At 54.4% G+C, this 135,960-nt stretch overlaps 4 protein-coding genes across 5 annotated transcripts; 2 read left to right on the forward strand and 2 right to left on the reverse strand.

Annotated features, from left to right (window-relative positions):
* Positions 1 to 502: 502 nt before the first annotated feature.
* On the reverse strand, positions 503 to 4,327 carry EMC3 (ER membrane protein complex subunit 3). Its single transcript, XM_013201829.3, has 8 exons — positions 4,070 to 4,327; positions 3,938 to 3,995; positions 3,405 to 3,498; positions 2,744 to 2,848; positions 2,042 to 2,123; positions 1,794 to 1,873; positions 1,099 to 1,181; positions 503 to 745 (listed from the first exon to the last, which is right to left on the reverse strand). Exons 1-8 carry the CDS (start codon positions 4,222 to 4,224, stop codon positions 617 to 619), a joined length of 786 nt encoding a protein of 261 aa, XP_013057283.1. The 5' UTR covers positions 4,225 to 4,327; the 3' UTR covers positions 503 to 616.
* Positions 4,328 to 4,329: 2 nt separating this feature from the next.
* FANCD2 (FA complementation group D2) lies at positions 4,330 to 56,334 on the forward strand. Of its 2 annotated transcripts, none has more exons than XM_013201828.3 (44): positions 4,330 to 4,483; positions 5,093 to 5,179; positions 6,511 to 6,645; positions 7,680 to 7,747; positions 8,549 to 8,652; positions 10,065 to 10,128; positions 12,527 to 12,579; positions 15,177 to 15,255; positions 15,976 to 16,100; positions 16,922 to 17,009; positions 17,979 to 18,083; positions 19,260 to 19,360; positions 19,878 to 19,986; positions 20,743 to 20,778; positions 21,107 to 21,250; positions 22,361 to 22,495; positions 23,955 to 24,086; positions 25,759 to 25,866; positions 27,672 to 27,781; positions 29,178 to 29,238; positions 29,767 to 29,892; positions 31,217 to 31,290; positions 31,391 to 31,531; positions 32,707 to 32,807; positions 33,114 to 33,229; positions 33,659 to 33,767; positions 35,963 to 36,061; positions 37,051 to 37,160; positions 39,030 to 39,176; positions 40,545 to 40,661; positions 41,385 to 41,513; positions 41,730 to 41,845; positions 42,887 to 43,000; positions 43,510 to 43,637; positions 45,176 to 45,275; positions 46,953 to 47,075; positions 47,733 to 47,826; positions 48,607 to 48,678; positions 50,257 to 50,295; positions 50,940 to 51,014; positions 52,198 to 52,272; positions 55,235 to 55,381; positions 55,914 to 55,985; positions 56,196 to 56,334. In XM_013201828.3, exons 2-44 carry the CDS (start codon positions 5,113 to 5,115, stop codon positions 56,307 to 56,309), a joined length of 4,362 nt encoding a protein of 1,453 aa, XP_013057282.3. In that variant the 5' UTR covers positions 4,330 to 4,483; positions 5,093 to 5,112; the 3' UTR covers positions 56,310 to 56,334. The 2 variants fall into 2 exon arrangements, with proteins under 2 accessions (XP_013057282.3, XP_047909749.2); XM_048053792.2 differs by having other exon boundaries at positions 4,330 to 4,438.
* Positions 56,335 to 56,355: 21 nt separating this feature from the next.
* On the forward strand, positions 56,356 to 56,910 carry BRK1 (BRICK1 subunit of SCAR/WAVE actin nucleating complex). The gene is made up of 3 exons (XM_048053817.2): positions 56,356 to 56,525; positions 56,610 to 56,692; positions 56,772 to 56,910. The coding sequence occupies exons 1-3, from the start codon at positions 56,408 to 56,410 to the stop codon at positions 56,796 to 56,798; spliced, it is 228 nt and encodes a 75-aa protein (XP_047909774.1). The 5' UTR covers positions 56,356 to 56,407; the 3' UTR covers positions 56,799 to 56,910.
* Positions 56,911 to 61,893: 4,983 nt separating this feature from the next.
* Positions 61,894 to 69,033, reverse strand: LOC125181823 (maestro heat-like repeat-containing protein family member 6). Its single transcript, XM_067003374.1, has 20 exons — positions 68,340 to 69,033; positions 67,830 to 68,052; positions 67,582 to 67,704; positions 67,288 to 67,367; positions 67,047 to 67,167; positions 66,888 to 66,974; positions 66,520 to 66,624; positions 66,179 to 66,362; positions 65,374 to 65,867; positions 65,124 to 65,278; positions 64,875 to 65,022; positions 64,526 to 64,704; positions 64,306 to 64,443; positions 63,742 to 64,123; positions 63,271 to 63,447; positions 62,856 to 63,011; positions 62,576 to 62,677; positions 62,383 to 62,485; positions 62,232 to 62,291; positions 61,894 to 62,073 (listed from the first exon to the last, which is right to left on the reverse strand). Exons 2-20 carry the CDS (start codon positions 68,049 to 68,051, stop codon positions 61,904 to 61,906), a joined length of 3,186 nt encoding a protein of 1,061 aa, XP_066859475.1. The 5' UTR covers position 68,052; positions 68,340 to 69,033; the 3' UTR covers positions 61,894 to 61,903.
* Positions 69,034 to 135,960: the final 66,927 nt, after the last annotated feature.

A 135,960-nucleotide genomic window follows, 5' to 3' on the forward strand; every position in this document is an offset into this window, starting at 1 on the left:
GGGAAAAAAAAAAAAAAGCCCTCTTTCAGAAAAATTCTTACTCATGTTTTTGTTTTCTTCTGAGAAAGCATCAAACCACAATTATTGCAAGAGGAAAAGAGATGTAAGAGGAAAACAGGTATCCTCTTTATAAATAGGAAGGACAACCAACACTTCAAAAAACTGAAACCTCAACCTGCTACTGAAGATGTTAGATAACACATCAGTCAGGTTTGAGTTGTTAATGTGATGTTGTCTTGTTCAAAAGACAACTGGCTACAAAGCTATTTAAACAGATACATCCAGAAGTACAGGTACTAGGGTTTTTTCAGTCTCAAGAAATTTTCAATACCTTAATAAGTTGGTTGTTTTTGTACTAGAATTAGAAATTTCCCTTTTTTCCTAAAGCATATGTAGCCCAGGAAGAGTAAGACAACAGCTAGAAACCCACCCTGTGACATTTTGGCTCCAATATATCATACTTGGGCCTGAGCCTCAAATGACAGTTGCGTAACCACAGTACTGAACGTGGTGTGTTTCTTTTATTCTCAGCTTTGCTAAAATACATTATACAGTTTTACATAACGTTTCTTTTCAAATGCCTTTTAGAAGAAGATCCAACAGCATATTCTCAAATTCAGAAGATGGAGGTCTGTAGTTCTTCCTTAAACATGCCTTCAAAATGGAGGTCTTTTGCCATGAGCTCTTCTTCTACATCTTCTAAGGCCCACTGATGATCAGTCAATTCCAAAGCTTCCCATTCCGTCTTCATTGACATTAAACACAGGCAGAGAAAGAAAAGCCACTTAGTATTAAAGTAGTTGACAGCACTTTCTGTACACATTAGACAATAACTAAGAAAAAGTCATCTTCTGCCTTTGTATGTGAGTTTTTTAAATCAGGAATGACTGCCTCATCAGGTATGACTGTCTAATCAGGTTTGCTTCAGGGTACTATAGCCCTGTCAGACTTCCATATACCTCATCAGTTGTCACCTCTAATTTTAGGAACAGGAATCCAGAACAATTCCCTTGCTTGACAGGGGGAGAGGAGGAGTTATGCATAGCCTGCAATCTTGTAAATTCACAGCAAAGAGAGATGCAGGTGGAAATACTGTACCTTAAATGCTTTGTTAGTATCTGCTGGCATGGCCATTGCTGCACCTGTCATTTGTTCTTGCATCACCCTAGACTGATCTGCAGCTATAAAAAGAAATGAGAGGCTCATTCTTATTTGACTTAAACAGGACTGCTTGGAGTATAGTGCCACAAGGCTGGCTTCTTCCTAAAGACTAAAAGGTTGCGACTAAAAGGTTGCACAAATCCCCGGAATGCAACATTAACTTGCTAGTGCAGCTTCTCACAAGATATTTTGTCCCCATTCCTTATATCTTAGCTAAATTTACTTAAAAGAGGCAGACAGACAGAGGAAAATGTGGTCGTCTATATTCTCCATAACCATCTTGCCTTGCATCTAACAAGAAACAATCATTGCAGCTTTCCTTAAAATCGATCCTTGCTAGAAACAAAAACAAACACAACATCAAAGTTTCTATGCACCAATTTGATGAGAAGAAAATCATAGGTTAATTACCATGGAAGTTTACAAGCAGTTAGCCAAGGGCTCGTGCAAAAAGATCTGGGTAACTGCTGCAGGTGGTATCAAACCTAGCCCGTGGAGAGTAACCTCAAAGCGGTGAGAGAGGCTTCGAAGAGCTTTTTGGTTGGAAATGTAGAAATCCTTCCCCAACCTCCCCCACAAGTCATCCAGTGGAAGGAGAAGCCAGCTCTTTCACAGAAATGACACTGTCTTACCATTATCTTGGCCCAGGATGAGGGTATAAATGCTTCTGAGTCCAAACACATTCAGGAAGTACCAGGAAGCAGAGCTCACCCTGAGAAATCAGAATAAGGATGTCTGATCTCAGTTCAGTGCTGCCTGTGCATGGGACGTGTGGCTCGTGACCTTATTTCAGAAGCATGCACAGGCTACTCAGGGGTTAGTAATGCACCCAGTGCTCCAAATAAACATTCAGCCTTGCTCGTGGAGGACACACGCTTACCAGGATGCATCTAAAGTGAGCAGTTCAATTCCCTGCTGTAACATTGGTTTAAAACGCAGCGTCAGAGGAAACGGAACCTTTGCTGCAGGACAAAAAAAAGCCCAGTTTCACAAAGCAACACTAGGTAATTGCAGAGCAAATTGCAAAGCCAACAGATGTTTCATTCATTGAATCTAATGTAGTCTGAAAGTAATGCATACAATAGCAGATACTTTCAGACAGGCTGTAATTCAAGTATTGACTTTAATATGGAGTCTTTCAAAATGTGATCAGGCAGCCAAACTCCCCCAGCTGTTTCAGTGACTGTTAAGGGGAATATCTTTTCTGAAGGAAACAGCTACCACATAAATAGTAAGGAAAAAATAAAAAAAACAGAACTATGAATTTGAGGGAGTATTTCTGTTTTGTATACTCTGCATTACACGGGAACGGACTGCCTGGCCATGTTCAGAGGAAAATCCCTTACAGCAACTGGAAGGCCAGACTGTTTTCTTTGCGATCCCGTCCGGCACCCTGAAAACAACCGTCTGTCCTTTACTGTGGGGCCAGCAAGTCAATGCACTCCATAGAGCAAACAGCAGCAGTGCCACAAAGACAAACCCAGCTGCTCCCACCCCAGAGGAAGTTTTTGATGGAGCCTGGACCCAAGAGGTAGTCACCCAACACGGCCAGACCCAGGGGTTTGCAACACCACACACTTACTTGTGACAAATCCTGAAAACGTCATATTGATCCAACCACCGATGAGGATCATAGGCAGGACGTTGGTTACATTCCCTTTCATCATATCTGTCAACATGGTAGGATCTGTAATTAAAAGATTTAACATAATGTGGGAGTGTATCCCATTAAAGGCAAACAAGAGTAGCACACAGTGTAGCAGTGGCTGCTGGTGAAAGTGTCTTGTGTTCCCTGCTGTGTGTGACCCCATCCCTTGCTCCGTATCTCTGAAATTAACGGATCCCTCTGCAAAGCTAGTTAGCTAGAAGAGTGACGATGAACAAGGCGGCTGGTTCGCTCTTTACGTTTTTGGCCGTGTTAATGAGTTATATCAGTTTAGAGAAGGTCCTGCTGGAGCTGGTGCAAAAAAAACAAACAAGAGACAGGAGAACATGCAGGACTTCCCATTTCCAGCAGCACTGTGACAGTCATGGTCTCGTGAGATGCTGCAGGCAGGCGCCTGGTGCCGTTAAACGAAATGAAGTGACCCGACACGCTGCTGCCGAAGGGAGCGATCTCCCTCCCCCCAGTCCCACCCCAACCCTCACATTCGCTGAGCTCTTTGCCAAGGAGGCTCACCTTGCTGCCTTGGCAGCAAGTTACACATTTTCTGCCCAGCTATATTCCTTATACCTTAACATACCTGTCATCGGTGAAGGAGGCACTACCTTTCTTTTTGTTTTCTTAAAGAATCCATCCTCTGGGTTATTAAAGTAGTATTTCCGAGTCAGGAAAGACTGGAGAAAAAAAAAGCCAACACCAGTAGCACCGTAAGAAACGAAAGGAGGACAAGGTTATTTCTTGCTCCTTTAGACACATTATGAGCTATTTGATTAATTTTTTTTTCCCAGGTATTTTACTAAATTATACCCTAAAGCTCTTTACTTCTTTAATGTCTCCCTGAAGTACTAGCTTCGAGTACTCGCTCTGTTTCTCTGAAAGCCTCAAAATATTTCCAAGAAAGAATTCTCTTAAAAAGAATCTACGTCAAATAAAGACCTTTTGGCACTTTGTGCAGAGTCTCTGCTAGCTCAGTACCACTCCCGGTATATCTGCCGTTGCTGTTCCCGCACCCTGCCCCACGGGTTTCGCTGTACGAGCCGTCTGTTAGCAACCGAGCAGACGCGAGCGGCTGAGCCCCGCTGCGGGACGCGAGGCTGCCCCTGCCCCCCGTACCTGCTTGGGGATGTACTTCCCGTTTTCCCGCAGGACCCTGCTCCGGATCAGGACTTGGCTGCAAAAGAGAGCTGTGGTGAGGGAGGGCAGGGGCGGGAGGGGCCGGGCCCTGACCCCGACCCCGACCCTGACCTGTCGGACACCTGCTCCTGCGTGAGCCGCTTGTCGCTCTGCAGCAGGATGGAGACGTAGTGCCGGATCATCCCCACGAAGAAGGTGATGAAGACGATGGGCAGCACCACCCACAGCCGGATGTTGGAGTCCAGCAGCAGCTCGGGCTCGCTCATCGCGGCCCGGCCCCGGCACCGGGCCCGGCCCCGGCCCCGGCCTCCTCCCGGCTCCTGCTCGGCCTCCGGCCGCCGCCGCTCCGCTCCCGGCTTCCGCTTCCGCCTCCCGCCGGAAGGACGTCACCGCGCGCCGCTGGCGGGAAGCTCGAGCCGGGAGGCGCCTCAGAGCCCGCGCCCGCCGCGCGCTACCCACAGCTCCCGGCGCTGCTCTGAGGTACCGCGAGGTGCCGTGAGTCGCGAGGCACTTTGCGTAATCTTCGTGAGTTAGGGACGGGTTCCTCACCGCGCGGGCCCTCACTTTCAGCTATTTTTGCCCCCTTCTCAGCCTTTGGAGGTGACTCGGGGTCTGTTTGGTTTCTGCCAGGCCCCGCCGGGAGAGCAGGGGCCCGGCGGCGGTCCGCGCTGTGCTCCCGCAGCTGCTTGCCCGGCTGTGCGGGGCTGGAAGTCCGCCTGCGGTCACCTCTCCTGGCTGGGCTCACACCCGCTAAGCTTGCAGCCCTTTGGGTGTGCGCTGAGGTCGCTGCGTTAAATTTGAGACCTCGGTTTAGCTAGCTGCTTAATTTGTACGGTGTCTGGAGGAAACGCGGACCCCGTTTTAGGAATTTTGGAAAAAGCGACGTGTCCTGCTATTTAAATATGGCAAGCTCTAAAATCCTAACCTGTACAGCAGAAGAGCGTGGTGTGATACTGGTCAGCCAGGCAGTCTGCCTGCCTTTGGAAAAGTCATATTTCCGGAGCATTTTGGTTCGCTATCCAGTAATCCATTCTAGAGTTGCATTAAAAAAAAATTGAATTAAAGTCACATTTTCTTCTGAATTAAAGCTATATCTCCTTTACTCACTTGTCTTTTCTTCCTGCTTTCTTATAGGCGACAAGTGATTTGTTACCATGGTTTCGAAACGGAAATTGTCAAAACCTGATGTTTCTGGAGAGAACTCAAAACCAGACTTGCCAAGTAGGTGCTCAGGCATAATCTTACAAGAACTGGAAACCTGTTGGTAGCGGCAGCAGCTCCAAGGGAGAGAGGACAGGCCATAATGGCAGTTTGATAATCTCAGTAGCTAATTGTTAATTATGCTGTTGATCTTGAGCGCTATTGTTTTATGAAGCTGTGTGACGCAGTACAGGCAGGCAGCAGGAACAACCACAGGCACACGGCTAAAATGCAAAGGGTAGATTAATTCCCGTCACCTCGCCAACCAGGGGATTCCTGGAGCAACATCCAGCAGCTGCACACGAGCAGGGATGCAGGCATCGCCGAGCTCAGGCCGTGCTAGATCACTGCCTCCAGCTGGCACCTGTTTATCAAGGGTTCACGCAGGCGCAGTTTTTACCACCATGCTGTGATCCTCACGGTGCTTGTTTGATCTTCTCTGTACCGAGGTTGGGAGCTCAAGTGCGTCCGATAGGATGCCTCCGAGCCTACCAAACACCTCTATTACTTATACGCAGATGTGCTACTTGCCGAATACCCAGGGCACAAACAGTAGCAGGTACAATTTATGTGCTTTCCTACATTACTACTCCCAGACTTTACACATTCCCAGCTGCAAGATCATTTGTACGTATTTACAATCCTCCTTGCCAGTCTTCAGTTCTGATCCCATCCCCCTCGACGATTTTCCACTTTTAACTCCTTCGTCCCAACAGAATCGCAGTAAAATAAAACTAAAAGCAGTGCCATATCTTTTATTAGTCCCTCTGTTCTTGTACCTTCGATCAACATCAATCATCTGAAGCTTCAGCACCTTGGCTTTTTGCAAACTAATCATATTTGATCAAAAATTATACCTCTGAAGCCAAAATAACCTCTCTACGTAGCTAGAGGGAAGATACTTTTTTGCATTAGCACGTGGGTGGATCCCTAAGTGACAAGTTTAGTGGAAGAACCTAAATTAAATTTGTGCTTTCCAGGCCAGAGGGAAGTATGATTCTAGTATTGTGCAGTTTGTAATTTGTTAACAAATACGTCTCGCTTGGGAGTATGGCACCAAAAGTATGTCTTCCTGCCTTTGGTTGTGGACCGCTAAAAGTGGCGGTTAGGAAATGTTCCCGTGTGGTGTCGTGCTGCAGGGGTAACTGTTTGATAGGATCTCTGCGTTGGTGTTTGGGTTAGCTAACGCCTGCTGTCAAATAGAGCCTCACAGTGTTGTTTGTTGGTCTGGTCCCATAAATGTGTTCCTGTAATTTCTTACTAGAAGGTTAATTTTGAATTAGTTCTTTTTCTGGAAGTTCCCTGCTACTCTTTTGCACAATAATTTGATGTAACTCGTCTTGTTTTCTCAGAAACAAAGAAGTCACGGGCTTCTGATAAGGAAAAGGCCTCTGCCCAAGGTGGACTGGAGAGTGAGGGAGTATTTGAAGAGCTCCTTAGAACATCAGGAATTATACTGAAAGCTGGGGAAGGGCAGAATGAAATAGGTATGGATTTAACACTTGTTCTTTCTGTTTGTATCTTAAAGCCTGCAAAGATGACTGTTACAAAGTAAAGACACTTGTTACTTGCAGAGTAAGAAATGCTTGGGCGAGCTTGTTTGAAAGTTCAAGGAAACTTTCATCTGGACTCTTGTTTGTTATATGCTTCTTGAATTGCACTGCTCCTGCCTAACTGAGTGCATCACTTAAACTCATTACGCCTGCTTTTTGAGTGGATACATGTCAAGTCAAAAGACTTCTGAGAGATTACTGGAGGTATCTGGACTAAGATTAGACTGCATTTGAGTTTACAGTCTTACCTTTTTTTGCTAGTTAGACCAAGATGGATGAAACAGGAACACGAACACCTTTTAGCTCAGACGAGGCACTGCAGGAAGCATCTGTTTGGATGGAGCTGCTTCACCCTAGTCATGGTCTAAGCAGAAAGTTGAATTGCTTCATGGGGTTTTCTATGTTTCACCTCTATGAGACAGTGAAGCTGTACTTTTTTACATTGCTGCAGTGGGTTTGAGCAGAGGAAGACTTCTTTAGGATGGCAGGGCCGCTGAGTGGTTTATTTGTGTGACATTACACGCTGTGTCACATGAATGAACTTCATGGTTACAGGACTGATTTTGCTGGAAGATGGCTACTCTGTTATGTTAGGCAAAGGGATTTTGGGGTTGCACATTTGGCAAAGATCATGTTGCCTCCTAAGGACAGAAAAAAAAAAGCCTAGGGATTCTTCCTGCACTTCTTGACTCTCATTCTGTCTGGAATAGATTTGTGTTTATCTGCCAAAAAGTGTGGGAGTTTGTGTCAAGCCTGGTTAGTGCTACTAGCCACCCTCAGCCCAGAGTGGAGAGAGCTCGCGTGGTGGGTAACACCACTCGGGCTTTTGCTAGCTGGAATTCTCGACAGAGCAAATGCAGAAATAACGGTGGATGATCCTGAGAGCTTGTACCTAGTGTAGCTGTTAGTGCAGTGTTGTATGGCTAAAATACGTCTGATTCTTTATTCTCTTTAAACTTTCTCCTTAGCTGTAGATCAGATGGCTTTCCAGAAGAAGCTCCGCCTGACCCTAGAGAAGCACCCATCTTACCCAGGCGTAAGTAGCTGACTATGTTTTGGCAGGAGCCAGATTTAAAACTTTACTGTGTAGTAAAAGGCACAGATGCAGCTGCCTTTCTCTGCTGGTCTTGTACAGAAGCATGCAAAACTTGCTATTTCTCTCAATGTCATCATCCCAGCCTTTTGGTCTCATTGTTCCTCTGAACAGTTAGGCACAAGGTAACGGCCAGCACGTACCCCTGTTACCAACCTTGATGTGTTTGCTCTGAGGTTATTTTTTCGTAATTCAAAGCACAACTTCTGCATTTCCAACCCTATGCCTTGTCAAAGTAATTCACTGGCAACGTTATTCAATAAACAAAGACTCTTAAAGAGAGCACAGTAGTTTGCTTAACTTTTCCAGTGGAAGCTTGGTTTTGTGTTAGGTGGGAGCTGGCAGTGTTAAAACTGTCAAGATTTGGTGCTCCTCTCCAGCAACAAACCCAGCACGAATGTCCTGAGGCCAGTGATTTGAATCCTGCAAATGTTTTTGGATGCAGTTCTTGTCATATTAAATGTTGCTGTCTCAGCTGAACAGGGAGGTGGGGAAAGCCAGGTTAAATCAAGGTGAAGTGAGAGACTGTTGCTTTAGAATTATTTTGTAAACCAACCAGTGTTTGCTTTTGGTTGAGGCTATAGATTATCCAGCATTCCTTCTGTGACAAATTCTAGCTCCCTGGCTAGCTGGATAGGAAACCTCTTTCCTGCTTTCATCATCTGCTCACAAAGTGCGTCCTAAAAGGCAGCAGTTGATGAAGGCATCTTCTCAGGAAGTGAGTAATCTCTCTCTGCTTTGCAGGTTGTGAAGCAGTTTATCAGTGGATTGGAATCTCACATCAGGGACAGAAACCAGTTCAAGAACTGCCTTTTGCCATGCGCTCCCGTACGGACTGAGGGGTCAAGGTCAGGGAAAATGTATTTTTTGTTCTCCCTTTCAGTCAGAGCTGGTCTCTGCTTAAATGTTGTGCAACAGTGAGTGGAGTGGAGGGAAAAGCTGTAGCTCCAGCTGATACGTAACAAGACCTGTGTCTTATGCAAAAGACCCTGTCATTCTTTGGTTTGAATATTTTCCCCTTTCGGACACCTATGGAAAAATGTCTTCTCTCTTACATGGCTGCTGATTTCAGGGCAAGGGCACCTGAAACCTCCAGTTTGGTTTGACACTGGGAATCTCCAACCAGCATATAATGTCATTTCTTTATTTATTTAGTTCTTTTAACGTGTAGGCTTTCCTATATTTTAAAATATTTTATATTCTCACTCAGAAAATATGAGATGGTGTGGTGGTTTTACTCAGCCAGGCAGCTGAGCTCCACTGCAACTGCTCTCTCACTCCCTCTCCTCAAAGGGAAAGGGGGAGAAAATATGATGAAAAGGGCTCAAGGGTTGAGATAAGGACAGGGAGATCACTTGACTATTATTGTCATGGGCAAAACAGGCTCAGCATAGGGAGATTAATGTAATTTATTGCCTATTACTAACAAGCTAGAGCAGTGAGAAACTCCAAGCAAACTAAAAATACCTCCCCCCATCCACCCTCTTCCACCTCCTCCCCCGAAGCAGCACAGGGGAAATGGGGGCTGCGGTCAGTCCCTGACACTGTGTCTGCGCTCCTTCACGGTCCCTCTCTGCCCCTGCTCCCCGAGGGGCCCCTCCCACGGGATGCCGTCCTTCCCGAACTGAGCCTGGGGGGCTGCCCACAGGCAGCAGCTCTTCAAGAACTGCTCCCACACGGCTCCGTACCACGGGGTCCATCCCCCAGGAGCAAACTGCTCCAGCACGGGTCCCCCACGGGCGGCAGCTCCCCCCAGATCTACTGCACAGCAGGTTTTTTTTTTTCCCCTTTCCTAAATCTGCTCTCACAGAGGCGCAAACAACATCGCCATTGGCTCGGCTCTGGGCAGCAGTGGGTCCCTTTGGAGCCAGCTGAAACTGGCCCTTGTCTGACATGGGGCAGCTGCTGGACGCTTCTCACAGAGGCCACCCCTGCAGGCCCCCGCTGTTAAAACCTTGCCCCGGAAACCCAATACAGACAGTTACGATTGAAAGATGTTAAAACCTAGCCATTAATTTTCATATTTCACTTCTAAAAGAATTCTCTTAGAAGTCTTGGAAGTGTAATTTCCTTGCAGTTATCTAGTAATGAATGTTTACTAATGCTCCTGCTGTATTACCTACTGTTTTGGGGGCTGCCTTTGGTATATAAAGGAAGTCATTGTATGTGTTGGTTTTTTTGTTTGTTTTTTAAAAGTACTGGAAAGAGTTACTTTGCTCTCCTCCTGTTTTTACTACAACTGTGGAATCTCATCTTGCAGGACTTTGGTGCACTCATATTGTGAAAGCCTCATAAAACTGCTTCTTGGAATTAATATCTTACAGGTATGTACACCTTAGTTTTCTCTTTACAGTGGTGTTGATTTATTTCGGGATCCTTTGTTTATGTAAGTAGAGGATGAGTAGAACTGGTGGTGAGGCAGAGGAGGCCGCATCTGGAAGAGCATCCGTTATCAATGGGCCGAGGCCAACTGTATGAGCCTCCACAAGGCCAAGGGCCGGGTCCTGCGCTTGGGGCACGACAACCCCGTGCAATGCTCCAGGCTGGGGGCAGAGTGGCTGGAAAGCTGCCTGGAGGAAAGGGCCCTGTGGGTATTGGTTGACAGCCTGCTGAACACGAGCCAGCGGTGTGCCCAGGTGGCCAAGAAGGCCAACGGCACCCTGGCTTGTGTCAGGAATAGTGCAGCCAGCACGCCAGGGAGGTGATTGTCCCCCTGTGCTCTGCTCTGGTGAGGCTGCACCTCAAATACTGTGTTCATTTTCGGGCCCCTCGCTACAAGAAAGACATTGAAGTGCTGGAGCATGTCCAGAGAAGGGCAATAAAGCTGGTGAAGGGTCTAGAAAGCGAGTCTTACGAGGAGCGACTGAGGGAACTGATGTTATGTAGCACAGAGAAAAGGAGGCTCAGGGAGACCTTACTGCTCTCTCCAGCTACCTCAGAGCAGGTTGTAGCAGGGTGGGGGGTGGTCTCTTTGCAACAAGCAATGTGACAAGAAGAAATGGCCTCAGGTTGCACCAGGGGAGGTTTAAGTTGGATATTAGGAAAAAATTCTTCACAGAAGGGGTTGTGCAGCATGGGAACAGGCTGCCCAGGGAAGCAGTTGAGGCACCGTCCCCGGAGGTATTTAAGACGTGTAGATGTGGTGCTTAGGGATGTGCTTTAGTGGTAGACTTGGCGGTGCTAGGTTAATGGTTAGATTGATGATCTTAGAGGTCTTGTCCAACCCAAATGATTTTATAATTACTTGTTTCTTGAGGGACACAAAGATGCTTAGGGCCTGCAGCACATGGCATGTCAGAAGAGACAGCAGGAACTATCCTTGTTTAGACTTGAGAAAGTTAGGGGAGGGCTTGGCTATCTGCAGCTATCCAGTTGCATGGTGTAGAGAAAACAGAGAGAGTCTTCTCAAAGGTGGGCTGAGGCAGGATGAGAGATGACGGTCAAGTTAAAGATGGGACGTTCTGAGAGAATTTAACCACTTCCACTGTGGAGAATGTAGTTAAATCTTGGAGGTGTTTAAAAATGGACGAGACACTGAGCAATGTGATCTAATGATGATGGAGTTTTAAGCAGAGACTTGGACCAGAGAACTCCCAAATTTCCCTTCTAACCCAAATTTTTTGATAATTAAATTGCAGCCCTGAACAAGCCTTACAAGGAACCAATCCATGTGAAAGGACAGAGGCCCTCCCAAGATTTCCTTGCTCCTTGAGCTCAGTTCACTCACCTCTTGTATCAGTCATCTCCCCTTCCTGCAGCTGCTAATGGCAGTTGTGGAAGAGGGAAAGGACAACGGGTGTTTGCTCATCTTCTCTTCCTCTGCCTTGTCCTGGGGCAAGGAAGGGAAAAGTGAACATACAGACTGTCCTTGTGCAAGAAATGTCCAGGCAATAAGACATGGTTCTCTTTTCATCCCCTTCTGTCTTTTCCTTTCCCATATGTGGCTCCAAAGACAACTCCTTTCACCCTACAGTGCAATCGAAGCTCCTGTTCTCCTGCCTTCCTGGGAGCTGGTACTCATCCCCCATAAAAGAACCACACGTGTGAAGCAAAATGCACTGTGGTGGTACTTAAATAGTACTTAATAGTTGCTGTTAAATAGTGAATAGTTGTTTTTGCAAAGCGTTGCTGGTGATAACAAGTTCTATTAAGTTGGATAGAAGTTGCATCAACACGTATATGGAGCTGAAGGTGACATATCTCACGAAGGCATGAGAAACCTGAGAACAGCTGTGGATTTAAATCCTCTTATAATTAAATGTTTTTTCAAAGTTCTTATTTTAAATACATCTGTTTTTTAGAGTTGCATTTGGGCCAGGATTAAAGGGGGAAAAAAGAATCAGACTTGCAAGGGAAATGGCGAGATCATGTAGGTAGTTTTCAAACCAATCTAAAGTTGATGCTTCAGATTCTTGTGTGGTGAAAAACAACTCAGATGGGTCTGACAGAGTTTGGCCCAGAGGAACTGTAAGCTCTGCCCACGTGGTTTGCTTCTGTTAGATTACGTATATAGCTTGCCCTGTGTTTTTCACCTTGCAGGCTGTGCATCTCCTCTCTGGCAACAGGGAAGAGATTTCTTTTACAGGAAATGCTTTTCTTTGTTCTTTTGAGTCTTCTATTCCCTGTGTATTTCAGCTTTTGTGAAAAGTTAGTTTTGATGGCAGTGCCACAGCACAAGCAGTAAATCATCATCCTAATGTTGTCTTTTTACCTTCCTTCTAGCCTGCTGTCATAACGCTGTTGTTGGAAAAGATCCCTGAATTCTTTTTTGATGTGTGAGTATAGACTTTTCCCTCTAACTTGAAATGAAATTTCTTCTTTTGAACAATTACCAGCTGTTTGACTTCGACTGTAATTTCAAACTTACCTAAAAGGATCTACCTAAAAAAAAAACAAAACTTAAAAAAAATATATAAATGGATGTCTGCACTGCTTTGTTGTTGTTTGTTTGTTTATTCATATATGTGTAAAATTATTTGTGAGTTACTATGCCTTTTATACTGCGGATGCACATAGCAGAAAACAAGCTAATAGAAGCTTAAATACAGACATACCTCACGATTCATTATGCCTTTGTTAGCTACTGGTGCAAACTCTGGAAGTATTTCAGTAGAGTGTCCCGGTATTTAAAAAGGATGAAAGTGACTGGCAGTGTTTTAGGTGGCTGTTAGATGCAAATAGACTCTCTTAAAAATGCAGTTCTTGTTTAAACAAGGAAAACAGAAAAAGAACAGAAAAAGCATTTTTTTTTTTTTTTTGAATGTAGAACATCACAGCAGACTGGGAGATCTTGAGGCACAGCACAAGAGAGATTTGAACAATTAAGTTCTTTTTCAGTTGCTCTGGAGGCAGAAAGCTTGCTGCAGAGTTAGTGGAGCAGGTCAGGGGATAAGAAGCTGATGCTATTCCTTGTACGGTATCTGTTCAGCGTTGAGTATCGAGCAGGATACAAATGCTGTACAGAGCCTGAGAAGTTGTCCCTCACTGAAATCTTGTTAGAGGAGGGTTTAACACAAACAGTGACAAGGACTGAATTGCTTTCACTCAAGAACTCTAAAGAATCTTGATTGTAAAAATGATAAGCTGTTAATTGTGCTGTGAACCCTTTTTATTAAAAAACTCTTATTGACTTCGGAAGGGATGTTTTTACACTTGTTTCTTATCGAGCTGTATGAAGAGTGAAGTTTTTTTTCATGCGTTAACGACCAGTTAAAAATGGAAACAAAAAAGTAGAAAGAAATCCATTTTGCAGTACAAGAAGGTTTTTAGGACAGTCCCTTGGAGATCTGGGTTGTTCAGCATGTTTGTAAATGAAAAAGGAAAGGAAGAGTGAAGTAACAGCCTATGGCAACAAATTTTCAAGATAATCTAATCTAAAACTGATTGTGAAGAGCAATAGAAGTTTTTTGTTCAAGTATGGGACAAGAAAGAGCATTCATTAAAGCTGAACTGTACCCACACGTGGACTGACCAGCTAATTTCACCCAAATCTGACATAAAAGCATAAACCTCTACAGGTTTAATGCCACCTGATGCCTGGACAGAGGAAATTTAATTTATTAGCCTACTGTAGGAAGGGTGGGGGCAACTTGGGTTTATCCATGCTGTTTGGAACAGCCAATTCATTAATACATAGACCAATGTGACCAGAAGTTACAGGTGAGGGAGGATGCCTCAGTGCATCTGTATGAGCCTTGTTTTCTTAGAAAATCAGACTGAAAATAATTCTGATTGTGTAAATACAGTGGCTAACTCAGTATTATCATTGGGGAAAGACATCCTGTATAGATAGTTCTTTTTTTTTTTCATTTTGAGCATACGTTTAATGCTCAGCATTAGTCAGAACAGCAGACAATATTAGGAAAGGAATTGGGAACAAAATGGAAAGCCTCAAGGTTCTCACAGCCACCTGGTGACTCCCTTTGTTCCTTCTTAATATAGCCATGGGAAATAATGAACAAACATGCTTTATACATCACACACATCACTGTAAATGCATGGCACAGTCACATTTTGAATGTGGCAGTCTTTCAGAAGTGCTAGAAAGGAAAATATAGTAGAATAATTTCTATATAAGTAGGGAAAAATATTGTAAGTAAAATAGAGTTCTACCTGCCTGACGAGCAGGGAGAGGACAGAAAAGCAAGTGAAAGCAAGAAAGATTTAAAAAAATAAATAAATAATAAAAATCTGTGAAAGCAAGAAGGATTTAGAAAAGGTATCTGAGGAAAGTTTAACCCATGTTTCTAACTATGCAAGGCAGCAAACTTAAGCGGAAGTACTTTTTCAGATAATTACCTTATATAATATACCTAATTACCTTATGGTATATACCTGAATGTATAATTACCTTACAGTTTTGATGTTGCAGAGTGTAGAGCCTTCTGCCTTGGGAATTTACTAAGCTGTGTATTGTTGGAGGCTGAGTGGAAACTCTGAGAAAAGATGGCCCTGTGCATCCTCTGGTGCTCAAAACTTGTCCGAATGCATCTAATACCGACAGCAGCTGGGGGTGAGGATACCAGGCTCAAAAGGAGGTTTAGGCTAAGGTAGCGTAGCCATACGTATGGCAGAACAGGAGACCTGAAGTGAGGTCATATGGCATGTTTTGGTTTTTGTGCTGTAATTAGGGTGTTGCTGATAGTGTATTAAAACATGCTGACAGTATCCCTGATTTGTGTGTCCAGCAAGTAAGAAGTGGGGTTCTTCCTTCATGGTGCTAAAAGCTCCAGAGGTGTTAATGATATTTTCACAGTGTGATTTTGATAGCTGGCTAATACGAATTGCATCTCATGGTCTTGCTGACCAGCAGCAAAACCTTTGAGTCTGTCTGTGGATCTGACTAACCCGTGTTTCACTTCTGCTCTTTTAGTGTGGGTACATTTGGAACAAATTTTCCCCGGCTCATTGTCAACCAGTTTAAGTGGCTTGATAGTCTTCTTGACAGCCAGGTGGGTACTGATGGCACAAACACCTGCGTGTTTCTCCAGTCAGCTTCTGTAACACCTCTCAGGTGGGATGAGATCAGTTTTGATGCTAATGAGAACAGATGTTTCCTTATTCACATCCTGAAGGGGAGATGGGATTTAATTCTTGTTTGTGTTCTTTTCTTTGGTGACTTTTGGACATCCCATTTTATTTTCTTCTTGTCTTGTTCTAAGTGTCCTTTTTCATAAATTTGTATCTGTACATATGTATCCACATGGGTGACCCCATTTTAAAGCAGTCCCTAACCAGAAGTTACAGTCCCCTCCTGTGTACTTTTAACACAAGGTACTGGATACTTGCGAGCATCTGGGGATGAATTCTCTGTTCTGGCTTTGATGGTTCTTTTCCTTCTTTCCCTTTCTAAGTCAGCAGTCTCTGTGAGTTACTTTGTCCTGGAGGGCTGTTCCTAAGGAGAGTTGCAGAATGAACTGAATCAAGACCTGACTCTGGGAAGCTTGCTGTTGGGTTTCCCAGTTTGCTTTGCTCAGCAAGATAGTCATATCCTACCTGTAAAATGCTGTTTTTCCTAAAAGTCTATGCAATGATTCCCTGCTTCAACAGGACAATGAGTTAAGGGACAGTTGGCGTAAATCCAGGCAAATAACTTCCTGAGTGATCTTTCATGCATAGTATTGTTGCCATTCTAATGAACATGCACTTTACGAGTGTTCCTTTTCCTGTAGGATCTCGTCAAGAAGTTAATGCAGATGCTTAGTGTGTCTCCTGTACCAATTCAGCATGATATTATCACCAGTTTACCTGAGATCCTGGAGGATTCCCAGCAAAGTGAAGTTGCCAGAGAGCTTGGGTACAGCTGATTCCGCACCCCCCCTCTTCCCTCTCCTCCCTTTTTCTTGCTCTCAACAGAAAAAAAAAATCATGTGTGAATGTAGTTTGTACCAGGAGTGACTAAAGCAGCACAATAGTTGTTTCTCTTAATGGTAACATTCAAGGACAACCAGCACTGGCTTAGGATGTGTGCTGTTATGCTCTTAAAGAGATGTCTAAATGCTCCAGAAGTGTCTTTATCTAAAAAAATAATAATTATTAAGTTCTTGAGTACATGGGTGCGGCGCAGGTAGATTCCAGTTAAGCGCTCATTACTTCTGCTGTGATTAGTCACTTGGTTATTACTATCGGCATCTTTGGATTTGTTTTGGATTCTGCCACGGTAAGGGTCAGCATTGCTTTTATTAATTAAAAAACCACAACACACAACAAAATAAACCTGTTCGTGAAGCAGAACCTTCTAGCTCTTTTATATACTTTTCTCAAGCATTTTTCCTGACCCGAAGAACAGGATGACCTTACACCAGTAGATATCCGCCCAGGGAGCATCACATTAAGCTAGCCCTTATATCTGTCTTTTTTATGGTGTATTCATTTTACACAATAATTTCTTTTTTTGGTAGCCTTAGCCTATATTTAATTATACTCATCCATGTTTCTAGTTCTGGTCATTACACAGTTCACTTACATTTATGCCAGTGCTAATTATCTTTTCACTCTGGTGTTTGTTATTTCAGCCTACCCCTGGTTGTAACCCTGGTACATCCTATTCCTTGTACTTTGTGTTCCCATTACATGGTTCTATTAAGATAATTTATTTTCTTTTTTCTTGCATATCAGCTGCTTACTAAAAGAGGGCAGACGGCTGACAGTTCCAATTCTGGATGCTCTTTCTCATTTGGATCTTGATGCAGAACTCCTTGCTGAGGTAAGTGCTTCTACTGAGTGGTCAAACAGAATCTAGCCCCTGCATAGCGATATAACAGCAAGAGCTGTTTGGTCATTCAAAATATTTTGCTATATATGACTTCTGTAGGCCTTCAGAAGTTCTGAGCTAGCTGGAATTGGAAAGGAGTCTTGGAAACTAAAAATATTTTTGGAAACATTCGTGAGGGATTCATTGACAAGCATACTCTGGCTGTTACAATATCCGTTCAAAAGTTTCAGACAAGCCTGTTTTAGAAAATGCAAAAGCACTTTGCCTTGCTGCAGTAACCATTTACCACCCATCTTAAACCCACTTATTGTCACTGTACCTCAAAAAAAGAAACAGTGACCAGACTAGACTGCTGTATTCTAAGTAAAGGCAGGCTGGTGACTGCATCATCATATGACCATAGTTTTCCTTGGCCAAAGGAAAAGAGATCATGTGCCTTGGGTCTTCTGGATATGCTGGATTGTTATGCTTTCAGTTAGGCTTCTAATGAATAGAATAACATTCGTTCATTTGAGTGCATTAAATACTATTTTTCGTAGTCCCCAAAGGCTAGTGCTGTGTAACGTGCTAGATTCTTCCATGCTTTTCTCTTTTGAAAGCCATTTAAAAATGATGGAGCCAATCTCTGCTTGGCAGTGCCAGGTGATATGTTAAGTGGCAGAGGCAACAAATTACAGTCTGGGAGGTTCAGGTTGGACATCTGGAAAATGGTTTGGGGTCTGCAGCAACTGCGTAAAGAGATGGCAGTGAGGGGCAGCTGGTGGAGGTTGTCCTCCATTCCTGGAGATCTTCAAAACTCAGCTAGCAAAGTCAAGGTCAGCCTGATCTAGTACTGGCAATATTCCTGCTCTGAGCAGAAGGCCGCAGGAGAAACCTCAAACGATCCCTTTCCACCGACTTAATCTGTGTATCTGTGAACCAGAGTCTTAGGGCTGTGATCCAGCATTGCTCTCCCCTCAGGTGCAGCAGTCTGCCATGACCATTGTACCTTCTGTAAAACTGGAAGATTTGCCTGTGGTGGTAAAATTCATCCTCCATAACGTCAAGGCTGCTAATGCAGTAGAGGTACAGCATTTTCTCTATACTAAAGACCAATGAGTTTTATGATATATTATAAGCTTTATAATATATTTTCAAGTACAGTTTTTAAAATTGCCAAGGATGAAAGCACATGCAGAAACTATCTGTCCTTTGACGTGGATTTGGTTATGCCTTCAGGCATGAGAATTGAAACCTCCTCCTTTTTGCTGGCCGTTGCAGATTTTTCTCATTTGGTTTTAGAATTTGCATTTATTTATTTTTCAGTGTTGAACACCTTAAAGAACTGAAAGTAGTGAAATTATGCTGAGTTAAGCTCCTAAACTGAAGAACTGTTTGTGGCAACTTTAAGCCTCTGAATTTTATCTAAGAATTTTCATTGTACAGACCTTTTAGGGGTTCTAAAATCCTAAAGTATCCAACAGACCTGGGATTGCAACTTGGTAATTCTCGTTTCCTCCACTGAGTTCTGCTCTAAAGTCTGTTCTAGAAACATTCCCAAAGTAGTGATTCTCCTGTTTAGAGGACTGTTTTCATTTTCGTATGTAAGAATCTTTTGGTTTTGAGAGTCACTTTATCAAAGGAAACATAGAATATTTTTTTAAACAAACAATTTGTTTTGTTGAGCCAGCCTTGCTGAACTATTGAACAATGCTTTTTTTTTTTTTCATCCTTTGAGGAAGCCTCAGCTTAAGGCAGATGGGGATTGTGATCTGCCCTAATCTTTCAGCAAAAGCACTGAAAACAGTTATACCTGTAACGTGCAACCGAGTCTGTGCTGACCCACAGCACAGCACTGACTATTTGACAGCAGTCAAACTGGTGAATTCACACGCCCCAGCATTTGTATGGCTGTCTCATATCTTGCTCTGCTGCTAAACAAGATAAAATTAATTCACAGCAGCTTCTAGCATAAATAGATGGGAATTTCATGTAGTAGCTGTTAACAAATCCTCTCCTGCTTTCTGTATGCATGCATGCATGCATTAGATTGTGACATTATGATGAAGAATGAAGTGCTTTCACTTTTTAAGTATTTAAAAAGAAAAGTTGAGCATAGCTAAATGCTTAGGAATCTTAACAAATATATGAGTTTTGATTTGTAATTCTAGGGTTATTCTGTGAGATTTTTTCTTTCCCTTAGCCTTCTCTGTTTCTCCCTCATGTGTTAGAGTGATTTGTGCCAGGATTTGTGTTCTACAGGTGATTTCTGATCTTCGTAAGAGCTTGGATCTGTCATCATGTGTTCTGCCACTTCAGATCCTAGGGTCCCAGAAGAAGCTTAAAAGCCAAGTTCAAACCAGGTACTTGAGCATATTTACATGATTCTGCAGAGGTGAGATGGGACAAGGTGACTTCAGCTCTTCTTTATCTGGTCTCTGAGGCATGCCTAGTTACATACGTGAGCCTAATTTATCTTAAGTAAAGGTGCTGACACCCTTATTCCTTCCTGCTTGGTATTAGTGTAACACACTTGTCAGTCCTTGCCCAGCCAGCTTCCCCTGCCATTTTTATAGTACCTTTTGAGAAATGACTGTCGTGGCATCCATGTCACGTACATGAGGGTATGTGGCTCCGTTAGTGATGATATTGCTGCCAGTTCACCTGTTTTAACTTCCTTCCAGTATGTCTTAGACTGGTCCTGCGACCTCCACTTCTACCCTCTTCTGAAACTCCCTGTCCTCGCCAGAACACTCCCTTCAGAGAATAACATAACTTTACATAACGTAACATAACTTTACATAACTGCCATTGCTGGTAGCTGCCTTGTTCCTTTTACTACAGTATTTACAGAGGCTGAGTCTTTCTGATCATTTACAGTTCTTCCACGAGCCAAGTAACCACCAGCCAGAATTGTGTGAAGCTACTTTTTGATGTGATAAAGCTAGCTGTAAGATTTCAGAAAGATGTCTCTGAAGCTTGGATTAAGGTAAGTTGTGTGCTTTGGCCCTTGTTTCCTGATAGAATTCAACCTGTAGGTTGAGCCTGAGCTTTCTTCTAATCAAATGTGGCATTAAAAGACAAATGTTAGCCCATCATTTTACTGACACAGATTTAATTTTGTTCCAAATCAGGAGTGCTTTTTTAGGAGTCTGCTTCCTTCTTCAGTTACTGATTTCCCAGTGCTTGCAAGCTGGCCACTAGGTTCCACTGTATAGACCCCAGATCTTGAACTGCATAGTAAACCTGATTCTACGTGTTTACAAGAGAATTTTGAAGAAAAAGTCTTAGCATTTTTTCAATCAGCTAGAGAGCAAAAATGTTTACCCATCTGCTGAGAATGAATTTTATGAAGCTTTAAGGTGCTTGAAAATATCTGTCAGGATATCCGTATTGGCTGGCATTGTGGCTCGTTGTAAACCATGAAACTTGTACTTGTTCTCAGCCTTTGATTGCTCGGTACCTTAGGTTTGTGTGTGTGTTTGTCACGTGCGTGTGTTTGTCGTCTTTTGACAATGTCCGTGCTGAATTTTCATGCCCGTTTTTTGAGTGCCTTCTGGATTCTGTGCTGTTTGCAAGATCCAGTTTGCTGGCTTTGACAGCTGTCCTGTTGTAGAGAAGAGAAATCTGTGAGCAGTATTTCTTTTGGTGTCTGCCTTTTTTGATTTGACTCCATGTAACATTCATGGTTTTGAAATACAGTATTGTACTTTAATGTAACAGCATTCTTGTGTTTTGCTCTTAGGCTATTGAGAACACCACATCTGTGTCTGACCATAAGGTAATACTTCTGAGTAAATTCTGGGAGATTTTTCTAACCGAAGCAGAAACTGCAAATGATGTTGCGAGGGAGGTTCTATTGGTATTTGACTTGTTGCTACTATAACAGCCATCCATTTTCATTGTAACTCTTAGTTCATCCCTTCTAAATGTCAGGGGACAGAATTAACCTGCTTTGAATTTGTCTCGTGGGGCTGATGAGTTTTCTATAGTTGTGGCTCTTGGGAGTTTTTTGAGCTCTTGATTTTCTTCTTAGTTTTGACTTCATAGTTGTCTAGACTGTTTCATATCTTTTCAGCATGATGATCGGTGCTTATTTCCTCAAAAAGGTTCTGGATCTGATAGTTTTGCTGCTAATCCATTCTACCAACACCAAGAACAGGAAGCAAGCTGAGAAGGTACTGAGGAGCAAAATTCGGCTGGGCTGCATGCCAGAGCAGCTGATGCAGAATGCCTTCCAGAATCATTCAATGGTCAGTGCTGATTCTGCACCAGGACACCTTTACTCCTTTATCCCTCACATATCTTGTCAGATGATGATTTAACCCTGGACTGCGTTATGTATGCTTACTCCTGAGGTTTCTTTTGGTCACCGATCAGTCTTCCAAGGCACATGTCCTTTGTTGTAATGGTCTGTTTTTGTTTGTTATTTTAGAGATCAGAGTTCCTTTATTTTGGTGCAAAACCTCTCAGCCTTTATGTGGTCTAAGCCCGAGATCTCTACTGCATGTTCCTGACATGCTGTTGTCTCCCACAGTACTTTTATAAGTTCCTATCTTTACATACACAGTTTTTTGAGTGCAATATTTTCTAGGTCTAGATATGTGTATACATATATAGGCATATGTTTGGATAATACTATGAGAAAACTGAAAATATCTGAAAAATCGAGAAGAGTTTTCAGATCTGAAGGATCTGAAAAACTGAGAACAGATCTGCAAAAGTGAAGAGAAAACTAAAAACTGACACAGTGCTTCTTGTAGATATGGGGGAGCAGGTGAAAAACACTGTTGAGAATTTAAAATAAATTAAACTATATTAATGCCTTAAGTGAAAATATCTATTCTGAATATAAGTGACTTGAATTCAATTTTTGTTTAACATCCTTCCACTTTATTTGTAAATAAGAGCTTGTTTAGAGGGGCTCTGAATGATTTATCTAAGTTTAGAAGGTAACTTAGTGTATTCTGAACATCTTGATGTGGCAGAGTCCTTCTGTTAAAGTGGTGCCAGTATCATTTCTGTCCTGGGGCTTTTATTTAGTGGTGTATAGTTATAAAGTGACTTCTGTGGTGTCACTGATAAGGGGTATACTGCTGAGAACTCTGCAGCTTTGCAGATTGGCTTAACCAATCTGTGAATTCTTTGTGTGGAGAAGGTTGGAGAAACCCATTTTGGTGTGCCTCATCTGCTCTTGTTGCTCATTTGTGCTAGACAGGACAGCAAGAGAAGGCAGGAAAGCACTTATTAAACTAGACAAAGCTTTCGGAATGAGCTGTAGCATCTCTTTAGAGACCTGAGAGTTGAAAATGGGCGGCAGCAGCAAACTGCTCTCTAAAGATGTCTGTATTTCTGTTTTTCAGGTTATCAGAGACTTCTTCCCTTCAATCCTAGTACTTGCTCAGACATTTCTGCACGCTGCACACCCAGCCATAGTCTCCTTTGGCAGCTGCATGTACAAACAAGCTTTTGCAGTCTTTGACTCTTACTGCCAGCAGGTACAGTGTGATGGATAGCATTTGTTTTATTTGTGCTTGTTCACACTTTGTTCTGGAACGTATGCCCTGATCCTTCAGAGGGGAGGGGATTTGAGGCAGTTTGAAGCCTTTGAGAGAGATCTAGGCTGTAGAGTAAGCCAAGCAGAAGATGGAAAACCATTGCAGTAAAAAATCACTGTGATGATCTTGTAGCTACCAGAGCCTTACTCAAGTGACTTAAGCGCAGAAAGCCCTAAGAGGAGCCAGGAGCAAACTGGCAGGCCTCAGAGGTGACAGAATGAAAAATACTTGTGGAGCAGAGGGGACTGTGCTTTTGGTTGTTTTTTGTTGTTGTTTGTTTGTTTGTTTGTTTGTTTTTCAATTCAGAAAGCACACAAGTTGATTGAGCTGTAGCCTGAAAGCCAAGGCTGGACCTCAGAGTCACAGAGGAGATTTGTTCATAAATCCTTATTTCTCTTCTATCTTATTTAATCACTTTGAGCCTCTTCTATTTAAAAAAAGCCATTGTTCTAGTTCGTATTGAAACAGTTTCCTTGGGGAACTTACTGTGATGAAAAAGTTTACACAGCTTCCCCTCAGAGCTCTGACCAACTTGGACTCCTGTATATTCGGAAATAATTGCAGGCCAGACTTTGTTTATGAGTTACGACACCCGTGCTTACATCAGAAAGTTTGGGGTCTGAAAACAGCTCTGCACGAGCTTTTGAATGTATTTGCACTTTTTTGGCACAGTTTATTTATAATTAGAGCTGTTTCCAACATTGCACCTGTATTACTTGGTATTGCAAATTTAAAAAATAAGCAACTGAGAAAAACTTGAAATGTGAAGACATGCAGTGCTGTTTGCAGCAAGTTAGGGAGTTTAGTAATGTTTTGAGATGTTACAAATTTCAAAAGAGGATGGCTGTATTAACAATTAGTGACATAGGAAAGACCCAGAGCCCCAGACAGCGGATTGGGTTGGAGAGAGACCCATGTCTAGAAGCCAGCTGAAGTAAGGCAAATAAAAAGATTTTTGAAACAAAAACATCTGTTTTGAGCTGCTGTTGGTCACGAGGGTTGAGACACTGGAAATGCTGTAATTAGAGGTGATATCTTCCTGGGTAAGGTGCAACATTCTGTGTGCCTATGAAAATTGTATGGGTTTTTCTTAATCTTATGTGATAGTAGCAAATAGAAGAAGCTGCAGGAATGTTAGCAAGCAGGCAGGAAAAGATTGGTGAAGAAAAGCTTTATGAAGTCATGGAAGCTTTTAGAACTGAATAAAACTCAGGCTGAAAGAGCCTGTATTGTGGATAGTGGGAATTAAAAAGCAAACTGTGAGAGGGGATTTGGAATAATATGGTTGAGTTTCAAGGTTACTATCTGTACTTGATCAATATATTTCATATGAGCAGAACAGGACAGACATTTTTCTGCTGATATTTCATTGCGGTTTCTCTGGTGGGTGTTTCCTCAGGAGGTTGTGAGTGCTTTGGTGACTCACGTGTGCAGTGGAAACGAAGCAGAATTGGATATTGCTCTGGATGTTCTCACTGATTTGGTGATTGTGCACACATCCCTGCTGATGCGCTATGCCACCTTTGTGAAGGTATGTTTATTTCTGCGGGCATCCTACATTTCAGGACCCTTACGGTACTTTACCCCAAATCCAGAATAGGTCAGTACTTCTCAGAAATAGCCTTAATGGAACAACCCATATTTGTAAAGCTATCTGTTCTGAGAAATGCAGTGGTCAGAATGAAAAGGAATCTGTTATGGAAGGGTGAGCTGAAAGATTGGACTGTTTTTCTTTGAACATCTGTGTTGGGATAGAAAAAGAAAAAAAAAGTTACCTGTAAATGGAGAACACATACATTGCAGAAGAAAAATGATATGGGGGTCTGTCTTTGTTAACATCAGCTCTTCCAAATACCTGGCAAAAACCTGTTTCATTTGTGGACTGCTTCTTCTGCCACATTGGTGGACTGACAGAATTAGTTTGAACAAACAAAACTCCTGGCAAGGATGGGAAAAGATTTATGTCCTAAAACTGAAAAGAAGAAAGCATTCAATGGGGAGGGAACAAGGTGGGTTCTTGACTCAGAAGAACGACAAGCGGGGTCAGACCTGCCCCGTTGCCTAATTCCAGAGGTAGTAATTGGGGAGATTGAGTGGAGAGCAAAACAGCAAGACAAGCACACGGCAATACTTTCCTTGGACAAGTAGTGGGGGAATGCACAGACCCCGTACCTTTCAGAGACTCTAAACTACAGGGTTCCTAAACTTAAAATCACCGCAGATGAGAGTGTCCAAGTGTGGTGGGGAGCACTTGCTCACACCTGACCTTGTTTGCATGTTCTTGTCCTGGCAGATTAGTGGCAGATTATGGTTTCTGTGGGCCAATCTTCGATGCATTACCAAAGCTTGTACGTGAAAGGCACTAATAAATGCTCTGGCTAGACCCTAAGGACCTGCAGCGTGCCATGTTTGACATGCACCACATAGGTGGTTGAGACAGTAGCCATTTACCTGTAAAAAGATCTGTAGAGCAGCAGATGCCTGGCATGTTTCACACAGAGCTGGAGCCTCTCCTGCACAGAGAGAACATACAGATCCTAGCACAAATTTTCTCTCCTAATTGCTATTTTTTAATGTTGAAACTGGGTGAATTTTCTTGGGGGTGGCAAAAAGCAGTTACATAATCCTGCTGTCATCCTTGTCAAATTCAACGCCTGGTTCTAAATCCTGCTCGAGGTTGACCAGTTCTAGGAGAAAAATAATGTTAGCAAAATGTCTTGTCAGTGTTAGAAAAGCCAGCATTGCTCTGGAAAATGGCTTGACTATTTTCACCGAAGCACTAGAAGAAGAAATAGCTGAGGATGCCAGTCAGCACAGAAAACTTGCCCCTAAATTGTTAAAGGCTTGGCTATTACAGTGCTTGTGTTGGAAATATTAGCAAAAAAAAAATCATGTTCATTGTGTCAAATACTTTGAACACTGTGAAGAAATATGTAATAGAAGCTAAAACAGCTGTCACTAATGGGATTGGAGCATTCCCAAAATGCTTGTAGTAGCCAGCTTGTTCTTCCCATGCAGCTTCTGATAGAGTGGACTGTAATATTTAAGGCCAGAGCAATAGCTCTGCAGTTATGTTTATTTCATTTGAATGTAGATTTTTCATATCTGTACAAAAATGGCAAAGTTAATCTGCTTCCCTGTGACTGGAATCTGGAAAGGCCTTCTTGACATATCTGAGCTGGTTTGTGGCTTCTCTCTTACAGACCATTTTAGACTCTACACAGAAACTGAATCCGTGCCAGATCCGGAAGCTTTTCTACATTCTCAGCACACTAGCATTCAGCCAGAGACAGGAGGGAAGCTATATTCAGGTAAGGAGGGACACAACAAAAAGGAGTTCAGCTGTACTTTGGTCCTTTGGCTAGGCTAAATTCTAGTGGTTATATTGCACAAATAGTGGCCTCGTTTATAAAAAGCAGTTGGTGTCAAGATGTCCTTCAGCTTAAGACTCTATTCTCCACAACCTGTTGCAGACTAGGTTGAGGCTCCAGTCTTTCCTATCCTGTATAGCAATGATAGCAAGGAAATACAGAGGCTGTATCTTTCCTGGAAATGCCCTCTTCTCTCATATCTAAGAAAGGTAGAGTTGGTAGAATTGTTGGTGGAAGGGCACTGACGTCAGTCTCTGATCTAACTTCCCAGTGGGACTGTCGCCAGCATGAGGTCAGGTTGCCTGTGGCTTTATCTAGCTGAACCTTGAAGATGTGCAGAAGTGTAAATTTGGAGCCTGTTTCTCGTTCATTTGGAAGCATTCAGAAAGCACAGTTCAGCTTCTTTCCCCAAGGCGCTCCTCTTAATTCAGGTGGTTAATGTTCGTACCTCATGTGTTTATACAAGAGGCACAAAAGAAGCTATCAAACCTTTTAAGAACCTGCTTTGGCAGGGGGGTTGGACTCGATGATCTCTCGAGGTCCCTTCCAACCCCTACAATTCTGTGAAACCTCTTCTGTCTAAGTTCGTATTCGTTTTACAGAGGATACCTTGTATGACTCCGTTGCAGTATAACAGTGGTGATGTCAGGTACCTCTGTCTGAATTTGTACCCATTTGCACCAGTGCTGCACAGGTCATTCCAGAGGCATCTTGCCAAGTGAAGGTCAAGAAAAGATGGCATAGCCATGGACTCCCTGTTTCTCTGCTACCAGTTTGATCTTGTTGGCACTGGTCCTTTGCATAAGTTACACCTTAAGTCTTCATCTCCTCTGTCTCAAGACTACAGCTTTTGCATACTGAGCATCTCTGTATGGGCCAAACCCCTCCTTTGCAGAACCAGCATGGGCAGTTAATAAGCATCAAGACAACCAGGGCTGTTCTGGTTGCATAAAATTTTCTGGTGGCCTGTGAGATCTTTGCTGCTTTTATGAAACTGCTTCTGAGTTGTCTCACATACTCAGTTCCAGTCTTTGAGTGCTCCTCGTCAGAACAGGGATGCTGTGTGCTTTCATTGTCAGGAGACCTCTTAAGTCTATCATTAGTAGTCCAGAATTCTTCCAAGGTGTTTGTGCCTGTTTTGGGAAAGTGCAGTTGATCAGCTGCTTTGACACAACTGTTAAAATAGAGCATGCTGTGTTGAGACCTGCTGTGTGGTCATGGAGCTGCTGCAGAGAAGCCTTTACAGCTCTGCAGGCGTGCTTTCCCAGGGGACAAGGGAGGCAGCTGGAGGAATGCCTCAATCCCAGGTGTCTGGTGTGCTGTTTCCTCGAACTCTCTTTGGACCTTCCCCCAAGAACTGCTCTATCCCTGAGCCTCCTGCAGCTGGCAGTGTTTCAGAGGGCAGCTATGCAGCTGCAATGTGTGTGTGAAGACCATCTATTTTTTCTTTTTTCAATATGTATTCTTCTATTAATTATAGATGAAATCTGGACATGTTCAGTATAGTAACTAGAGCAAAGCCAAAGCAAATCACTATTAATCCTTTTTGCAGCCTTACCTGGAGTTTTGACCAGTATGCTCATAATGAAGGAAATAACAGGCTGTACGTTCCTCCTCTGACACTGTAATCCCAGTAAACCATTTCTGTGCAGCCTTTGGAGATGACATTAGGTGAAGATGCTGATAGAGCTGAATGATGCACATAAGTACCTCTGTGGTGACATAGGCTGTGTCTGTCTTTTTAGGATGATATGCACATGGTGATCAGGAAATGGCTCTCCAGCACTGTTCCCAACCACAAACAAATGGGGATTATTGGTGCTGTTACCATGATAGGCAGTGTGGCATTGAAAAGGTGAGAAGAAATGTACAAAGGTGAATTTACCATGCTTTAAGACAACCTGGAGTGGGACAAAGAAGGTGGGGGAGAGCAATTGTCTTCTAGCTCATGCACATCTTGGTCAAATCCAATAACTTTGAAATCTTTTCTGCAAATTGCGGCATTTGGCATTGCAACCTGTTTAAATCTCTGCTGCAAATCTTAAAGGCATCCTGAATTTCTTGTTACTGCTTATTCATGGAGGCCTTGACTAGCACCAGCAAGATCTAGTGCTTGGAAAAAAGAAAACGCTGTGGTGGACTGACTGCAGATCAGCATCTGGCACTAAGGCTGAATAGCTTAATGTGCACTGTTTGAATACAGGGAAATCTAAAGGAGAAGAAAGAAGAAAAATTACTGCTGTGCTGGGCATTGGTGTGACAATCTCTAATGTACTATATAAATAATTTATAATTAGCATTGATAAATGAGACAAACTCCCAATAAGAGCTGTGACAAAGATTAAAGGGCTTGGAAAACAAATATTTGAGTGGTGTTGGGAAGCATGACTTCTTAATGGAATGCTTTTGCTGATTATTACATGAAGAGAAAAGCCTGTCTTAGCTGCGGGCCCTGAGTTGTCAGACTTCCTTATGGTTGCTCCCATAGCACTGACATCAGATTTGCTAATTTGAGGCACTGCTTTAACTCTAAGCAGGAGATGCTGAAATGGTTATTTCAAGAACAGGCTTAGAAAATCCTAAAATACAGACTACAGGCAAAAAGTCAGAAGAGTGGGGTCAACAGTGCATCAAGAAACCTGCAGTAGCAGTGAATTTGCCAGGTAAAATGCACACAGGTGACCCCAGCAGGTGGACCGTGGTTTGTGCCTCAGAAAAAGGATTAAATCCCCAGGGAAGTTGTTTGTTTGACTTACAGAGAAATTCCTTCCCTCTCCAACTCTGACCCAAGATCCTGGAGAAAATCTGTCTGCTGCCACTTGAGAAATACCCTTGTAATTGGGTCTTTGTGTACCTTACTGACTTCCTGTCTGATTTCTTAAGAAACTGATTGAAGAAGACAGACTCTAAAGCCTCTGTCAGAGAAAAAACTACCCTTCTGAGCCCTGCAAATAAGCAGCAGGAATTTGAGTAGCTGGCATAATGTCCAGCTCATGTAAGGAGAGGCTCCATGGCCTTCAGAAGAGGAGATGGCTAGAGGTCTCAGGTTAGAAAAAGCATTTCACTGAAGAAGCTGTTGAGTCTTGTCCCAAAGGTGCCAAACAGCAGCAGGTCTCTTTTCCTAATAATGTCCAAAGCATGTCTTCTTCCATGCATAATTCTTCATTTTCTGGAGAGAGTTAACGTGTGTGATGGATTTTGCCATCTCTTAAATGTTGTGCAACAAATGCAAGGTTATCAATTGCTTTCAGAAATGAAGGAGATGGTGGTTCATTGGAGAGACCTGAGCCGAACTTCGAGCGTGATGGACAGGTGGGTGCCAAGAATGGGTGCATACTGGGGCAGTGTGGGAGGGAGGGAGGACACGGTCAGCAAGAAGATGTGACTGGAGACGCAGTCTTAGGTAAAGCAGGATGTGTGTCTGACAGTCAGCTTTACTGGGCGTCGGAGGCTTGTGTATCGACTACAGAGCCAAAATCTATTGAAATTGGTTTTGGAGAAATGAAGGGCTGTATTAAGAAGCATTCAAGCAGTAGTACAGTCATCTAGTGAAAGTCTTCTGTCCAGACATTATTTCAGACAAAAAAAGAAAGAAAGAGGACAATCTCTTTTGTGTTATTCCGTGGTGGAACAGTCTTAGCTCCGTGAAAGACCCATGTTTTTTCTTAAAACTGCATGTCTGTAAGACCAGTCACCATGGGCTGTTAACCTAGAGCTGAATCTTTGGATATACCTCAGAGTAAATTAATGTAAAAACAAGAAGGAGTTAAGGTAAAAGTTTGAGTTGTCCTTTAAAAAAAACAACAAAAAAACATTCTGAAGACTGTTCTCTCCTTTCAGCTTTCTACATTGCTGGACCTTGTAGGCTTCTGCTGTGAGCAAACACCGGAAGTCTTGGCACTCTACTACGATGAACTTGCCAATTTGATTGAGAAGCAGAAGGGAAATTTGGACCTGCAGCTCCTGGTATGTTGCAGAGTTTTTTTAATTTAATCACTTAAATGTATTCTTCAAAAGCAGGATGTTTTTCAAACATGAGCAGGACAAAATCATTCTGAGGATTTCACTCCAGTCTGAGAACTGTTTTTGTTTGAGGCATGCCTAAGGTTCCTGTAAGAGATACAAAATCCTTTCACCTCTTTCTGGTTTCCTTTGTTTGTTTTTGTTTTCTTGTGGTTTCCTTGTTTTTTTGTTGTTGTTTTGATTGTGGCAAATTCCTCGTTATGCTTTAACAGCTTCCTTTATGTGAACTTTCATGTAACAGCAGGAGGAGGGGAAGCCTTTTAAAGGAAATGAAATGACATTTCGGAGTAGGCATTTGAAATCCATAGATAAAGGTAGAACTTGAAAGAACCTTAAACTTTGACTGGAAGCCAATTTCAATACAAAAAGCTAAGGCTGTCTGATATCTGAGAACTTGTAGGAGCCACAGTGAAGATTTATGGTAATAGGAAGAGGTTTGTGAAGGCCAATGCTCTTTCTTCTTGCTGGAGATGTTTTTACATGTGCGCTGTGCCAGCCAGGGGACTAGGAAATCATTCTGGGGCTCAGGAGAGCATGAAAGCTGTTGTGGAATTGATCATTCGTGGTGCCACAAAGAGACCTTTGCGCTTGTGGAGAAGCAGAACTGTGTTTTAGAACAGGGGAAGATGATCAGGGGACTGTGAGCTGCTGACAGTCACCCTAAACAGCCTTGCACCTAGAGCTGGAAAAGCCGCTCTCATGAGATCCAGCTGAGGGTTCCACAGAGGAAAAGCGAAGGATGGAGAGTTTCTCCCTTTTCCTAGCGAGAGTGATGACTCAGTTCTTCCAACATTTGTGCAGACATTTTTTGGTCTTTTCATTGTCTGTCCAGTCTCTGTCACACCTGTTGCCTTATTTCTCCCTTAACTGTTGCTACCCATGTAAGCACCTGAAGTATGTGGGATACATTATGTGAAATAAAATGTTGCCAGCACTTTATAGCCATTTCGTCCTGACCTTGGGTTCTCAGGACAGAGAACTTCCCATGGCCCTTCCAGCCAGCTGCTCTGCCTCTCTGCAGCAGTGGGGAGCTGTTAGACGAGCCCACGTCGAAAGAGCAGGGAAGAAATTGATTGTGCATGCTTGGTAATGTTTCCTGGCTGTCTCTTTAAAGTTAGGCTTTAGCTCTCCTTGCAGGCAGTAGTTTCACTGCTGTGATTGTTCCAGGGTGTTTTTGCTTGGCCTTATCTTTTGCATTTTCCACTGCTGCTGTCGCAGCTTTCTTTGCTGAGCCCATTTGTTGAGCAGGTTTTTCCTTTCTTAATAGGAGGAGTTTGGGAAGAGTCTGGTGGAGGACTTTCCCAGTGACTTTGTGGTGGATCTCAGCCCCACAGTGACCGGGTATGCTGAGCACAGGCTAAGTATTTGTAACGTTTCTGTCACTGACAACTTTGTCAGCGTGGTGATCCTTGTAACTGAGTTTGTCTGCCTTTCCTTGCAGTTCGTTCTTGTTCCCAGTGAAGTCCTTGTATAATCTCGATGAAGATGAAAGTCAGGGAGCAATTGCTATTAACCTCTTACCTTTGGTGTCACAGAGTGAGCTTGGCAGGGTCACTGATGGAACGAATAACCCAAGTAAGAGGTACTGTGGCGCTTACCTTTGCAATCATTCTACATTTAAAGGAATTGTATTTTCATTTCGTGTCCAGCCCTGCGTGCCCAAGTGCTTGATTAGGAGCTGGACATAAGATTTACCGGTTTCCAGTGTTCTTTTCCTTCCCTTGCTGTTAGACATGGGTCAGATAGGTCTAGAGGCATAAGCACGTGCTGGGGAACTGGCAGTCTGTTCTGGCTCAGACTGTTTAGGTGATATTGAGTAAGTCATATTGCATCTACCTTGTTTCCCATCTATCATCTGAGAATCATAGCTCTTTCTTCCAGCATTATTGTGATATTGAAGGCCATACCAAGATGGATAGGCAACTCCATCCATTTGGGCAAAATTCATATTTTGAGCGTTGAGTCTCAAATGGAGTCAGCAAGTAGTTAGTGTGTGTCAAGAGTACACAATTGGTTCTCACCCTTCAGTTGCACTTTGACAACATGGTCTTCTGCTTCACAGCAAAACCACAAACATGCCACCACAAGTAAAATTTGTATGAGAAACAAAGGCTTTGTCCTTAGAGAATGAAACAGGAAGCATGCAGGAAATAAAACATCTTATTAAACAATGGGACATCAAAGTTAAAAATAATAAAAGGCTTTTTTTTTTCTAACGATCACCTTTATATCTTGCATAATTTATTGTCAGAAGATTTTGTTGAGATTGTATTTGTGCTTAAAAAATACATGATTACTTTATACCAAGTAAAAAGAAATATAGCTACCTTATATATATCGATGGGAAAAAAAATGTTAATTTTCCTCACTTACAATGTGAGCAGTAGCATGCTAGAAAACATTCAGGGAGGTTTCTCTACTGCTCACAGCTGTCTTTTGCACAAATTGTTGTAGTTCCTCCAGAACTATTCAACTTTGATTTCTACCTGAAATAAATCTGACCCCATTTTTGTTCAGTACAGCAGGTTTTCTGCCCTTAAGTTTTCCCAGAAAATTGATGATCACCGATGTATTTATTAACCATATGATGCATTTCTGCTTTGTGTTGCTATGACTCTTGAGAAGCAAAGTAGAAGAAGGTATAGGCAAGGTGGCGTGGGGAGGACATAAGACACAAGAGAGAAGTGATGAGCATTCTGGAGGTATATAAAACATAGGACCCACTTCATTTCTCTCTCTCTTTTTTCTTTTCCCCAGGGTAGTGTCACCAATATGTCTATCACCCTCTTTCCGATTGCTCAGGCTCTACACTGGAGAGCAAAACAATGGAAGCCTGGAGGAGATTGATGCCTTATTAGGTATGGAAAGTAAATCTTTTACAGAGCCCCTCTGGCTGACTTGTTCCTGTCCCAGATCTGCAAAGCCTTCCCACAGCTGTGGGAAGAGTTGTGTAGTTTATGATGGAGGCTGAGATGCTCTGTTGCCCACAAGTGGAAGGGAAGCAGGGGAGACGATCACTTTCTCTGGGAAGTGACTGATGGTGTTTACTCCAAATAGTCATTGGAATCGAGAATACAGGCTTTCAGAAGAGTCATTGTCCATGCAAAAAGCAAAGCATAGGTAGCAAACACAGTCCAAGGTGTTCTCTACCTACCCTGTCTCAGGTTGCCCCCTGTACCTGACTGATCTGGAAGTTGAAGGGAAGATAGACTCTCTTTCCAAGCAGGAACGGGAATTTCTGTGCTCACTTCTCTTCTATGCGCTCAACTGGTTTCGTGAGGTGAGTAGAGCCTTGTCTGCATGTTTTGGAGTGGAACTGAGGAGCAGCACTTAAAAACACAAACCCTAGGCTTCAGGGGTGCAATTGTTGAGGGAGAGTCTTGCCTCTTAGAAATGTTCTCCAGCAAGGTGTTGTTGATCTCTCTGTTTCTTCTCTTCATTACCATTTATGCTTTATCCTGATTCTAGTAACAACTCTGCTTTCTTGGCTAAGAATTCGACCTGTAGCTGCTGTGCTGTTGCTTTTCAGATCCCATTTTCTTGTGGGCTTCTGAAGAGCTTTGTTCATGCAGTCTGGATTTGGTCATTCAGGCCACTTGTGCTGACTGTTGTGTGCTTATTTGGGACTTGTGGATGTTATTCAGAAAAGAAAAAGTAAAAATGGATGCAAATCTCCCTAATTCACAGTGAGTTTGTTTTGTGTCTCTAGGTTGTAAATGCTTTCTGCCAGCAACAGGACGCTGAGATGAAGGGGAAGGTTTTGACTCGAATACAGAACATCACAGAGCTGCAGAATGTGCTAGGAAAATGCTTGGCAGGTGTGTATGAAAACATTTGCATGTTCTGGGCCTGCACCAGCTGTGAAGTGAAAGGTATTGGTTTAAACATCAAAGAAGGAATTGTATGGTAATATATGCTGCATTATTACAGTGACCTAAGAATCTGCCTGAGTGTAGAGGAGGAAGCCAGCTTCTCTCCAAAAGATACAGTGTGATTCTCCGGCATTCAGGTTGTACTGAGCTGTTGAGGCCTGTTACAAGCATCAGCTGACTTGGCCCATGAATTCCTGCTGTCTGGCAGCTGGAACCGAGTGCAGGAACCTGGTGGTCCCTGTTCCAGGCCAATGAGCACAGTCACAGAAACTGGCAGACGACAACCGTTGAAGACAGCACCTATGCACAGGACTCACATAAAACATAAGTAAAGACAGCCGAGTCCCCTTCCTGCTCTTCAGCTGCTTGAGACACTTTTGAGTCACAGGCACAGATGCATTTGCAGATCCCCAAGTACTGGCACAGCCCCCCTGTCTGTCTAATACTCCTGCCCATATTCTGGGCCCTATAAACTGCTCTACAGGTCTCCTACTAACCACCAAGTCCAGCTTGCTGCTCCTTACTACCCGGCAGACACACACACTCATATATATACTCATCCCACAAGCACTTCACGCTTGTAGGTCTGCCAAATCCCAACATGGACCATCCACCCAGCTGATAGCCCCTCCTGGACCCAGGGCCTCCTACTTGCTGGCTAGTCTGGCTTTGAAGTTGGACAAGAAATTGCAGACGCACACCCCAATGCATGCCAATTTTGGGGAAGATGCAAATGCTCGCCCCTGCTCTGTCCCAGCAGCCAGCACCAGGCAAGTGGGCTGTGACCCATGGTCCTGCTCCAGCTGCTGGTGCTGAGTCCCTCACTTGCTCCACTCACGCTGATGCCCTCTAACACCTGGTTCGCAGCACGCACAAACGCTCTTCCTGCCCCAGTGGCTGGTAGCCAAGACCCCCACCCATGCCAGGAGCTGACAGTGAGGACCCACTTGCTGCAATTGCTGGCACCAAATCCACTCACACCGCTCACCCCAGTAGTTGGTGCTCTGGCCACAAAGTCCATGGGACCTGTCGAGATGCTTTCAAGAGCTGTTGGCCCTGCAGCTACTGAAGTTGAGACCTTCACTCACTCCAGATACCGGCACCAAAGGCCAAGGGCTTCTAAATGCCCAGTCTGACTCTAGTTGCTGGCCCAGCATTTACTCACACAGGGCTGGCCAGTGGTCTGCAGTGGTTTGCATTTTGTCCTTTGCACGCACGCACTCACAGGATAAGAGAAGTGAGATTACATTGAAATGAAGCTAAGAAAGGATTTAATACGAAGATAGGACAGACCGGGGGGGTCAGGTGAAGGGGTCAGTCATGCAAATGTACTGATTGGTAATGTTGCACTCATGTCCAGTCCTTTTATACCTGTTTCTATCTATTCCCCCCTTCATTCCTCCCCATCCCCTTTCCTTGCATGCACATTCCTTCATCAGTTTGCATAGTTCCACCACCACTCCTACTCTCCTGGAATATCACAAGTCCTCAAGTTCCTCTTTTTCATCCCATTTTATCAGTTTCAAAGTCCAGCTGTCTCTCCTTAAAGCTTTGATGGGAATTTCTTATTGACCATCAATTAGGAAGTGGAGATTTTTGGTCTTTGTCTATGAGGTTTGTGTTTGTCCTTGTTTATGGGCTTCCCCTATTACTTATACTAATTTTTGCATTGAAAAGGTCCTCAATCAGATAACCTTAATGAAGAATACTTTATCACCTTCCACATACCCTTCCACAAGCTATCCATTACAAGCTTTATTTTTAAACCAGTGGATCAACATCAATCCTAAATAAAGAGCCTCGTCAACACCTTTCTATTGAACCAAGAGAACTACAGGGACAGCAAGGAAAGGGCTCAGATGTGCTAGAGCAGCCCTTTTCTGCTTCACTTACATTCATCAAGGTCCAAAGACAGCCGAGCTCTTGTTATTCTCCCTTTCTGGAGGATTGCAAAGAGCTGTAATTCTGGTGCAGCGTGGCAATACAAAAAGGTTGACTGCAGCTAAATGTGCCTGAGCGTAAGAGCAGAGGGATGTTCACAGGGATGGGGAAACGGGGTACTTCCTCTAGACGTGCATCTTGCCTCTGTTTTCTCATTCAGGAGCTGAACTAACCAAAGTTCTGCATTTTGACTCTTTCAGCAACCCCTGGCTATGTCCCACCACCAGCTACTTTTGATTCTGAAGCCGTGGAGGGAGTACCATCCGTTAACTCTGTTGGTCCCATGAGAAAAAAAAATGGTAACAAGTTTATAACATTTAAGGAAGCAGATGTGATGTTGGGTTTGATTGGCAAGTTGCACTGCAGTCAGTAGCGCTTGTGTGATGCATAAAGCACAGAATTTCTGGTATGGCCTATCTAGCTTGAACTCTAAGCTGATCAACTCCTGGTGCAGATGGAGGTGTAAAAATATCCTACTCCAAACAGCTGCTGGATAGTCTGTTTTTTTGGGGAAGCTACGCTTAGCATATAACTATTGAAAATTCATTGAAATGAATTCCCCAGATCCCCTTTAGATCTCTTTTCATTGATGGAAATCCTGTTGGCAAGCTGTCAGTCCTTTGGCACAGTGGCCGTCAGTTCTGAAGTGTTCTGCTTGAATTGCTTTTGGACCTTGTGTGAATGTTACCTGGCCCTAGTGACTTACTGGATGTCTGTTTGATCTAATACGTTGTTTAGGATTACTTGAAATGGAGTTTCTTTGGTCTCGCGAGATGCTACACAGTGTGTCAGGTTTGAGAGTCTCCCTGCCTTTGTCAGCAGTGAAGCCCATTGCAAGGAATTCATCGAGTTACTCTACTATTGGCATAGCGTCCCTGCCAGCCCCTTCTGGAGTTGTTTGTCTTACTGTCATTTTCCAGGTCCTCTGCTTTGCTCAGTGAAACAACAACACTAATTTTGGTTCAAGCATTTTTTTTAAAGATAAGGACCCACCATTTTTTTGCAGTCACAGCATAACATTTTTAAAGTACAGTAAGAAAAGTGAGAGTTACTTTAATTTCTTACTTCGATTTTATAAAATAGAAGCTGACTGGGGGGAGGAGAGCCCCAAATGCTTTTGACTCTCTTTCTGACTATGATCCTGGCTGCAGATGACACGCAACCTGTGTATATTCCATGCTTTCTTAGGGCTGCTTAAAGTACAGCCTGAGCTATTTCCCTGCCTTACAGCCTCAACAGTGTTGAGCACGGTGCAGCTTTTATTTCTAAAGTTGCTTTTCTCTTTAAGGAAGGAAGAAAAAGTCTGATGGCAGCAAAGCCAGCTTTGCAGACCGTTCTCAAGCAGATGAAAGCTCTGAGGGAAACCAGCCTGATAATGAGCTCTCTGAGCTGGAGAAGGTAGGAATATACCCCTGGGGACTTGCGAGAAAGGCAGACAAATGAAAATGACTTAGAAAAAGAAACAAAATTTTTGAATTACTAAAATAATCAGGCAACTACCATTTCTAGACTCTGATCAGAAATTGTGAGATAAATCTGGAAAATACAGACCCTTGTAAGGATCATATTTCCCACTGTCTCCAGTCTGCTTCAGTCACATGCTCATTTTTCATATTTTCTTTGAGGTGTTTGATCAATGTACTCATCATAAGGCATATTAAAAATTATTCATTTTCATCCCATGTTAAGAGCTAGTTCCCAAACCTATCAGCTAATGAATTTTGGATTATGCTTCTTGTTCTTTGAAGCAAGGTCTTAAAGTATTGTCATCATGTTGAGAATGCAAGGTCTGTGCTGGCTGAAGGAGCAAAGCCAGAGGAGTGTGCCTGGTTTTGGGCTCAGCATCCCAGGTGCTGAGATCTTATAAGAATTCCACAAGGCACCACTTCTACCTCTGTTACTAACAAATGTTATTCAGAGCCTATTTTATCCATTTCTGTGCAGCAAATACGTTTTTCCTACCTCCCTGGTTCTGTACAGATATGATAACTGAGTCGAGTCTGATAATAAAGAGAGCAATAGAGAGCAACCCTGCAGAGAAGAGAGACTTGGGGTTTCTGGTGGACACAAGGCTCGACATGAGCCAGCAGCGCGTGCTCGTCCTGGGCTGCATCAAAAGAGGTGTGACCAGGTGGAGGGAGGGGATTGTGCCCCTCTGCTCTGCCCCTGTGAGGCCTCACCCCTGCTGCATCCAAGGATGATTAGAGGACTCGAGCACCTCTCCTGGAGAGGGGGCTGGGGGAGCTGGGCACGTTCAGCCTGGAGAAGAGAAGGCTTCGGAGAGACCTCGTTGTGGTCTTTTAATGCTTAAAGGGATTTATAAATCCTTTTATAAAAAGGATAGAGAAGGACTCTTACTCAATTAGATAATGATAGGATAAGAGGGAATAGTCTTAAACTAAAAGAGGATGGATTTAGATTAGACACTAGGAGGAAATTCTTCACTGTAATGGTAGCGAGGCACTGGCACAGGCTGTCCAGAGAAGCTGTGGATGCCCCATCCCTGGAGGTGTTCAAGGCCAAGCTGGATGGGGCCTTGGTCAACCTGATCTAGTGGGTGGCATCTCTGCCTATGGCAGAGGGGTTGGAGTTAGATGATCTTTAAGGTCCCTTCCAAGACAAGCCATTCTATGAATAATGTCACTTACATTACAACAAATAAACAAAGTCTCAGATAGTTTGGGGAATTAATGTAACTAAACTTTCTTAGCTAAACAGAGTACAGGTCCCAGACTAATCCATAGATGCAATGCCCTATCCAGGACAACAGAATACAGAAATCCTGGTGTGAGCCACATATAACATACATTGGGTCACACGGCAGGGCTGCATGGAATGAAACTCTAAGAATGTATAGATATGATTAAAAGCAAGATAGCATCCCATGGCTTACCGTCCTGGTAGTTATCAAAGACAAAAACATTGGCCTTCCCCTTTTATGGTGCTTACGGGACACTGTCTTTTACCAAGTCCAGGATGAGTTTCATGATGGCCGTTGATTCATGGGAAGACGATAGCAAAGATTGTTCCAGTTTCCTAGATATTATTTTTTTTTTCCAGAAAGCTTTTAGTGACTTGTACGGTACAAAATGGAAATGATTCTGATTCTGCGTGCCCATCTCTGTATTAGCTACTGTGAATTCTTCTTAGTCTTGTTTCAGCCTGGCATGAAATATAAAAGACTGTGTGAAAGAAACAGCGTTATTTGAGCTAGTAAGTCTTATAGTTTTACAAGTTGCAAGCTGAATTCTGCCATTTACTTTTCAGACTGCTGCTGAGAGAGAGGCAGGGAACCCTCTGGCACAGCTGCAGAGTTATCGCCCCTACTTCCGAGAACTAGACCTGGAAGTGTTCACTGTACTCCACTGTGGGCTGCTGACAAAGTCTATCCTGGACACAGAGATGCATACAGAGGTGAGTGGAGCAGCACAAAAACATCCAGGTATGACTTTGTGTTATGTATTGCCTCTCTCTGAGGCCTTGTTTCCTTCTGATCCATTGAAATGGGTGGAAGATTGATCCAGGGCTGTGAGCTAGGTACCAGGAGAGAATCTGTCTGCAAAGAAAACGAAGTACCTCAGGGCACTGAGATAAAAAGGACTTTCCTTCTATATTAGACATGAAGTACAGCAACAATATTTTTTTTTAAAAAAAAAAGTAATTTTAATATTGCATATAACGGAAAAAGATACAGTGTAACGTATGCATTTAACAGAAAGCAAGAGGCTTTAGTACTGAATACTGCTCAGCTGCAGGATGTGGTGGCCTACCTATTACAGAGAACCTATGGCATTACAGTCCATGTTGCAAAAGCCAAATGTCTCAAGTTATCAGCAGATGAATCTGTGTAAGGGGAGGTTCAGGTTGGGTGTTAGGAAAAGATTCTTCACTGAGAGGGTGGTTGGGCACTGGAACAGGCTCCCCAAGGAAGTGGTTATGGCACCAAGCTTGTTGGAGTCCAAGAAGTGTTTGGACAATGCTCTCAGGCACGTGGTTTGATTTGTAAGTAGTCCTTTGTCGAGCCAGGAGTTGGACTCAATGTTCCTTGTGGGTCCCCTCCAGCTCAGGATATCCTATGATTCTAGATGGAAAACTGGGCTCAAATGTTGGATTAGTGTCATGGATGTGCCCTCCCTGGACAGGGTCCTGTTTACCATCTGGGAGCTTCTATAAAACTGCATTACTATGGATATGGAAAGCAGAAATGCTAAATTTTATTATGCTCTTTATAGGCAGGCTGAGTCCACCTGCAGTCTAATTTTGGTGCACAACAGTAGGATTAATAAACTATGAGAAGGGCACAGTAGACTGGAGTGTGGCCTGGCCTGCTCCATGGACAGCTATCTCTGTGGGTACAGAGTGCAGGACAGTTGGAAGACTGTGACAAATCTCCTGGCATATGTGGCAGTATTTCAAATTACGTCTTGGCTATTACTCAGTTGGTGATTTTTGTGACTCTTTGGACTCAAACCTCTTTTTATCCCTAGGATGCCAGTGGTATTTTGAACTTCAATGCATAAATTGGTTCTCTGTCAGTACTTGGGTGTTACTGGTGCCTGTTCCACCAGAGCACCAGGCTGACTTCATGCTTTGAGTAAGCAGAACCAATGTCCCATACCTGCAAGAGGGAGACAAAACCCTGGCATCTACCAAACTGGTCCCTGGCTGAGGTTAACTAAGCCAGGAGTTGTAAGTGGAAATGGAGGAGGTGAAGCTGAGCTTCAAGGCACCTACAACTAGGTCCTGAGTCCAGGAATTGACTGTCCTTCCTTATAATTACAGGCTAGTGAAATTGTGCAGCTGGGGCCTGCTGAATTGTACTTCCTCCTGGAGGACCTGTGCTGGAAGCTGGAACATGTGCTGACTCCAGGCTCCACAAGGAGAGTGCCCTTCTTAAAGGCATGTACAGCAGTAGCTAATGGTGCAAGGCCTGTACCAAGCAGAGCATGTCAGTGACTTCCACGCTTATCCTGAATGGATAAATGCTTTTCAGAATTATTTTCACTTAACAGCTGAATGTCCCAACTGTGTGTCAGAGCAGCATTTGTTCTTGCAAAAGAGATTTCTGTACCACTTCTCTGTCCAAGGGGACAAGACGTAGCTCAGGTTAGGCAGACAGAAGCTGTTGGACTCAGTTTTCTGTTGTTTTTTTTTGTTTGTTTTTTGTTGTTTGTTTGTTTGCTTTGTAGTCTTTAGAACAGCACCTTGAGTGTAGTGACTCTTTGGTTTCCTGGCCGATGACTTCAGGAAGAATGTAAATGCATGTGGCCCATTGCATTAAACTATGAGAAATTCACTACACCAGTGTACCTCTTCTTTATCTTTTTACCTATCTTAATTCCCATGTACAGAGACTGCCTTCTCTTAGTGTTTGAGTAAAACATGATGACCTAGATGTCATATCAGTTTTGTTCTCTCCACCAAATGTTATCCACTTGTCTGAGTTGGTGCTGGTTGTTCGGCAGAAGCCATTTTTTTTATTCAGTGCCCTTTCCTGGCAGAGTATATGACATCAGGAATTGCACTGCTCTGAAGTAATCTAAGTTATTCTCAAGTACCTCACACAAAATTATTCTCAAGTAAGATTGATGAAGTGACTTTAAACTTTTGGGTTTGCTGCAGGAAAGAGGCTACAAGGATATTGGCTTTACCCACCTGCGTCAGAGATCCCCTAAGGAAGTTGCTGTGTGTGTAGTCAAGCTACTAAAGCCACTGTGTAATCACATGGAGAACATGCACAATTACTTCCAGGTCAGTGGGCAGCAATTTTGACTCAAAAAAATCATCAGGTTTCGTTGCCTCTCAAAGTATTTTTGGTTTTGTTTGTGGGGGAAAAGAGAGTGGTTTTGGTGTCTTGAGTGGGTTTTTTAGTTTGTTTTTTTAAACATGGAATTTATAGAAATGGATTGTTGTGCCATTGTCTTTCCTTGGAATGGCATGTAATGAATGATTTGTTCTGTATTAAAGGCAGTTACACAAAATCAGGGTGTGGTAGACGAACCAGGAGTGAACATCCAGGAGCACCAGATGATGTCCTCTTGTTACCAACAGCTGCTACTAACTTTTCGCTTGCTATTTGCTTGGTGAGTTCATGCAAAAGAGTATATAATTGCATAAATAAACAAGGTCTCTTTACTGCTTCCTTTTCTTCTTCCCTTCCTTTAAAGCGTTTGTACCCAGCACATGGCCTGTTAGTCATGCAGAACAACACAGTGCGTACATGCACACAACACGCTGGAGACATTTAAACACTTTGTAGTTATGTCAGCCTTTGTTGTCGACCCTGAACTAAACCAGTAGGTGATTAACAGTGAATGCAGGGTAGTCTGAAGCATAGAACTGGCCAGAATTCAGTGTGTTAATCTGTGTGGTTTCGGATTAAGACCAACGTAAGAGGCATATTCTCACACCTGGCTGTGCAACTCTCATTTTGCCTAAGGATCTTGGAATTTCTTACCCCTAAGTCCCCTTGTCTCAGGCTAATTTGTCATTGCCTGAATCCTGAGCAATAGAAGACTTTCTTTTGTCAATGGATAGGATGAATGTGTGTTTCATTAATGAAAAGCCTATGCTGCTCATGTACTTGAACTGGATTCATAAATGCCAAACTCAGTGCATGTGCAGTAGGGATTTAACCTCTGCATCTGCTAATATAATTCTGAATACCATCATAGAAGTGTTTTTTTTTGAATCCTAATTTAGATCTGTATGTAGAAAGCACTTTACCTTTGTTGTACTTCAAAAACATCAGTAACTGTAAAAAGAGTATGAAAGGCAGTAGCAGAACGCAAATAACTGTGACTTTGGCACTCCCTAAACTTTAAATGCTCAGTTATTAAAGTTATATTCTCTTTAATATTTAGCAGAATTTTCTACTTTTCTTTCTCTCTTCCATTGCCCTGGCAGTTGCAGGGAAAAAGATGGTGTATTCAAACCAGGCTTGCTGTTAAAATTGTGGGTTTTTTTTGTGTGTGTGCCCTATAACTTTCATATTGCTGGGCTCTTCTTGCATATCAGCTTCTTTATTTTTCTTGTTGCAAACATATGCCTAGATATGCTTTTGTATCTGATATCTCTCCTCTGTATAGTCTGATGATAAACTGGACTTTTTTTTCTGCCCTCAGGAATGGTTTTTCTCAGCATGAGAATGCTGACTTGCTAAGGTCAGCTCTCCAGGTAGTTGCAGACAGGCTAAAGCCAGGAGAGACGGAATTTCTTCTTCTTGAGGAGCTGATAAGGTAGGATCAATATTTCCCAAGCTTTGAAAGTGAAGAATTTCAAGCAGGTTTTTTTTTGTGGGCATTATGGGTAAATGTGTGTTTGGGAGCTCTCATAGAAATGATACCACCTTTAAACAGGGGATTTTGCATTTAGTTGAACGATAGTGCAGTCGAAGCTAATAAAATGTTGCTACAGGATTGTAAGATGTGCATCAGTCTATGCATCTCATTTGTAAGTGAGCTATTTGAGACTAGGAGATCAAGTAGGATTCACAGAAGGAATGAGTAGGTTCTGGGTAGTTAAAATGTCTGTAGGGACATGAGGCAAAAGCAGTGTATAAAGATGTTGCTAAACTTGAAGTGACTGGAGCCTGAGAAAAGTTTCTCAGTGATTGACTTTTATTCTACTAGAGGTTGACTACCCCTTCTTCAAAGAAGGGTCTAATACTCCTCTTTTATTTATGTGCTTATGGGAGATTACCCTATTTACACTGTCTTTACCTTTTTTCTTTCCTGTCATTCCCCAGCGAGAGTTTCCAGTACCTACTGAATTTCCAGCAGAGCGTTCCCAGCTTCCAGTGTGCATTCATCCTCACTCAGCTCCTGATTGCCATCTCTGAGAAACCAATGGCTGGCTGGAAGAAAGAGAAAATGGGTAATGTGTGAAGAACCTCTTCTCCCAGATTCATTTTCATGCTGTCCTTTGCCAGTAAATCTTGGGTTCTGTCTCTGGAGTGCATGTTTTTGGGGAGAGTTTTCCTCTCACTATCCTAGCAGTCTCACCGGGGTGAACAGTCCTAGCCACTAATAAAAGGAACTGAAGTAAATGTATTAGAAGCTGTTTGATATTTGTTTTACTGTGCCTCAGTCACGTGCAGAAAGGCAGACTCCAGCTCCTTTGGTTGGTGTTTTTAAAATCAGAGCCTCACAACTTTAAGAGTTTTAAGAGTTTCTGCTGTTTAATTTTGGTATCAGTTTAACCATTGATGATGGAGCTAACCACAGACATAATCAGACGTAACTTCCTTTAAAATAAACTGTCCATATAGAGCTGTTACTTCAGGGTGGAGAGGGGAATGTTTATCTGTTAACCCCATACAACAAATGTTCTCAGTCAATAGAACCGCCCTTCTTAGGGATTAGGACCAGCTTTGTAGGAGGGACAACATTCAAGCAGATGAGGCATAGGCATGCTTGCAGGTAATATACAAGAAAAACACTTGCTCTCGACTTGAAATTCTTTATTTCAGTGTATGACAGTCAGCGCTCTCAGCTGTATCTTGTCATACTGAGACATCTCTAGAATTTGTCTTTCTCAGATGCCCATAGCCACTCAGAATGATAAGTTCTCATCTTTGAGAGATATGATAAATCCCATCTTTGGGATTTTACTGTTTTAAACAGGCCCACGTTGAGAGAACTGCCTGCTGACCATGTCAAGGAATAATAAATTTTAACTAATAATTTCCTGTTTTAAAATATTTCCGCAAGAAAAAACAGGTTTGTTAGTGCTTTTGATTTATGAAACCTGTAAACTTCAAACTTACCTTTTAATATTCACTATTACAGAGCTGTAGCCAAAAAGAAAAGTCGCTTGCTATTGGAATTCCATTTCTAGAAATGCGTGCCCTAAGGGTTGCATATCACCATATTTAAATAGTTGGCTCACTGTAGGAGCTACCAAAGACCTAACACTTAACATTAGCTGTAGATGGATGCCTTATGATGAGAGTAGGTATTCTGGACCAGGAACACACTGGATCTATGTATATTTTGTTATCGTGATAGGCCATGGAATGGTTTGGGTTGTAAGGGACCTTAAAGATCATTTAGTTCCAACCCCTCATCATGGGCCAGATTGCTCAAAGCCTGTCCAACCTTGCCTTGAACACTTCTAGGGATGGCGGCATCCACAACTGTTCCAGTGCCTCACCACCCTCATAGTGAAGAATTTCTTTCAAATTAGAAAGTTTAATTTAAACCTACTCTCTTTTAACTTGTGACCTTACTGCACTTAGGGAAAGTGCTTTCTGATTTACTAAAGTTCAGGCCTGATGAAGAGTAGCGATGCTGTGATCTTCTGACAAGCCATTTGGACACATGGCCTTTTTATGGAAGAAGGAAATTGTTTTAGATTCTTGGGAACCAAAACACGTCCAATTTCTTCTGTAAGTTATTCCTTATCTTTTACAGCTTTGCTGGCAAAGCAGTTCCTCTGCCGGTCCTGGGTGAAACCCAGTGGGGACCAAGAGAAGGGCAGCCAGTTCAACAGCGCGCTGCATACTCTGCTCTGGTAAGACTCAAGCTGTTGTAAGAGCATGCTGAAACACTCTATAGAAATTTTTCTAGTCGTTACTGTTGTTGCAGAGGGATGACTCCTCTCAGTCATTACCCTCATATTTTAAGGATACAATGAGTGGTAAGAAGAATTCTGTTAGTTATTGGCCATAGAAGCATGCTTAGACCTCATGTTTGCTAGACAATAGTTTGTCAGTGTACAGCAACACATTACAGGTATGTGTGCATACATGTATAAATATGGATGTGGACTAAAATGTCTGGTTTTGTTTTCACAAAAGTGAACACAAATCTGCTCTCACTGAAGTCAAGGAGAGCAGGACTGAGTCTTAGGTGAAATATAATCACCAAATCAAAAGATGGTGAAGGTTGGAAGGAACCTTTGGAGGTCACTGTTCCAACTCCCCTACTCTAACAGGTACCCCTCAGAGCAGGCTGCCAAGGATTGAAAGAGGGTTTGTAACTTTCGGAAGAAGGGACAGGCAACTCAGGAGGACTACAGAGCTGTTGTGAGGTTATTACAGGGAGGAAATCAGAAGAGCCAAAGCCCAACTAGAGTTTAATTTGGCCACTACAGTAAAAGACAATAAACATATAAGTGTATAAACAAGAAAAGGAGGGCTAAGGAGAATCTCCATCCTATATTGGATGCAGAGAGAAAAAGTGATGAGAGATGAGAAAAAGGCTGAGCTACTTTAATGCCTTCTTTGACTCAGACTTTATTAGTGAGACTAGTTGTTCCCAGGGTACTCAACCCGCTGAGCTGGGAGGCAGAGGCAGGGAGCAGAATGAAGCCCTTATTATTCCAAGGGGAATGGTTAGCCACCTACTACACCACCTGAACACATACAGATCTATGCGGCCATATGGGATCCACCCAAGAGTACTGAAGGAGTGCTCACCAAGCCAATTCTAATGATTTATCAGCAGCCCTGGCTATCCAGGAAGGTCTCAGTTGACTGGAGGTTAGCAAACGTGACGCCTGTCTACAAGGACAGCAAGGAGGCTCTGGGGAACTGCAGGCCTGTCGGTCTGACCTTGGTGCCAGGGAAGGTGATGGAACAGATCATCCTGAGTGCCCTCACACAGCACATGCAGAACAAACAGGTGATCAGAGCCAGTCAGCATGGGTTTATGAAAGGCAGGTCCTGCCTGACTAACCTGATCTACTTCTGTGAGAGCATGACCTATTTAGTGGATGTGGGAAAGGCTGTAGACTTTGTTTACTTGAACTTTAGTAAAGCAGTTGATACTGTTTCCCACAGCCTTCTCCTCGAGAAACTGGCTGCTGGTGGCTTGGACGGCTGTGCCGTTCACTAGGTAAAAAATAACTGGCTGCATGGCCAGGTCCCAAGGGTCGCTATGAATGGAGTTAAATCCGTCTGGCAGCCAGTCACAAGTGGTCTTCCCCAGGGCTCAGTACTGGGGCCAGCTTTGGTTAACATTACATACATATCCCTGTAGTTCCCTGGGTCCTTTTTGAAGGTAGGAGTGATGCTTTTCCTCTAGTCCTCAGGCACCTCTACCAGTCACTATTGCTTTGGATTTCCTATGTAAGAGTGGCATAAAAGTGAGCTTCACAATTTTAGGCCACGTGTTGCAGGTAGTTCAAGAATTTTCTGGGTTATTCTGTGTAATATTTACTGGTGAACTAAGCTTGTTTCGGATTTAGTGTCTACCTAGAGCACACAGATAACATCTTGAAAGCTATAGAAGAAATCTCCAGTGTTGGTGTTCCTGAATTGATCAACTCTGCCAAAGATGGATGTTCTTCTACGTATCCTACACTGAGCAGGTAATTATATCAGTAGAGACTTTGTATATCACAAGATGCACAATGACTTTTTATATTCAATTATTTTGTAGTCTATTATAGTTTCATGCTAGTACTGCCGTGGACAGCTCTGGGCACTTCTAAACTTTTTTTTTGGCAGTCCAAAATAGGTTAGTGCGTAGTTAGCTTTAAATGGATGTGGAATGTCATTGTGCATTGCCGCAATATTAACTTTATTATTTGTGAGCCGTTTCAATTGGAGAATGAACTGCCATCCATCATCAAGTATGCTGCCTCTTTAAGTGCTGCTATTGTTGTGATATAAAGCACTCTAAAAGTCACCTTCATAGACCTGGGGCAGCTCTAAGCAGTCCTGGGCTGGTATGTGGTTTGCAAAAGCTCTGTACATGGACTCAGGGTATTCCTGCTACCAGCACAGGAATTAAGAAGCATGGCTTACCTAGGGATGGCCAAATTTCCTGCACTTCAGAACAACTAAAATCTTCTTAGATCTTTGGAGAGACATGCTTATGAGTCCTAGGCTCAGTCTTCTTGGATTTGCTACTAAGGAGAATGCTCAGCTGGGCAATCTTTAAATATTCCACATTGTTCTGGGGACAAGAAGTCTGTCTAGATGCTCAGGGATGGCTTTTAATTTTGCTCTCGCTTACTCCACAGGCAGACATTCCCAGTTTTCTTCAGAGTAATGATAGCTCAGCTGGAGAGTTCAGTGAAAAGCATCCCAGCTGGGAAACCATCAGACTCAAGTGAGGTAGGAAAACAAATGCAATGGAATCGTTGAGGGGAAAAGGGCATAAGTTAAACTATACAGTATAATAAAGTTGTACAGCTTTTAAAGGAATCTACTGCTGAACGTGGTCTGTGAAAAGCAGTCAGAGAGGCTCATTGATCATACAAAACTGATACACAGGAGTAGCATCCTTTTTTTCTTGGTTTGCACCATGTAAAAAACAGTAAATTCATTAGAAGCTATAACTGGAAATCAGATAGTAATCAGCAAAATAAAAAGCTTTGCAGTTGGCCTGCACACCTGTGTGGCAGCACAAAATTATTCTCCAACCAAGAGTTTCTCTAAGATCGAGGAAGTGTATTAACTCTGAGCGTTTTTTAAGGCGTGTGGGAACTGATCAGGCTGGCATTGCCATTGAGTGGTTTTGCTCTGATAAATCTGCCTGTGGGGAAGCTTTGTCCATCTGTTCTCAAAAACAACCATGCTTTGGGTACAGTTCTTCAAGCCAATTCCTTATCCATTGAACGGTCCACCCTTAAATACCTTCCCTCTCTAGTTTGGAGATCAGGATGTGATGTGGGACCGTGTCAAAGGCCTTACAGAAGTCCAGGTAGATGACATTGGTTGGTTTTCCCTTGTCAACTGATGCAGTCACTCCATCATAGAAGGCCACCAGATTGGTCAGGCACGATTTGCCCTTGGTGAAGCCGTGCTGGCTGTCTCGGATCACCTCCTTGTCTTTCATGTGCCTTAACATTGTTTCCAGGAGGTTCTAATTATGGTCCCCTTGCATCCCACTAGACACAACTGGAGAAACTGCTGCAGTGGAACATTGCTGTGCGGAATTTCCATATCCTTGTTAACTTGGTCAAGGTGAGGATCGATGATGATCTGGGATATTTTTCTGGTTTTACCTTCAGATTCCTAGCAATGTACCCAGGTTCGTGAGCACAAGGGAAAAATGTGAAGGATGATTTACTAGTGAAATAACCTGGAAGTGGTAATTAAAGGCAATTACAATTTGTGTACAAGGTTTTCCATTTAGCTTTCTCTTTAGTACTTTCTAATTCTACAGTCTGCACATCTTACTAATATAGTTGTCACAAATAAAAAGTCTGTAAAAGGGAAGGATGATGTACAGTGGTGCAGGCAAAGTACAGAATGACCCCCCTATCATCTAGTACAATATCTTGTGTATGACAGAGTCCACTGCCAGCTGTGGAAGAGGCAGATGGAAGAAGCCTTACAGGTAGATCTGGAATAGCATCTGACAGAAGGAGGCATTCTCCTGCTGTACTCAGTTAGAGGCAGGCTAATACTCTGAACTCAGAAGGCTTGGATTCCTGTCTAGAACTTCCATTCAGTGTTTATCTGATAGCCCTCAGCTTCTCACTCACACCCAATGTGTGCTTCCTTTGAACCCTGCCAATGTTTCAGGTCACCCTGTGGTGATAAATTCCAGAGGCCAGCCCCACTGGATGAAATATTCCCTTCCATCAGTTTTTGAGTTGGCACAATCAGTGTCACCGATTGTGACCGTGTTTTGGGCAGAAGGTAGCAAGTATGGCTGCACTTTGCTCTATGCCTAGATTGATCATTACTGTTTGCTTTTGTCATATTTGCAGTGATGATCAGCAAGTTCAGGTTTTTCAAGTACAGCTTATGAGTTCTGGTGAATTGAGCTGGATTCTTCTGTACAACAGCATTCACTGGGGCCCTACCTGCACTCCAGATTCTCTCACAGCACCTGCCATCTGAGAGCATAAAGGGTAGAGCTGACTCAACTAGTTGTGTTTTTTGCAGTCCATAGCAGCACCAGAGTACCTTCTCAGCCTTTACTGACATCTGTGTGCTATGCCAGTTAAAATGTTCATTATTAGGTTATAGAATTGGTCACTGGCAAAAAATATACATGCAAAAATATACCAGAAGAAAGCCCACAAGAGAGCTGAGACCATCTATTTGGTTTCTTTGTTGTTAGACCACAGCTGCGTGACCTGTGCAGTGACACCTGCTGCCTTTTCATGGCTGACACCATTAATATAACAGCTTCATTATTTCCTCCAAAATACATTATTTTGAACGCCTTAGTTTTGCTTTGTCTGTTAGGCAGTTACTTGCCCACCAGCTGGACTGGGTCTCTCAGTTCCCAGACTATCAATAATTTCAGACTCACTGGGATGATTTTGTGCCATCTGCAAAAGGTATACCTCCCTGCTCCCTTTAGATGACTGCATAGCCATCCTGCAAAGTACTTCTGTCTGACAACCGCTACATTTCATGCACTTACATGGTGTTCTCTGAAATTTGAGAATGGATGGTGCCTTAGAACAGATTTCACACACTGTGAATGAATGGCATGTAACTGAGGGCTATTTGCAATTGTCTGCTGTGCTTGTGTTGTTGCCTTTAGACTTGCAGACTGATCTAGCTCTCCTCTTGCCCACGTAGGTATTTGACAGCAGGCCTGTGCTCAACATCTGCCTGAAGGTAAGCCAGAACTCAAAATATTTGAAGAGAGCTATTAAAATACCAGCTTTCTTGAATCACTGCTTCCAGTGAAGAAAAGAGTAGTTACTTATTTCTCTGGAAGAAGCAGATATAACTTATTCTCATACACTTAGCTGTCTTCCAGTTATCCTTCTCAAGTGGCTCAGTCACAAAGACTTTGCTGCTAATGGCATTACCGACTTAAGCCCTTTTCTGTCTCTCCTTTCCCTGGGGTACTTCAAATCAGAGGAGACATCACAGCAGGCAGGTTTCTTTTGGAGCCCAGAGAGACAGTGTGTCCTCCTGCAACTCTTCCTTTCCTGGCTAGGATTTACGTAGTGACTCTGTCATTTTCTTTACTTAGATTTATCACCAGTTTGCTAGTGAATAAAACCAGGGATGCGTACAATTATGAGACCATGTACAAGACCATGTATGAGCCCACCTTTGCAGTGACTAGAGTGGGACCCTTTACTGAGCTTGTACATTCCAGTACAGCTTTTACATGAACATTATCTTTTACTAAGCAAGAACAGTCTCTCCAGGATAGCTTGAAAGAATGTATTACTCTTATCTGACTTCATGATGGTTCTTTGAAAAGGAATTTAAATTTGCCTTCTAATGTATTTATTGTTCTTTTATAGTATGGACGTCTTTTTGTAGAAGCATTTCTGAAGCTTGCCATGCCTCTCCTGGATCACAGCTTTAAAAAACATAGGGTAAATACTTTGGAGATAGAACTATCTAGAACTGGTTGAGAAGCATGACTGATACTTGCTCTAAGGAGATTCCTGCCTTTGGTCAAATGTTGGCACAACACTTGCAGTGCTTCATGACAAATGTGTCTGATGTTTCCAGCTGTGCTGTGCCCTGCTTACATGCCTGTGCAGTGCTCTCTTAGCAAACAGATTGCTATTTGTGAGCTCTTTGCCATGAACTCTTGGAAAAGCTGAATGGATTCACTGTTAGCAAAGGAAGCCCTCTCAACCTCCTTCTCCTTCAAAAGTTACCACCACAAAGGTGTCCCTCAAAGTAGGAAGCTCACGTTGCGCAGTTGGTGTTGGTGGGGTCTAGGGATCTAGTGGGAGGGTGTTTTTGCAAAAATTCTTGCAGTTTTGAGCAGTACAACATGCATGAATGCAGATGGACTGAGCAACCTCAGTGCTCTATGTAATAAGCAAGAACAGTCCATTTATTCCCTCTCCTTTGTTGCAAGATGAACTTCCTTTGCTGGTGAGACTCATTCTTTGGCTCCGTCTTCACAACGGAGAAAAAATCTAAAATTTATTCTTTAAATTTATTTAAATTTAAATTTATTTAATTTTAAATTTATTCTTTTCTAAAATCTATTCTTTAATAGATAACCCATTTCTGTTGCAAATATGAGATCTGTTCTCATGGCTGTTTGGTGGAATGAGGTTATCAAAAAGATATCTAGTCATTACTACTGCACAATAGAAAGTGCCTCATAATTTGCTCAGTAGAGAGAATTGATGCCCAGAGTTCACATTGGAAGTGTTTCAAATATCACAATCTAGCAGTACGTTACGTATTTTCCTTCCGGTTCCCCTGGTAAAGAAGGTTGTACTTGAGCAAAGATGTGACAAGATGGTCTTGATCTTAAATGCTCCACTTTCACTGTTAGGTTCCAAAGTCTGACTCAAAATCAGTTTTCAAATTGCTTGGCCTGATAGTGCTTATAATGTGTGATCCTACTTCTATTACCAGTTACTTGACGATGTGCACGGTGCAAGTCTCCTGAGGTTTATCCCGTTCATCTGATTATCTCTGCATCATATCTTTAAAAGGATTACTGGGACTCTCGCATTATTCTTGTTTTCCTTATGGAAAAATCCTTTGACCATGATTTGCTGATCTACTTTTTTTTTTTTTTTATTGCAGGATGATGTGCAGGGTTTGCTGAAAACCTTGCAGCTGAGTACCAGGCAACTTCATCACATGTGTGGCCACTCCAAGGTAAGATAACTTCCAATTGCAGCACAAACTCCTGTCATAAGAATTGATTATTTTCCTCTCACTGTTTTTCTAGGGCATAGACAGGTTCTACTTGCAGGCTTACAGCAGTATCAGTTAGAGCAAAAGCTCTGGGAGGAGGAGAAATAGCCTTAGTTAATGGCCCTAGAGTTGAAGTATTTGGTTTGGAAGTGGCTGAGGTGGCTATCAGATCAGGTTAGCGTACCCTATTTTTTAGGACAGGTTCTTGATATCTTCGGCCGTTGGCATCTGCAAGAGGATGTTTCTGAGGACACAAGCTAAGACCCTAGAGACCTGGAATAAAGTACAAGTGCTAGACTGATAATATGGGAGAGAAGCCTTGGCAAAGATCAACAGCCTTGTGAGTTAAAAGAATGGACAAGGCAAAACCATATTCAAAATCCTCTTGAGGTGCCTTTTTGGCTTTATACATTTATATTAAAGAATAGGGCAAAGGGAGAGGAGTAAGATGGTGACACCCAACCAGTCTGCAGTTCTCTATAGGAGACTGGGGGAACGAAGGAAGAAGACTAGCACCCTGCTTGCAGTGTGGAGAGCCAGTACTTAGCAAAAGAGAGAATCACAGGGGAAAAATGCAGTAAAAAGGAATTTCACTTGTCAGACTCCTCAGAGCTCCAAGAACATGTCTGAGAAAAGCTTTTCCAAAGTAGTTGAAGCAGTGCTCCCCAAGCTAGATTTGCTAGCAATGTAATCCAGAGCTGGCATCAGGAGCAGAAAAGCCTCGCTGAAAAACAGAACGTGCCATTGCAGCTCTCAGCATAGAGGAGAACCTGTCTAATCAGTCTGGTGAACTAGAACCTAGCACAAACCCTGGAAATGATAAAAAGCCAGTCTGACACTTGAAACTTAATTCCTCGTGCCCACTTTAAAGTCCCAGTTCACCTCAAAAGCAGCATAACACCACTGCAGCTTGTGATGGTTGCTTTTGCACTTGACCTGGATATCTAAGCGTGGTGTCCCACAGTCCCTCTTAGCAAATAACTGTGATTAGTGAACACCTTTGTTTTACAATTGTTCTTGTATCCACTGCAATCTGATCAGGTTTCTGTGCCAAATCGTTTTGGCAAGAGTGAGAAGGCAGCGACTGATTCTAGGCAAATAAATAAATGTATGCAATGAATGAAGAGGATTACCTGAAAATTACCTGTGTGGAGTTAATGCCAACATTTGTTGAAACGGTCTTGATATCATTTTCATACAACACTAGTAGATGCTCACTGACTTACATGTGGTGTTATCTAACATTTGTTACTCCCTCAATATGAATGTCTTTAAAGAACTTCTCGTACCAGATAGCAGCGATCAGCTTCACCTGAGGTATTTAGCATTTGCTCTTCTGCATCAGCTTGCATATCTAATGCTGGACATAAGGGGACAGATTTTTCCAAAGGACCTGGTGCTTTGTCGAGTCTCCAAACTGCTTGCAGGAAACTGGATGGGTTCCAAGACCCAGGGAGCACTGTGGTGTTGGTAGTGTCACTGGCAAGGTCTTCCCTGATTAAGTTCTGATTAATGCTGACGATTGCTAGCTCCTGCCTCTTACGCAGACCAGAGAACAGATTGCTGTTGGTACTCAGTTGCTCATTCCCTGCTGGCAGAACACGAAGCAAGGCAGTGCCCCTCTTCCCATACATGCTGAACTCGTCCAAGAAATAAAGTTAATCTGATTTCAGACTACAGCTAATGAGAGCAAGAAGCTTGCAAAGTATTCTCGTGAATGAAGAAAACACTTATGCACAAAGTAATTGTTTATGACTCTTGGCAGGTTCTCTGGTTTAGCAATGGCTCTAGATCCAAGCCTAGCAGGAAGGGACTGTTCAGACAAGCACGCTCACCTGGAGCTAAATCTCACACAATACTTGGCATAGCTGCCCTTCCTCAGCTGATTTTTGCTTACATCAGCTCCAACTGTCGTAGTCCTCCAAAAGCCAGTGCTGCTTTGGTCTGCATAAGCTGGCTTTGGAGTTGATAGTGCAAATACATTCCATGTAGCTAAGGTAAAGGAACTATGTCAGGCACTAAGCAAGAAAAGATTGTCATCACAGTGGTTTATTCAACACCTTTCTCATGCTGTCTTCTCTGTACTTGGGAATCTGGCAATTTCCTGACGTGAAACTCCCTCGGGATTAGTTTGCAGTTTGTGGCTATCAGCAAGCAGCTACTTCCCTTCCTAGGCAGGGAGTGTGGTGGTCTGCAGTTTGTAGTGTCGCTTTTTGCTGTGCATTGGATCTGTGCAATTGTCCATTGCTGACCTACATAGATGGTTGATATTTCACCATTAGCTTGCACGTGAGAGCCAGATTTACCCAAACAATATCAGTTGCACATGCCACCAGCAGCAGTGCATCTTTCAGACACTTGTGTGCAAGCAAGCTGTGGCTGCCATGAGCAAGGTGGCAGCAGTGTGAGATCTGTCCGTCAGGAGCTGTGTTGTTCTTGGAGGAAAGAGCAAGTGACACCAGCCTGTTGCTGAGAGGATGGAGCAAATGAAAAGCAGATTCTCAAAAGATTTCCCAAGGGTCAGCAGAATTCATGTGACTTGGTAGAGATGTTAGTGGCCTGCCTGTAAGGTTTATGAGAAAAGCTGAGGATCCTCCTGTTCTTACCCTGAGAGGATGCAGCTGCTTGGATTATTGGAAATGACTTATTTGCTGTTTTAGACAAAATGCTTGTCTGAGTTTTATTTTTGTATGTGAAAGAATTTGGCTAAGAAATTACATAGTCTGGGCAACCTTTGCAAGAACTGTGTCCCATCCCTCCCACCTGTATAACCATGGCTTGGACTAGCCCAGTTTCCTGTAACATCAGAACATAATTTGCCAATGAAATTCTCCTCCCAGCCTGAGTCTGTACTGCCTAATTTTTACAGGCAGAAAATGTAGGCAAGAATCAATTGTAACCATGTTGTTCAACTGTTTTGTAGATTCGCCAAGATATTGGACTGACTAACCATGTGCCTTTGTTGAAGAAGTCACTGGAACAATTTGTATACCGAGTAAAGGCAATGCTGGCATTCAACCACTGCCAGGAGGCATTCTGGGTGGGCATCCTCAAAAATCGGGATCTTCAGGTGAGAATTGTTTGGGGCAATTATAAGCTGGGAAAGGATGGTGCTCACCTTACCCCGACAGCTGTAACTTTGCCTTGGTGTGTGGGTAGTATTGAAAGGCTGCATTCAACGTGGCCATACTACAGCCGTATCTAGTGCAGCAGGAAGCATTTTACGTCAAGTTTTCAAGGTCCTGCATCTCTGGGGGCTTTCTCACAGTGTGCCTCTCACACTGAAGGGGTCAGCTCTTCTTGTTCCCAACAAGTGGGTATGGGGACCCTTCTTCTCCTCAGGGCTAAGAACTTGCAAAAGGAGGAGGTGACCCCTCTTGAACACCTCTTTGTGTCTGCATGGCTGTCTGCACGTTAACGGAAACCCGTTCTGGCCATTTTCTTCATCTTGCACTCTAGAGGCAGGCCAGCCAGAACAAAGCCTGCTTTTTACCCAAAACCTATTTATTCGAGACAGTAACGAAACGCCTTCTTCCATTCCATCCCAGCACGCTTTTGCTACTTCACATACACTCAACACAGGTCTCCTGTGTTAAATTTAGGGAGAAGAGATTTTGTCTCAAGCTTCTGAAGCCAGGGACTCTGAGGAAGACTCTGCAGAAAGTCCCGCTGAGGTACGGCTGTGAGGGCACCGCCGCCTGGCCCCCGCTTAGAGGTGTACGGGTGGCGACGGCGGGATGCTGGAGCCCTGCTTTCCTCTCGGCTGCATCCTCTGCGCCCCTCTTAACGCCCCCACGAAGGCACGGCGGCGGGCGAGCCCCCGTGCCCCCTGCCCTGGCTGTGCTGCCAGCGCCCCCCGGTTCTGAGGCCGGCCTCTCCCGCAGGAGCCCAGCGGCGCGGCGGGCGAGAGCGCCTCGGACGGCAGCGACCAGGAGGAGGAGGAAGAGGAGGAGGAAGGGCGGGGGGCGGCGGGGCCGGGCCGCGGCCCTGCCCCCTGAGCTCCGCGGCGGCCGGGGCGGGGAAGGGGAAGGGGAAGGGGAGGGACCGGGGGGGGCAGGGGGAAGGCGGCCGAGGCGGGCGGAGCGCGGCGGCGGCCATGTCGGTGCAGGAGGACCCGGTGCAGCGGGAGATCCACCAGGACTGGGCCAACCGCGAGTACATCGAGGTGATCACCAGCTCCATCAAGAAGATCGCCGACTTCCTCAACTCCTTCGGTGAGGGGGCTGGGCTGGGCTGAGCGGGGCCGGGCCGGGGGGCCGGGGCGGGGGCCGCGGTGCGTCTCACTGCCGCTCCCGCAGACATGTCGTGCCGCTCCCGCCTGGCCACCCTGAACGAGAAGCTGACGGCGCTGGAGCGCAGGATCGAGTACATCGAGGCGCGGGTGAGCCTTGCGGTGGGCCCGGGGGCGGCGGGGCCGGGCGCGGGGCGGGCCCCGCCTGAGGCGCTCCCTCTCGCGGCAGGTCACCAAGGGCGAGACGCTGACATAGGCCGGGGGCGGCCCCGGGCCCCCCGCCGCTGGAGCACCGCCGTCCCACGGCCTGCACCGGGCCCGCCGCCGCCTCCTCCGCTCGTGTTGCCAATAAACCGCTGTGCTCCTGCCCTGCCTGCTCTCTGCCTGCCCGGGACCGGCTGCTTCGCGGCTGCCTGCCACCCTAAGGGATGTCCGGAGCCCGCCCTCCTGCCTGCCCACCCCTCCGGCCCCGCGGGGTCCGGGCTCTCGATCCTCCCCTTTGCAGAGGGGAGACGCTCCCGGCGCCTCAGGCCTGGCTGCTGGTGACTCCGTGAGGCATCCGGCCAGCGTGCCTCAGCCTCCGAGGTGCTTTGTGCTCCTGCTGGGGTCCGGAGGAAAAGCTGGTGATCCTGAGGGTTTGCGGGGTGACTCAGCCTGCGCCTGTGCACGCTGTAAGGGCTAGCTGGGGGCAGCAGGCTCACCCGTGTCGTGCACGTAGCACCGAGAGCACCCTTTGATAGCATCAAGGAAGAGGTATGTCTCCTCCTCTGGGAGGCAAGTGTCAAGGAGAAAGCAATCTCTCCTCCCTTTGTACCACTCTTCCATTTTTCTCGGTTCTTCAGGGGGCATCTAAAGCTGCTATCTCACTGCTCTTATTTTTATTGTGGAGACCATGGGGTTGGGGTCAGTAAAAGTCTTCTTGCTTCCCAGCAGGCTTTAAACGTCTCCGTACATTATTCAGCTTGAAAGCTCACCTTTTTGTGGTGATAATGTAACGTCAGCAGTTTTTACTGAACACCTGAGTAACTGTGTTCCCCTTTTTATCATCAAGGCTGGCAGGTCTGACATCAGCTGGCTGTACCCCAGTATGTGTTTTCTCCCAAAGTCGTGGCTTTGCTGTCCATGGGAAGTCCTGTTTTATCTGCCATTTGAGTAAGAAAACTCCAAGCTTCCTTGCTGTTGCATAGCCAGTTGCATGTGCTTTCCTGTCAGGTCAGGATGCACATCCAGGAGGTTTGGCTGCTTCTGCTGTGTAGTTCTAGCAGAAAGAACTGTTTTGTACCAGCCCAGCAGAGCTTACAGCAAAGAGTGGGGATGTTGTGCTTTTGCTCAGGGGTGCTGTCATACAAGGTAGGTAGAGGGAAAGCACCTAGCTCTTCTTGGAAGGCAGTTGCACTGTGACCCACACTCATCAAAAGTCCACCCATGACTCACATGCTGCCTATTCTGGATGTGCTCATGGGTGGGCTGGTATGGAGTCCGTGGAGATAATTGATACTTGTCTGGATGAGGCCCTGAACAGCTTGATTGGACTTGAAGTTAGCCCCACTTTGAATGCGTGTGTGAAGTGGGGTGGGGTGAGCTAGTCCCTTCTGCCTAAATCATCGTAAGATTCTTCAGCCTAAAATGAAATAGGAGACAGGATTTTCTGGGTGGAGAAGCCTGGTTCTCAGGATACTTCAGCTGCTGCTGCAGTGTGCAGCCTTGGAGTAGATAGAACTTTGATATGTTCAAAGCACTTGGATTATTGTATAGAGTGGAGAATTCTGCTGGTCTGTCTCAAAATCACAGTGGCTGAGCCCAACAGGGACCCCCGGAGGCCACCTGGTGCCCTGCTCCAGCAGGGCCACCCAGCGCACGCTGCCCAGGACCACGTTCGGGAGGCTGCTGTCTGGCTCCAAGAAGAGGGACTCACGGCCTCTCTGGGCAACCTGGGCCGCTGCTCCGTCCCCCACACGGTACACCAGCACGTGCTGACGTTCAGAGAGAACCTCCTGTGGTCCGGTTTGTGCCCGCTGCCGCTCGCCCTGTCCCTGGGCATTACTGCCAAGAGCCTGGCTCCATCCTCCCCGCACCCTCCCCTTGGGTGATTTGGGACATGGACGAGATCCCCCTGAGCCTCCTCTTCAGGCTTAGTCCCAGCTCTCCCGGCCTGTCCTCCCTGGAGAGATGTTCGGTACCTTCAGCATCTTTGTGGCCCTTCCTTGGGCTCTCTGGATATGATGCCCTAGGCACCTACATTAAATTTTTTTTGGCATGGATTCACGTATTCTAAATCAGGAGACTTGATTTTTTTTTTCTTTTGTGCATTTTCCCCACCACACATTTAATGTAGCAGGAGATTAAAGCATGCTGTGTATGCATCCTTTTGCACTGAGAGAGCCGAGTGCTCAGGTAGCCCTGCAGCTCTGCTTGGTGCCAGCTGACCAGTCCAGGACCTCGCCTCAGAGGCTGAACCAGAGAGCAAGCTCATCCAAAGCCTCTTACGAATCTGCCTGAATGGAGCAGTTTCATTAGAGCCAGAGCCACAGCCCTAACTTGAGAAATGTCTGCACAGCGAGAGCTGTGCCCCTGCTTGTAGGGAGCACTACCTGTCACACAGGCAGCCAGACCTCACAGAGGGAGCGATCAGAGCAGTCCCGCAGTCCTCATTTGGGTCAACAATTCCCAGATCTCCAGGTCTGGGAATCAGAGATAGTACTGAATTTTTCACCGTTTTTCTGGTGGCAGCAGAAAAGTGAGAAAATGCAAAGTTTAAATTCAGGCTCCATGCCATGGAAGTTGCAGTCGATGATCCAAAGCACACGTTTTAACATACGTTATTCTCAAATAATTGTAGCTACTAGTTGTGGTTTTACTCAGCCGGGCAGCTGAGCTCCACTGCAACTGCTCTCTCACTCCCCCTCCTCAAAGGGAAAGGGGGAGAAAATATGATGAAAAGGGCTCAAGGGTTGCCCATCACTCAAGCCTGCCCATCACTTCAAGGTGGAGGAAAAATAAAAGTAAGAAGATCACAAGCCTTTTCCTGAAGGTGGTGGTCTTGCTGGCCTGCTGTCAGATCAGGTGTAGGCTTGTTTGCACAATTCAGCTGAGGGATGTGCAGTGCTGGGCTGGATCCCAATGATTTTAAGCCATCGTCCTTTGAATTGTCTTCTGCTACGTCAGGGAACATTCATGCTAAGGTTTGTCCTTGCTTATTTTTGACAGCTACCCAGATCCGATTGACCTGATATAAACCAGCTAACGGAAATACAAGTTGAGACAAAGCAGAGACAACTTGTAGTGATACATTTTTGGTAGTTGTGGTAGTTGATACTTGGGACCGTACCAACACATTAGTGTCTTCCCAAAAGAGCCAAGAACCTTTCCACTTCTGCACTGAAGATTATAAAGCTGTCGATAGCCAGCTTTTGCAGTCATGCTGGCTGCATCAGCTCCACTTTCTCACACTAGTGACAATTTGTTAGTGTTTCAATATCAAATGAATTCAATAGTCCTGGTACACCTCCCACACCCTCCAGTGCGTGGCAGGAGGGCAAAGTGCTGCGGGGGTAATGAGGTTTTGGACTCTTAAAATACCAGGAGGCAAGGGGCAGTGAGGAGGAGGAGAGGGCATCTTGTATCTCCAGGTCAGGCTTTGGAGCTGAAACCTGGGCTTTGGACTCTGCAGCTCAGGGTCTGGATCCTAAAGTGGTGCTTTGTTCCTTCGAAATGGATGTTTGGACCCGAAAAGGAGGCTTTGGACCCTAAAATTCAGGCCTCGTCTCCTAACATGAGGATTTGGGAATTTGAAAGCAGGGGTGTTCCTGTCAAATAAGACTTTGACATCTAAGAAGGCCACGTTGCATCTTACAATAAAATTCTGGATCCTAAAAACAGGGCATTGTGCCCTAAAAATGGCAGCCTGGTCCATAAGATAGTGGGTGTAAGCAAGAAAAAGCCAGTAAAAAGGAGGGTTTATCCTTTCAAACAAGGCTTTGGAGCCCAAGGAAGAGGCTTTCTGCCCTAATATGTGACGCTGTGGCCTAAAAAGAATGCTTTGGACCCTAAAAATGAGAGCCTAGGTCCAAAAACGGAGGGTGTAGGTGATAAAAAGATGACTTTCGGTCCCAAGTATAGGCTCTCTTGCCCTGAAAATGTCCTGAAAGCTGGGTGCTTAAGGACAAGGCTGTGGTCTGTAAAGAGGAGCCTTGGTGCCATACCTGTATGCTTTTCAGGTGCAAAGAAAAGGTGATAAAAAGGTTTTGGATCCACAAAAGGTGCTCTTAGCCCTGAAGTGAAGGGGTTACAGGGTGAAAATGAGACATTTGGCCCTAAAAATGAGGCTTTGATTCCTCAGAAAGGGTCTTTTCTGTGTGCCCGGAGCATCCCAAAGGCCCTGCTGGCAGCTGGTCACAGGTTTGCTGGCTCAAATGGGGCCTCGTGGGGCTGAAGAGCTGCTGGGGGAAACTGCTCTCGGCCGCTCTGGTTCAGAAGAGCTGGCCTCTGGAGGGAACCCACTTCGAGACTCTGTCCCCAGTGCTACAGCGCCTGGCTGTCGTCGTGCAGCCTGGCAGCATCCCAAAAGGACGCTCGCTGCTGGCCAGAGTCAGAGGGGGCAGATCCTTCCTCCGGGCACATGGTGAAATGGAGAAAGGCAGCACTCCAGCACGCCCCTGCTGTCACACTGTGGTGGTTTTCCTCAGGCGGGCAGCCGAGTTCCACCACGGCCGCTCTCTCACTCCCCCTCCTCAAAGAGGAAGGGGGAGAAAATATGACACAAAGAGCTCGAGGTTTGAGATAAGGATGATTTAATTAAAGGGAAAAGGGAGCGGGGAAAAAATAAAAAGGAAAAGGAAAAGAAAAAAAATAAAAAAGAAAAAAAGGACGAAAAAGAAGAAAAAAAAAGAAAAAAGGGAAAGACCACGCGAAAGGACAGAGAGAGGGAAAAGCAGCGAGGCCACCAGGCGTGGGGCGTGTGCGGAGAGCTCCGCTCCAGGGAGGGCTGCACAGTGCCCCCGGGGCTGGGGAGGCACAGCCGTCGTGTAGATGAGGATGCTGATGGCCAGCTCTGATGGCAAGGAGGAGGACACTTTCCGCGCTGAGGGCGGTGCGGCCCTGGGGCGGGTGGCCCAGCGGAGCTGCGGCTGTCCCAGCCCTGGCAGTGTCCCAGGCCTAAGCGGGGGTCTCAGGTCTGAGCGGGGGTCTTAGACCAGGCTCGCTGCTGGAGAGGCGACGGCTGAAGCCCTGTTGTTCATGGGGTTCGTGAGCTGGTTCGGGCGTGCCACCAGCACGTAGAAGGACGGAGAAGTGGAGGGAGTGTGCCCGGGGAGCGGGGCTGCGCCGCAGGCAGGAGGAGATGCCGGGAGCTTTCCAGCACGCTCAGCTGCCTGCCGGGGAAGAGCGTCGCCTCCTCCACGCCTTCTGCAGCCTGGAGCACAGCTGCCGAAAGCTGAACCGCGAGCGTGGCCTTGCTGCTTGCAGGATCAGCAGTGTCTGAAGTGCCAGCGAAGAGACCGACTCGCAGGGGTCTTGCCTCAAGCCGTGAAGGACTGAGAGAACAGAGAAGGAGAGGCGAGCTGACGGCCCTGTACCCGCAGAGCGCCCGGCCCCCCGCAGACGTCGCCCCCAGCTCTCCGCCCAGCCAGGAGGGAGCAGGGGACAGGCGCGTCACCTGGCGGCTGCCCTGCGATCCCCCTCCCCGGCTCACCTTCGCAGATGTACTGGCTCTTGTTCTCGCGCTGATCCACCAGGTGCCTCCCCACGAGCCCTGGGGACACACGGCCTGTCAGCGCCCCCGGCTGCTCCCCGGGGCGCAGCACGAAGGCACAGGGACGGGGGGCCCCAGGCTCGCGGCTCACCAATGAACCTCACAGCCTCCCGCCGCAGGGGCTCCTGCAGGCTCTGCAGGTAGGGCAGGCTCTGGCCCAGGTACTCCTCTGCTCCGCTCCTCCTCCTGGCCAGCTGGAGAGGGAAGGGCGCGGGGTCAGCGCAGGGCGGCCCCGTCCCTGGCCCCGTCCCCGTCCCCGTCCCCGGGTGCAGAACTGCGCGTACCAGGCACTCGCCGATCTTACACATCTGCACCGTCTCGGCCAGGTGCGCCAGCTGCCTCCAGCGCAGGAACCGCGCGACACCAAGGAGGGCTTCGCGGGAGGCCTGCAGAACAGCTGAGATGGCACCAGAGCCTGGGCAGAAGACCCTGCCACCCCCGCAGCCCCTCCGCAGGGAGGGTGCCTCAGTGGAGACTGACGCTGCCAGCAGCTGCAGCACCCCTGGTGCTCGGGGGCCCCCGAGGCAGTCAGCGTCGCCCTCCCCAGAGGAGCAAAACGCCCACCTCGGCCACGCTCTCGTCCTGGTCGTGCAGGTGGAAGGACAGCGGGACAAGGCTCCTGCACACCTCCTTCTGCATCTTCTTCTTTTCGCTGCCCTCCACAAAGCCCAGCGTGTCGAGGAGGAGGCGAATAGAGAGAACCCGCACTGCGCTTGACTCCTGGGGAGGAGGAGAGGGGGACATCAGTCCCGGTGGCTCCAAGCCCTCCGCAAGCAGGGCCAGCACGACCGACAAAGTGGGGGCAAAGTCTCCGAGCCAAGAGGCAGAGGGCACACCTTGAGGACGGCCCCCAAAAGTGAGCAAGCTGTGGCCTGCCGAAAGTCTGCCCAAGGGCACGCAGCGCCCAGGGCTGGGAACCGGGCAGGGAGAGCCCACAGTGGGGTGTCACAGGGACGCAGGCATGGGGACGCAGCCTTACGTCGTCAAAGAGTGATGGGAGCTTGCCGGCCAGCTCCAGAGCCGTGAGGCTGAGCGTCCTCCCCTCCAGGAGCCGCAGCATGGTGCTGAGCACGGGCAGAGCGACAGTGCGGGTGTCGCTGTCTGCACCCTGCAGCTGCTCTGTGATGCTCGGCAGCAGGACGAGTGTTTGCCTTGCCTGTGTGAAAAAAACACCTTCCTTTGGGTAAAGCAAGGACTGCCCCCTGGGCGAAAACACTCTCCGATCCCAGCTGTCCCGCTGGCTTCTCCCCATGGGACAGCGTGGTGCTGGCAGGCAGGGCTGCCCGGCACAGCCCCAAAGAAAGAGAGCCGGAGGCGCGGGGATGGACGCACAGCGCCGGCCCCCTGCCGCCCCTTCCCCGCTGCCTGGAAAGGTGCCGAGCCACGACAGCCCGGGGCCAGCCCAGCCCAAGCCGCTGCACTCGTGGTGTTGCCGGCTGCCCCTGCTCACCGTGTCCGGCCTCTGGGTGAGCCCCAGGATCGCCCTGAGCACCAGGCTCTGCATGCCCAGGCACTGGCTCCGCAGGTAGGTGGCAAAGAGGCTCACGACGCAGTCCAGCTCGTTGCCGAGGTCTGTGCACTCCAGCATCTGAAAAAGCCGTGGTGGGTGGTGCTGGATCCGCCCCTCCTCTTGGGGCAAGGATGCCAGGGCAGGGCAGCAGGGCTTGCGCCGAGCCCCCGCAGCCCCACGCTCGCTGCTCCTGCTGCCCCTGCTCACCTCGCTGAGGAAGACCATGGCCACCAGCTCCCAGGAGGAGTCCTCCGTGCTGAGCAGCTCGGCCAGCAGGCGGATGATGGTGGCGCGCAGGCTTCCGGGCAACTCCTTCATTTCCCTGGCAGGGAAAACGGCAAGCAGGCGCCGTCAGCCCCGAGCCGGGCGGGCACAGCTCTCCTGGCTTTGCACCGCTCTCGCCACCACCCCAGCGGCCACGGGCACCCATGCTGTGGCAGCACTTTCTCCAAGACCCAGGGACCCCCCCCCAGGAAGGGGATGGTGCCGACAAGGGGCTCTCACCTGGCCACCACCTGCACGCCCCAGAGGTGGCTCTCGGCGCTGAGAAGCGCGGCCCAGCCACCCTGCGCCTCGATGGCCAGCACCTGGCTCCCCAGGCCCACGCTGCGGAGCAGCGCTTTCAGGGACTGCACCGTGGACCTGCGGGCAGAGAAGGGCCCGGGTCACGCCGGGAGCCCCAGCCCTGGGTTCCTCTGAGCAGCAGGGGACGGGGATGTGGCACCTGATGGGAGTGAGCAGGTCCTGCCGGTGCTTCTTGCGGAAGACCTGCACCTCCTGCAGCGTCAGCTCCGTGGTGAAGGATGCTTGGACGAGGAGGGCCAGGAAGAGCTGGGGGAAGATGGCCTTCGCCTCCTCCAGGCAGCTGGGCAGCAGGAGGATCTCGTGGAGGGGCCTTGCTGCCTGCAGAAAGCACCCAGAGGCGTGGGCAGGGAGGGACAGAGGAGGGTGGAGACCCCCAGGCTGGCCCCGTGGGCGCGCCCGGGTGCCCCAGGGTGCGGATAAGGCTGGGAGGGGTCAGGGGAGGGGAGCGGGGCCCCTGTCCATCGGAGATGGGCAAGCGAGGAACTCACGGCCAGGGCCAGGATGCGCGGGTGGTCCTTGATGGAGGTGGATGTCTTGCACCCAGACTGGTTCATGAGGACGCGGAGCAGCTCCCGCAGCACCCTCTCTGTGGCTGGGGGCTCAGACACCATCGCCCTCCACATGGTGACGGCGACGCTGCGGGACCCCCGGGCTGTCAGCAGGGCCTCCCCCGGCCCGGCTGCTGTCCTCGCTGGTGGTGGTGGGGGGGGGTGGATGAGATGCGCTGGGCCCCGTACCTGGTGCAGGTCGGCGAGCACTGCAGCAGGCTGGCAACCGTCTCCCTGGGGTGCTTGCTGGCCAGCGCCAGCAGGGCCCTGTCCAGGCTCTGAAGGGCCAGCGCGGCTCTGACGGACGGCAGGGTTCTGTAGATGGCCCACACGATGTTCAGCACCTGGAGGTGGGACACGGGTGAGACGGGGCCGGCACCAGAGCAGGAACAGAGCCCCGAGGGCTGGAGCCGTGGCCGGGCCGCTGGCGGGTACCCACCTGTCCCGAATGGAAGTCGGTCTCTGCCGCCAGCACGTCCACCATGTGGGCAGCCAGCTTGGTGCTGTAGAGGCTCGGGGCTCTCATGCTCTCGACGGCGGCGAGGAAGACGCCCAACCGTTCAGAGGGCTGCAGGTACTTCATAAACGTCTGTGGGAGGAAGGACAAGACGTCAGTCACCCCGAGGGCTGCGATGGCCCCGCTCAGCCCTGCTGCTCCCAGCGCCCCAGGAGAGCTGGGAGCAGGGGCTGGGCCGGGCGACGGCTGGGGTGCGGCCGCGTGCGGGCCCCGTGGGGACCGGGCTTTGTCGGGGACAGCGCCGGTCCTCTTCCTGACGTCGCAGGGCCGGGGTCTCCTCCGGGGCTCAGGGCTGGCGCTTCTCACCATGAAGATTCTGCTGGTGTTGCCGTCTTCTGAGAGCCGTAAGGACAGCCGAGCTCGCCAGCGCTCCCGGAGCTGCGGCGGCTCGGCATCCTGGTCCCAGAGCCTTGTTCCTGGAGAAAAGCGGACACAGTGTCAGCGGGGGGGCCTGGGGACCTGACAGTGGCAGCCGGGGGCTCGGGCACAAGCCTCCCTGGCAGGAAGGGGGCATGCCAGAGCAGAGCTGGGGGCAGCGCTTCCAGGGAGGGCCCGGGCTCTCGCGCTCAGGGCAGGGGGAACGGCTCGTCAGCCCGCGGAAAGGCAGCCGGGCTCGCTCGGTCGGGTCTCTCCTGCTGAGGAGAGGGGCGCAGGCGGCCTGGTGCTGGCCTGGCTGTGCCGGCGTGCCCGTGTCTGGAGGGACCCAGCCCGACGCGGCTCCTCTCACTTCTTTGCTGCCCGATGAAGATGTAGAGGTGGCGCACAGCCTCCGCTGCCTCGTGCCTGGTCCCCTCGTTCTTGGAAGTGCAGCACAGGAGGAGGCTCCCCACCAGCCTCCCCAGCATGGAGAAGCGGTGCTTCTCGGGGTGGTGATGCCTCACCACTGTGGCTCCTGCAAAGCAGGAGCTGACCTGGGGAGAGAGGCAGCGCGGGACCGCGGCTGAGCGGGGCGGCGGGGCCCCAGCCCCAGCCCCAGCCCCGGCTCTGCGCAAGCCTGGAGATGGGGAGAGCCGCGGCCGCGGAGCGAGGACGGGGGCGCCGGGGCTGCCTGCACCAGGGGCTCCCTACCTGGGGCAAGGAGCAGGTGTTGATGAAGGCGGCCAGCCTGGCGATCCGCGCCATGGCCCTCTCCTCCACGGCCTCTGGCTGCCGCTGGGTGAAGGGCAGCAGGAGCTGGGGAGAGAAAAGCTGCTGGTGTGCCCGCAGCACGGGGCACTGGTCCTTCCAGCTGTCCCCCTGCTGCGGTGGCCAGGCGGGTGGCCATGCCCCTGTCCTGCTGAAGCCCCCGCTCCCTTCCCGTTGCTCCCCAGACATCCCTCCAGCCTCGCAAGGGCCAGCTGTGGGCCAGCCCCCGCCTTGGGGACCCCTGCCTGTACCAGGCGTTGCGGCAGAGAACTGACCGCGTGCGTGAAGCCCAGCCTTTGCCAAAGCCAGACCTTCAAGATGTTCTGCAGCTCCAGGAGGCCGGAGGCGCCGGCGCTGCCCACCAGCACCTGCAGCAGGCTGTCCAGGGCTTCCATGGTCTGCAAGGAGGACAGGGGTTGGGGCACCCGAACAGGGAGCAGTGGTGTCCCAAGCGCCCAGCCCGTGCATACCTTGAAGTAGAGAGACGTGTCCGTGTCTCTCGTGTCCTCGTGGCCAGGGAGGTGGAAGACGCTGCAGAGGCAGGCGCGCAGGAGGCCGTTCGTCCTGTCCTGCGGCAGCAGCCCCGCTCTGCTGCAAGGGGAGGAGGGGAGAGGTGTGGAACGCCCCCTGTGCGGCACCCTGTGCCCCACTCGGGGCCCCTGGCCGGGACCGGGGCCACCGTGGCGGCCAAGCCCGCGCTGGCCCAGGTACCTCATGGCGGCGATGGCGAGCATGGCTTTCTGCCGCACTGCCGTGTCCAGGCGATCGGTGGGCTCCTCCTGCAGCAGCGCCTGGAGGGCACAGCGCGAGGGCACAGGGCAGTGTCCCCCGGCCAGCGAGCGGCTACAGGGGCTGGCCTGCAGGGCTGCCCCATCCCAGCGCCCCCACCAGAGCCACCTCCCGGCTCCTGGGGCTCCCCGGCGGCCCCCGCAGCCCTGCAGCGGGAAGGGCCGTGCCCAGCACCCAGCCAGAGGGTGCTCCCCGCGGGGCAGGGCGTCCCCTCACCTTGATTCTCTGCGCCACCTCCAGCTGGCAGAAATACACCGCGTCCCAGGTGGTGTGGTCCGCGACGGCGGCTTTGCAGGCGTCGCAGACGGAGGCCAGAAACCTCAGCTTCTGTGCCTCTCGCTGAGCCGCGGAGGGGAGAGACAAGCGAGCGGGTCAGGGGAGCCCAGCAGTCTCCCTGCGGGCACAGCCGGGGCAGGGGCTGCCCGGAGGAGGCCAGCAGCCGCAGCACAAAGGGCGAGCGGTACCTTGGGTCTGCGGCTGCAGCAAGCGCGGATGAAGCTCAGGGCGTCCTCTTCCTCCTGCCGCGGCGCGGCCGAGGCAGAAGGGCCCACGCCTGAGCCAGAGGGCGCCTGCAGTGGCTGCACCTCACTCTCCTCATAGGGCTGCGGCCGGGGCCTGGAGGCCGGGGAGGCCCCAGCCTCCTCCAGCCAGGCCGCTCGCGGGGAGCAGGGGGGGATCCCCGACATCCTGCAGGGAGTGCCCAGGAGTGAATGTGGCTCCCGCTCCTGTCGCGGGGTAGGGATGCCACAGAGTGCCACCGCTGCCGCCAGCCCCAGGCCCCCACCCAGGCCCCCTCCTCTTGCCCTCGGGCGGGCGGCCCCAGAGCCCCGCGGGGGTCCTGTCCCCAGGGGCCTGCAGACGCCATCCCCTGCACTGGAGGGAGGTCCCCCTGCCCGGGGCTGCCCCCAGCCCCACTGCCGAACCAGGCCCCTTGGGGCCGGCCCCGCTGCGCAGCCCTGGCAGCGCTGACCCACCTGCTCCTCAGCCCTGGCTCCTGCGCTGGGTTTCTGTGGCAAGGTGCCCGCGGTTTGTGCCTTTGCTTCGCACCTGGAGCACCGGAAAGCACTCCAAGCAGTCGCAGCTGCACGGAACCAGGTCCGTTGTGTCCGTTGGGACGGGACCCGCCCCAGAGGCCCTGCTCCCGGATCCGGAGACGCTCCCTGGGCCCTGGCGTGGGAATACTAAAATTATAATAAAATTGTGGGCCCTAAAAATAGGGATTTGTTCCTTGAGAATGGCAGCCTGCTCCTTAAGATTGACTTGTAAGCAAGAAAAAGCTACTAAAAAGGAGGGTTTATCCTCTCAAACAGGGCTTTCGAGCCCAAGGAAGAGGCTTTCTGCCCTAATATGTGACGCTGGGGCCTAAAAATGACAGGGCAGCGTGGCCCGCCCTCCTCTGTCTGGATCAAAAAATGATGCTTTGTTCCCTCCAGATGGGTGTTTGGACCTGAAAAGGAGGCTTTGGACCCTAAAATTCAGGCCTCGTCTCCTAGCATGAGGATTTGGGAATATGAAAAGAAGGGGTGTTCCTCTCAGATAAGGCCTCGCCATCTAAAAGGCCGCTTTGCACCTTCCAATGAAAGTGTGGACCCTAAAACTAGGGCATTGTGCCCTAAAAATGGCAGCCTGGTCCACATGAGTGTGGCTGTAAGCAAGAAAAAGCTAGCTTTGGATCCAGAAGCGGGTGTGAGGGCCCTGACCAAAAGCACTTGGTGACTTAAAAGAAGCACCCTGGTCCTGAAAATCGAGGATTTAGGCAATCAGAAGAAGGGTTTGGATCCCAAGTGGAGGTTCCGGAGCCTGAAAATAGGGGATTGGAGCCTAAGAAGAACACAGTGGGTCCTAATAATGACGCTTGTACCGGTGAAAGACCCGAGGGTGGTCGGGGGTAAAGGGTGAGGGCAGTGAAGGGGAGCTTGTACCTCCAAGTCAGGCTTTGGAGCTGAAACCTGGGCCTTTGGACTCTGCAGCTCAGGGTCTGGATCCTGAAGTGATGCTTTGTTCCTTCGAAATGGATGTCTGGACCCGAAAAGGAGGCTTTGGACCCAAAAATTCAGGCCTCGTCTCCTAGCATGAGGATTTGGGAATTTGAAAGCAGGGGTGTTCCCCTCTAATAGGGCCAGACCGTCTAAGAAAGCCGCTTTGCACCTTCCAATGAAAGTGTGGACCGTAAAACTAGGGCATTGTGCCCTAAAAATGGCAGCCTGGTCCATATGAGTGTGGCTGTAAGCAAGAAAAAGCCAGTAAAAAGGAGGGTTTATCCTTTCAAACAAGGCTTTTGAGCCCAAGAAGAGGCTTTTGCCTTAGCATGTTACACTGGGGCGTAAAAATGAAAGACAGTGTGGCCTGCCCTCTTCTTTCTGGATCCTGAAGTGATGCTTTGTTCCTTCGGAATGGGTGTTTGGACCCGCAAAGGAGGCTTTGGACCCTAAAATTCAGGCCTCGTCTCCTAGCATGAGGATTTGGGAATTTGAAAGCAGAGAAGTTCCTGTCAAATAAGACTTTGACATCTAAGAAGGCCGCGTTGAATCTTATAATAAAATTATGGACCCTACAAATAGGGATTTGTTCCTTGAAAATGGCAGCCTGGTCCGTAAGATAGATTTGTAAGCAAGAAAAAGGCAGTAAAAAGGAGGGTTTATCCTTTCAATCAAGGCTTTGGAGCCCAAGGAAGAGGCTTTCTGCTCTAATATGTGACGCTGAGGCCTAAAAAGAATGCTTTGGGCCCTAAAAATGAGAGCCTGGGTCCAAAACTGGAGGGTGTAGGTGATAAAAAGTTGGCTTTGGATCCCAAGTATAGGCTCTCTTGCCCTGAAAATGTCCTGAAAGCTGGGTGCTTAAGGACAAGGCTGTGGTCTGTAAAGAGGAGCCTTGGTGCCATACCTGTATGCTTTTCAGGTGCAAAGAAAAGGTGATAAAAAGGTTTTGGATCCACAAAAGATGCTCTTAGCCCTGAAGTGAAGGGGTTACGGGGTGAAAATGAGACATTTGGCCCTAAAAATGAGGCTTTGATTCCTCAGAAAGGGTCTTTTCTGTGTGCCCGGAGCATCCCAAAGGCCCTGCTGGCAGCTGGTCACAGGTTTGCTGGCTCAAATGGGGCCTCGTGGGGCTGAAGAGCTGCTGGGGGAAACTGCTCTCGGCCGCTCTGGTTCAGAAGAGCTGGCCTCTGGAGGGAACCCACTTCGAGACTCTGTCCCCAGTGCTACAGCGCCTGGCTGTCGTCGTGCAGCCTGGCAGCATCCCAAAAGGACGCTCGCTGCTGGCCAGAGTCAGAGGGGGCAGATCCTTCCTCCGGGCACATGGTGGGCATTTGCCAAACCCTGCTGGCAACCTCCAGCCCCAAATGCCCTCGGCACACAGAGCTGGGGCTGTGCTGGGAAGGCAGGCAGCGATGAGCCCGCCCAAGGACAGGGACACCCCAGCACTATTTGGGTCTGTAGGGGCCAGGCTCAGCCTGGTTTGGTGCTTCAGTCACAAGCTGGGTGCTGATGTCAGTCGGGAAGGGGCTGTGTCAGGGATGGTGCCCTGTCAGTGTCCCAGGCCGGGCTGGACGGAGTTGCAAGCCCCCTGGGGCCGGGGCAGCTGTCCCTGCCTGCGGCAGGGGGTGGCCAGGTGCCCTCTGAGGGTCCCTTCCAAGCCGGCAGTGCCGGGGGCAGCGACGGCACAGCAGCGCTCTCCCCAGCACCCCGTCTGCACACGCTTGCTCTGCTTGCCCTGCGCCCCGAGCGCCGATGCCACGCGGCCCCAGCCCCATGCATGCAGCCCCTGTGCCAGCAGGGCGCGGCCATGAGGTCACAGCGCCGCGCTGTGACGCTGTGCCAGGCCACGGGCACCTCTCTGCGCCGGCCCCAACGGGCGGCACTCACGCGGCGGTGGCAGCATGGGGCGGATGTGGGGGGCTGCGGCCCCCACCCGCCTCCTCCTCCTCCTCCTCGTGCTGGCAGGCCTGTGTGCCCGGGATGCCTGGGCTATGCCAAGGCGAGCGCTGGCAGCAGGTGGGTGCCAGCGCCGGGGGCAGCGGCAGGGCCGTAGCCGGGCGAGTCGCCGGAGGGGCTGGGGGCTGAAGCCTGGGCTGAGCCCCCCCGGGGCCCCTGTGAGCCGAGCCACGCGCCGCGCTGCCCCGGGTCCGGCCTTCCCGTACGTTTGTCCGCCTGGCCCTCGAGGGGTGCTGTGCGTGGCCTTCAGCCTGCGTCCCGAAAGCTGGCGGGGGCCGGCCGGGAGGTCCCTGAGCCCCGCCGCAGCCTCAGGAGTCTCGCCCCGTGCCTGGGTCCCGCACCATGCCCCGGCCCCTCCGTCACTGCAGGGTGCTCAGGGGCACAGCGGGCAACGGGAATGTGTCTTCTCTCTGGTTGCTTCCAGGTGACGATGCGCGCGGCAGCGCTTACCCAGCTCCTCAGCTGGATCCTGGAGTGGAGCTTCAGGGGCATCCCAGCGGTAAGTTGTCACCGTCCCTTGCCTCGAAAGAAGCAGCATTTGCTTTGTGATCACTGGTCCACGTGCGACTGGAGATCCCCTGAAGGCCTTCCGAGGGGTTGTCCGCTCACTGGGGGGGCTTCCCGAGGGCAGAACTGGTTGCAGCACGCAGTGGAAGCCCTCCTCACCTGTCCTGGACCCCCTTTGTGCCCGCAGGCCGTGCTGTTCCAGCTGCCCCGTGGAATCCTGCTCCTGAGACTGGGTGGCACCCCACAGGTACGTCGATGTCGATCTTCATTTCCTTGGGGTTTGTTAGTGGCTTTCTGCGCTAGCTGAGCAGTGCTGCAGCCTCTCCCTGGCCAGTGGGCTCTTCTCCACAAGAAGCGGGGATGATTGTTTTTCCCCCATGCTTTAGCGTGGGCTTCCCGTGCGTCTGTTAGGAATGTCCTGGTAAGGAAGCACCGGCAGGCCTCTGTGCATTTGTCCGCCCGGCCCCGGAGGGGTGCCGCACGTGGCCTGCAGGCAGAGTTTTGAAAGCTGCCGGCACCAGCCAGGAGGTCCCCAGGCCCTGCTGCAGCCTCGGGAATCTTGCCCTGCTCCTGGGCCCTGTGCCGTGCCCCGGCCCCTCCGTCACTGCAGGGCACTGGGGAAGAAGGAGGTCACAGCGCGCAGTGGGAACGTTTTTGCTCTGTGCCCGTAGGTGATGGCTACGTGACGTCTGAGCATGGTCCTGTCCCCGTGCCCCAGGGCGATCCCACAAGTAAGTCACTGGGAGGAGTGAGCATTTACCGCTTTGGTTGCTGTCCGCGTGAAATGGACCTTCAGCCTTCCTTGGCCTCAGACATGCAGGAGAGCAGAGAGGGAAGGGGTCAGGCTCGGTGACACGCCTGGGGCGCTTTGCCTTGCCAGGCTGTCTTTGCCAGCCGCTCCGCCCCCGTGCTGCAGAGCCAGCGGGCACGTTGGGGTTGAGTTTAGAGCCTGGGGTGAGCTCTGGGGAGGCCCTTCTCTGGGCAGCTGCACGCATGGTTAGTTTTGTCCCAGCACGGTGGCACTGCAGGCCCCTGGTGACTGTTTGCAAGAGGCTCCGGGGCGGGAGGGAGAGCCGAGGGCCATGCAGCAGTCCCCTGTTGGAACTGCATTCACTGCTGTGCGATGGGAAGAAGCATCCTGCCCCGTTTGGTGGGAGCTGCTCTGCTCTGTGTTTGTTTGCAGGCGTGGCTGTAGGCGATGGCTATCCAGCTTCCCCGCTGGGTCCCGGCGCCGAGCTGCAGGGAGGTCACACGGGTAGGGCCTTTTAGTTGCGTTGAGAGCTGCCGGCTCCAAGCCCAAACGTCAGCCCGGTGTCTCTGGTGTGCTCACTCTGCACCTTCGGAGCCTGCTTTTCAGTGCTTTATTCACACGGAATTTAACGTCCTCCTTTCTGCTTAGGCCCTCGAAGAGCGATGCGTCAAGCTAAAAGAGGCAAAAGTTCCCAGAGGACCTCGGAAATCCTGAAGGAAATCCTGAAGGAACTGGAGGGAGCACAGGGTGGGTGTGTTGCACGTGGAAGCCTGAGGGGCTGGGTACAGCCCCGGACACGCCGTAGCCTGCACGGCAGGAAGGCCCCAGTCGGAGCCTCGCGGTGATCTCCCGGGGTGATCGGTTGGTTGGACTAGCGACTAGGAGCACCCCCAAAAGCCTAGGCTTTGTTGCAAAGCCACCTGTGTGCATGTTGAGAAGCATCGCCTCCTGAAGATAGCCCGTTCCTGCTGAGGAACGGTCGCTCCCCATCCAACTGTGCCGCTTTCTTTCTAAAGGGGCGGACGGAGAGGCTGTGAAGCAGGAGGCGTTTCCGAGGGGAAACACGCTGCCAGGCTCTGAGGGAGCGACAGAGGCAGCGCAAGCGACCGTCCCGCCAGGTAACTGCCGTCCGCTGGCACGGTTAGCACAGAGCAGGTGCTGCCAAAGGAGCCTGGAACCGCTCTGGAGGAGGGCTGTGGTCTCTGGCGTGCGGAGCTCAGCGCCAGCAGTGTGCCAGACAGAGATGCTCGCGGGCCTCCGTGCCTGTGGTTAGGGATTGCCTGCCTCCCACCGCAGCCAGTTCCCAGGGGCTTCGGCACTTTTCCCTTGGGGGAAAGAGGCATCTGAAGCGCCTTCAGCAGGTGACTGACGGGGCCCGTGACCCTTAATGGAGCGTACCTCCCGCAGCACCTGAGTCCCGCAGCTTGCCAAAGTCCCCAGGGGCCCAAAGCAGCACCGCAGCACCGAGTGGGACCCCTCCTGCGACCTGCGGCCCAGGGGGCTGCACGGACTCGCAGATGGGGCACGGGCCCAGAGGGAGCCTCTCCGTCCTTCTGCATCCTCTGTGCCTAAGCCGCGCTGAGGCTTTCCCTTTCTCTGATTCTTGGCAGTGCTCTCGGAGCCCGGAGAAGCCCGCCACACCGGGGTGTTTCAGTTTTTTCGAGAGAATCCAGGTACTGAGCAGGCCGTAAGCGGGAGCCGCGTGCTGGGAGCTGGGAGCATGGCGGCGGTGCCTTCTGCTGAAAGCAAGGCAGCTTCTTCACTGAGAGGCTGGCAGCGGGAGAGCAGACATCTCGGCACTGCCAGAGCTCCCGCAGGCTGCCCAGCAGCGCAAGCACGCGCTAAGGCCCCGAGCTGTTCCTCCAGGTGCGGCTGGCGAGAGGACCGCGAGTGCCTCGGACGGTGCCGCCGTGCGCAAGCACTGCCTCGTGAGCACGGCGGCAATCTTGGGCTCCCTGCTCTTCGTCATGCTTCTGTGCTGCGGGGTCATTCGGCTGCGCAGGAAAAGACAGCAGTGAGTGGCCGTCTCTTGCCCCAGCTCCCCGTCGGCCGGCTGCCGCTGGCCTTGCAGCACCGCCGGTGAGGTGCTGCGGCGCGGCCGCCGGGTGCTGCCCAGCCTCCTCTCTCCGCAGGCGCCTCTCCGCAGCCTCGGAAGCCCGGGCACCGAGACGGGCCCAGCGCCAGCGGCCGCCACCCGTGCCCGGACGAGTACAGCGCACCCGCCCGCCCCCGGCCAGCTGGCTGCAGCGCGACCAGCCCAGCACCCTCCAGCCCCCGCAGCCGCCATGGACACCACCCCCCCGTCCCCCACCACCCCCCCGTCCCCCACCACCGTCCCGGCCCTCCTACGAGGGCTGGGGGCGGCCCCCCCGGCGTGCGGGGCAGCGGGGGGGTGAGGACTGGCAGCCGTCCGGCAGCTTTGCCGAGCGGCATGCCTTCTCAGAATAAAGCTCTGCACCCGAGTCGCCAGTGTCCGGGCCGTGCTTCGCCTCGCGCTAACTGCCCAGAGCAGCGAGAAGCTACAAGCAACCTGCGGACACCTTTCCGCCCGCTCCAGCCTCTTCTGCCGCCTGCCCCGAGCTCTGCGGGGGAACGGGCTCAGTCCCGAATGCTCCTTCCCGGCCGCTCTCTTGCCCTGCTCCAGCATGCGGTCCCTCCCATGCCATTGCAGGCCTTCCCAAAGTGGTCCTGCGTGGGCTGCCCACGGGCTGCAGGACTTGCAGAGCTGCTGCAGCATGGGTCCGTGCCATGGGGTCCATCCTTCAGGAGCACACTGCTGCAGCGGGGGTCCCGCACAGGTGGCAGCTCCTGCCCTCCTGCTACCAAACCCTTGCCATGAAAGATGAATACAAGGGCGGCCAGGGCGTCAAGGTGACATCAAAGACACCTCCTGCGTCGCCCTCGTTGATGGGCTGTAGGTGGAGAAGCTGCAGCAAAGCGGGACCCATGGCCTCACCGGCTCCAAGGCTGGACCCCATAGCTCTGCTCTTCAGACCGATGACATCTTCCCCATTCCCAGTCCAGAAAAAGTCCCGAGGTGCGGACTCTGCGAGACCAGGAAAGGGGAGGCACCGCGATAAACAGGCTTTTCCCAGTGCTGGCGGCCTTGGGGACACCAGACAATTCCAGACAGGAGCTGGGGCTCTCTTCCGAGCAGCTGCGAACGAGGCTGTCCCTTTTCAGATCCGCTTCCTTACCCAGCGGCAGAACAGAGGCAGAACCTCTTCTGCGAGGTTTTCTGCTTCTTTCGCACTGTTTGGCTGGCTGTTCTTTGTCTCCTTGTCCTGGCCAGCCTGTTGTGCGGCGCCCCGTGGGCTGGTGACACAGCTCTCTGTCTCCTCAGGCTTTTCCTTAGAGCATCAACAAGTCCTGAGCCCTGCTGGTTGGATGGGTACGTTCAGCCCTGCAGCGAGGTCTGCCACACAGGGAAATTTCTGAGCAGCAGCCCCCAAACTAGGTGCTGGATCCCCAGTCACAGAAAAAGGGTATAGCTTTTCCTATCTTTCGAGCTTTGTCTCCCTTATGCGGGGGTCTTGGTCCAGGCTCGCTGCTGGAGAGGCGACGGCTGAAGCCCTGTTGTTCATGGGGTTCGTGAGCTGGTCCGGGCATGCCACCAGCACGTAGAAGGACGGAGAAGAGCCCAGGGCCCTGCTGTGCCCCGCAGCGCTGCTTCAAAGGTGGTGTCCTTGCTGGTGTTCCAGCTGTGCGGCTGCAGGATCTCCTCCAGCCCCAGCTCCCACTTCCCGCAGAGCTCCGGGGGCCTGAGCAGCGCTACGGGCAAGTCCCAGCTGGTGTTCTGGGGGCAGGTTCTGGCATGGCTGGGCAGCGTGATGTGGAAAGCCCTGTCTGCCATTCTTCTTCTGCCCTGCTCGGCAGCCAGGCCCTGGATGGCTGGCAGCTGGGAGGCTTCTGCCCAGCTGGGAAATTCCTTCCTATAGAGTGTCTGCAGCTTCGCACCTCACCCCCCTGAAAAAAAAAAAAAAAAATAAAATAAAATAAAATTTAATCCCAAAGCCCTGATACTTCACAACCTGGTTTGCCTGGAGCCGTGCTTGGATAACAAGGCTAGCACCTTGGCGACGTACTCAGCGCCATCGTGTCTGGAAAACTTCCCTATCCACCAAGCCCACCAAGCACTGCGCAGCCACCTCTGCCACAAGCACCTTGTTTCTCACACACACCTCTCCACGTATGTGGACGTCCATAAATAAAGGAGTGCGGAGCTACACTACATCTCTTGCATGTATTTTGGGGTAAAAGTCTCACGGCAACTGCCAGTTGTAGGAGGCTCACTTACCTGGGCCTGAAAGAGGTCAGTGCTCCAGCAGTGTTTCCAGGACCTGTGGTCTGTCCCCACCACCAGGCTCTCCTCCATCCGTTGCGTGTGGCCAGTTCCAGTGCGCCTCCGCTGGCTGCACTGCGCTGTGGAGGGTGCCTTGAGAATGAGCCTTTGTACCCCAAACTGAGGGTTTGGGTCCCAAAGAGAAGGCTCTGGGCACTAAAAAAGAGGCTTTGGGCTCTCAGGATGAGCCTTTGGACCCTGAAATTCAGGCCTCGTCTCCTAGCATGAGGATTTGGGAATTTGAAAGCAGGGGTGTTCCCCTCTAATAGGGCCTGACCGTCTGAGAAGGCCGCTTTGCACCTTCCAATGAAAGTGTGGCCCCTAAAACTGGGGCATTGTGCCCTAAAAATGGCAGCCTGGTCCATATGAGTGTGGCTGTAAACAAGAAAAAGCCAGTAAAAAGGAGGGTTTATCCTTTCAAACAAGGCTTTCGAGCCCAAGGAAGAGGCTTTCTGCTCTATTATGTGACGCTGAGGCCTAAAAAGAATGCTTTGGGCCCTAAAAATGAGAGCCTGGGTCCAAAACTGGAGGGTGTAGGTGATAAAAAGTTGGCTTTGGATCCCAAGTATAGGCTCTCTTGCCCTGAAAATGTCCTGAAAGCTGGGTGCTTAAGGACAAGGCTGTGGTCTGTAAAGAGGAGCCTTGGTGCCATACCTGTATGCTTTTCAGGTGCAAAGAAAAGGTGATAAAAAGGTTTTGGATCCACAAAAGATGCTCTTAGCCCTGAAGTGAAGGGGTTACGGGGTGAAAATGAGACATTTGGCCCTAAAAATGAGGCTTTGATTCCTCAGAAAGGGTCTTTTCTGTGTGCCCGGAGCATCCCAAAGGCCCTGCTGGCAGCTGGTCACAGGTTTGCTGGCTCAAATGGGGCCTCGTGGGGCTGAAGAGCTGCTGGGGGAAACTGCTCTCGGCCGCTCTGGTTCAGAAGAGCTGGCCTCTGGAGGGAACCCACTTCGAGACTCTGTCCCCAGTGCTACAGCGCCTGGCTGTCGTCGTGCAGCCTGGCAGCATCCCAAAAGGACGCTCGCTGCTGGCCAGAGTCAGAGGGGGCAGATCCTTCCTCCGGGCACATGGTGGGCATTTGCCAAACCCTGCTGGCAACCTCCAGCCCCAAATGCCCTCGGCACACAGAGCTGGGGCTGTGCTGGGAAGGCAGGCAGCGATGAGCCCGCCCAAGGACAGGGACACCCCAGCACTATTTGGGTCTGTAGGGGCCAGGCTCAGCCTGGTTTGGTGCTTCAGTCACAAGCTGGGTGCTGATGTCAGTCGGGAAGGGGCTGTGTCAGGGATGGTGCCCTGTCAGTGTCCCAGGCCGGGCTGGACGGAGTTGCAAGCCCCCTGGGGCCGGGGCAGCTGTCCCTGCCTGCGGCAGGGGGTGGCCAGGTGCCCTCTGAGGGTCCCTTCCAAGCCGGCAGTGCCGGGGGCAGCGACGGCACAGCAGCGCTCTCCCCAGCACCCCGTCTGCACACGCTTGCTCTGCTTGCCCTGCGCCCCGAGCGCCGATGCCACGCGGCCCCAGCCCCATGCATGCAGCCCCTGTGCCAGCAGGGCGCGGCCATGAGGTCACAGCGCCGCGCTGTGACGCTGTGCCAGGCCACGGGCACCTCTCTGCGCCGGCCCCAACGGGTGGCACTCACGCGGCGGTGGCAGCATGGGGCGGATGTGGGGGGCTGCGGCCCCCACCCGCCTCCTCCTCCTCCTCCTCGTGCTGGCAGGCCTGTGTGCCCGGGATGCCTGGGCTATGCCAAGGCGAGCGCTGGCAGCAGGTGGGTGCCAGCGCCGGGGGCAGCGGCAGGGCCGTAGCCGGGCGAGTCGCCGGAGGGGCTGGGGGCTGAAGCCTGGGCTGAGCCCCCCCGGGGCCCCTGTGAGCCGAGCCACGCGCCGCGCTGCCCCGGGTCCGGCCTTCCCGTACGTTTGTCCGCCTGGCCCTCGAGGGGTGCTGTGCGTGGCCTTCAGCCTGCGTCCCGAAAGCTGGCGGGGGCCGGCCGGGAGGTCCCTGAGCCCCGCCGCAGCCTCAGGAGTCTCGCCCCGTGCCTGGGTCCCGCACCATGCCCCGGCCCCTCCGTCACTGCAGGGTGCTCAGGGGCACAGCGGGCAACGGGAATGTGTCTTCTCTCTGGTTGCTTCCAGGTGACGATGCGCGCGGCAGCGCTTACCCAGCTCCTCAGCTGGATCCTGGAGTGGAGCTTCAGGGGCATCCCAGCGGTAAGTTGTCACCGTCCCTTGCCTCGAAAGAAGCAGCATTTGCTTTGTGATCACTGGTCCACGTGCGACTGGAGATCCCCTGAAGGCCTTCCGAGGGGTTGTCCGCTCACTGGGGGGGCTTCCCGAGGGCAGAACTGGTTGCAGCACGCAGTGGAAGCCCTCCTCACCTGTCCTGGACCCCCTTTGTGCCCGCAGGCCGTGCTGTTCCAGCTGCCCCGTGGAATCCTGCTCCTGAGACTGGGTGGCACCCCACAGGTACGTCGATGTCGATCTTCATTTCCTTGGGGTTTGTTAGTGGCTTTCTGCGCTAGCTGAGCAGTGCTGCAGCCTCTCCCTGGCCAGTGGGCTCTTCTCCACAAGAAGCGGGGATGATTGTTTTTCCCCCATGCTTTAGCGTGGGCTTCCCGTGCGTCTGTTAGGAATGTCCTGGTAAGGAAGCACCGGCAGGCCTCTGTGCATTTGTCCGCCCGGCCCCGGAGGGGTGCCGCACGTGGCCTGCAGGCAGAGTTTTGAAAGCTGCCGGCACCAGCCAGGAGGTCCCCAGGCCCTGCTGCAGCCTCGGGAATCTTGCCCTGCTCCTGGGCCCTGTGCCGTGCCCCGGCCCCTCCGTCACTGCAGGGCACTGGGGAAGAAGGAGGTCACAGCGCGCAGTGGGAACGTTTTTGCTCTGTGCCCGTAGGTGATGGCTACGTGACGTCTGAGCATGGTCCTGTCCCCGTGCCCCAGGGCGATCCCACAAGTAAGTCACTGGGAGGAGTGAGCATTTACCGCTTTGGTTGCTGCCCGCGTGAAATGGACCTTCAGCCTTCCTTGGCCTCAGACATGCAGGAGAGCAGAGAGGGAAGGGGTCAGGCTCGGTGACACGCCTGGGGCGCTTTGCCTTGCCAGGCTGTCTTTGCCAGCCGCTCCGCCCCCGTGCTGCAGAGCCAGCGGGCACGTTGGGGTTGAGTTTAGAGCCTGGGGTGAGCTCTGGGGAGGCCCTTCTCTGGGCAGCTGCACGCATGGTTAGTTTTGTCCCAGCACGGTGGCACTGCAGGCCCCTGGTGACTGTTTGCAAGAGGCTCCGGGGCGGGAGGGAGAGCCGAGGGCCATGCAGCAGTCCCCTGTTGGAACTGCATTCACTGCTGTGCGATGGGAAGAAGCATCCTGCCCCGTTTGGTGGGAGCTGCTCTGCTCTGTGTTTGTTTGCAGGCGTGGCTGTAGGCGATGGCTATCCAGCTTCCCCGCTGGGTCCCGGCGCCGAGCTGCAGGGAGGTCACACGGGTAGGGCCTTTTAGTTGCGTTGAGAGCTGCCGGCTCCAAGCCCAAACGTCAGCCCGGTGTCTCTGGTGTGCTCACTCTGCACCTTCGGAGCCTGCTTTTCAGTGCTTTATTCACACGGAATTTAACGTCCTCCTTTCTGCTTAGGTCCTCGAAGAGCGATGCGTCAAGCTAAAAGAGGCAAAAGTTCCCAGAGGACCTCGGAAATCCTGAAGGAAATCCTGAAGGAACTGGAGGGAGCACAGGGTGGGTGTGTTGCACGTGGAAGCCTGAGGGGCTGGGTACAGCCCCGGACACGCCGTAGCCTGCACGGCAGGAAGGCCCCAGTCGGAGCCTCGCGGTGATCTCCCGGGGTGATCGGTTGGTTGGACTAGCGACTAGGAGCACCCCCAAAAGCCTAGGCTTTGTTGCAAAGCCACCTGTGTGCATGTTGAGAAGCATCGCCTCCTGAAGATAGCCCGTTCCTGCTGAGGAACGGTCGCTCCCCATCCAACTGTGCCGCTTTCTTTCTAAAGGGGCGGACGGAGAGGCTGTGAAGCAGGAGGCGTTTCCGAGGGGAAACACGCTGCCAGGCTCTGAGGGAGCGACAGAGGCAGCGCAAGCGACCGTCCCGCCAGGTAACTGCCGTCCGCTGGCACGGTTAGCACAGAGCAGGTGCTGCCAAAGGAGCCTGGAACCGCTCTGGAGGAGGGCTGTGGTCTCTGGCGTGCGGAGCTCAGCGCCAGCAGTGTGCCAGACAGAGATGCTCGCGGGCCTCCGTGCCTGTGGTTAGGGATTGCCTGCCTCCCACCGCAGCCAGTTCCCAGGGGCTTCGGCACTTTTCCCTTGGGGGAAAGAGGCATCTGAAGCGCCTTCAGCAGGTGACTGACGGGGCCCGTGACCCTTAATGGAGCGTACCTCCCGCAGCACCTGAGTCCCGCAGCTTGCCAAAGTCCCCAGGGGCCCAAAGCAGCACCGCAGCACCGAGTGGGACCCCTCCTGCGACCTGCGGCCCAGGGGGCTGCACGGACTCGCAGATGGGGCACGGGCCCAGAGGGAGCCTCTCCGTCCTTCTGCATCCTCTGTGCCTAAGCCGCGCTGAGGCTTTCCCTTTCTCTGATTCTTGGCAGTGCTCTCGGAGCCCGGAGAAGCCCGCCACACCGGGGTGTTTCAGTTTTTTCGAGAGAATCCAGGTACTGAGCAGGCCGTAAGCGGGAGCCGCGTGCTGGGAGCTGGGAGCATGGCGGCGGTGCCTTCTGCTGAAAGCAAGGCAGCTTCTTCACTGAGAGGCTGGCAGCGGGAGAGCAGACATCTCGGCACTGCCAGAGCTCCCGCAGGCTGCCCAGCAGCGCAAGCACGCGCTAAGGCCCCGAGCTGTTCCTCCAGGTGCGGCTGGCGAGAGGACCGCGAGTGCCTCGGACGGTGCCGCCGTGCGCAAGCACTGCCTCGTGAGCACGGCGGCAATCTTGGGCTCCCTGCTCTTCGTCATGCTTCTGTGCTGCGGGGTCATCCGGCTGCGCAGGAAAAGACAGCAGTGAGTGGCCGTCTCTTGCCCCAGCTCCCCGTCGGCCGGCTGCCGCTGGCCTTGCAGCACCGCCGGTGAGGTGCTGCGGCGCGGCCGCCGGGTGCTGCCCAGCCTCCTCTCTCCGCAGGCGCCTCTCCGCAGCCTCGGAAGCCCGGGCACCGAGACGGGCCCAGCGCCAGCGGCCGCCACCCGTGCCCGGACGAGTACAGCGCACCCGCCCGCCCCCGGCCAGCTGGCTGCAGCGCGACCAGCCCAGCACCCTCCAGCCCCCGCAGCCGCCATGGACACCACCCCCCCGTCCCCCACCACCCCCCCGTCCCCCACCACCGTCCCGGCCCTCCTACGAGGGCTGGGGGCGGCCCCCCCGGCGTGCGGGGCAGCGGGGGGGTGAGGACTGGCAGCCGTCCGGCAGCTTTGCCGAGCGGCATGCCTTCTCAGAATAAAGCTCTGCACCCGAGTCGCCAGTGTCCGGGCCGTGCTTCGCCTCGCGCTAACTGCCCAGAGCAGCGAGAAGCTACAAGCAACCTGCGGACACCTTTCCGCCCGCTCCAGCCTCTTCTGCCGCCTGCCCCGAGCTCTGCGGGGGAACGGGCTCAGTCCCGAATGCTCCTTCCCGGCCGCTCTCTTGCCCTGCTCCAGCATGCGGTCCCTCCCATGCCATTGCAGGCCTTCCCAAAGTGGTCCTGCGTGGGCTGCCCACGGGCTGCAGGACTTGCAGAGCTGCTGCAGCATGGGTCCGTGCCATGGGGTCCATCCTTCAGGAGCACACTGCTGCAGCGGGGGTCCCGCACAGGTGGCAGCTCCTGCCCTCCTGCTACCAAACCCTTGCCATGAAAGATGAATACAAGGGCGGCCAGGGCGTCAAGGTGACATCAAAGACACCTCCTGCGTCGCCCTCGTTGATGGGCTGTAGGTGGAGAAGCTGCAGCAAAGCGGGACCCATGGCCTCACCGGCTCCAAGGCCGGACCCCATAGCTCTGCTCTTCAGACCGATGACATCTTCCCCATTCCCAGTCCAGAAAAAGTCCCGAGGTGCGGACTCTGCGAGACCAGGAAAGGGGAGGCACCGCGATAAACAGGCTTTTCCCAGTGCTGGCGGCCTTGGGGACACCAGACAATTCCAGACAGGAGCTGGGGCTCTCTTCCGAGCAGCTGCGAACGAGGCTGTCCCTTTTCAGATCCGCTTCCTTACCCAGCGGCAGAACAGAGGCAGAACCTCTTCTGCGAGGTTTTCTGCTTCTTTCGCACTGTTTGGCTGGCTGTTCTTTGTCTCCTTGTCCTGGCCAGCCTGTTGTGCGGCGCCCCGTGGGCTGGTGACACAGCTCTCTGTCTCCTCAGGCTTTTCCTTAGAGCATCAACAAGTCCTGAGCCCTGCTGGTTGGATGGGTACGTTCAGCCCTGCAGCGAGGTCTGCCACACAGGGAAATTTCTGAGCAGCAGCCCCCAAACTAGGTGCTGGATCCCCAGTCACAGAAAAAGGGTATAGCTTTTCCTATCTTTCGAGCTTTGTCTCCCTTATGCGGGGGTCTTGGTCCAGGCTCGCTGCTGGAGAGGCGACGGCTGAAGCCCTGTTGTTCATGGGGTTCGTGAGCTGGTCCGGGCATGCCACCAGCACGTAGAAGGACGGAGAAGAGCCCAGGGCCCTGCTGTGCCCCGCAGCGCTGCTTCAAAGGTGGTGTCCTTGCTGGTGTTCCAGCTGTGCGGCTGCAGGATCTCCTCCAGCCCCAGCTCCCACTTCCCGCAGAGCTCCGGGGGCCTGAGCAGCGCTACGGGCAAGTCCCAGCTGGTGTTCTGGGGGCAGGTTCTGGCATGGCTGGGCAGCGTGATGTGGAAAGCCCTGTCTGCCATTCTTCTTCTGCCCTGCTCGGCAGCCAGGCCCTGGATGGCTGGCAGCTGGGAGGCTTCTGCCCAGCTGGGAAATTCCTTCCTATAGAGTGTCTGCAGCTTCGCACCTCACCCCCCTGAAAAAAAAAAAAAAAAAAAAATAAAATAAAATTTAATCCCAAAGCCCTGATACTTCACAACCTGGTTTGCCTGGAGCCGTGCTTGGATAACAAGGCTAGCACCTTGGCGACGTACTCAGCGCCATCGTGTCTGGAAAACTTCCCTATCCACCAAGCCCGCCAAGCACTGCGCAGCCACCTCTGCCACAAGCACCTTGTTTCTCACACACACCTCTCCACGTATGTGGACGTCCATAAATAAAGGAGTGCGGAGCTACACTACATCTCTTGCATGTATTTTGGGGTAAAAGTCTCACGGCAACTGCCAGTTGTAGGAGGCTCACTTACCTGGGCCTGAAAGAGGTCAGTGCTCCAGCAGTGTTTCCAGGACCTGTGGTCTGTCCCCACCACCAGGCTCTCCTCCATCCGTTGCGTGTGGCCAGTTCCAGTGCGCCTCCGCTGGCTGCACTGCGCTGTGGAGGGTGCCTTGAGAATGAGCCTTTGTACCCCAAACTGAGGGTTTGGGTCCCAAAGAGAAGGCTCTGGGCACTAAAAAAGAGGCTTTGGGCTCTCAGGATGAGCCTTTGGACCCTGAAATTCAGGCCTCGTCTCCTAGCATGAGGATTTGGGAATTTGAAAGCAGGGGTGTTCCCCTCTAATAGGGCCTGACCGTCTGAGAAGGCCGCTTTGCACCTTCCAATGAAAGTGTGGCCCCTAAAACTGGGGCATTGTGCCCTAAAAATGGCAGCCTGGTCCATATGAGTGTGGCTGTAAACAAGAAAAAGCCAGTAAAAAGGAGGGTTTATCCTTTCAAACAAGGCTTTCGAGCCCAAGGAAGAGGCTTTCTGCTCTATTATGTGACGCTGAGGCCTAAAAAGAATGCTTTGGGCCCTAAAAATGAGAGCCTGGGTCCAAAACTGGAGGGTGTAGGTGATAAAAAGTTGGCTTTGGATCCCAAGTATAGGCTCTCTTGCCCTGAAAATGTCCTGAAAGCTGGGTGCTTAAGGACAAGGCTGTGGTCTGTAAAGAGGAGCCTTGGTGCCATACCTGTATGCTTTTCAGGTGCAAAGAAAAGGTGATAAAAAGGTTTTGGATCCACAAAAGATGCTCTTAGCCCTGAAGTGAAGGGGTTACGGGGTGAAAATGAGACATTTGGCCCTAAAAATGAGGCTTTGATTCCTCAGAAAGGGTCTTTTCTGTGTGCCCGGAGCATCCCAAAGGCCCTGCTGGCAGCTGGTCACAGGTTTGCTGGCTCAAATGGGGCCTCGTGGGGCTGAAGAGCTGCTGGGGGAAACTGCTCTCGGCCGCTCTGGTTCAGAAGAGCTGGCCTCTGGAGGGAACCCACTTCGAGACTCTGTCCCCAGTGCTACAGCGCCTGGCTGTCGTCGTGCAGCCTGGCAGCATCCCAAAAGGACGCTCGCTGCTGGCCAGAGTCAGAGGGGGCAGATCCTTCCTCCGGGCACATGGTGGGCATTTGCCAAACCCTGCTGGCAACCTCCAGCCCCAAATGCCCTCGGCACACAGAGCTGGGGCTGTGCTGGGAAGGCAGGCAGCGATGAGCCCGCCCAAGGACAGGGACACCCCAGCACTATTTGGGTCTGTAGGGGCCAGGCTCAGCCTGGTTTGGTGCTTCAGTCACAAGCTGGGTGCTGATGTCAGTCGGGAAGGGGCTGTGTCAGGGATGGTGCCCTGTCAGTGTCCCAGGCCGGGCTGGACGGAGTTGCAAGCCCCCTGGGGCCGGGGCAGCTGTCCCTGCCTGCGGCAGGGGGTGGCCAGGTGCCCTCTGAGGGTCCCTTCCAAGCTGGCAGTGCCGGGGGCAGCGACGGCACAGCAGCGCTCTCCCCAGCACCCCGTCTGCACACGCTTGCTCTGCTTGCCCTGCGCCCCGAGCGCTGATGCCACGCAGCCCCAGCCCCATGCATGCAGCCCCTGTGCCAGCAGGGCGCGGCCATGAGGTCACAGCGCCGCGCTGTGACGCTGTGCCAGGCCACGGGCACCTCTCTGCGCCGGCCCCAACGGGCGGCACTCACGCGGCGGTGGCAGCATGGGGCGGATGTGGGGGGCTGCGGCCCCCACCCGCCTCCTCCTCCTCCTCCTCGTGCTGGCAGGCCTGTGTGCCCGGGATGCCTGGGCTATGCCAAGGCGAGCGCTGGCAGCAGGTGGGTGCCAGCGCCGGGGGCAGCGGCAGGGCCGTAGCCGGGCGAGTCGCCGGAGGGGCTGGGGGCTGAAGCCTGGGCTGAGCCCCCCCGGGGCCCCTGTGAGCCGAGCCACGCGCCGCGCTGCCCCGGGTCCGGCCTTCCCGTACGTTTGTCCGCCTGGCCCTCGAGGGGTGCTGCGCGTGGCCTTCAGCCTGCGTCCCGAAAGCTGGCGGGGGCCGGCCGGGAGGTCCCTGAGCCCCGCCGCAGCCTCAGGAGTCTCGCCCCGTGCCTGGGTCCCGCACCATGCCCCGGCCCCTCCGTCACTGCAGGGTGCTCAGGGGCACAGCGGGCAACGGGAATGTGTCTTCTCTCTGGTTGCTTCCAGGTGACGATGCGCGCGGCAGCGCTTACCCAGCTCCTCAGCTGGATCCTGGAGTGGAGCTTCAGGGGCATCCCAGCGGTAAGTTGTCACCGTCCCTTGCCTCGAAAGAAGCAGCATTTGCTTTGTGATCACTGGTCCACGTGCGACTGGAGATCCCCTGAAGGCCTTCCGAGGGGTTGTCCGCTCACTGGGGGGGCTTCCCGAGGGCAGAACTGGTTGCAGCACGCAGTGGAAGCCCTCCTCACCTGTCCTGGACCCCCTTTGTGCCCGCAGGCCGTGCTGTTCCAGCTGCCCCGTGGAATCCTGCTCCTGAGACTGGGTGGCACCCCACAGGTACGTCGATGTCGATCTTCATTTCCTTGGGGTTTGTTAGTGGCTTTCTGCGCTAGCTGAGCAGTGCTGCAGCCTCTCCCTGGCCAGTGGGCTCTTCTCCACAAGAAGCGGGGATGATTGTTTTTCCCCCATGCTTTAGCGTGGGCTTCCCGTGCGTCTGTTAGGAATGTCCTGGTAAGGAAGCACCGGCAGGCCTCTGTGCATTTGTCCGCCTGGCCCCGGAGGGGTGCCGCACGTGGCCTGCAGGCAGAGTTTTGAAAGCTGCCGGCACCAGCCAGGAGGTCCCCAGGCCCTGCTGCAGCCTCGGGAATCTTGCCCTGCTCCTGGGCCCTGTGCCGTGCCCCGGCCCCTCCGTCACTGCAGGGCACTGGGGAAGAAGGAGGTCACAGCGCGCAGTGGGAACGTTTTTGCTCTGTGCCCGTAGGTGATGGCTACGTGACGTCTGAGCATGGTCCTGTCCCCGTGCCCCAGGGCGATCCCACAAGTAAGTCACTGGGAGGAGTGAGCATTTACCGCTTTGGTTGCTGTCCGCGTGAAATGGACCTTCAGCCTTCCTTGGCCTCAGACATGCAGGAGAGCAGAGAGGGAAGGGGTCAGGCTCGGTGACACGCCTGGGGCGCTTTGCCTTGCCAGGCTGTCTTTGCCAGCCGCTCCGCCCCCGTGCTGCAGAGCCAGCGGGCACGTTGGGGTTGAGTTTAGAGCCTGGGGTGAGCTCTGGGGAGGCCCTTCTCTGGGCAGCTGCACGCATGGTTAGTTTTGTCCCAGCACGGTGGCACTGCAGGCCCCTGGTGACTGTTTGCAAGAGGCTCCGGGGCGGGAGGGAGAGCCGAGGGCCATGCAGCAGTCCCCTGTTGGAACTGCATTCACTGCTGTGCGATGGGAAGAAGCATCCTGCCCCGTTTGGTGGGAGCTGCTCTGCTCTGTGTTTGTTTGCAGGCGTGGCTGTAGGCGATGGCTATCCAGCTTCCCCGCTGGGTCCCGGCGCCGAGCTGCAGGGAGGTCACACGGGTAGGGCCTTTTAGTTGCGTTGAGAGCTGCCGGCTCCAAGCCCAAACGTCAGCCCGGTGTCTCTGGTGTGCTCACTCTGCACCTTCGGAGCCTGCTTTTCAGTGCTTTATTCACACGGAATTTAACGTCCTCCTTTCTGCTTAGGTCCTCGAAGAGCGATGCGTCAAGCTAAAAGAGGCAAAAGTTCCCAGAGGACCTCGGAAATCCTGAAGGAAATCCTGAAGGAACTGGAGGGAGCACAGGGTGGGTGTGTTGCACGTGGAAGCCTGAGGGGCTGGGTACAGCCCCGGACACGCCGTAGCCTGCACGGCAGGAAGGCCCCAGTCGGAGCCTCGCGGTGATCTCCCGGGGTGATCGGTTGGTTGGACTAGCGACTAGGAGCACCCCCAAAAGCCTAGGCTTTGTTGCAAAGCCACCTGTGTGCATGTTGAGAAGCATCGCCTCCTGAAGATAGCCCGTTCCTGCTGAGGAACGGTCGCTCCCCATCCAACTGTGCCGCTTTCTTTCTAAAGGGGCGGACGGAGAGGCTGTGAAGCAGGAGGCGTTTCCGAGGGGAAACACGCTGCCAGGCTCTGAGGGAGCGACAGAGGCAGCGCAAGCGACCGTCCCGCCAGGTAACTGCCGTCCGCTGGCACGGTTAGCACAGAGCAGGTGCTGCCAAAGGAGCCTGGAACCGCTCTGGAGGAGGGCTGTGGTCTCTGGCGTGCGGAGCTCAGCGCCAGCAGTGTGCCAGACAGAGATGCTCGCGGGCCTCCGTGCCTGTGGTTAGGGATTGCCTGCCTCCCACCGCAGCCAGTTCCCAGGGGCTTCGGCACTTTTCCCTTGGGGGAAAGAGGCATCTGAAGCGCCTTCAGCAGGTGACTGACGGGGCCCGTGACCCTTAATGGAGCGTACCTCCCGCAGCACCTGAGTCCCGCAGCTTGCCAAAGTCCCCAGGGGCCCAAAGCAGCACCGCAGCACCGAGTGGGACCCCTCCTGCGACCTGCGGCCCAGGGGGCTGCACGGACTCGCAGATGGGGCACGGGCCCAGAGGGAGCCTCTCCGTCCTTCTGCATCCTCTGTGCCTAAGCCGCGCTGAGGCTTTCCCTTTCTCTGATTCTTGGCAGTGCTCTCGGAGCCCGGAGAAGCCCGCCACACCGGGGTGTTTCAGTTTTTTCGAGAGAATCCAGGTACTGAGCAGGCCGTAAGCGGGAGCCGCGTGCTGGGAGCTGGGAGCATGGCGGCGGTGCCTTCTGCTGAAAGCAAGGCAGCTTCTTCACTGAGAGGCTGGCAGCGGGAGAGCAGACATCTCGGCACTGCCAGAGCTCCCGCAGGCTGCCCAGCAGCGCAAGCACGCGCTAAGGCCCCGAGCTGTTCCTCCAGGTGCGGCTGGCGAGAGGACCGCGAGTGCCTCGGACGGTGCCGCCGTGCGCAAGCACTGCCTCGTGAGCACGGCGGCAATCTTGGGCTCCCTGCTCTTCGTCATGCTTCTGTGCTGCGGGGTCATCCGGCTGCGCAGGAAAAGACAGCAGTGAGTGGCCGTCTCTTGCCCCAGCTCCCCGTCGGCCGGCTGCCGCTGGCCTTGCAGCACCGCCGGTGAGGTGCTGCGGCGCGGCCGCCGGGTGCTGCCCAGCCTCCTCTCTCCGCAGGCGCCTCTCCGCAGCCTCGGAAGCCCGGGCACCGAGACGGGCCCAGCGCCAGCGGCCGCCACCCGTGCCCGGACGAGTACAGCGCACCCGCCCGCCCCCGGCCAGCTGGCTGCAGCGCGACCAGCCCAGCACCCTCCAGCCCCCGCAGCCGCCATGGACACCACCCCCCCGTCCCCCACCACCCCCCCGTCCCCCACCACCGTCCCGGCCCTCCTACGAGGGCTGGGGGCGGCCCCCCCGGCGTGCGGGGCAGCGGGGGGGTGAGGACTGGCAGCCGTCCGGCAGCTTTGCCGAGCGGCATGCCTTCTCAGAATAAAGCTCTGCACCCGAGTCGCCAGTGTCCGGGCCGTGCTTCGCCTCGCGCTAACTGCCCAGAGCAGCGAGAAGCTACAAGCAACCTGCGGACACCTTTCCGCCCGCTCCAGCCTCTTCTGCCGCCTGCCCCGAGCTCTGCGGGGGAACGGGCTCAGTCCCGAATGCTCCTTCCCGGCCGCTCTCTTGCCCTGCTCCAGCATGCGGTCCCTCCCATGCCATTGCAGGCCTTCCCAAAGTGGTCCTGCGTGGGCTGCCCACGGGCTGCAGGACTTGCAGAGCTGCTGCAGCATGGGTCCGTGCCATGGGGTCCATCCTTCAGGAGCACACTGCTGCAGCGGGGGTCCCGCACAGGTGGCAGCTCCTGCCCTCCTGCTACCAAACCCTTGCCATGAAAGATGAATACAAGGGCGGCCAGGGCGTCAAGGTGACATCAAAGACACCTCCTGCGTCGCCCTCGTTGATGGGCTGTAGGTGGAGAAGCTGCAGCAAAGCGGGACCCATGGCCTCACCGGCTCCAAGGCCGGACCCCATAGCTCTGCTCTTCAGACCGATGACATCTTCCCCATTCCCAGTCCAGAAAAAGTCCCGAGGTGCGGACTCTGCGAGACCAGGAAAGGGGAGGCACCGCGATAAACAGGCTTTTCCCAGTGCTGGCGGCCTTGGGGACACCAGACAATTCCAGACAGGAGCTGGGGCTCTCTTCCGAGCAGCTGCGAACGAGGCTGTCCCTTTTCAGATCCGCTTCCTTACCCAGCGGCAGAACAGAGGCAGAACCTCTTCTGCGAGGTTTTCTGCTTCTTTCGCACTGTTTGGCTGGCTGTTCTTTGTCTCCTTGTCCTGGCCAGCCTGTTGTGCGGCGCCCCGTGGGCTGGTGACACAGCTCTCTGTCTCCTCAGGCTTTTCCTTAGAGCATCAACAAGTCCTGAGCCCTGCTGGTTGGATGGGTACGTTCAGCCCTGCAGCGAGGTCTGCCACACAGGGAAATTTCTGAGCAGCAGCCCCCAAACTAGGTGCTGGATCCCCAGTCACAGAAAAAGGGTATAGCTTTTCCTATCTTTCGAGCTTTGTCTCCCTTATGCGGGGGTCTTGGTCCAGGCTCGCTGCTGGAGAGGCGACGGCTGAAGCCCTGTTGTTCATGGGGTTCGTGAGCTGGTCCGGGCATGCCACCAGCACGTAGAAGGACGGAGAAGAGCCCAGGGCCCTGCTGTGCCCCGCAGCGCTGCTTCAAAGGTGGTGTCCTTGCTGGTGTTCCAGCTGTGCGGCTGCAGGATCTCCTCCAGCCCCAGCTCCCACTTCCCGCAGAGCTCCGGGGGCCTGAGCAGCGCTACGGGCAAGTCCCAGCTGGTGTTCTGGGGGCAGGTTCTGGCATGGCTGGGCAGCGTGATGTGGAAAGCCCTGTCTGCCATTCTTCTTCTGCCCTGCTCGGCAGCCAGGCCCTGGATGGCTGGCAGCTGGGAGGCTTCTGCCCAGCTGGGAAATTCCTTCCTATAGAGTGTCTGCAGCTTCGCACCTCACCCCCCTGAAAAAAAAAAAAATAAAATAAAATAAAATAAAATTTAATCCCAAAGCCCTGATACTTCACAACCTGGTTTGCCTGGAGCCGTGCTTGGATAACAAGGCTAGCACCTTGGCGACGTACTCAGCGCCATCGTGTCTGGAAAACTTCCCTATCCACCAAGCCCGCCAAGCACTGCGCAGCCACCTCTGCCACAAGCACCTTGTTTCTCACACACACCTCTCCACGTATGTGGACGTCCATAAATAAAGGAGTGCGGAGCTACACTACATCTCTTGCATGTATTTTGGGGTAAAAGTCTCACGGCAACTGCCAGTTGTAGGAGGCTCACTTACCTGGGCCTGAAAGAGGTCAGTGCTCCAGCAGTGTTTCCAGGACCTGTGGTCTGTCCCCACCACCAGGCTCTCCTCCATCCGTTGCGTGTGGCCAGTTCCAGTGCGCCTCCGCTGGCTGCACTGCGCTGTGGAGGGTGCCTTGAGAATGAGCCTTTGTACCCCAAACTGAGGGTTTGGGTCCCAAAGAGAAGGCTCTGGGCACTAAAAAAGAGGCTTTGGGCTCTCAGGATGAGCCTTTGGACCCTGAAATTCAGGCCTCGTCTCCTAGCATGAGGATTTGGGAATTTGAAAGCAGGGGTGTTCCCCTCTAATAGGGCCTGACCGTCTGAGAAGGCCGCTTTGCACCTTCCAATGAAAGTGTGGCCCCTAAAACTGGGGCATTGTGCCCTAAAAATGGCAGCCTGGTCCATATGAGTGTGGCTGTAAACAAGAAAAAGCCAGTAAAAAGGAGGGTTTATCCTTTCAAACAAGGCTTTCGAGCCCAAGGAAGAGGCTTTCTGCTCTATTATGTGACGCTGAGGCCTAAAAAGAATGCTTTGGGCCCTAAAAATGAGAGCCTGGGTCCAAAACTGGAGGGTGTAGGTGATAAAAAGTTGGCTTTGGATCCCAAGTATAGGCTCTCTTGCCCTGAAAATGTCCTGAAAGCTGGGTGCTTAAGGACAAGGCTGTGGTCTGTAAAGAGGAGCCTTGGTGCCATACCTGTATGCTTTTCAGGTGCAAAGAAAAGGTGATAAAAAGGTTTTGGATCCACAAAAGATGCTCTTAGCCCTGAAGTGAAGGGGTTACGGGGTGAAAATGAGACATTTGGCCCTAAAAATGAGGCTTTGATTCCTCAGAAAGGGTCTTTTCTGTGTGCCCGGAGCATCCCAAAGGCCCTGCTGGCAGCTGGTCACAGGTTTGCTGGCTCAAATGGGGCCTCGTGGGGCTGAAGAGCTGCTGGGGGAAACTGCTCTCGGCCGCTCTGGTTCAGAAGAGCTGGCCTCTGGAGGGAACCCACTTCGAGACTCTGTCCCCAGTGCTACAGCGCCTGGCTGTCGTCGTGCAGCCTGGCAGCATCCCAAAAGGACGCTCGCTGCTGGCCAGAGTCAGAGGGGGCAGATCCTTCCTCCGGGCACATGGTGGGCATTTGCCAAACCCTGCTGGCAACCTCCAGCCCCAAATGCCCTCGGCACACAGAGCTGGGGCTGTGCTGGGAAGGCAGGCAGCGATGAGCCCGCCCAAGGACAGGGACACCCCAGCACTATTTGGGTCTGTAGGGGCCAGGCTCAGCCTGGTTTGGTGCTTCAGTCACAAGCTGGGTGCTGATGTCAGTCGGGAAGGGGCTGTGTCAGGGATGGTGCCCTGTCAGTGTCCCAGGCCGGGCTGGACGGAGTTGCAAGCCCCCTGGGGCCGGGGCAGCTGTCCCTGCCTGCGGCAGGGGGTGGCCAGGTGCCCTCTGAGGGTCCCTTCCAAGCCGGCAGTGCCGGGGGCAGCGACGGCACAGCAGCGCTCTCCCCAGCACCCCGTCTGCACACGCTTGCTCTGCTTGCCCTGCGCCCCGAGCGCCGATGCCACGCGGCCCCAGCCCCATGCATGCAGCCCCTGTGCCAGCAGGGCGCGGCCATGAGGTCACAGCGCCGCGCTGTGACGCTGTGCCAGGCCACGGGCACCTCTCTGCGCCGGCCCCAACGGGCGGCACTCACGCGGCGGTGGCAGCATGGGGCGGATGTGGGGGGCTGCGGCCCCCACCCGCCTCCTCCTCCTCCTCCTCGTGCTGGCAGGCCTGTGTGCCCGGGATGCCTGGGCTATGCCAAGGCGAGCGCTGGCAGCAGGTGGGTGCCAGCGCCGGGGGCAGCGGCAGGGCCGTAGCCGGGCGAGTCGCCGGAGGGGCTGGGGGCTGAAGCCTGGGCTGAGCCCCCCCGGGGCCCCTGTGAGCCGAGCCACGCGCCGCGCTGCCCCGGGTCCGGCCTTCCCGTACGTTTGTCCGCCTGGCCCTCGAGGGGTGCTGCGCGTGGCCTTCAGCCTGCGTCCCGAAAGCTGGCGGGGGCCGGCCGGGAGGTCCCTGAGCCCCGCCGCAGCCTCAGGAGTCTCGCCCCGTGCCTGGGTCCCGCACCATGCCCCGGCCCCTCCGTCACTGCAGGGTGCTCAGGGGCACAGCGGGCAACGGGAATGTGTCTTCTCTCTGGTTGCTTCCAGGTGACGATGCGCGCGGCAGCGCTTACCCAGCTCCTCAGCTGGATCCTGGAGTGGAGCTTCAGGGGCATCCCAGCGGTAAGTTGTCACCGTCCCTTGCCTCGAAAGAAGCAGCATTTGCTTTGTGATCACTGGTCCACGTGCGACTGGAGATCCCCTGAAGGCCTTCCGAGGGGTTGTCCGCTCACTGGGGGGGCTTCCCGAGGGCAGAACTGGTTGCAGCACGCAGTGGAAGCCCTCCTCACCTGTCCTGGACCCCCTTTGTGCCCGCAGGCCGTGCTGTTCCAGCTGCCCCGTGGAATCCTGCTCCTGAGACTGGGTGGCACCCCACAGGTACGTCGATGTCGATCTTCATTTCCTTGGGGTTTGTTAGTGGCTTTCTGCGCTAGCTGAGCAGTGCTGCAGCCTCTCCCTGGCCAGTGGGCTCTTCTCCACAAGAAGCGGGGATGATTGTTTTTCCCCCATGCTTTAGCGTGGGCTTCCCGTGCGTCTGTTAGGAATGTCCTGGTAAGGAAGCACCGGCAGGCCTCTGTGCATTTGTCCGCCCGGCCCCGGAGGGGTGCCGCACGTGGCCTGCAGGCAGAGTTTTGAAAGCTGCCGGCACCAGCCAGGAGGTCCCCAGGCCCTGCTGCAGCCTCGGGAATCTTGCCCTGCTCCTGGGCCCTGTGCCGTGCCCCGGCCCCTCCGTCACTGCAGGGCACTGGGGAAGAAGGAGGTCACAGCGCGCAGTGGGAACGTTTTTGCTCTGTGCCCGTAGGTGATGGCTACGTGACGTCTGAGCATGGTCCTGTCCCCGTGCCCCAGGGCGATCCCACAAGTAAGTCACTGGGAGGAGTGAGCATTTACCGCTTTGGTTGCTGTCCGCGTGAAATGGACCTTCAGCCTTCCTTGGCCTCAGACATGCAGGAGAGCAGAGAGGGAAGGGGTCAGGCTCGGTGACACGCCTGGGGCGCTTTGCCTTGCCAGGCTGTCTTTGCCAGCCGCTCCGCCCCCGTGCTGCAGAGCCAGCGGGCACGTTGGGGTTGAGTTTAGAGCCTGGGGTGAGCTCTGGGGAGGCCCTTCTCTGGGCAGCTGCACGCATGGTTAGTTTTGTCCCAGCACGGTGGCACTGCAGGCCCCTGGTGACTGTTTGCAAGAGGCTCCGGGGCGGGAGGGAGAGCCGAGGGCCATGCAGCAGTCCCCTGTTGGAACTGCATTCACTGCTGTGCGATGGGAAGAAGCATCCTGCCCCGTTTGGTGGGAGCTGCTCTGCTCTGTGTTTGTTTGCAGGCGTGGCTGTAGGCGATGGCTATCCAGCTTCCCCGCTGGGTCCCGGCGCCGAGCTGCAGGGAGGTCACACGGGTAGGGCCTTTTAGTTGCGTTGAGAGCTGCCGGCTCCAAGCCCAAACGTCAGCCCGGTGTCTCTGGTGTGCTCACTCTGCACCTTCGGAGCCTGCTTTTCAGTGCTTTATTCACACGGAATTTAACGTCCTCCTTTCTGCTTAGGTCCTCGAAGAGCGATGCGTCAAGCTAAAAGAGGCAAAAGTTCCCAGAGGACCTCGGAAATCCTGAAGGAAATCCTGAAGGAACTGGAGGGAGCACAGGGTGGGTGTGTTGCACGTGGAAGCCTGAGGGGCTGGGTACAGCCCCGGACACGCCGTAGCCTGCACGGCAGGAAGGCCCCAGTCGGAGCCTCGCGGTGATCTCCCGGGGTGATCGGTTGGTTGGACTAGCGACTAGGAGCACCCCCAAAAGCCTAGGCTTTGTTGCAAAGCCACCTGTGTGCATGTTGAGAAGCATCGCCTCCTGAAGATAGCCCGTTCCTGCTGAGGAACGGTCGCTCCCCATCCAACTGTGCCGCTTTCTTTCTAAAGGGGCGGACGGAGAGGCTGTGAAGCAGGAGGCGTTTCCGAGGGGAAACACGCTGCCAGGCTCTGAGGGAGCGACAGAGGCAGCGCAAGCGACCGTCCCGCCAGGTAACTGCCGTCCGCTGGCACGGTTAGCACAGAGCAGGTGCTGCCAAAGGAGCCTGGAACCGCTCTGGAGGAGGGCTGTGGTCTCTGGCGTGCGGAGCTCAGCGCCAGCAGTGTGCCAGACAGAGATGCTCGCGGGCCTCCGTGCCTGTGGTTAGGGATTGCCTGCCTCCCACCGCAGCCAGTTCCCAGGGGCTTCGGCACTTTTCCCTTGGGGGAAAGAGGCATCTGAAGCGCCTTCAGCAGGTGACTGACGGGGCCCGTGACCCTTAATGGAGCGTACCTCCCGCAGCACCTGAGTCCCGCAGCTTGCCAAAGTCCCCAGGGGCCCAAAGCAGCACCGCAGCACCGAGTGGGACCCCTCCTGCGACCTGCGGCCCAGGGGGCTGCACGGACTCGCAGATGGGGCACGGGCCCAGAGGGAGCCTCTCCGTCCTTCTGCATCCTCTGTGCCTAAGCCGCGCTGAGGCTTTCCCTTTCTCTGATTCTTGGCAGTGCTCTCGGAGCCCGGAGAAGCCCGCCACACCGGGGTGTTTCAGTTTTTTCGAGAGAATCCAGGTACTGAGCAGGCCGTAAGCGGGAGCCGCGTGCTGGGAGCTGGGAGCATGGCGGCGGTGCCTTCTGCTGAAAGCAAGGCAGCTTCTTCACTGAGAGGCTGGCAGCGGGAGAGCAGACATCTCGGCACTGCCAGAGCTCCCGCAGGCTGCCCAGCAGCGCAAGCACGCGCTAAGGCCCCGAGCTGTTCCTCCAGGTGCGGCTGGCGAGAGGACCGCGAGTGCCTCGGACGGTGCCGCCGTGCGCAAGCACTGCCTCGTGAGCACGGCGGCAATCTTGGGCTCCCTGCTCTTCGTCATGCTTCTGTGCTGCGGGGTCATCCGGCTGCGCAGGAAAAGACAGCAGTGAGTGGCCGTCTCTTGCCCCAGCTCCCCGTCGGCCGGCTGCCGCTGGCCTTGCAGCACCGCCGGTGAGGTGCTGCGGCGCGGCCGCCGGGTGCTGCCCAGCCTCCTCTCTCCGCAGGCGCCTCTCCGCAGCCTCGGAAGCCCGGGCACCGAGACGGGCCCAGCGCCAGCGGCCGCCACCCGTGCCCGGACGAGTACAGCGCACCCGCCCGCCCCCGGCCAGCTGGCTGCAGCGCGACCAGCCCAGCACCCTCCAGCCCCCGCAGCCGCCATGGACACCACCCCCCCGTCCCCCACCACCCCCCCGTCCCCCACCACCGTCCCGGCCCTCCTACGAGGGCTGGGGGCGGCCCCCCCGGCGTGCGGGGCAGCGGGGGGGTGAGGACTGGCAGCCGTCCGGCAGCTTTGCCGAGCGGCATGCCTTCTCAGAATAAAGCTCTGCACCCGAGTCGCCAGTGTCCGGGCCGTGCTTCGCCTCGCGCTAACTGCCCAGAGCAGCGAGAAGCTACAAGCAACCTGCGGACACCTTTCCGCCCGCTCCAGCCTCTTCTGCCGCCTGCCCCGAGCTCTGCGGGGGAACGGGCTCAGTCCCGAATGCTCCTTCCCGGCCGCTCTCTTGCCCTGCTCCAGCATGCGGTCCCTCCCATGCCATTGCAGGCCTTCCCAAAGTGGTCCTGCGTGGGCTGCCCACGGGCTGCAGGACTTGCAGAGCTGCTGCAGCATGGGTCCGTGCCATGGGGTCCATCCTTCAGGAGCACACTGCTGCAGCGGGGGTCCCGCACAGGTGGCAGCTCCTGCCCTCCTGCTACCAAACCCTTGCCATGAAAGATGAATACAAGGGCGGCCAGGGCGTCAAGGTGACATCAAAGACACCTCCTGCGTCGCCCTCGTTGATGGGCTGTAGGTGGAGAAGCTGCAGCAAAGCGGGACCCATGGCCTCACCGGCTCCAAGGCTGGACCCCATAGCTCTGCTCTTCAGACCGATGACATCTTCCCCATTCCCAGTCCAGAAAAAGTCCCGAGGTGCGGACTCTGCGAGACCAGGAAAGGGGAGGCACCGCGATAAACAGGCTTTTCCCAGTGCTGGCGGCCTTGGGGACACCAGACAATTCCAGACAGGAGCTGGGGCTCTCTTCCGAGCAGCTGCGAACGAGGCTGTCCCTTTTCAGATCCGCTTCCTTACCCAGCGGCAGAACAGAGGCAGAACCTCTTCTGCGAGGTTTTCTGCTTCTTTCGCACTGTTTGGCTGGCTGTTCTTTGTCTCCTTGTCCTGGCCAGCCTGTTGTGCGGCGCCCCGTGGGCTGGTGACACAGCTCTCTGTCTCCTCAGGCTTTTCCTTAGAGCATCAACAAGTCCTGAGCCCTGCTGGTTGGATGGGTACGTTCAGCCCTGCAGCGAGGTCTGCCACACAGGGAAATTTCTGAGCAGCAGCCCCCAAACTAGGTGCTGGATCCCCAGTCACAGAAAAAGGGTATAGCTTTTCCTATCTTTCGAGCTTTGTCTCCCTTATGCGGGGGTCTTGGTCCAGGCTCGCTGCTGGAGAGGCGACGGCTGAAGCCCTGTTGTTCATGGGGTTCGTGAGCTGGTCCGGGCATGCCACCAGCACGTAGAAGGACGGAGAAGAGCCCAGGGCCCTGCTGTGCCCCGCAGCGCTGCTTCAAAGGTGGTGTCCTTGCTGGTGTTCCAGCTGTGCGGCTGCAGGATCTCCTCCAGCCCCAGCTCCCACTTCCCGCAGAGCTCCGGGGGCCTGAGCAGCGCTACGGGCAAGTCCCAGCTGGTGTTCTGGGGGCAGGTTCTGGCATGGCTGGGCAGCGTGATGTGGAAAGCCCTGTCTGCCATTCTTCTTCTGCCCTGCTCGGCAGCCAGGCCCTGGATGGCTGGCAGCTGGGAGGCTTCTGCCCAGCTGGGAAATTCCTTCCTATAGAGTGTCTGCAGCTTCGCACCTCACCCCCCTGAAAAAAAAAAAATAAAATAAAATAAAATAAAATTTAATCCCAAAGCCCTGATACTTCACAACCTGGTTTGCCTGGAGCCGTGCTTGGATAACAAGGCTAGCACCTTGGCGACGTACTCAGCGCCATCGTGTCTGGAAAACTTCCCTATCCACCAAGCCCGCCAAGCACTGCGCAGCCACCTCTGCCACAAGCACCTTGTTTCTCACACACACCTCTCCACGTATGTGGACGTCCATAAATAAAGGAGTGCGGAGCTACACTACATCTCTTGCATGTATTTTGGGGTAAAAGTCTCACGGCAACTGCCAGTTGTAGGAGGCTCACTTACCTGGGCCTGAAAGAGGTCAGTGCTCCAGCAGTGTTTCCAGGACCTGTGGTCTGTCCCCACCACCAGGCTCTCCTCCATCCGTTGCGTGTGGCCAGTTCCAGTGCGCCTCCGCTGGCTGCACTGCGCTGTGGAGGGTGCCTTGAGAATGAGCCTTTGTACCCCAAACTGAGGGTTTGGGTCCCAAAGAGAAGGCTCTGGGCACTAAAAAAGAGGCTTTGGGCTCTCAGGATGAGCCTTTGGACCCTGAAATTCAGGCCTCGTCTCCTAGCATGAGGATTTGGGAATTTGAAAGCAGGGGTGTTCCCCTCTAATAGGGCCTGACCGTCTGAGAAGGCCGCTTTGCACCTTCCAATGAAAGTGTGGCCCCTAAAACTGGGGCATTGTGCCCTAAAAATGGCAGCCTGGTCCATATGAGTGTGGCTGTAAACAAGAAAAAGCCAGTAAAAAGGAGGGTTTATCCTTTCAAACAAGGCTTTCGAGCCCAAGGAAGAGGCTTTCTGCTCTATTATGTGACGCTGAGGCCTAAAAAGAATGCTTTGGGCCCTAAAAATGAGAGCCTGGGTCCAAAACTGGAGGGTGTAGGTGATAAAAAGTTGGCTTTGGATCCCAAGTATAGGCTCTCTTGCCCTGAAAATGTCCTGAAAGCTGGGTGCTTAAGGACAAGGCTGTGGTCTGTAAAGAGGAGCCTTGGTGCCATACCTGTATGCTTTTCAGGTGCAAAGAAAAGGTGATAAAAAGGTTTTGGATCCACAAAAGATGCTCTTAGCCCTGAAGTGAAGGGGTTACGGGGTGAAAATGAGACATTTGGCCCTAAAAATGAGGCTTTGATTCCTCAGAAAGGGTCTTTTCTGTGTGCCCGGAGCATCCCAAAGGCCCTGCTGGCAGCTGGTCACAGGTTTGCTGGCTCAAATGGGGCCTCGTGGGGCTGAAGAGCTGCTGGGGGAAACTGCTCTCGGCCGCTCTGGTTCAGAAGAGCTGGCCTCTGGAGGGAACCCACTTCGAGACTCTGTCCCCAGTGCTACAGCGCCTGGCTGTCGTCGTGCAGCCTGGCAGCATCCCAAAAGGACGCTCGCTGCTGGCCAGAGTCAGAGGGGGCAGATCCTTCCTCCGGGCACATGGTGGGCATTTGCCAAACCCTGCTGGCAACCTCCAGCCCCAAATGCCCTCGGCACACAGAGCTGGGGCTGTGCTGGGAAGGCAGGCAGCGATGAGCCCGCCCAAGGACAGGGACACCCCAGCACTATTTGGGTCTGTAGGGGCCAGGCTCAGCCTGGTTTGGTGCTTCAGTCACAAGCTGGGTGCTGATGTCAGTCGGGAAGGGGCTGTGTCAGGGATGGTGCCCTGTCAGTGTCCCAGGCCGGGCTGGACGGAGTTGCAAGCCCCCTGGGGCCGGGGCAGCTGTCCCTGCCTGCGGCAGGGGGTGGCCAGGTGCCCTCTGAGGGTCCCTTCCAAGCCGGCAGTGCCGGGGGCAGCGACGGCACAGCAGCGCTCTCCCCAGCACCCCGTCTGCACACGCTTGCTCTGCTTGCCCTGCGCCCCGAGCGCTGATGCCACGCAGCCCCAGCCCCATGCATGCAGCCCCTGTGCCAGCAGGGCGCGGCCATGAGGTCACAGCGCCGCGCTGTGACGCTGTGCCAGGCCACGGGCACCTCTCTGCGCCGGCCCCAACGGGCGGCACTCACGCGGCGGTGGCAGCATGGGGCGGATGTGGGGGGCTGCGGCCCCCACCCGCCTCCTCCTGCTCCTCCTCGTGCTGGCAGGCCTGTGTGCCCGGGATGCCTGGGCTATGCCAAGGCGAGCGCTGGCAGCAGGTGGGTGCCAGCGCCGGGGGCAGCGGCAGGGCCGTAGCCGGGCGAGTCGCCGGAGGGGCTGGGGGCTGAAGCCTGGGCTGAGCCCCCCCGGGGCCCCTGTGAGCTGAGCCACGCGCCGCGCTGCCCCGGGTCCGGCCTTCCCGTACGTTTGTCCGCCTGGCCCTCGAGGGGTGCTGCGCGTGGCCTTCAGCCTGCGTCCCGAAAGCTGGCGGGGGCCGGCCGGGAGGTCCCTGAGCCCCGCCGCAGCCTCAGGAGTCTCGCCCCGTGCCTGGGTCCCGCACCATGCCCCGGCCCCTCCGTCACTGCAGGGTGCTCAGGGGCACAGCGGGCAACGGGAATGTGTCTTCTCTCTGGTTGCTTCCAGGTGACGATGTGCGCGGCAGCGCTTACCCAGCTCCTCAGCTGGATCCTGGAGTGGAGCTTCAGGGGCATCCCAGCGGTAAGTTGTCACCGTCCCTTGCCTCGAAAGAAGCAGCATTTGCTTTGTGATCACTGGTCCACGTGCGACTGGAGATCCCCTGAAGGCCTTCCGAGGGGTTGTCCGCTCACTGGGGGGGCTTCCCGAGGGCAGAACTGGTTGCAGCACGCAGTGGAAGCCCTCCTCACCTGTCCTGGACCCCCTTTGTGCCCGCAGGCCGTGCTGTTCCAGCTGCCCCGTGGAATCCTGCTCCTGAGACTGGGTGGCACCCCACAGGTACGTCGATGTCGATCTTCATTTCCTTGGGGTTTGTTAGTGGCTTTCTGCGCTAGCTGAGCAGTGCTGCAGCCTCTCCCTGGCCAGTGGGCTCTTCTCCACAAGAAGCGGGGATGATTGTTTTTCCCCCATGCTTTAGCGTGGGCTTCCCGTGCGTCTGTTAGGAATGTCCTGGTAAGGAAGCACCGGCAGGCCTCTGTGCATTTGTCCGCCCGGCCCCGGAGGGGTGCCGCACGTGGCCTGCAGGCAGAGTTTTGAAAGCTGCCGGCACCAGCCAGGAGGTCCCCAGGCCCTGCTGCAGCCTCGGGAATCTTGCCCTGCTCCTGGGCCCTGTGCCGTGCCCCGGCCCCTCCGTCACTGCAGGGCACTGGGGAAGAAGGAGGTCACAGCGCGCAGTGGGAACGTTTTTGCTCTGTGCCCGTAGGTGATGGCTACGTGACGTCTGAGCATGGTCCTGTCCCCGTGCCCCAGGGCGATCCCACAAGTAAGTCACTGGGAGGAGTGAGCATTTACCGCTTTGGTTGCTGCCCGCGTGAAATGGACCTTCAGCCTTCCTTGGCCTCAGACATGCAGGAGAGCAGAGAGGGAAGGGGTCAGGCTCGGTGACACGCCTGGGGCGCTTTGCCTTGCCAGGCTGTCTTTGCCAGCCGCTCCGCCCCCGTGCTGCAGAGCCAGCGGGCACGTTGGGGTTGAGTTTAGAGCCTGGGGTGAGCTCTGGGGAGGCCCTTCTCTGGGCAGCTGCACGCATGGTTAGTTTTGTCCCAGCACGGTGGCACTGCAGGCCCCTGGTGACTGTTTGCAAGAGGCTCCGGGGCGGGAGGGAGAGCCGAGGGCCATGCAGCAGTCCCCTGTTGGAACTGCATTCACTGCTGTGCGATGGGAAGAAGCATCCTGCCCCGTTTGGTGGGAGCTGCTCTGCTCTGTGTTTGTTTGCAGGCGTGGCTGTAGGCGATGGCTATCCAGCTTCCCCGCTGGGTCCCGGCGCCGAGCTGCAGGGAGGTCACACGGGTAGGGCCTTTTAGTTGCGTTGAGAGCTGCCGGCTCCAAGCCCAAACGTCAGCCCGGTGTCTCTGGTGTGCTCACTCTGCACCTTCGGAGCCTGCTTTTCAGTGCTTTATTCACACGGAATTTAACGTCCTCCTTTCTGCTTAGGTCCTCGAAGAGCGATGCGTCAAGCTAAAAGAGGCAAAAGTTCCCAGAGGACCTCGGAAATCCTGAAGGAAATCCTGAAGGAACTGGACGGAGCACAGGGTGGGTGTGTTGCACGTGGAAGCCTGAGGGGCTGGGTACAGCCCCGGACACGCCGTAGCCTGCACGGCAGGAAGGCCCCAGTCGGAGCCTCGCGGTGATCTCCCGGGGTGATCGGTTGGTTGGACTAGCGACTAGGAGCACCCCCAAAAGCCTAGGCTTTGTTGCAAAGCCACCTGTGTGCATGTTGAGAAGCATCGCCTCCTGAAGATAGCCCGTTCCTGCTGAGGAACGGTCGCTCCCCATCCAACTGTGCCGCTTTCTTTCTAAAGGGGCGGACGGAGAGGCTGTGAAGCAGGAGGCGTTTCCGAGGGGAAACACGCTGCCAGGCTCTGAGGGAGCGACAGAGGCAGCGCAAGCGACCGTCCCGCCAGGTAACTGCCGTCCGCTGGCACGGTTAGCACAGAGCAGGTGCTGCCAAAGGAGCCTGGAACCGCTCTGGAGGAGGGCTGTGGTCTCTGGCGTGCGGAGCTCAGCGCCAGCAGTGTGCCAGACAGAGATGCTCGCGGGCCTCCGTGCCTGTGGTTAGGGATTGCCTGCCTCCCACCGCAGCCAGTTCCCAGGGGCTTCGGCACTTTTCCCTTGGGGGAAAGAGGCATCTGAAGCGCCTTCAGCAGGTGACTGACGGGGCCCGTGACCCTTAATGGAGCGTACCTCCCGCAGCACCTGAGTCCCGCAGCTTGCCAAAGTCCCCAGGGGCCCAAAGCAGCACCGCAGCACCGAGTGGGACCCCTCCTGCGACCTGCGGCCCAGGGGGCTGCACGGACTCGCAGATGGGGCACGGGCCCAGAGGGAGCCTCTCCGTCCTTCTGCATCCTCTGTGCCTAAGCCGCGCTGAGGCTTTCCCTTTCTCTGATTCTTGGCAGTGCTCTCGGAGCCCGGAGAAGCCCGCCACACCGGGGTGTTTCAGTTTTTTCGAGAGAATCCAGGTACTGAGCAGGCCGTAAGCGGGAGCCGCGTGCTGGGAGCTGGGAGCATGGCGGCGGTGCCTTCTGCTGAAAGCAAGGCAGCTTCTTCACTGAGAGGCTGGCAGCGGGAGAGCAGACATCTCGGCACTGCCAGAGCTCCCGCAGGCTGCCCAGCAGCGCAAGCACGCGCTAAGGCCCCGAGCTGTTCCTCCAGGTGCGGCTGGCGAGAGGACCGCGAGTGCCTCGGACGGTGCCGCCGTGCGCAAGCACTGCCTCGTGAGCACGGCGGCAATCTTGGGCTCCCTGCTCTTCGTCATGCTTCTGTGCTGCGGGGTCATCCGGCTGCGCAGGAAAAGACAGCAGTGAGTGGCCGTCTCTTGCCCCAGCTCCCCGTCGGCCGGCTGCCGCTGGCCTTGCAGCACCGCCGGTGAGGTGCTGCGGCGCGGCCGCCGGGTGCTGCCCAGCCTCCTCTCTCCGCAGGCGCCTCTCCGCAGCCTCGGAAGCCCGGGCACCGAGACGGGCCCAGCGCCAGCGGCCGCCACCCGTGCCCGGACGAGTACAGCGCACCCGCCCGCCCCCGGCCAGCTGGCTGCAGCGCGACCAGCCCAGCACCCTCCAGCCCCCGCAGCCGCCATGGACACCACCCCCCCGTCCCCCACCACCCCCCCGTCCCCCACCACCGTCCCGGCCCTCCTACGAGGGCTGGGGGCGGCCCCCCCGGCGTGCGGGGCAGCGGGGGGGTGAGGACTGGCAGCCGTCCGGCAGCTTTGCCGAGCGGCATGCCTTCTCAGAATAAAGCTCTGCACCCGAGTCGCCAGTGTCCGGGCCGTGCTTCGCCTCGCGCTAACTGCCCAGAGCAGCGAGAAGCTACAAGCAACCTGCGGACACCTTTCCGCCCGCTCCAGCCTCTTCTGCCGCCTGCCCCGAGCTCTGCGGGGGAACGGGCTCAGTCCCGAATGCTCCTTCCCGGCCGCTCTCTTGCCCTGCTCCAGCATGCGGTCCCTCCCATGCCATTGCAGGCCTTCCCAAAGTGGTCCTGCGTGGGCTGCCCACGGGCTGCAGGACTTGCAGAGCTGCTGCAGCATGGGTCCGTGCCATGGGGTCCATCCTTCAGGAGCACACTGCTGCAGCGGGGGTCCCGCACAGGTGGCAGCTCCTGCCCTCCTGCTACCAAACCCTTGCCATGAAAGATGAATACAAGGGCGGCCAGGGCGTCAAGGTGACATCAAAGACACCTCCTGCGTCGCCCTCGTTGATGGGCTGTAGGTGGAGAAGCTGCAGCAAAGCGGGACCCATGGCCTCACCGGCTCCAAGGCTGGACCCCATAGCTCTGCTCTTCAGACCGATGACATCTTCCCCATTCCCAGTCCAGAAAAAGTCCCGAGGTGCGGACTCTGCGAGACCAGGAAAGGGGAGGCACCGCGATAAACAGGCTTTTCCCAGTGCTGGCGGCCTTGGGGACACCAGACAATTCCAGACAGGAGCTGGGGCTCTCTTCCGAGCAGCTGCGAACGAGGCTGTCCCTTTTCAGATCCGCTTCCTTACCCAGCGGCAGAACAGAGGCAGAACCTCTTCTGCGAGGTTTTCTGCTTCTTTCGCACTGTTTGGCTGGCTGTTCTTTGTCTCCTTGTCCTGGCCAGCCTGTTGTGCGGCGCCCCGTGGGCTGGTGACACAGCTCTCTGTCTCCTCAGGCTTTTCCTTAGAGCATCAACAAGTCCTGAGCCCTGCTGGTTGGATGGGTACGTTCAGCCCTGCAGCGAGGTCTGCCACACAGGGAAATTTCTGAGCAGCAGCCCCCAAACTAGGTGCTGGATCCCCAGTCACAGAAAAAGGGTATAGCTTTTCCTATCTTTCGAGCTTTGTCTCCCTTATGCGGGGGTCTTGGTCCAGGCTCGCTGCTGGAGAGGCGACGGCTGAAGCCCTGTTGTTCATGGGGTTCGTGAGCTGGTCCGGGCATGCCACCAGCACGTAGAAGGACGGAGAAGAGCCCAGGGCCCTGCTGTGCCCCGCAGCGCTGCTTCAAAGGTGGTGTCCTTGCTGGTGTTCCAGCTGTGCGGCTGCAGGATCTCCTCCAGCCCCAGCTCCCACTTCCCGCAGAGCTCCGGGGGCCTGAGCAGCGCTACGGGCAAGTCCCAGCTGGTGTTCTGGGGGCAGGTTCTGGCATGGCTGGGCAGCGTGATGTGGAAAGCCCTGTCTGCCATTCTTCTTCTGCCCTGCTCGGCAGCCAGGCCCTGGATGGCTGGCAGCTGGGAGGCTTCTGCCCAGCTGGGAAATTCCTTCCTATAGAGTGTCTGCAGCTTCGCACCTCACCCCCCTGAAAAAAAAAAAATAAAATAAAATAAAATAAAATTTAATCCCAAAGCCCTGATACTTCACAACCTGGTTTGCCTGGAGCCGTGCTTGGATAACAAGGCTAGCACCTTGGCGACGTACTCAGCGCCATCGTGTCTGGAAAACTTCCCTATCCACCAAGCCCGCCAAGCACTGCGCAGCCACCTCTGCCACAAGCACCTTGTTTCTCACACACACCTCTCCACGTATGTGGACGTCCATAAATAAAGGAGTGCGGAGCTACACTACATCTCTTGCATGTATTTTGGGGTAAAAGTCTCACGGCAACTGCCAGTTGTAGGAGGCTCACTTACCTGGGCCTGAAAGAGGTCAGTGCTCCAGCAGTGTTTCCAGGACCTGTGGTCTGTCCCCACCACCAGGCTCTCCTCCATCCGTTGCGTGTGGCCAGTTCCAGTGCGCCTCCGCTGGCTGCACTGCGCTGTGGAGGGTGCCTTGAGAATGAGCCTTTGTACCCCAAACTGAGGGTTTGGGTCCCAAAGAGAAGGCTCTGGGCACTAAAAAAGAGGCTTTGGGCTCTCAGGATGAGCCTTTGGACCCTGAAATTCAGGCCTCGTCTCCTAGCATGAGGATTTGGGAATTTGAAAGCAGGGGTGTTCCCCTCTAATAGGGCCTGACCGTCTGAGAAGGCCGCTTTGCACCTTCCAATGAAAGTGTGGCCCCTAAAACTGGGGCATTGTGCCCTAAAAATGGCAGCCTGGTCCATATGAGTGTGGCTGTAAACAAGAAAAAGCCAGTAAAAAGGAGGGTTTATCCTTTCAAACAAGGCTTTCGAGCCCAAGGAAGAGGCTTTCTGCTCTATTATGTGACGCTGAGGCCTAAAAAGAATGCTTTGGGCCCTAAAAATGAGAGCCTGGGTCCAAAACTGGAGGGTGTAGGTGATAAAAAGTTGGCTTTGGATCCCAAGTATAGGCTCTCTTGCCCTGAAAATGTCCTGAAAGCTGGGTGCTTAAGGACAAGGCTGTGGTCTGTAAAGAGGAGCCTTGGTGCCATACCTGTATGCTTTTCAGGTGCAAAGAAAAGGTGATAAAAAGGTTTTGGATCCACAAAAGATGCTCTTAGCCCTGAAGTGAAGGGGTTACGGGGTGAAAATGAGACATTTGGCCCTAAAAATGAGGCTTTGATTCCTCAGAAAGGGTCTTTTCTGTGTGCCCGGAGCATCCCAAAGGCCCTGCTGGCAGCTGGTCACAGGTTTGCTGGCTCAAATGGGGCCTCGTGGGGCTGAAGAGCTGCTGGGGGAAACTGCTCTCGGCCGCTCTGGTTCAGAAGAGCTGGCCTCTGGAGGGAACCCACTTCGAGACTCTGTCCCCAGTGCTACAGCGCCTGGCTGTCGTCGTGCAGCCTGGCAGCATCCCAAAAGGACGCTCGCTGCTGGCCAGAGTCAGAGGGGGCAGATCCTTCCTCCGGGCACATGGTGGGCATTTGCCAAACCCTGCTGGCAACCTCCAGCCCCAAATGCCCTCGGCACACAGAGCTGGGGCTGTGCTGGGAAGGCAGGCAGCGATGAGCCCGCCCAAGGACAGGGACACCCCAGCACTATTTGGGTCTGTAGGGGCCAGGCTCAGCCTGGTTTGGTGCTTCAGTCACAAGCTGGGTGCTGATGTCAGTCGGGAAGGGGCTGTGTCAGGGATGGTGCCCTGTCAGTGTCCCAGGCCGGGCTGGACGGAGTTGCAAGCCCCCTGGGGCCGGGGCAGCTGTCCCTGCCTGCGGCAGGGGGTGGCCAGGTGCCCTCTGAGGGTCCCTTCCAAGCCGGCAGTGCCGGGGGCAGCGACGGCACAGCAGCGCTCTCCCCAGCACCCCGTCTGCACACGCTTGCTCTGCTTGCCCTGCGCCCCGAGCGCTGATGCCACGCAGCCCCAGCCCCATGCATGCAGCCCCTGTGCCAGCAGGGCGCGGCCATGAGGTCACAGCGCCGCGCTGTGACGCTGTGCCAGGCCACGGGCACCTCTCTGCGCCGGCCCCAACGGGCGGCACTCACGCGGCGGTGGCAGCATGGGGCGGATGTGGGGGGCTGCGGCCCCCACCCGCCTCCTCCTCCTCCTCCTCGTGCTGGCAGGCCTGTGTGCCCGGGATGCCTGGGCTATGCCAAGGCGAGCGCTGGCAGCAGGTGGGTGCCAGCGCCAGGGGCAGCGGCAGGGCCGTAGCCGGGCGAGTCGCCGGAGGGGCTGGGGGCTGAAGCCTGGGCTGAGCCCCCCCGGGGCCCCTGTGAGCCGAGCCACGCGCCGCGCTGCCCCGGGTCCGGCCTTCCCGTACGTTTGTCCGCCTGGCCCTCGAGGGGTGCTGCGCGTGGCCTTCAGCCTGCGTCCCGAAAGCTGGCGGGGGCCGGCCGGGAGGTCCCTGAGCCCCGCCGCAGCCTCAGGAGTCTCGCCCCGTGCCTGGGTCCCGCACCATGCCCCGGCCCCTCCGTCACTGCAGGGTGCTCAGGGGCACAGCGGGCAACGGGAATGTGTCTTCTCTCTGGTTGCTTCCAGGTGACGATGCGCGCGGCAGCGCTTACCCAGCTCCTCAGCTGGATCCTGGAGTGGAGCTTCAGGGGCATCCCAGCGGTAAGTTGTCACCGTCCCTTGCCTCGAAAGAAGCAGCATTTGCTTTGTGATCACTGGTCCACGTGCGACTGGAGATCCCCTGAAGGCCTTCCGAGGGGTTGTCCGCTCACTGGGGGGGCTTCCCGAGGGCAGAACTGGTTGCAGCACGCAGTGGAAGCCCTCCTCACCTGTCCTGGACCCCCTTTGTGCCCGCAGGCCGTGCTGTTCCAGCTGCCCCGTGGAATCCTGCTCCTGAGACTGGGTGGCACCCCACAGGTACGTCGATGTCGATCTTCATTTCCTTGGGGTTTGTTAGTGGCTTTCTGCGCTAGCTGAGCAGTGCTGCAGCCTCTCCCTGGCCAGTGGGCTCTTCTCCACAAGAAGCGGGGATGATTGTTTTTCCCCCATGCTTTAGCGTGGGCTTCCCGTGCGTCTGTTAGGAATGTCCTGGTAAGGAAGCACCGGCAGGCCTCTGTGCATTTGTCCGCCCGGCCCCGGAGGGGTGCCGCACGTGGCCTGCAGGCAGAGTTTTGAAAGCTGCCGGCACCAGCCAGGAGGTCCCCAGGCCCTGCTGCAGCCTCGGGAATCTTGCCCTGCTCCTGGGCCCTGTGCCGTGCCCCGGCCCCTCCGTCACTGCAGGGCACTGGGGAAGAAGGAGGTCACAGCGCGCAGTGGGAACGTTTTTGCTCTGTGCCCGTAGGTGATGGCTACGTGACGTCTGAGCATGGTCCTGTCCCCGTGCCCCAGGGCGATCCCACAAGTAAGTCACTGGGAGGAGTGAGCATTTACCGCTTTGGTTGCTGCCCGCGTGAAATGGACCTTCAGCCTTCCTTGGCCTCAGACATGCAGGAGAGCAGAGAGGGAAGGGGTCAGGCTCGGTGACACGCCTGGGGCGCTTTGCCTTGCCAGGCTGTCTTTGCCAGCCGCTCCGCCCCCGTGCTGCAGAGCCAGCGGGCACGTTGGGGTTGAGTTTAGAGCCTGGGGTGAGCTCTGGGGAGGCCCTTCTCTGGGCAGCTGCACGCATGGTTAGTTTTGTCCCAGCACGGTGGCACTGCAGGCCCCTGGTGACTGTTTGCAAGAGGCTCCGGGGCGGGAGGGAGAGCCGAGGGCCATGCAGCAGTCCCCTGTTGGAACTGCATTCACTGCTGTGCGATGGGAAGAAGCATCCTGCCCCGTTTGGTGGGAGCTGCTCTGCTCTGTGTTTGTTTGCAGGCGTGGCTGTAGGCGATGGCTATCCAGCTTCCCCGCTGGGTCCCGGCGCCGAGCTGCAGGGAGGTCACACGGGTAGGGCCTTTTAGTTGCGTTGAGAGCTGCCGGCTCCAAGCCCAAACGTCAGCCCGGTGTCTCTGGTGTGCTCACTCTGCACCTTCGGAGCCTGCTTTTCAGTGCTTTATTCACACGGAATTTAACGTCCTCCTTTCTGCTTAGGTCCTCGAAGAGCGATGCGTCAAGCTAAAAGAGGCAAAAGTTCCCAGAGGACCTCGGAAATCCTGAAGGAAATCCTGAAGGAACTGGAGGGAGCACAGGGTGGGTGTGTTGCACGTGGAAGCCTGAGGGGCTGGGTACAGCCCCGGACACGCCGTAGCCTGCACGGCAGGAAGGCCCCAGTCGGAGCCTCGCGGTGATCTCCCGGGGTGATCGGTTGGTTGGACTAGCGACTAGGAGCACCCCCAAAAGCCTAGGCTTTGTTGCAAAGCCACCTGTGTGCATGTTGAGAAGCATCGCCTCCTGAAGATAGCCCGTTCCTGCTGAGGAACGGTCGCTCCCCATCCAACTGTGCCGCTTTCTTTCTAAAGGGGCGGACGGAGAGGCTGTGAAGCAGGAGGCGTTTCCGAGGGGAAACACGCTGCCAGGCTCTGAGGGAGCGACAGAGGCAGCGCAAGCGACCGTCCCGCCAGGTAACTGCCGTCCGCTGGCACGGTTAGCACAGAGCAGGTGCTGCCAAAGGAGCCTGGAACCGCTCTGGAGGAGGGCTGTGGTCTCTGGCGTGCGGAGCTCAGCGCCAGCAGTGTGCCAGACAGAGATGCTCGCGGGCCTCCGTGCCTGTGGTTAGGGATTGCCTGCCTCCCACCGCAGCCAGTTCCCAGGGGCTTCGGCACTTTTCCCTTGGGGGAAAGAGGCATCTGAAGCGCCTTCAGCAGGTGACTGACGGGGCCCGTGACCCTTAATGGAGCGTACCTCCCGCAGCACCTGAGTCCCGCAGCTTGCCAAAGTCCCCAGGGGCCCAAAGCAGCACCGCAGCACCGAGTGGGACCCCTCCTGCGACCTGCGGCCCAGGGGGCTGCACGGACTCGCAGATGGGGCACGGGCCCAGAGGGAGCCTCTCCGTCCTTCTGCATCCTCTGTGCCTAAGCCGCGCTGAGGCTTTCCCTTTCTCTGATTCTTGGCAGTGCTCTCGGAGCCCGGAGAAGCCCGCCACACCGGGGTGTTTCAGTTTTTTCGAGAGAATCCAGGTACTGAGCAGGCCGTAAGCGGGAGCCGCGTGCTGGGAGCTGGGAGCATGGCGGCGGTGCCTTCTGCTGAAAGCAAGGCAGCTTCTTCACTGAGAGGCTGGCAGCGGGAGAGCAGACATCTCGGCACTGCCAGAGCTCCCGCAGGCTGCCCAGCAGCGCAAGCACGCGCTAAGGCCCCGAGCTGTTCCTCCAGGTGCGGCTGGCGAGAGGACCGCGAGTGCCTCGGACGGTGCCGCCGTGCGCAAGCACTGCCTCGTGAGCACGGCGGCAATCTTGGGCTCCCTGCTCTTCGTCATGCTTCTGTGCTGCGGGGTCATCCGGCTGCGCAGGAAAAGACAGCAGTGAGTGGCCGTCTCTTGCCCCAGCTCCCCGTCGGCCGGCTGCCGCTGGCCTTGCAGCACCGCCGGTGAGGTGCTGCGGCGCGGCCGCCGGGTGCTGCCCAGCCTCCTCTCTCCGCAGGCGCCTCTCCGCAGCCTCGGAAGCCCGGGCACCGAGACGGGCCCAGCGCCAGCGGCCGCCACCCGTGCCCGGACGAGTACAGCGCACCCGCCCGCCCCCGGCCAGCTGGCTGCAGCGCGACCAGCCCAGCACCCTCCAGCCCCCGCAGCCGCCATGGACACCACCCCCCCGTCCCCCACCACCCCCCCGTCCCCCACCACCGTCCCGGCCCTCCTACGAGGGCTGGGGGCGGCCCCCCCGGCGTGCGGGGCAGCGGGGGGGTGAGGACTGGCAGCCGTCCGGCAGCTTTGCCGAGCGGCATGCCTTCTCAGAATAAAGCTCTGCACCCGAGTCGCCAGTGTCCGGGCCGTGCTTCGCCTCGCGCTAACTGCCCAGAGCAGCGAGAAGCTACAAGCAACCTGCGGACACCTTTCCGCCCGCTCCAGCCTCTTCTGCCGCCTGCCCCGAGCTCTGCGGGGGAACGGGCTCAGTCCCGAATGCTCCTTCCCGGCCGCTCTCTTGCCCTGCTCCAGCATGCGGTCCCTCCCATGCCATTGCAGGCCTTCCCAAAGTGGTCCTGCGTGGGCTGCCCACGGGCTGCAGGACTTGCAGAGCTGCTGCAGCATGGGTCCGTGCCATGGGGTCCATCCTTCAGGAGCACACTGCTGCAGCGGGGGTCCCGCACAGGTGGCAGCTCCTGCCCTCCTGCTACCAAACCCTTGCCATGAAAGATGAATACAAGGGCGGCCAGGGCGTCAAGGTGACATCAAAGACACCTCCTGCGTCGCCCTCGTTGATGGGCTGTAGGTGGAGAAGCTGCAGCAAAGCGGGACCCATGGCCTCACCGGCTCCAAGGCCGGACCCCATAGCTCTGCTCTTCAGACCGATGACATCTTCCCCATTCCCAGTCCAGAAAAAGTCCCGAGGTGCGGACTCTGCGAGACCAGGAAAGGGGAGGCACCGCGATAAACAGGCTTTTCCCAGTGCTGGCGGCCTTGGGGACACCAGACAATTCCAGACAGGAGCTGGGGCTCTCTTCCGAGCAGCTGCGAACGAGGCTGTCCCTTTTCAGATCCGCTTCCTTACCCAGCGGCAGAACAGAGGCAGAACCTCTTCTGCGAGGTTTTCTGCTTCTTTCGCACTGTTTGGCTGGCTGTTCTTTGTCTCCTTGTCCTGGCCAGCCTGTTGTGCGGCGCCCCGTGGGCTGGTGACACAGCTCTCTGTCTCCTCAGGCTTTTCCTTAGAGCATCAACAAGTCCTGAGCCCTGCTGGTTGGATGGGTACGTTCAGCCCTGCAGCGAGGTCTGCCACACAGGGAAATTTCTGAGCAGCAGCCCCCAAACTAGGTGCTGGATCCCCAGTCACAGAAAAAGGGTATAGCTTTTCCTATCTTTCGAGCTTTGTCTCCCTTATGCGGGGGTCTTGGTCCAGGCTCGCTGCTGGAGAGGCGACGGCTGAAGCCCTGTTGTTCATGGGGTTCGTGAGCTGGTCCGGGCATGCCACCAGCACGTAGAAGGACGGAGAAGAGCCCAGGGCCCTGCTGTGCCCCGCAGCGCTGCTTCAAAGGTGGTGTCCTTGCTGGTGTTCCAGCTGTGCGGCTGCAGGATCTCCTCCAGCCCCAGCTCCCACTTCCCGCAGAGCTCCGGGGGCCTGAGCAGCGCTACGGGCAAGTCCCAGCTGGTGTTCTGGGGGCAGGTTCTGGCATGGCTGGGCAGCGTGATGTGGAAAGCCCTGTCTGCCATTCTTCTTCTGCCCTGCTCGGCAGCCAGGCCCTGGATGGCTGGCAGCTGGGAGGCTTCTGCCCAGCTGGGAAATTCCTTCCTATAGAGTGTCTGCAGCTTCGCACCTCACCCCCCTGAAAAAAAAAAAATAAAATAAAATAAAATAAAATTTAATCCCAAAGCCCTGATACTTCACAACCTGGTTTGCCTGGAGCCGTGCTTGGATAACAAGGCTAGCACCTTGGCGACGTACTCAGCGCCATCGTGTCTGGAAAACTTCCCTATCCACCAAGCCCGCCAAGCACTGCGCAGCCACCTCTGCCACAAGCACCTTGTTTCTCACACACACCTCTCCACGTATGTGGACGTCCATAAATAAAGGAGTGCGGAGCTACACTACATCTCTTGCATGTATTTTGGGGTAAAAGTCTCACGGCAACTGCCAGTTGTAGGAGGCTCACTTACCTGGGCCTGAAAGAGGTCAGTGCTCCAGCAGTGTTTCCAGGACCTGTGGTCTGTCCCCACCACCAGGCTCTCCTCCATCCGTTGCGTGTGGCCAGTTCCAGTGCGCCTCCGCTGGCTGCACTGCGCTGTGGAGGGTGCCTTGAGAATGAGCCTTTGTACCCCAAACTGAGGGTTTGGGTCCCAAAGAGAAGGCTCTGGGCACTAAAAAAGAGGCTTTGGGCTCTCAGGATGAGCCTTTGGACCCTGAAATTCAGGCCTCGTCTCCTAGCATGAGGATTTGGGAATTTGAAAGCAGGGGTGTTCCCCTCTAATAGGGCCTGACCGTCTGAGAAGGCCGCTTTGCACCTTCCAATGAAAGTGTGGCCCCTAAAACTGGGGCATTGTGCCCTAAAAATGGCAGCCTGGTCCATATGAGTGTGGCTGTAAACAAGAAAAAGCCAGTAAAAAGGAGGGTTTATCCTTTCAAACAAGGCTTTCGAGCCCAAGGAAGAGGCTTTCTGCTCTATTATGTGACGCTGAGGCCTAAAAAGAATGCTTTGGGCCCTAAAAATGAGAGCCTGGGTCCAAAACTGGAGGGTGTAGGTGATAAAAAGTTGGCTTTGGATCCCAAGTATAGGCTCTCTTGCCCTGAAAATGTCCTGAAAGCTGGGTGCTTAAGGACAAGGCTGTGGTCTGTAAAGAGGAGCCTTGGTGCCATACCTGTATGCTTTTCAGGTGCAAAGAAAAGGTGATAAAAAGGTTTTGGATCCACAAAAGATGCTCTTAGCCCTGAAGTGAAGGGGTTACGGGGTGAAAATGAGACATTTGGCCCTAAAAATGAGGCTTTGATTCCTCAGAAAGGGTCTTTTCTGTGTGCCCGGAGCATCCCAAAGGCCCTGCTGGCAGCTGGTCACAGGTTTGCTGGCTCAAATGGGGCCTCGTGGGGCTGAAGAGCTGCTGGGGGAAACTGCTCTCGGCCGCTCTGGTTCAGAAGAGCTGGCCTCTGGAGGGAACCCACTTCGAGACTCTGTCCCCAGTGCTACAGCGCCTGGCTGTCGTCGTGCAGCCTGGCAGCATCCCAAAAGGACGCTCGCTGCTGGCCAGAGTCAGAGGGGGCAGATCCTTCCTCCGGGCACATGGTGGGCATTTGCCAAACCCTGCTGGCAACCTCCAGCCCCAAATGCCCTCGGCACACAGAGCTGGGGCTGTGCTGGGAAGGCAGGCAGCGATGAGCCCGCCCAAGGACAGGGACACCCCAGCACTATTTGGGTCTGTAGGGGCCAGGCTCAGCCTGGTTTGGTGCTTCAGTCACAAGCTGGGTGCTGATGTCAGTCGGGAAGGGGCTGTGTCAGGGATGGTGCCCTGTCAGTGTCCCAGGCCGGGCTGGACGGAGTTGCAAGCCCCCTGGGGCCGGGGCAGCTGTCCCTGCCTGCGGCAGGGGGTGGCCAGGTGCCCTCTGAGGGTCCCTTCCAAGCCGGCAGTGCCGGGGGCAGCGACGGCACAGCAGCGCTCTCCCCAGCACCCCGTCTGCACACGCTTGCTCTGCTTGCCCTGCGCCCCGAGCGCTGATGCCACGCGGCCCCAGCCCCATGCATGCAGCCCCTGTGCCAGCAGGGCGCGGCCATGAGGTCACAGCGCCGCGCTGTGACGCTGTGCCAGGCCACGGGCACCTCTCTGCGCCGGCCCCAACGGGCGGCACTCACGCGGCGGTGGCAGCATGGGGCGGATGTGGGGGGCTGCGGCCCCCACCCGCCTCCTCCTCCTCCTCCTCGTGCTGGCAGGCCTGTGTGCCCGGGATGCCTGGGCTATGCCAAGGCGAGCGCTGGCAGCAGGTGGGTGCCAGCGCCGGGGGCAGCGGCAGGGCCGTAGCCGGGCGAGTCGCCGGAGGGGCTGGGGGCTGAAGCCTGGGCTGAGCCCCCCCGGGGCCCCTGTGAGCCGAGCCACGCGCCGCGCTGCCCCGGGTCCGGCCTTCCCGTACGTTTGTCCGCCTGGCCCTCGAGGGGTGCTGCGCGTGGCCTTCAGCCTGCGTCCCGAAAGCTGGCGGGGGCCGGCCGGGAGGTCCCTGAGCCCCGCCGCAGCCTCAGGAGTCTCGCCCCGTGCCTGGGTCCCGCACCATGCCCCGGCCCCTCCGTCACTGCAGGGTGCTCAGGGGCACAGCGGGCAACGGGAATGTGTCTTCTCTCTGGTTGCTTCCAGGTGACGATGCGCGCGGCAGCGCTTACCCAGCTCCTCAGCTGGATCCTGGAGTGGAGCTTCAGGGGCATCCCAGCGGTAAGTTGTCACCGTCCCTTGCCTCGAAAGAAGCAGCATTTGCTTTGTGATCACTGGTCCACGTGCGACTGGAGATCCCCTGAAGGCCTTCCGAGGGGTTGTCCGCTCACTGGGGGGGCTTCCCGAGGGCAGAACTGGTTGCAGCACGCAGTGGAAGCCCTCCTCACCTGTCCTGGACCCCCTTTGTGCCCGCAGGCCGTGCTGTTCCAGCTGCCCCGTGGAATCCTGCTCCTGAGACTGGGTGGCACCCCACAGGTACGTCGATGTCGATCTTCATTTCCTTGGGGTTTGTTAGTGGCTTTCTGCGCTAGCTGAGCAGTGCTGCAGCCTCTCCCTGGCCAGTGGGCTCTTCTCCACAAGAAGCGGGGATGATTGTTTTTCCCCCATGCTTTAGCGTGGGCTTCCCGTGCGTCTGTTAGGAATGTCCTGGTAAGGAAGCACCGGCAGGCCTCTGTGCATTTGTCCGCCCGGCCCCGGAGGGGTGCCGCACGTGGCCTGCAGGCAGAGTTTTGAAAGCTGCCGGCACCAGCCAGGAGGTCCCCAGGCCCTGCTGCAGCCTCGGGAATCTTGCCCTGCTCCTGGGCCCTGTGCCGTGCCCCGGCCCCTCCGTCACTGCAGGGCACTGGGGAAGAAGGAGGTCACAGCGCGCAGTGGGAACGTTTTTGCTCTGTGCCCGTAGGTGATGGCTACGTGACGTCTGAGCATGGTCCTGTCCCCGTGCCCCAGGGCGATCCCACAAGTAAGTCACTGGGAGGAGTGAGCATTTACCGCTTTGGTTGCTGCCCGCGTGAAATGGACCTTCAGCCTTCCTTGGCCTCAGACATGCAGGAGAGCAGAGAGGGAAGGGGTCAGGCTCGGTGACACGCCTGGGGCGCTTTGCCTTGCCAGGCTGTCTTTGCCAGCCGCTCCGCCCCCGTGCTGCAGAGCCAGCGGGCACGTTGGGGTTGAGTTTAGAGCCTGGGGTGAGCTCTGGGGAGGCCCTTCTCTGGGCAGCTGCACGCATGGTTAGTTTTGTCCCAGCACGGTGGCACTGCAGGCCCCTGGTGACTGTTTGCAAGAGGCTCCGGGGCGGGAGGGAGAGCCGAGGGCCATGCAGCAGTCCCCTGTTGGAACTGCATTCACTGCTGTGCGATGGGAAGAAGCATCCTGCCCCGTTTGGTGGGAGCTGCTCTGCTCTGTGTTTGTTTGCAGGCGTGGCTGTAGGCGATGGCTATCCAGCTTCCCCGCTGGGTCCCGGCGCCGAGCTGCAGGGAGGTCACACGGGTAGGGCCTTTTAGTTGCGTTGAGAGCTGCCGGCTCCAAGCCCAAACGTCAGCCCGGTGTCTCTGGTGTGCTCACTCTGCACCTTCGGAGCCTGCTTTTCAGTGCTTTATTCACACGGAATTTAACGTCCTCCTTTCTGCTTAGGTCCTCGAAGAGCGATGCGTCAAGCTAAAAGAGGCAAAAGTTCCCAGAGGACCTTGGAAATCCTGAAGGAAATCCTGAAGGAACTGGAGGGAGCACAGGGTGGGTGTGTTGCACGTGGAAGCCTGAGGGGCTGGGTACAGCCCCGGACACGCCGTAGCCTGCACGGCAGGAAGGCCCCAGTCGGAGCCTCGCGGTGATCTCCCGGGGTGATCGGTTGGTTGGACTAGCGACTAGGAGCACCCCCAAAAGCCTAGGCTTTGTTGCAAAGCCACCTGTGTGCATGTTGAGAAGCATCGCCTCCTGAAGATAGCCCGTTCCTGCTGAGGAACGGTCGCTCCCCATCCAACTGTGCCGCTTTCTTTCTAAAGGGGCGGACGGAGAGGCTGTGAAGCAGGAGGCGTTTCCGAGGGGAAACACGCTGCCAGGCTCTGAGGGAGCGACAGAGGCAGCGCAAGCGACCGTCCCGCCAGGTAACTGCCGTCCGCTGGCACGGTTAGCACAGAGCAGGTGCTGCCAAAGGAGCCTGGAACCGCTCTGGAGGAGGGCTGTGGTCTCTGGCGTGCGGAGCTCAGCGCCAGCAGTGTGCCAGACAGAGATGCTCGCGGGCCTCCGTGCCTGTGGTTAGGGATTGCCTGCCTCCCACCGCAGCCAGTTCCCAGGGGCTTCGGCACTTTTCCCTTGGGGGAAAGAGGCATCTGAAGCGCCTTCAGCAGGTGACTGACGGGGCCCGTGACCCTTAATGGAGCGTACCTCCCGCAGCACCTGAGTCCCGCAGCTTGCCAAAGTCCCCAGGGGCCCAAAGCAGCACCGCAGCACCGAGTGGGACCCCTCCTGCGACCTGCGGCCCAGGGGGCTGCACGGACTCGCAGATGGGGCACGGGCCCAGAGGGAGCCTCTCCGTCCTTCTGCATCCTCTGTGCCTAAGCCGCGCTGAGGCTTTCCCTTTCTCTGATTCTTGGCAGTGCTCTCGGAGCCCGGAGAAGCCCGCCACACCGGGGTGTTTCAGTTTTTTCGAGAGAATCCAGGTACTGAGCAGGCCGTAAGCGGGAGCCGCGTGCTGGGAGCTGGGAGCATGGCGGCGGTGCCTTCTGCTGAAAGCAAGGCAGCTTCTTCACTGAGAGGCTGGCAGCGGGAGAGCAGACATCTCGGCACTGCCAGAGCTCCCGCAGGCTGCCCAGCAGCGCAAGCACGCGCTAAGGCCCCGAGCTGTTCCTCCAGGTGCGGCTGGCGAGAGGACCGCGAGTGCCTCGGACGGTGCCGCCGTGCGCAAGCACTGCCTCGTGAGCACGGCGGCAATCTTGGGCTCCCTGCTCTTCGTCATGCTTCTGTGCTGCGGGGTCATCCGGCTGCGCAGGAAAAGACAGCAGTGAGTGGCCGTCTCTTGCCCCAGCTCCCCGTCGGCCGGCTGCCGCTGGCCTTGCAGCACCGCCGGTGAGGTGCTGCGGCGCGGCCGCCGGGTGCTGCCCAGCCTCCTCTCTCCGCAGGCGCCTCTCCGCAGCCTCGGAAGCCCGGGCACCGAGACGGGCCCAGCGCCAGCGGCCGCCACCCGTGCCCGGACGAGTACAGCGCACCCGCCCGCCCCCGGCCAGCTGGCTGCAGCGCGACCAGCCCAGCACCCTCCAGCCCCCGCAGCCGCCATGGACACCACCCCCCCGTCCCCCACCACCCCCCCGTCCCCCACCACCGTCCCGGCCCTCCTACGAGGGCTGGGGGCGGCCCCCCCGGCGTGCGGGGCAGCGGGGGGGTGAGGACTGGCAGCCGTCCGGCAGCTTTGCCGAGCGGCATGCCTTCTCAGAATAAAGCTCTGCACCCGAGTCGCCAGTGTCCGGGCCGTGCTTTGCCTCGCGCTAACTGCCCAGAGCAGCGAGAAGCTACAAGCAACCTGCGGACACCTTTCCGCCCGCTCCAGCCTCTTCTGCCGCCTGCCCCGAGCTCTGCGGGGGAACGGGCTCAGTCCCGAATGCTCCTTCCCGGCCGCTCTCTTGCCCTGCTCCAGCATGCGGTCCCTCCCATGCCATTGCAGGCCTTCCCAAAGTGGTCCTGCGTGGGCTGCCCACGGGCTGCAGGACTTGCAGAGCTGCTGCAGCATGGGTCCGTGCCATGGGGTCCATCCTTCAGGAGCACACTGCTGCAGCGGGGGTCCCGCACAGGTGGCAGCTCCTGCCCTCCTGCTACCAAACCCTTGCCATGAAAGATGAATACAAGGGCGGCCAGGGCGTCAAGGTGACATCAAAGACACCTCCTGCGTCGCCCTCGTTGATGGGCTGTAGGTGGAGAAGCTGCAGCAAAGCGGGACCCATGGCCTCACCGGCTCCAAGGCTGGACCCCATAGCTCTGCTCTTCAGACCGATGACATCTTCCCCATTCCCAGTCCAGAAAAAGTCCCGAGGTGCGGACTCTGCGAGACCAGGAAAGGGGAGGCACCGCGATAAACAGGCTTTTCCCAGTGCTGGCGGCCTTGGGGACACCAGACAATTCCAGACAGGAGCTGGGGCTCTCTTCCGAGCAGCTGCGAACGAGGCTGTCCCTTTTCAGATCCGCTTCCTTACCCAGCGGCAGAACAGAGGCAGAACCTCTTCTGCGAGGTTTTCTGCTTCTTTCGCACTGTTTGGCTGGCTGTTCTTTGTCTCCTTGTCCTGGCCAGCCTGTTGTGCGGCGCCCCGTGGGCTGGTGACACAGCTCTCTGTCTCCTCAGGCTTTTCCTTAGAGCATCAACAAGTCCTGAGCCCTGCTGGTTGGATGGGTACGTTCAGCCCTGCAGCGAGGTCTGCCACACAGGGAAATTTCTGAGCAGCAGCCCCCAAACTAGGTGCTGGATCCCCAGTCACAGAAAAAGGGTATAGCTTTTCCTATCTTTCGAGCTTTGTCTCCCTTATGCGGGGGTCTTGGTCCAGGCTCGCTGCTGGAGAGGCGACGGCTGAAGCCCTGTTGTTCATGGGGTTCGTGAGCTGGTCCGGGCATGCCACCAGCACGTAGAAGGACGGAGAAGAGCCCAGGGCCCTGCTGTGCCCCGCAGCGCTGCTTCAAAGGTGGTGTCCTTGCTGGTGTTCCAGCTGTGCGGCTGCAGGATCTCCTCCAGCCCCAGCTCCCACTTCCCGCAGAGCTCCGGGGGCCTGAGCAGCGCTACGGGCAAGTCCCAGCTGGTGTTCTGGGGGCAGGTTCTGGCATGGCTGGGCAGCGTGATGTGGAAAGCCCTGTCTGCCATTCTTCTTCTGCCCTGCTCGGCAGCCAGGCCCTGGATGGCTGGCAGCTGGGAGGCTTCTGCCCAGCTGGGAAATTCCTTCCTATAGAGTGTCTGCAGCTTCGCACCTCACCCCCCTGAAAAAAAAAAAATAAAATAAAATAAAATAAAATTTAATCCCAAAGCCCTGATACTTCACAACCTGGTTTGCCTGGAGCCGTGCTTGGATAACAAGGCTAGCACCTTGGCGACGTACTCAGCGCCATCGTGTCTGGAAAACTTCCCTATCCACCAAGCCCGCCAAGCACTGCGCAGCCACCTCTGCCACAAGCACCTTGTTTCTCACACACACCTCTCCACGTATGTGGACGTCCATAAATAAAGGAGTGCGGAGCTACACTACATCTCTTGCATGTATTTTGGGGTAAAAGTCTCACGGCAACTGCCAGTTGTAGGAGGCTCACTTACCTGGGCCTGAAAGAGGTCAGTGCTCCAGCAGTGTTTCCAGGACCTGTGGTCTGTCCCCACCACCAGGCTCTCCTCCATCCGTTGCGTGTGGCCAGTTCCAGTGCGCCTCCGCTGGCTGCACTGCGCTGTGGAGGGTGCCTTGAGAATGAGCCTTTGTACCCCAAACTGAGGGTTTGGGTCCCAAAGAGAAGGCTCTGGGCACTAAAAAAGAGGCTTTGGGCTCTCAGGATGAGCCTTTGGACCCTGAAATTCAGGCCTCGTCTCCTAGCATGAGGATTTGGGAATTTGAAAGCAGGGGTGTTCCCCTCTAATAGGGCCTGACCGTCTGAGAAGGCCGCTTTGCACCTTCCAATGAAAGTGTGGCCCCTAAAACTGGGGCATTGTGCCCTAAAAATGGCAGCCTGGTCCATATGAGTGTGGCTGTAAACAAGAAAAAGCCAGTAAAAAGGAGGGTTTATCCTTTCAAACAAGGCTTTCGAGCCCAAGGAAGAGGCTTTCTGCTCTATTATGTGACGCTGAGGCCTAAAAAGAATGCTTTGGGCCCTAAAAATGAGAGCCTGGGTCCAAAACTGGAGGGTGTAGGTGATAAAAAGTTGGCTTTGGATCCCAAGTATAGGCTCTCTTGCCCTGAAAATGTCCTGAAAGCTGGGTGCTTAAGGACAAGGCTGTGGTCTGTAAAGAGGAGCCTTGGTGCCATACCTGTATGCTTTTCAGGTGCAAAGAAAAGGTGATAAAAAGGTTTTGGATCCACAAAAGATGCTCTTAGCCCTGAAGTGAAGGGGTTACGGGGTGAAAATGAGACATTTGGCCCTAAAAATGAGGCTTTGATTCCTCAGAAAGGGTCTTTTCTGTGTGCCCGGAGCATCCCAAAGGCCCTGCTGGCAGCTGGTCACAGGTTTGCTGGCTCAAATGGGGCCTCGTGGGGCTGAAGAGCTGCTGGGGGAAACTGCTCTCGGCCGCTCTGGTTCAGAAGAGCTGGCCTCTGGAGGGAACCCACTTCGAGACTCTGTCCCCAGTGCTACAGCGCCTGGCTGTCGTCGTGCAGCCTGGCAGCATCCCAAAAGGACGCTCGCTGCTGGCCAGAGTCAGAGGGGGCAGATCCTTCCTCCGGGCACATGGTGGGCATTTGCCAAACCCTGCTGGCAACCTCCAGCCCCAAATGCCCTCGGCACACAGAGCTGGGGCTGTGCTGGGAAGGCAGGCAGCGATGAGCCCGCCCAAGGACAGGGACACCCCAGCACTATTTGGGTCTGTAGGGGCCAGGCTCAGCCTGGTTTGGTGCTTCAGTCACAAGCTGGGTGCTGATGTCAGTCGGGAAGGGGCTGTGTCAGGGATGGTGCCCTGTCAGTGTCCCAGGCCGGGCTGGACGGAGTTGCAAGCCCCCTGGGGCCGGGGCAGCTGTCCCTGCCTGCGGCAGGGGGTGGCCAGGTGCCCTCTGAGGGTCCCTTCCAAGCCGGCAGTGCCGGGGGCAGCGACGGCACAGCAGCGCTCTCCCCAGCACCCCGTCTGCACACGCTTGCTCTGCTTGCCCTGCGCCCCGAGCGCCGATGCCACGCGGCCCCAGCCCCATGCATGCAGCCCCTGTGCCAGCAGGGCGCGGCCATGAGGTCACAGCGCCGCGCTGTGACGCTGTGCCAGGCCACGGGCACCTCTCTGCGCCGGCCCCAACGGGCGGCACTCACGCGGCGGTGGCAGCATGGGGCGGATGTGGGGGGCTGCGGCCCCCACCCGCCTCCTCCTCCTCCTCCTCGTGCTGGCAGGCCTGTGTGCCCGGGATGCCTGGGCTATGCCAAGGCGAGCGCTGGCAGCAGGTGGGTGCCAGCGCCGGGGGCAGCGGCAGGGCCGTAGCCGGGCGAGTCGCCGGAGGGGCTGGGGGCTGAAGCCTGGGCTGAGCCCCCCCGGGGCCCCTGTGAGCCGAGCCACGCGCCGCGCTGCCCCGGGTCCGGCCTTCCCGTACGTTTGTCCGCCTGGCCCTCGAGGGGTGCTGCGCGTGGCCTTCAGCCTGCGTCCCGAAAGCTGGCGGGGGCCGGCCGGGAGGTCCCTGAGCCCCGCCGCAGCCTCAGGAGTCTCGCCCCGTGCCTGGGTCCCGCACCATGCCCCGGCCCCTCCGTCACTGCAGGGTGCTCAGGGGCACAGCGGGCAACGGGAATGTGTCTTCTCTCTGGTTGCTTCCAGGTGACGATGCGCGCGGCAGCGCTTACCCAGCTCCTCAGCTGGATCCTGGAGTGGAGCTTCAGGGGCATCCCAGCGGTAAGTTGTCACCGTCCCTTGCCTCGAAAGAAGCAGCATTTGCTTTGTGATCACTGGTCCACGTGCGACTGGAGATCCCCTGAAGGCCTTCCGAGGGGTTGTCCGCTCACTGGGGGGGCTTCCCGAGGGCAGAACTGGTTGCAGCACGCAGTGGAAGCCCTCCTCACCTGTCCTGGACCCCCTTTGTGCCCGCAGGCCGTGCTGTTCCAGCTGCCCCGTGGAATCCTGCTCCTGAGACTGGGTGGCACCCCACAGGTACGTCGATGTCGATCTTCATTTCCTTGGGGTTTGTTAGTGGCTTTCTGCGCTAGCTGAGCAGTGCTGCAGCCTCTCCCTGGCCAGTGGGCTCTTCTCCACAAGAAGCGGGGATGATTGTTTTTCCCCCATGCTTTAGCGTGGGCTTCCCGTGCGTCTGTTAGGAATGTCCTGGTAAGGAAGCACCGGCAGGCCTCTGTGCATTTGTCCGCCCGGCCCCGGAGGGGTGCCGCACGTGGCCTGCAGGCAGAGTTTTGAAAGCTGCCGGCACCAGCCAGGAGGTCCCCAGGCCCTGCTGCAGCCTCGGGAATCTTGCCCTGCTCCTGGGCCCTGTGCCGTGCCCCGGCCCCTCCGTCACTGCAGGGCACTGGGGAAGAAGGAGGTCACAGCGCGCAGTGGGAACGTTTTTGCTCTGTGCCCGTAGGTGATGGCTACGTGACGTCTGAGCATGGTCCTGTCCCCGTGCCCCAGGGCGATCCCACAAGTAAGTCACTGGGAGGAGTGAGCATTTACCGCTTTGGTTGCTGTCCGCGTGAAATGGACCTTCAGCCTTCCTTGGCCTCAGACATGCAGGAGAGCAGAGAGGGAAGGGGTCAGGCTCGGTGACACGCCTGGGGCGCTTTGCCTTGCCAGGCTGTCTTTGCCAGCCGCTCCGCCCCCGTGCTGCAGAGCCAGCGGGCACGTTGGGGTTGAGTTTAGAGCCTGGGGTGAGCTCTGGGGAGGCCCTTCTCTGGGCAGCTGCACGCATGGTTAGTTTTGTCCCAGCACGGTGGCACTGCAGGCCCCTGGTGACTGTTTGCAAGAGGCTCCGGGGCGGGAGGGAGAGCCGAGGGCCATGCAGCAGTCCCCTGTTGGAACTGCATTCACTGCTGTGCGATGGGAAGAAGCATCCTGCCCCGTTTGGTGGGAGCTGCTCTGCTCTGTGTTTGTTTGCAGGCGTGGCTGTAGGCGATGGCTATCCAGCTTCCCCGCTGGGTCCCGGCGCCGAGCTGCAGGGAGGTCACACGGGTAGGGCCTTTTAGTTGCGTTGAGAGCTGCCGGCTCCAAGCCCAAACGTCAGCCCGGTGTCTCTGGTGTGCTCACTCTGCACCTTCGGAGCCTGCTTTTCAGTGCTTTATTCACACGGAATTTAACGTCCTCCTTTCTGCTTAGGTCCTCGAAGAGCGATGCGTCAAGCTAAAAGAGGCAAAAGTTCCCAGAGGACCTCGGAAATCCTGAAGGAAATCCTGAAGGAACTGGAGGGAGCACAGGGTGGGTGTGTTGCACGTGGAAGCCTGAGGGGCTGGGTACAGCCCCGGACACGCCGTAGCCTGCACGGCAGGAAGGCCCCAGTCGGAGCCTCGCGGTGATCTCCCGGGGTGATCGGTTGGTTGGACTAGCGACTAGGAGCACCCCCAAAAGCCTAGGCTTTGTTGCAAAGCCACCTGTGTGCATGTTGAGAAGCATCGCCTCCTGAAGATAGCCCGTTCCTGCTGAGGAACGGTCGCTCCCCATCCAACTGTGCCGCTTTCTTTCTAAAGGGGCGGACGGAGAGGCTGTGAAGCAGGAGGCGTTTCCGAGGGGAAACACGCTGCCAGGCTCTGAGGGAGCGACAGAGGCAGCGCAAGCGACCGTCCCGCCAGGTAACTGCCGTCCGCTGGCACGGTTAGCACAGAGCAGGTGCTGCCAAAGGAGCCTGGAACCGCTCTGGAGGAGGGCTGTGGTCTCTGGCGTGCGGAGCTCAGCGCCAGCAGTGTGCCAGACAGAGATGCTCGCGGGCCTCCGTGCCTGTGGTTAGGGATTGCCTGCCTCCCACCGCAGCCAGTTCCCAGGGGCTTCGGCACTTTTCCCTTGGGGGAAAGAGGCATCTGAAGCGCCTTCAGCAGGTGACTGACGGGGCCCGTGACCCTTAATGGAGCGTACCTCCCGCAGCACCTGAGTCCCGCAGCTTGCCAAAGTCCCCAGGGGCCCAAAGCAGCACCGCAGCACCGAGTGGGACCCCTCCTGCGACCTGCGGCCCAGGGGGCTGCACGGACTCGCAGATGGGGCACGGGCCCAGAGGGAGCCTCTCCGTCCTTCTGCATCCTCTGTGCCTAAGCCGCGCTGAGGCTTTCCCTTTCTCTGATTCTTGGCAGTGCTCTCGGAGCCCGGAGAAGCCCGCCACACCGGGGTGTTTCAGTTTTTTCGAGAGAATCCAGGTACTGAGCAGGCCGTAAGCGGGAGCCGCGTGCTGGGAGCTGGGAGCATGGCGGCGGTGCCTTCTGCTGAAAGCAAGGCAGCTTCTTCACTGAGAGGCTGGCAGCGGGAGAGCAGACATCTCGGCACTGCCAGAGCTCCCGCAGGCTGCCCAGCAGCGCAAGCACGCGCTAAGGCCCCGAGCTGTTCCTCCAGGTGCGGCTGGCGAGAGGACCGCGAGTGCCTCGGACGGTGCCGCCGTGCGCAAGCACTGCCTCGTGAGCACGGCGGCAATCTTGGGCTCCCTGCTCTTCGTCATGCTTCTGTGCTGCGGGGTCATCCGGCTGCGCAGGAAAAGACAGCAGTGAGTGGCCGTCTCTTGCCCCAGCTCCCCGTCGGCCGGCTGCCGCTGGCCTTGCAGCACCGCCGGTGAGGTGCTGCGGCGCGGCCGCCGGGTGCTGCCCAGCCTCCTCTCTCCGCAGGCGCCTCTCCGCAGCCTCGGAAGCCCGGGCACCGAGACGGGCCCAGCGCCAGCGGCCGCCACCCGTGCCCGGACGAGTACAGCGCACCCGCCCGCCCCCGGCCAGCTGGCTGCAGCGCGACCAGCCCAGCACCCTCCAGCCCCCGCAGCCGCCATGGACACCACCCCCCCGTCCCCCACCACCCCCCCGTCCCCCACCACCGTCCCGGCCCTCCTACGAGGGCTGGGGGCGGCCCCCCCGGCGTGCGGGGCAGCGGGGGGGTGAGGACTGGCAGCCGTCCGGCAGCTTTGCCGAGCGGCATGCCTTCTCAGAATAAAGCTCTGCACCCGAGTCGCCAGTGTCCGGGCCGTGCTTCGCCTCGCGCTAACTGCCCAGAGCAGCGAGAAGCTACAAGCAACCTGCGGACACCTTTCCGCCCGCTCCAGCCTCTTCTGCCGCCTGCCCCGAGCTCTGCGGGGGAACGGGCTCAGTCCCGAATGCTCCTTCCCGGCCGCTCTCTTGCCCTGCTCCAGCATGCGGTCCCTCCCATGCCATTGCAGGCCTTCCCAAAGTGGTCCTGCGTGGGCTGCCCACGGGCTGCAGGACTTGCAGAGCTGCTGCAGCATGGGTCCGTGCCATGGGGTCCATCCTTCAGGAGCACACTGCTGCAGCGGGGGTCCCGCACAGGTGGCAGCTCCTGCCCTCCTGCTACCAAACCCTTGCCATGAAAGATGAATACAAGGGCGGCCAGGGCGTCAAGGTGACATCAAAGACACCTCCTGCGTCGCCCTCGTTGATGGGCTGTAGGTGGAGAAGCTGCAGCAAAGCGGGATCCATGGCCTCACCGGCTCCAAGGCCGGACCCCATAGCTCTGCTCTTCAGACCGATGACATCTTCCCCATTCCCAGTCCAGAAAAAGTCCCGAGGTGCGGACTCTGCGAGACCAGGAAAGGGGAGGCACCGCGATAAACAGGCTTTTCCCAGTGCTGGCGGCCTTGGGGACACCAGACAATTCCAGACAGGAGCTGGGGCTCTCTTCCGAGCAGCTGCGAACGAGGCTGTCCCTTTTCAGATCCGCTTCCTTACCCAGTGGCAGAACAGAGGCAGAACCTCTTCTGCGAGGTTTTCTGCTTCTTTCGCACTGTTTGGCTGGCTGTTCTTTGTCTCCTTGTCCTGGCCAGCCTGTTGTGCGGCGCCCCGTGGGCTGGTGACACAGCTCTCTGTCTCCTCAGGCTTTTCCTTAGAGCATCAACAAGTCCTGAGCCCTGCTGGTTGGATGGGTACGTTCAGCCCTGCAGCGAGGTCTGCCACACAGGGAAATTTCTGAGCAGCAGCCCCCAAACTAGGTGCTGGATCCCCAGTCACAGAAAAAGGGTATAGCTTTTCCTATCTTTCGAGCTTTGTCTCCCTTATGCGGGGGTCTTGGTCCAGGCTCGCTGCTGGAGAGGCGACGGCTGAAGCCCTGTTGTTCATGGGGTTCGTGAGCTGGTCCGGGCATGCCACCAGCACGTAGAAGGACGGAGAAGAGCCCAGGGCCCTGCTGTGCCCCGCAGCGCTGCTTCAAAGGTGGTGTCCTTGCTGGTGTTCCAGCTGTGCGGCTGCAGGATCTCCTCCAGCCCCAGCTCCCACTTCCCGCAGAGCTCCGGGGGCCTGAGCAGCGCTACGGGCAAGTCCCAGCTGGTGTTCTGGGGGCAGGTTCTGGCATGGCTGGGCAGCGTGATGTGGAAAGCCCTGTCTGCCATTCTTCTTCTGCCCTGCTCGGCAGCCAGGCCCTGGATGGCTGGCAGCTGGGAGGCTTCTGCCCAGCTGGGAAATTCCTTCCTATAGAGTGTCTGCAGCTTCGCACCTCACCCCCCTGAAAAAAAAAAAAATAAAATAAAATAAAATAAAATTTAATCCCAAAGCCCTGATACTTCACAACCTGGTTTGCCTGGAGCCGTGCTTGGATAACAAGGCTAGCACCTTGGCGACGTACTCAGCGCCATCGTGTCTGGAAAACTTCCCTATCCACCAAGCCCGCCAAGCACTGCGCAGCCACCTCTGCCACAAGCACCTTGTTTCTCACACACACCTCTCCACGTATGTGGACGTCCATAAATAAAGGAGTGCGGAGCTACACTACATCTCTTGCATGTATTTTGGGGTAAAAGTCTCACGGCAACTGCCAGTTGTAGGAGGCTCACTTACCTGGGCCTGAAAGAGGTCAGTGCTCCAGCAGTGTTTCCAGGACCTGTGGTCTGTCCCCACCACCAGGCTCTCCTCCATCCGTTGCGTGTGGCCAGTTCCAGTGCGCCTCCGCTGGCTGCACTGCGCTGTGGAGGGTGCCTTGAGAATGAGCCTTTGTACCCCAAACTGAGGGTTTGGGTCCCAAAGAGAAGGCTCTGGGCACTAAAAAAGAGGCTTTGGGCTCTCAGGATGAGCCTTTGGACCCTGAAATTCAGGCCTCGTCTCCTAGCATGAGGATTTGGGAATTTGAAAGCAGGGGTGTTCCCCTCTAATAGGGCCTGACCGTCTGAGAAGGCCGCTTTGCACCTTCCAATGAAAGTGTGGCCCCTAAAACTGGGGCATTGTGCCCTAAAAATGGCAGCCTGGTCCATATGAGTGTGGCTGTAAACAAGAAAAAGCCAGTAAAAAGGAGGGTTTATCCTTTCAAACAAGGCTTTCGAGCCCAAGGAAGAGGCTTTCTGCTCTATTATGTGACGCTGAGGCCTAAAAAGAATGCTTTGGGCCCTAAAAATGAGAGCCTGGGTCCAAAACTGGAGGGTGTAGGTGATAAAAAGTTGGCTTTGGATCCCAAGTATAGGCTCTCTTGCCCTGAAAATGTCCTGAAAGCTGGGTGCTTAAGGACAAGGCTGTGGTCTGTAAAGAGGAGCCTTGGTGCCATACCTGTATGCTTTTCAGGTGCAAAGAAAAGGTGATAAAAAGGTTTTGGATCCACAAAAGATGCTCTTAGCCCTGAAGTGAAGGGGTTACGGGGTGAAAATGAGACATTTGGCCCTAAAAATGAGGCTTTGATTCCTCAGAAAGGGTCTTTTCTGTGTGCCCGGAGCATCCCAAAGGCCCTGCTGGCAGCTGGTCACAGGTTTGCTGGCTCAAATGGGGCCTCGTGGGGCTGAAGAGCTGCTGGGGGAAACTGCTCTCGGCCGCTCTGGTTCAGAAGAGCTGGCCTCTGGAGGGAACCCACTTCGAGACTCTGTCCCCAGTGCTACAGCGCCTGGCTGTCGTCGTGCAGCCTGGCAGCATCCCAAAAGGACGCTCGCTGCTGGCCAGAGTCAGAGGGGGCAGATCCTTCCTCCGGGCACATGGTGGGCATTTGCCAAACCCTGCTGGCAACCTCCAGCCCCAAATGCCCTCGGCACACAGAGCTGGGGCTGTGCTGGGAAGGCAGGCAGCGATGAGCCCGCCCAAGGACAGGGACACCCCAGCACTATTTGGGTCTGTAGGGGCCAGGCTCAGCCTGGTTTGGTGCTTCAGTCACAAGCTGGGTGCTGATGTCAGTCGGGAAGGGGCTGTGTCAGGGATGGTGCCCTGTCAGTGTCCCAGGCCGGGCTGGACGGAGTTGCAAGCCCCCTGGGGCCGGGGCAGCTGTCCCTGCCTGCGGCAGGGGGTGGCCAGGTGCCCTCTGAGGGTCCCTTCCAAGCCGGCAGTGCCGGGGGCAGCGACGGCACAGCAGCGCTCTCCCCAGCACCCCGTCTGCACACGCTTGCTCTGCTTGCCCTGCGCCCCGAGCGCTGATGCCACGCGGCCCCAGCCCCATGCATGCAGCCCCTGTGCCAGCAGGGCGCGGCCATGAGGTCACAGCGCCGCACTGTGACGCTGTGCCAGGCCACGGGCACCTCTCTGCGCCGGCCCCAACGGGCGGCACTCACGCGGCGGTGGCAGCATGGGGCGGATGTGGGGGGCTGCGGCCCCCACCCGCCTCCTCCTCCTCCTCCTCGTGCTGGCAGGCCTGTGTGCCCGGGATGCCTGGGCTATGCCAAGGCGAGCGCTGGCAGCAGGTGGGTGCCAGCGCCGGGGGCAGCGGCAGGGCCGTAGCCGGGCGAGTCGCCGGAGGGGCTGGGGGCTGAAGCCTGGGCTGAGCCCCCCCGGGGCCCCTGTGAGCCGAGCCACGCGCCGCGCTGCCCCGGGTCCGGCCTTCCCGTACGTTTGTCCGCCTGGCCCTCGAGGGGTGCTGCGCGTGGCCTTCAGCCTGCGTCCCGAAAGCTGGCGGGGGCCGGCCGGGAGGTCCCTGAGCCCCGCCGCAGCCTCAGGAGTCTCGCCCCGTGCCTGGGTCCCGCACCATGCCCCGGCCCCTCCGTCACTGCAGGGTGCTCAGGGGCACAGCGGGCAACGGGAATGTGTCTTCTCTCTGGTTGCTTCCAGGTGACGATGCGCGCGGCAGCGCTTACCCAGCTCCTCAGCTGGATCCTGGAGTGGAGCTTCAGGGGCATCCCAGCGGTAAGTTGTCACCGTCCCTTGCCTCGAAAGAAGCAGCATTTGCTTTGTGATCACTGGTCCACGTGCGACTGGAGATCCCCTGAAGGCCTTCCGAGGGGTTGTCCGCTCACTGGGGGGGCTTCCCGAGGGCAGAACTGGTTGCAGCACGCAGTGGAAGCCCTCCTCACCTGTCCTGGACCCCCTTTGTGCCCGCAGGCCGTGCTGTTCCAGCTGCCCCGTGGAATCCTGCTCCTGAGACTGGGTGGCACCCCACAGGTACGTCGATGTCGATCTTCATTTCCTTGGGGTTTGTTAGTGGCTTTCTGCGCTAGCTGAGCAGTGCTGCAGCCTCTCCCTGGCCAGTGGGCTCTTCTCCACAAGAAGCGGGGATGATTGTTTTTCCCCCATGCTTTAGCGTGGGCTTCCCGTGCGTCTGTTAGGAATGTCCTGGTAAGGAAGCACCGGCAGGCCTCTGTGCATTTGTCCGCCCGGCCCCGGAGGGGTGCCGCACGTGGCCTGCAGGCAGAGTTTTGAAAGCTGCCGGCACCAGCCAGGAGGTCCCCAGGCCCTGCTGCAGCCTCGGGAATCTTGCCCTGCTCCTGGGCCCTGTGCCGTGCCCCGGCCCCTCCGTCACTGCAGGGCACTGGGGAAGAAGGAGGTCACAGCGCGCAGTGGGAACGTTTTTGCTCTGTGCCCGTAGGTGATGGCTACGTGACGTCTGAGCATGGTCCTGTCCCCGTGCCCCAGGGCGATCCCACAAGTAAGTCACTGGGAGGAGTGAGCATTTACCGCTTTGGTTGCTGTCCGCGTGAAATGGACCTTCAGCCTTCCTTGGCCTCAGACATGCAGGAGAGCAGAGAGGGAAGGGGTCAGGCTCGGTGACACGCCTGGGGCGCTTTGCCTTGCCAGGCTGTCTTTGCCAGCCGCTCCGCCCCCGTGCTGCAGAGCCAGCGGGCACGTTGGGGTTGAGTTTAGAGCCTGGGGTGAGCTCTGGGGAGGCCCTTCTCTGGGCAGCTGCACGCATGGTTAGTTTTGTCCCAGCACGGTGGCACTGCAGGCCCCTGGTGACTGTTTGCAAGAGGCTCCGGGGCGGGAGGGAGAGCCGAGGGCCATGCAGCAGTCCCCTGTTGGAACTGCATTCACTGCTGTGCGATGGGAAGAAGCATCCTGCCCCGTTTGGTGGGAGCTGCTCTGCTCTGTGTTTGTTTGCAGGCGTGGCTGTAGGCGATGGCTATCCAGCTTCCCCGCTGGGTCCCGGCGCCGAGCTGCAGGGAGGTCACACGGGTAGGGCCTTTTAGTTGCGTTGAGAGCTGCCGGCTCCAAGCCCAAACGTCAGCCCGGTGTCTCTGGTGTGCTCACTCTGCACCTTCGGAGCCTGCTTTTCAGTGCTTTATTCACACGGAATTTAACGTCCTCCTTTCTGCTTAGGTCCTCGAAGAGCGATGCGTCAAGCTAAAAGAGGCAAAAGTTCCCAGAGGACCTCGGAAATCCTGAAGGAAATCCTGAAGGAACTGGAGGGAGCACAGGGTGGGTGTGTTGCACGTGGAAGCCTGAGGGGCTGGGTACAGCCCCGGACACGCCGTAGCCTGCACGGCAGGAAGGCCCCAGTCGGAGCCTCGCGGTGATCTCCCGGGGTGATCGGTTGGTTGGACTAGCGACTAGGAGCACCCCCAAAAGCCTAGGCTTTGTTGCAAAGCCACCTGTGTGCATGTTGAGAAGCATCGCCTCCTGAAGATAGCCCGTTCCTGCTGAGGAACGGTCGCTCCCCATCCAACTGTGCCGCTTTCTTTCTAAAGGGGCGGACGGAGAGGCTGTGAAGCAGGAGGCGTTTCCGAGGGGAAACACGCTGCCAGGCTCTGAGGGAGCGACAGAGGCAGCGCAAGCGACCGTCCCGCCAGGTAACTGCCGTCCGCTGGCACGGTTAGCACAGAGCAGGTGCTGCCAAAGGAGCCTGGAACCGCTCTGGAGGAGGGCTGTGGTCTCTGGCGTGCGGAGCTCAGCGCCAGCAGTGTGCCAGACAGAGATGCTCGCGGGCCTCCGTGCCTGTGGTTAGGGATTGCCTGCCTCCCACCGCAGCCAGTTCCCAGGGGCTTCGGCACTTTTCCCTTGGGGGAAAGAGGCATCTGAAGCGCCTTCAGCAGGTGACTGACGGGGCCCGTGACCCTTAATGGAGCGTACCTCCCGCAGCACCTGAGTCCCGCAGCTTGCCAAAGTCCCCAGGGGCCCAAAGCAGCACCGCAGCACCGAGTGGGACCCCTCCTGCGACCTGCGGCCCAGGGGGCTGCACGGACTCGCAGATGGGGCACGGGCCCAGAGGGAGCCTCTCCGTCCTTCTGCATCCTCTGTGCCTAAGCCGCGCTGAGGCTTTCCCTTTCTCTGATTCTTGGCAGTGCTCTCGGAGCCCGGAGAAGCCCGCCACACCGGGGTGTTTCAGTTTTTTCGAGAGAATCCAGGTACTGAGCAGGCCGTAAGCGGGAGCCGCGTGCTGGGAGCTGGGAGCATGGCGGCGGTGCCTTCTGCTGAAAGCAAGGCAGCTTCTTCACTGAGAGGCTGGCAGCGGGAGAGCAGACATCTCGGCACTGCCAGAGCTCCCGCAGGCTGCCCAGCAGCGCAAGCACGCGCTAAGGCCCCGAGCTGTTCCTCCAGGTGCGGCTGGCGAGAGGACCGCGAGTGCCTCGGACGGTGCCGCCGTGCGCAAGCACTGCCTCGTGAGCACGGCGGCAATCTTGGGCTCCCTGCTCTTCGTCATGCTTCTGTGCTGCGGGGTCATCCGGCTGCGCAGGAGAAGACAGCAGTGAGTGGCCGTCTCTTGCCCCAGCTCCCCGTCGGCCGGCTGCCGCTGGCCTTGCAGCACCGCCGGTGAGGTGCTGCGGCGCGGCCGCCGGGTGCTGCCCAGCCTCCTCTCTCCGCAGGCGCCTCTCCGCAGCCTCGGAAGCCCGGGCACCGAGGCGGGCCCAGCGCCAGCGGCCGCCACCCGTGCCCGGACGAGTACAGCGCACCCGCCCGCCCCCGGCCAGCTGGCTGCAGCGCGACCAGCCCAGCACCCTCCAGCCCCCGCAGCCGCCATGGACACCACCCCCCCGTCCCCCACCACCCCCCCGTCCCCCACCACCGTCCCGGCCCTCCTACGAGGGCTGGGGGCGGCCCCCCCGGCGTGCGGGGCAGCGGGGGGGTGAGGACTGGCAGCCGTCCGGCAGCTTTGCCGAGCGGCATGCCTTCTCAGAATAAAGCTCTGCACCCGAGTCGCCAGTGTCCGGGCCGTGCTTCGCCTCGCGCTAACTGCCCAGAGCAGCGAGAAGCTACAAGCAACCTGCGGACACCTTTCCGCCCGCTCCAGCCTCTTCTGCCGCCTGCCCCGAGCTCTGCGGGGGAACGGGCTCAGTCCCGAATGCTCCTTCCCGGCCGCTCTCTTGCCCTGCTCCAGCATGCGGTCCCTCCCATGCCATTGCAGGCCTTCCCAAAGTGGTCCTGCGTGGGCTGCCCACGGGCTGCAGGACTTGCAGAGCTGCTGCAGCATGGGTCCGTGCCATGGGGTCCATCCTTCAGGAGCACACTGCTGCAGCGGGGGTCCCGCACAGGTGGCAGCTCCTGCCCTCCTGCTACCAAACCCTTGCCATGAAAGATGAATACAAGGGCGGCCAGGGCGTCAAGGTGACATCAAAGACACCTCCTGCGTCGCCCTCGTTGATGGGCTGTAGGTGGAGAAGCTGCAGCAAAGCGGGACCCATGGCCTCACCGGCTCCAAGGCTGGACCCCATAGCTCTGCTCTTCAGACCGATGACATCTTCCCCATTCCCAGTCCAGAAAAAGTCCCGAGGTGCGGACTCTGCGAGACCAGGAAAGGGGAGGCACCGCGATAAACAGGCTTTTCCCAGTGCTGGCGGCCTTGGGGACACCAGACAATTCCAGACAGGAGCTGGGGCTCTCTTCCGAGCAGCTGCGAACGAGGCTGTCCCTTTTCAGATCCGCTTCCTTACCCAGCGGCAGAACAGAGGCAGAACCTCTTCTGCGAGGTTTTCTGCTTCTTTCGCACTGTTTGGCTGGCTGTTCTTTGTCTCCTTGTCCTGGCCAGCCTGTTGTGCGGCGCCCCGTGGGCTGGTGACACAGCTCTCTGTCTCCTCAGGCTTTTCCTTAGAGCATCAACAAGTCCTGAGCCCTGCTGGTTGGATGGGTACGTTCAGCCCTGCAGCGAGGTCTGCCACACAGGGAAATTTCTGAGCAGCAGCCCCCAAACTAGGTGCTGGATCCCCAGTCACAGAAAAAGGGTATAGCTTTTCCTATCTTTCGAGCTTTGTCTCCCTTATGCGGGGGTCTTGGTCCAGGCTCGCTGCTGGAGAGGCGACGGCTGAAGCCCTGTTGTTCATGGGGTTCGTGAGCTGGTCCGGGCATGCCACCAGCACGTAGAAGGACGGAGAAGAGCCCAGGGCCCTGCTGTGCCCCGCAGCGCTGCTTCAAAGGTGGTGTCCTTGCTGGTGTTCCAGCTGTGCGGCTGCAGGATCTCCTCCAGCCCCAGCTCCCACTTCCCGCAGAGCTCCGGGGGCCTGAGCAGCGCTACGGGCAAGTCCCAGCTGGTGTTCTGGGGGCAGGTTCTGGCATGGCTGGGCAGCGTGATGTGGAAAGCCCTGTCTGCCATTCTTCTTCTGCCCTGCTCGGCAGCCAGGCCCTGGATGGCTGGCAGCTGGGAGGCTTCTGCCCAGCTGGGAAATTCCTTCCTATAGAGTGTCTGCAGCTTCGCACCTCACCCCCCTGAAAAAAATAAAATAAAATAAAATAAAATAAAATTTAATCCCAAAGCCCTGATACTTCACAACCTGGTTTGCCTGGAGCCGTGCTTGGATAACAAGGCTAGCACCTTGGCGACGTACTCAGCGCCATCGTGTCTGGAAAACTTCCCTATCCACCAAGCCCGCCAAGCACTGCGCAGCCACCTCTGCCACAAGCACCTTGTTTCTCACACACACCTCTCCACGTATGTGGACGTCCATAAATAAAGGAGTGCGGAGCTACACTACATCTCTTGCATGTATTTTGGGGTAAAAGTCTCACGGCAACTGCCAGTTGTAGGAGGCTCACTTACCTGGGCCTGAAAGAGGTCAGTGCTCCAGCAGTGTTTCCAGGACCTGTGGTCTGTCCCCACCACCAGGCTCTCCTCCATCCGTTGCGTGTGGCCAGTTCCAGTGCGCCTCCGCTGGCTGCACTGCGCTGTGGAGGGTGCCTTGAGAATGAGCCTTTGTACCCCAAACTGAGGGTTTGGGTCCCAAAGAGAAGGCTCTGGGCACTAAAAAAGAGGCTTTGGGCTCTCAGGATGAGCCTTTGGACCCTGAAATTCAGGCCTCGTCTCCTAGCATGAGGATTTGGGAATTTGAAAGCAGGGGTGTTCCCCTCTAATAGGGCCTGACCGTCTGAGAAGGCCGCTTTGCACCTTCCAATGAAAGTGTGGCCCCTAAAACTGGGGCATTGTGCCCTAAAAATGGCAGCCTGGTCCATATGAGTGTGGCTGTAAACAAGAAAAAGCCAGTAAAAAGGAGGGTTTATCCTTTCAAACAAGGCTTTCGAGCCCAAGGAAGAGGCTTTCTGCTCTATTATGTGACGCTGAGGCCTAAAAAGAATGCTTTGGACCCTAAAAATGAGAGCCTGGGTCCAAAAACGGAGGGTGTAGGCGATAAAAAGACGGTTGCATCTCCGCTGGCTGCACTGCACTGTGGAGGGTGCCTTGTCAAAACCGAGGTGTCC

This window comes from Anser cygnoides, chromosome 10 (assembly GCF_040182565.1).
Source record: "Anser cygnoides isolate HZ-2024a breed goose chromosome 10, Taihu_goose_T2T_genome, whole genome shotgun sequence".
NCBI lineage: Eukaryota > Metazoa > Chordata > Aves > Anseriformes > Anatidae > Anser > Anser cygnoides.

Bases quoted from the DNA above. Each gene is read 5' to 3' on its own strand.
- LOC125181823 (XM_067003374.1), bottom strand. From the start codon at position 68,051: ATGTCGGGGATCCCCCCCTGCTCCCCGCGAGCGGCCTGGCTGGAGGAG. The intron at 65,868-66,178 runs GTGAGAGGAGCC...GCTTTTCTCCAG, and splicing joins CTTCATCGGGCAGCAAAGAA to GAACAAGGCTCTGGGACCAG. The intron at 62,486-62,575 runs GTACGCGCAGTT...TTCCCTCTCCAG, and splicing joins GTAAGATCGGCGAGTGCCTG to CTGGCCAGGAGGAGGAGCGG.
- BRK1 (XM_048053817.2), top strand. From the start codon at position 56,408: ATGTCGGTGCAGGAGGACCCGGTGCAGCGGGAGATCCACCAGGACTGG. The intron at 56,526-56,609 runs GTGAGGGGGCTG...CCGCTCCCGCAG, and splicing joins CGACTTCCTCAACTCCTTCG to ACATGTCGTGCCGCTCCCGC. The intron at 56,693-56,771 runs GTGAGCCTTGCG...CTCTCGCGGCAG, and splicing joins TCGAGTACATCGAGGCGCGG to GTCACCAAGGGCGAGACGCT.
- EMC3 (XM_013201829.3), bottom strand. From the start codon at position 4,224: ATGAGCGAGCCCGAGCTGCTGCTGGACTCCAACATCCGGCTGTGGGTG. The intron at 2,849-3,404 runs GTATGTTAAGGT...TTTTAATTACAG, and splicing joins GCCTCCTTCACCGATGACAG to ATCCTACCATGTTGACAGAT. The intron at 746-1,098 runs GTACAGTATTTC...ATGTCAATGAAG, and splicing joins ATACTAACAAAGCATTTAAG to ACGGAATGGGAAGCTTTGGA.
- FANCD2 (XM_013201828.3), top strand. From the start codon at position 5,113: ATGGTTTCGAAACGGAAATTGTCAAAACCTGATGTTTCTGGAGAGAAC. The intron at 8,653-10,064 runs GTCAGGGAAAAT...CTCATCTTGCAG, and splicing joins GTACGGACTGAGGGGTCAAG to GACTTTGGTGCACTCATATT. The intron at 43,001-43,509 runs GTAGGATCAATA...GTCATTCCCCAG, and splicing joins CTTCTTGAGGAGCTGATAAG to CGAGAGTTTCCAGTACCTAC.